At 37.7% G+C, this 144,179-nt stretch overlaps 1 protein-coding gene across 3 annotated transcripts; it reads left to right on the top strand.

The window, feature by feature from the left end:
* Positions 1–26,199: 26,199 nt before the first annotated feature.
* Positions 26,200–101,971, top strand: LOC308689805 (NACHT, LRR and PYD domains-containing protein 12-like). Of its 3 annotated transcripts, XM_081363815.1 has the most exons (21): positions 26,200–26,414; positions 27,929–28,057; positions 29,033–29,137; positions 29,493–29,597; positions 29,861–29,945; positions 30,217–30,412; positions 30,507–32,337; positions 38,395–38,565; positions 48,917–49,090; positions 49,786–49,956; positions 72,604–72,777; positions 74,946–75,119; positions 75,649–75,819; positions 80,762–80,935; positions 81,166–81,339; positions 86,728–86,883; positions 94,632–94,805; positions 95,038–95,211; positions 99,108–99,281; positions 99,518–99,679; positions 101,104–101,971. In XM_081363815.1, exons 2-21 carry the CDS (start codon positions 27,999–28,001, stop codon positions 101,117–101,119), a joined length of 4,620 nt encoding a protein of 1,539 aa, XP_081219941.1. In that variant the 5' UTR covers positions 26,200–26,414; positions 27,929–27,998; the 3' UTR covers positions 101,120–101,971. The 3 variants fall into 3 exon arrangements, 2 of the variants coding, with proteins under 2 accessions (XP_081219941.1, XP_081219942.1); XR_014030065.1 differs by lacking the exons at positions 99,518–99,679; positions 101,104–101,971 and adding an exon at positions 95,574–95,698 and having other exon boundaries at positions 99,108–99,228; XM_081363816.1 differs by lacking the exon at positions 86,728–86,883.
* Positions 101,972–144,179: the final 42,208 nt, after the last annotated feature.

Raw genomic sequence — 144,179 nt, forward strand, 5'->3', positions numbered from 1 at the left:
TTTTGTAGGTGTGAGTCTGTGTTAAGAGTTTAGAAAAATTATCTGAAGTATGGGTAAGCGCTTGTTAGCGATTGAAAAAAACTGTAAATACTTCAGCACATGTTTGGATGACAAAATTTTGTGTACTAGTTGCCATATCAATATCATAGCCTTTAGAAAAATACCAGCATTTTTTTTTCGGAAGATATCCATAGACACTTTATTAAACCATAGCAAAGGTAAATTTCTTACTTAAGCTAATTTTCATCTCTATTTTGTGTTTATTTAAAATAAGACAAATCTGAACATGTTTTAGGCCCCGTTTACACGATGGGAAAACGCAGATATTTCCCTGCGTTTTGGCCTGTCATTTACACGAAAACGCCGTTTTTATCCCAGAAAACGATTATTTCTAAAAACTCCGGCCAAAGTGGAGATTTCTGAAAACGCCGGTTATGTGTTACCGTGTCAACCGGGAGAAACGGGGTTTTAGGTTCTCAAACGTCACATTATGCGCCAGAAAATGCTTACGTCATGTGAGCGCCCTATGTTTAGAGTTTGTTTGGCAACTATTTGATCATGGATGCTGTTAAAGTGGTACTCATTTTTACTTTTGTGCAAACGCTTTTGGCCTGTTTGCATTTGCTTCGCTGTCTGTCCACACGAACAAACCTCACGCCATGTCTGTTGTTTTGAAAGGAACAGGAAGTCGCTCGTGCTATTCGTTGTTGTCGATTTTGAGGATTCTGATTGGCTTGCATGGCTTTCTCCTTCTCCCTACACTGCCGCCCATTGTATTTATGCGGGTTGATGTAAACGACAACTTTTTTGAAAACAATGTTGTGTGCACGATGTTATTTTTGAAAACGGAGGGGGAGAAATATTCGTTTCTCTAAATACCCGGCTATGTGTAAATGTGGCCTTAATCTCCTAGATGTTATTTAACAGTTGAGATAGTTTTTTAATGCTTCGGTAACTACCAGAAGACACTAGCAGGGTTTAAATCCCAGTTGTGCAGTCGTTTTTATTAATTTTATTGAGAAAACGTGAGAAGAGGTGAATAAAGACTGAAAGTCAATGTAGCCTACAGGAATTAATAAATATTTAGTGTTTTAACTATGTTGTATAGCTGTGTTTTCATGTGTTTGTAGTCAAAACTCAAAAATGAATTTATATTTAATTATTAAAAATTGTCGTTATTTTATATGAAAACGTTTTTAATTGTATTTTATTTAGAAAATATTTAGTTTGTTTTGTATATTTTTATTAGATCAGATAAGATTTTAAGCTGTCATATGTTATGTTACAACTACCCCACATGTTACAATGTGGCATGAAATCTACTAAATAAACTTATGTGTTGGTACAAAGTTATATTTAAAAGTTTAGAGCAATGAGTTTTTAAGGATTTTAAACACACACCCACACACACACACACACACACACACACACGCACGCACGCACGCACGCACGCACGCATACACACACACACACACACACACACACACACACACACTCGGCGGCAATGAGTCTGCATTGGTGTTATTATCCATTGTGTTAGCATTCACATATCTTATTTTTCACTTTTGACGGATTTGTGTGAATTAGATTATTACATATCTTATTTAACGAGATGAGATCAGGTCTGTCATACGCATTTCTAGTCATACAATCAGCTTTCAGAATCTCTACCACCTACAGAGATAGACTCCCTTTGAAAATGTGGCGGGAAAAAAAGGGGTTTTAAAATGGCTGTACAGTCTTTAAAATGAGGTTGCCTAAATCCTTTACGGAACTCTATGCGAACGAGACGGATCTCCGAATCGTGAGTTAGCCTACATTATGTCTGGAAATCAACGCGAAGCAGAAGTTTCATCGGATCAGTGCTATGATGAAGATTTATCACAAATTTTAAACGATCTTTGTAAGTATTTTCAACAAAGGTTTATTAAATTTTTATGGAATGAATTTGTCAGTAACCCATGCCTAATAACGTTATACATCTTTGTTCAGAGATCAGATGACAGCTCATTCCCCGATGGTGTTTTACCCAGTGAATTTTTTCAAGGTGAGTGTTTATTTTTAGTTATATCATTTTTCTTAACTTTTTAAAAAAGGAAAAAACGTATACTCTTTACAATAATTCAACAGATATCTCAGAGGACACAGTGGCTCACAGCACTATCAGTGCTACGGAGTTATCACGGCCATCGATTGAAGGGCCCGATGTGTTAGTAGTGGGCAATGGATACGAAGACATCACGCCATGCTCGTCCCCCGAACAGTATGTCTGCGAACAATCAGATCAGGAACCAACGTGCAGCTACGGGCCGATATCTTCTACTGAGCGCATGAATTTCCGTGTACCCGGAAGAGGTGTGAAACGCCTCCGCGATGTCTATGGGGAAAATGATTCGATTAATGATAGCCATTTACACTATCCTGACGAGGGTACGTTATATTTAGGGTATTTATTTTTGTCTTATCATAATATTTTTATTCATTGAATTTTAAAATAATAAATGTTATTTTCCAGAACAAAGCATTCCTGTAGACCTACTGTCCACGTCTGATTACCATGGGGCTTCTGGAGATACTTATAGGAAACGGATCGCGTGTTCACATTACCTGTGTTCCAGTCCCAGTGTAAACTCATCGGAATATACCGGTAAGTTGCTATACATTTTATTGTATTTTATCTATTAAACATTTCATATAATAAATTATTTTTATGTTTGATCCTAGAACAAAATTACGCCGAAAGAGAATTGGAAATATTCTTGGATTCCCAAGCAGCAGTGTTGTGTCAAGTCAGCGATTCTGCATCGGAATCGTCAGACTCCGATGATGTTAATTCTGTACGGAACGACCCCCCGTTATTCACCGAACGAGATCTTCACAGACTGAGTTATGATACATTACGCAGTATCAATAGAAATGTTTTGGGTATTTTAGGTAATGTAGCACAACCATTAACCTACCAGCATATGGAGGAGATTACATCAGAGTCGCAAAGAGACGCCGTAACGATTCTTCATAGAATTTTAGATCAACAAAATCAACACACGAATGAGTTAAGGAACAGTGTTGAATTTTTTGGGATCTGCCATGGGCAATTATTGGGCGAAAACAGACAATTACGGAATGAGCTATTAACCGTGCATCAGGAGATTGAACAGGTGAGAAGCGATCAACAAATGTTAACAATTGCATTGTCATTCATTTCTGAAAATCTAAACGTTGTTCAAAGAATATTGAAAGAATTACATGGTCCTTTTATGAGAAGGTAAATCTCGTTTTTTTTTTTTTTTTTTTTAAACAAACTCATTTGATTGATGTTATTTCCCTATGATTTTTGTACAAGTTACGTGTATGTGTAACTGTATTTCTACTACATTTGTTGTGTAAACATTAGCTGGTAATATTAGACTACTCGTGACGATGTACATACATTTTAAATATAACAAATCCAAACACACATTCTAAAGACCGTACTCTTTTAGTGGAAAAGTATTATTAAAATATTATTTACACTTGTCACCATGTATTCAGTTTTTACGTGTTTCTAACTGTCGCCACTCACCTGTCACCCTTCTGCTGGATTATTGATAATAAACTTTGTGTTGAAATATATTTGTCTACCTTCCAGTTTGTCAGTTATAACAAAAAAAAGGGTTGATTCTTTTAAGAATTCCTGGTAACATTTGACAACAACAAGTGACAAATTTATACGTTACTACATTTACTTAATAGTAATAACAGTAAATTACGTTACAAGTAACTAACCATAAGTCAAATCCTAACCGTAGCTATATAGCAGTTACAATTAATATTAAACAATACAAAGATTATAAAAGCTCTGTACAATCAGAATACAAAATGTGAAACCTGGTCATCATTTGTATGCTTTGTGTATTTATCGTAAACTATACTTTTCAACCCTCTTTTCTAGTGATTTGGTCTTTTGAATCTTACACAAATGTTTTGGACACACGTGATTTGTGTCATCATTTGTATGCTTTGTGTATTTATCGTAAACTATACTTTTCAACCCTCTTTTCTAGTGATTTGGTCTTTTGAATCTTACACAAATGTTTTGGACACACGTGATTCGTGTATAAAGATGATTTTTTAAAGTTAGTCCATAAGCGCAACTATTTACACGCATACGAAGTAGGAGAATAACTCCTACTTGTGAACATTCCATTATCTGTTTATCTGGGGTCTGAGACTATCCTTACCTCATATGTTTCTTTAATTTGTGGAGGATGTTGAAGTGTTTTAGTTAAAAAAGGTATTAGTTAATAACAAACAAACAAACATTAAAACATTAAACCCCAATGGAACCATACTATTAATACATAAAATATGGTATAATTACAGTTTGAAAATGACTTCCATAATATTTTCTTTTAGTAAAGTGGAGCATCCAACACAAAGTTCTGCGTTTGTGGGTATGATCTCACAAAGATTACATCAATATTACTTTTCTCGAACACAACATGTATGGACTATGTTTCGTTATCTAGGCATAACACATCAAACAATATTAGGCTAGAAAGATCTAATACCGGTTTAATAACTAAATTAAATTAAATGTACAAAAATTTAAAATGCTGTTTTGATTAAGCCTTTTTACCAAGATTTAAATCTGTTGCTATACCTCTACACATATGTATTTGCTTTGGTGAAGTTTTTAGGTGTGCGGAGACTCGCTTCACAGATCGATTTCTCATTCGTGTTGTGCTTTCGGAGCGCAAGGATGCTTTGCGAGACAGTGAAGGATCTATTTTAGCTAAGATCTATACAAAAGTTTATAGCGAATTGTAATGTTAAAAAGTTTTGCTTAAAAACTATTCACTTTATGTATTATTTTTTAACTGTTGTTGTTTGATATGTTTGATATGTTGTTCACGTTTGAAACATAATTTACCATTTTTCTGGTATCTTTAAAAGTTGTTTGTGAAAGACATTCTATAACTTGTTTTAAATTATTTTACGTTGACTTTTTTGTTTTTAACAGGGTTTAAAATCTGTATACGTAAGAAGACATTATTGTCTACATTTTTCTGATAGGCCTAGCGTTTTAAATACTATACACCTTTGTATTTTAAAGGTCTGTATCATTTTATTAAAGTTAAAGTTATTTTATTATTAAAGTTGTATGTGAAAGTGTTACATGTGTGTGGAAAATGTCTTATGTTTCACGGTTTTAAAGTTAAAAGCACATAGTTTTGAACAGATTCATTATTTTTACTTCAAAGGGTTAGTTGGATTATCTTATCGAAGAGTGAATAAACCAGTAAATTAGAGAATATAACTTAACTAAAGCATGAATTAACTCTAACTTAACTAATAATTTAAACTATTAATTTTAAATAAAATCTTTAAAAATCTAAAAAAAAATTTCAGATAACGTTGTAAACGTACGAATACTAAACCGTTGTATTTTAACTTTATACATACATTGTTTTTAAAAAGTTTTTAAATGATTGCGGAAAACAAAATAATTTTTTAATTAAAGCAAAACATAGTTGGCTTGGGAGGGATCTTGATGTAGGAGGGGTCATGGTGTGGGAGGGGTCTAGGGGTGGGAGGTCTCTAGGGGTGGGAGGGGTCTAGGGTGGGAGTGGTCTACCTGTGGCTACAGGGCAGATGTCACAGAGTTCAGTCTAACTTTTGGGATGTAACCGTGTGGATGTGTTTCATTGAGCTCCTCACGAGGACATTGTAACTTTTGGAAATAAAATCTCTAAACCTATGGATCCAGATATACCCTTAATGCTGGATAAACCTTTGGTCTTGGATATACCTTTTGGATATACATTTGATGTGGAAAATACCACTGGATATACCTTTGATGTGGAATACACCATTGGATATACCTTTTGGTTCTCTTTCAACAAACGGATTTACAAAAACGTAAGGCTATTTTTTAGATACTGTGATTTTAACATGGTCTGGTTTTAATATTATGTGTTTGAGACACTTTTTAAAGATATTTTATGTTAAATGTAACATTTTACACATAATGTGTGGGAGTTAAATGCTAACAAATCAACATTTTTAAAAAATGTGGGGAGGGGTGAGGGTGTTTGTAGGGAAAGGGATCATGGGAAAATTCCCACGGTCCGGAGCTGAACACTGATTTTTCAATGTTTTAACATTTATGTTTTAACATAAAATGTTGTTTTAGATGTTTTAATGCTAACACATTTTTTATCTTTAAGAAAATATACACTTTTAAAGATACTTTATGTAAAATGTAACGTTTTATAAATAATGGGTGAAAATTAAATGATTATGGATCAACATTTTAAAAAAAATATCTTTTTGTAATGAAAAACCCTCTTGTTATACTTTTCTGTAAATGACTGAACATTGATTTTCAATGTTTTAACATTTATGTTTTAACATAAAATGTTGTTTTAGATGTTTTAATGCTAACGCATTTTTTATATCTTTAAGAAAATACACACTTTTAAAGATACTTTATGTAAAATGTAACGTTTTATAAATAATGTGTGAAAGTTAAATGATTATGGATCTACATTTTTTAAAAAATTATCTTTTTGTAATGAAAAACTCTCTTAACTTGTTATACTTTTCTGTAAATGACTGAACATTTATGTTTTAACATAAAATGTTGTTTTTTAGATGTTTTAATGCTAACGCATTTTTTATATCTTTAAGAAAATATACACTTTTAAAGATACTTTATGTAAAATGTAACGTTTTATAAATAATGTGTGAAAGTTAAATGATTATGGATCAACATTTTTAAAAAATTATCTTTTTGTAATGAAAAACTCTCTTAACTTGTTATACTTTTCTGTAAATGACTGAACATTGATTTTCAATGTTTTAACATAAAATGTTATTTTAGATGTTTTAATTCTAGCGCTTTTTTATATCTTTAAGAAAATACACACTTTTAAATGTACGTATGCGTTTACGCGTTTGATGTTTTAATATCTGTTTAATGTCTTAATACTAATACATTTTGATAGCTTTAAGATAATACAATTTAAACTTTTTTCATTGACATTTTAAAGTTTGTAATGTGCAACTAATGTGTTTTACAAATGTGTGAGAACACTAAAGATATGTGTATTTTAACTTTATACAACGTTTTATATTATTAAATATATAATTTAATGAATAATATTTCCCTGGTTCTGTTCAAGCCCATAAGGGAGGAGCAAGCGTGGGAAAATTCTCACGGTCACGTGACCTGTCCGGAGGTGGGAGGGAGGGGGGTAGAAAGGGGCGGGGCAAGCATGGGAAAGTTCCCACGGTCAAAAGGGGGCAGGGCAAGCGTGGGAAAATTATCACGGTCAAACAGGGGGCGTGGCTTAAGGGCCATAAATCACTCAAAGTGACATATCCCGCCCTTTAACCTCTCTCTCTGGTGAACCCCACATCTCACTGCCATCTCAACACAGCGGTTCTCATTCTGTGTGTTTATTCTGTTGAATCAGCTGACCACTGTTCCCACCTTCACCTGTCTCTGCCGTCCATCATGTCCCTCATCACTGCAGTCAGACTCAACAACACACACTCCTGTGAGAGAAGCATAGTAGAGCGAGTCTTTAACATGAACACACACTGATGCTTTATAGAGTCTTCTGTGTCAGGTACTACAGACTGCATAGGTCATTTTATGAGGATGTCACTGAACGAACGACCGACTTAGATCGGGAGGTGAGGTAAACCAACAGACTGCATAGCCTGAAGACTCAGATAAGCAATTAATCGTTTCTGTTTCTCATAATTTGGCCTTGCAATTTTCAGCTGGTTCAAACAGTTGAATGCACTAGTAGTTAGTCAGTTTAGTAGCCATGAAATTAAAAGTGAAAATTATAACTTTTTTACAGAATGTTGCAGTGCTTATTATAAATGAGTTATCCGTGCACAATACTATTATTTTTTTATATATTAATATGCCCTTGTAATCTTTAATCAAAAACGTTAACTCACCCCCCGCAATGCCCAACTTCCTACAATCCAATGGGACATTTTCACATATACAATATACTTGCTTTCATGCCAACTTTAATCACCACTCAAAATTAAAACGCTGTCGTCATTGAAGCACAAACACTGAAACAGGAGCACATAAACTAATAGGGATTCACTGGTTAGACGGATAGTATTCAGTACTTTAGATACATTTATCAATACATTTCTTAGAATATTTGTAGATTTCTTAACATGTCCTATACACTTACATGCTTGTTTTTGTTTCTCCCTGCACTGTTTCTCAAGTTGCGTTCGCTGCTAAAATCAAGATCAGTGGAAAAAGGTGATCATTGTACCATGTAAAGATGTTTGCAGACTATACTTGTAATAGTTGTAATGTTTCTGTGAAAACGCTAAAAGGTTATTTACAACATCAAGGGCTACACAGAAATGAGGCACATTACCTATATGCATGTTGCATGGCAGGTTGTAAGTTACGCTTCAGAAATTACAACGCATTTAAATGTCATGTTTACCGTCATCATCGGCAGTCATCTGATCTCTGCAGGGACCCTTCACATGTGAAGTTACAAACTGTCAGAAACAGTTGATTGATCTTTCAGATCTTTTGGGTCACCTTCAATTTCCCATTTCAAAAAGAGAGCAGGTGCATTGCCCCTTCAAAGACTGTGATCACTCATTTTCACGTCCCACCAATCTAGAAAGCACAAATACTCTACAGCTTTGCATGTCTCTGGTGCATACTGTCTTCCTTCAGTTCCTAGTGAGTCTCAGTTCTCTGTTACTGAAAGCCACTCAGGTGAAGGGGCAGATGACGAGGGGCATGAGGAGGATATGCTGGACCCTGCACAAATGAAAAGTTTATACATGAGAAATCTGTCCATGTTTTTCATGAAGTTGCAGGCAAAGCACCTGATCCCTTCCTCAACAGTACAGTTAATCGTAGAAGAGATAAGTTAGCTTAGTGGAGAGTGTGCCAGCAGTACACAAAGAATCAACTTAAAGTATCTCTTCAAGCAAAATCTAAACTCTCTGAGATAGAAATTGAAGATGCTTTGAAAACCCTATGGACATGGATATTCATGGATCATGCAGCTCTGCTCTTTCCACAAAGTACAAGAGAAAACAGTACTTTGAGGAAAACTTTCCATATGTGCATCCAAAATGCATTTTTTTGGGGATTGATGAAAACAGAAAGGAGAGACATGCCCAATATATTCCCATAAAAGACACATTAACAGCACTCCTGAAAGATCCTGCTGTATGGGAAGAATGTTGTACATCTAGGAATGAGAGTACACCTCTCATTTTAAATGATGTGTGTGATGGATTGGTATTCAAATCCAATCAGTTGTTTTGGGAGCCAGGTGTCACTTTGAAAGTGATCCTGTATCAAGATGCATTCGAGGTGGTTAATCCCCTTGGATCTGCTAAGAAAAAACACAAGATGCTTGGGGTGTACTTCACTTTAGCAAACTTTGATCCTTTTCATCGATCCGCTATTGACAACATGTAGCTTTTGCTTTTGTGCCGATAAGCTGATTTCAAACAATTTGGCCACGAAAAAGTGTTCTCTCCACTGATATCTGATCTTAGAGAACTGGAGAAAAATGGACTGAACATACATGGAAACAATGTAAAGGCAACTTTTTTTTTTGCATCGCAGGCGATAATTTGGGTTCGCATAATATCGGGGGTTTCACAGAAAACTTTAGTACATCTCGCTATTTCTGCCGATACTGTAGTGTAACAAGAAGTGAGCTAGATAATCTGGAGCACCAGGCTCCGATCCGCACAGTTCAAGACTACAATGACACTGTTGAAGAGCAGCAGAATCATGATGCTAGTGAAGCCAGAAGTTTGAAATTCAACTCTGTCTTTAATTCTCTGGCTTTTGTTAATGTCTGCCAGCCAGGCCTGCCACCCTGTACTGGCCATGAGGGTGTAGTGGCATCCGACCTTGCCATTTACCTCAACTATTTTGTCAAGGTGAAGAAATTCTTCACATATTCTGAACTTAATCGCAGAATCAGGCAGTTTACCTACCAAGGATCTGACAGTAATTCTACACCCTCGAATGTTTCTGAAAAGGGTGTAAAATTAGGTGGCCAGGCAACAGAAAACTGGTGTTTGCTGAGGGTTCTACCAGTTATAATTGGTGAGAAGATCACAGATACAGAGGATCCAGTTTGGCAACTCACTGTCCAGCTGAAAGAGGTAGTGGAGGTCATTTGTGCACCTAGAATATCAGTACCTCAGATTGCTTTGCTTAATGTTCAGATCCGCGACTATCTAGAGGCAAGGAAAGAAATGTTTCCTGCACACAAACTGAAACCAAAGCATAATTTCCTCACTCACTATCCTGTGTTGATACTGAAATTGGGCCCACTAATACGGTTGTGGACAATGCGGTTTGAAAGCAAACATTCGTACTTCAAAAGATGTGCGCGAAGAACACAAAATGTCAAAAACGTGTGTCAAACGCTTGTCAGGAACTTCTGCAAGGATACATACATTCAGGCTCCTTTTTTTGCACCCTTATTGGTGGCAAAAAATTTCACTCCTTTCCATGCTGAACTGTATAGCAGTGTAGACTGCTGTGGGAACAACCTTTGACAAGGAACCCAATATTGTGGCATCTACAGAGATACAGTGGAAAGGCACTCTGTATAAAAAGGGGTTCTTTCTTAGTTTAAGCCAAGGCGAGTCAACTGAATTCGAACAAATTGAGTTCATGCTGGTGAAGGAGGAGAAGCATGTGTACTTTATTGTTACACCTCATGATGTGTCCTATTTGCCAGAGTTCGGACTATATGAAGTGAAAGATGCAAGGCAGAGCATGAAGTGTAGGAAAGCAGAGCTCAGACTGGATTATTATCCATTGCCTGTGTACAAGCTTTTTGGGACAAAAGTCATTTCACTGAAACATAGCATTGTTGACACAGAGTAAAGATAATGCTGGGCAACGATTAATAGCAATTAATCACATCCAAAATAAAAGTTTATGTTTACATGATATATGTGTGTGTACTCTATAATTATTTTGGACATATATAAATACACACACATGCATGTATATATTTAAGAAATATTTGCTTGTATGTACTGTGTATATATATTTATATATAATTTATTTTATAAATATAAATATTTTACACATAAATAACACATTTTTCTTAAATATATACATGCATGTGTGTGTATTTATATATACAAAATAATTATACACAGTACACACACACATATTATGTAAACACAAACATTTATTTTGGATGCGATTAATCGTTGGTTTCATTCTGCCGGCAAGAAAAGTTAGTAAAAACATTGTTAAAATATTCAGAGTTACTACAGTGGCTCAACCTTAAAGGGATAGTTCGGAGTAAAATCAACCCAGGGTCCTTTGCACCATGACCTCGAGCCAAACAAGGAGTGAGACATGAAGGAGTGAGACAGCTCTCAGATTTAATCAAGAATATCTTAATTTGTGTTCCGAAGATGAACGAAAGTCTTAAGAACAACATGAGGGCGAGTAATTACTGACAGAAATTACATTTTTGGGTGAACTTACCCTTTAATTCGCTGCATCAGTTGTGTCTGAGGAGAGTTGGAGCTGAACTCAGCAGGTAGTTAGATTTCCAGGAACAGGACAGGGCAGCCCTGCTATACACAAATCTTCTAGAGAAATAGTACTCCATTTTACATTTTTGAACAAATCAAGACTGTTATATACAATGAGCTATTGAGACAAAGTTCAAAATTCTCAATTCCAAAAGTGAACATACACTAAACACACCTTCGTATGAGCAATGGTTGTAAGAGTCCCTAAGAGGAAATGTTAAACTGAATGGTTTGTGATATTTTATCCATTTTAGCTGGATCTGACTATATGGTCAAGAGTTAATTATGGTCTAGTTCAAAATGTGGACTGTCGTCATATCTTTTGCACTTTGGCAAAAAAAAGTTAAGTAGCCAGACTTCCTCCAGTTAGTGTGAGCGTATTACACAGCTATTTTAAATTGGCTGTAAAATTATTTAATTAGAGTGTGCAGGTGCTAGCATGGCCTGCCCGCAATCCTGACCTGTCTCCGATTGAGAATGTGTGGCTCATTCTGAAATGCACAGTAAGGCAATTAAGGCCCGTACAGTTGTGTAGCTGAGGACATCATGGATGAATGGAAAAAAATGATGCTTGCTAAACTGAAACAACTGGTGTCTTCATGCCCAAATGGAAAGGTGATACTACTGTAACAGTCAACTGTCCCAAATGTTTTGAGTGTATTGCAGTCATCAGTTCTGAAATTAGTGATTTTGGGTTGTAACATGTTTTAACTGGCAGAATTGACAAAAACAATAATTCTTATATCTGCTTACTCTGACAATGAAAGCCTGCTGACATTGGCTTGATTTTTGCAGCAAACACATTGGGACAAACTAATCTGCAATACTCTGCTATAGCCTTTTTGTAGACAAGGACTTGGACCTGATTGTACCTCCTGAGTAGGGATGTAACGGTTTCAAGGTTTCACGATATACCACAGTATTAAAACAGACTGTTATCATACCGTGGCATTTGTCATTCAAGATATTGCATTAATTTAATATCAGGTGCATTCCTGAATTGGAAAAAGAATTAACATTCCCATTGTAAATATCAGTCCTCTTGAGAGAGTCAATTACATTTACACAGAATCATATAAACTTCAGGCAACCAAAAAAACAAAACAAAAAAAAAAACTCAAAACTTAGGGCATTTTCACACACCTCATTTGGTCCGGACTTTCTCAATTTTCATTTTGTTCCGAAACAATATTTCAGGTGTGAAAGGTGCCTCGGACCACAGTCCAGATCAAAATACTACATTTTGGTCCAATCAAAATAGGTGGTCTTGGACCAAACTGAACCATGGTTAGGTTCGTTTGCAGTGTGAAAACACTTTTTGGATGGTTTGGACTTTTGGAACAATTACAGGAAGTTAGGCAAATACGTACCATAGAAAATAAAAATCTGGAAAAAAATCTTCTAGATCATACTGTCGCTGGCTAGAACAAGCAAAAATGTAAAAGCAAATTATAACCTGTAAAGGGAGTTGATATTTTAATAGTGACCTATGAAACAAATAGAAAAAGTAAAGAAAATATCAATCATGGTTTTTGGTAAGATATGAACTCCCTTTACATGATCATTTTGGTCTTAATTAGGGACTTCCCAAAACTTGTGAACTCAGAGTTACTCAGAAAAGTACTTTACTCAAGTAATTACCCACCTCTGAAGCGCAGTACTTGTACATTAGAAATGTAGGTTATAATTTACTTTTAAAGTTTTCGTCTGACCAAATTGAAATTAAAAATCTACCGGTAATCTCCTCTCCCCATGTACTTCCACAACTCATTTTTGCTTGTTCTAGCCAGCGACAGTATGATGCAAATGGCATATACAATGAACAGGCAGAAGCTCTAATAGACTCCTTAGGAAATAAAAAAAAGTACTGACTGCTGAGTATTGTTAATCACAACTTTTGTCAGCCAGGAGCTAGTAGGAAAGTACCTGAGCATTAGGAGAAGCTTGCAGAGTTTTATGGTTAGTGATCTAGAACATTATTTATCCTCACACGTTCCTACCCCAAAGCAACAAAATAAAATAAAATTCTTTATCAAAATTTATAGGGAAAGACAAGTACTTTGTTTAGGCTTGGCTTGTAGGGAATTCCAAACCTGCATATATTCAAACGCACATAACTATAGAACTCATTCTAAATGCTCATGTGAACGCCATCAGCGTTTCTCACAGGTTCGCGTTTAAAGTCTGTGTAGAGAGAATGGTGTCGTCTTAGCGGCCCCTAATTTAATAACAAATGATCATTGCGACGGAAGCAAATCAATCAAAACTAACTTTAGATGGAAATAACTTACCTCTGCTGTAAAGCCGAAACAATCTCTGTTACCTTAAATTATACGCTTATCTCTGTAAAGCTGCTTTGAAACAATCTACATTGTTAAAAGCGCTATATAAATGAAGATGACTTGACTTGACTCACTCAGTCTTCATCGGATGAATCACTGTCATCATGGAGGTAAGGAAATTCCTCACTCTTCCTCATCAATTGAGAGAACACTTGGATCCACCACAATCTGCCTGTGATAAAGTGAACACAGGTTAATTGAAATGATCAATATCTTGCATCCTCACTTTCTCAGTCCTGTTGAGCTCATAAAATGACACCATCATTTTAGTAACAAAATATTTTACTTTGTAACTTTCACACAATGCAATACCAAAAGTATGTCTACAAAGAAAGATTAAGCTATTTTACAAGGTACAGTACAAGACAGGGACCGAACATGCAATATACATGTACTGGTACATATACCTACCTGCAAGTCCATGTGCATACAATACAAAACACCTATGCACAATTACAAATTTAACCCACAGATAAGCACCCACCTATATTTTGACTTCACCTCACTCATTTGATGTTGTACGTCACTCAATCTTGCCAACATAATGCAGCACAGTCCCTCGGACATGTTAGTAGGACAGACTTAAAACGTTTTAAGATTGGTTAGGGGCAAATGTATCCTACTGCAGCTTTTTACAGAAACATTCAATGTCCATATTTCTGTCCTGATGATCTTTGCTAGCTTAATGTATCAGCATTAATACCAGTCATTAGCTCATCCATTGAATATGGCTACATATATCTTACTTAACAAGTAATTATATGCATATATTATATTTTTTTTTTAGACCAAATGGCATGAAAAAGACCGGGAGGAGACCCCGGGGAAGACCTAGGACACGCTGGAGAGACTATGTCTCCCGGCTGGCCTGGGAACGCCTCGGTGTCCCCCCGGAAGAGCTGGAGGAAGTGTCGAGGGAGAGGGAAGTCTGGGCATCCCTGCTTAGACTGCTGCCCCCGCGACCCGGCCCCGGATAAGCGGTAGAAGATGGATGGATGGATGGATGGATGGATGGCATGAAAAAGAAAGACCTGTTAGTGTTTACTCCACAAACCTGTCAAATTATACAGTATCTCAGAAACAGTAATGAATACTTACTCCCTTCTTTCAAGTCACCTCTGACCAACTTTATATCATCACCTAATGTCTTGGAGACACCAGCCAGGAACTGCCAGTGTTGTTTCATCTCTTTAATGAGAATAGTCTTTTCTTCTTTTAAACGAGACAACAGCATTATCTTTGTCAAACACAATCTTCTTTTGTCTCAAGGGCACAGTGGATTCTGTAAAGATAAATACTGGTAATAGCAAAAAAGACAAAAAAGATTGACCGACAGTAAAAGGCCTTGCAATGTGATATAAAACTACATACCGTATTTTCCGGACTATAAGTCGCACCGGAGTATAAGTCGCACTTATATTTCAAGGCCCTTTAAATAAACACTTTACTGGTCACCAAAGGCATGGTTATAATTTTATGCTTGTCTACTTACAACTTAGATGTTTAAATATGTTCATTGATATTTACAAAGTAGTTAAAATGAGTGTTTTCCCGAGTGCCAATATAGAATAGACCAGCCAGACGAGTAAAAAAACTGTGACTAATAGTCCGTAAAATACGGTAATAGTGGTAAACAGATGCACTACAAGTCATTTGTCCCAAGCCATTTAGCATTTTAAATGCTTATGTCACAAAAGTGATGTATCACTCTAAAAAGCATTTGAAGTTATTTTGTGAAGTTGTTTAATTATCTCCAGGTTGCTATGTAATTGTTTGTGGTTGTGTTGAACTAGTTCTGTTACAAACTTTGTCAGCACATTTGAATTAAAAAAAACTAGGATTACTATATTCTCAATAATAAAAAAAGCAAATAAAACGAGTTAAGCAAAACTATTGTCTACCATGCCCCTCACACTAGGAGTGATTTACAGAGAGAACTCAAGATTGATGCTTTGCTTCCTTTAGGGCATTTTAAATCCATGCCACATTAGAGCATAAACTCTCGCCGAAATTTAACCTATGGTGTTTTTTTTTAATGTATTCGAGTCAACCATTTCATTAATAGCATAATTAGGATGTAAAAGCCACGTTTAAGATTTATTGTAGTCTCATTGTTCGGTCAAATGGCCGTTTGAACTGAAGTGATGGGGGCATTGCTATGATGGCATGAAAACTGCTATTCCTAAAACAACATTAAACTTTTCTCTTAGTATCACCAGGGGCTCTACACATGAACTAAAGCATTGAGAACATTGTTTGTGTACACAGAGTTTACTAAAAAGAAATGTTTTGAACAACTCAACGTAGCTGTTTTTCTTTCCAGCCGCCTCTATGTTGACAGTCCAAAAGTGTCGATCTCCGAATGCGAATGAACAGACTCCATATTAGGAACTACAAGGTCAATATTGCTTTTCACTAACGACAAAACAACAGATTACCCATGCATTTATATGGAACTAAGCTTTAGGAGCTTTTTCATGTTTACTCTCCTCCCTGTTACTTTGCAATCAGAGATCGACACTTTTTGACTGGCAAAATAGCAGACACCGGAATCACGAACTGCAAAAATAATTTTTACAAAACCTTGCATTTTTGTAAACTTTTTGAACACAAACAATGTTCTCAATGTTCGAGTTCATGTCTAGAGCCCCTGGTGATACTTTTAAAAAAGTTTCATGTTATGTTGAGCCTTTTTAGGGTTTTAGGAATAGCAATTTTCATGCCATCATAGCAATGACTCTATCACTTCAATTCAAACGGCCATTTGACAGAACAATGAAACTACAATAAATCTTAAACGTGGCTTTTACATCCAAATTATGCTATTAATGAAAAGGTTGACTCGAATACATAAAAAAAACCACACCATAGGTTCAATTTTGGCGAGAGTTACACTTTAACCATTTTCTGTTGAATGTGCTGTAATTGTTATTCTTAATAATGTTTCTTGTAATTATATTTTACATATTCTGTCCTCAAGGCGCAGCTGTAAAAGAGACCAAGGACTCAGTCTGATTCTCTCTTTATAAATAAATGTAACATAAACTAAACTACATGGAATCTAATTGTGCACTATTGTGGTAAGTGAAGACAAAGACAACTTAAATACTGCGTTGACAATAATATTTCCTGTTCCAATCTCTACCCGTTTCCCAAGGCCATATTGAAAAGTCTTGTGCTAAAAGGGTGTCTGCTGGATCCACCGCCTCTGCATTTGAGACCAGAGCATTGTATGATGTTATGGCCTCTTCTAGTTTGCTCTTCTCTTTAGCAATGGCAGATCCCTTGCGTCGCCTGTCTTTGTTGCTGTCTACAAGGAGGTAACACATGAACACAGATTTCAGAAAAATATAATTTTAATAAAGTACACACATTATGACATTTCCATTCAGATTCATAGATTACTTTCACAAGAATGTGTAGGATCCTACAAAATGAAAAAAAAAAAAAAAAAAAACTCAATCACAAACCTGTCTCTCTGTACAACTACATTTTCTTTTGGTGGATTTTAAGGACCGAGCCTTCCATTAGACGCTGCAGCCCCTGTGGATCATGTGAACTGATGGTACTCGGAGCTGTTTGCAAACAAAACGATAAGCGTACAAACATAATATTCAAAAAGTTATAACATTCAAATTTCACAAATGGAAGGGCGTAGGAGCGGGTGGGGAAGGGGGGACATGATCCCTAGTGGCAGTTAATGTGGTCCCACCCAATAAAAACAACGATTGTTGAATAAAATGAGTCCCCCTCAATATCAAACTCATTCCTACACCCTTGCACACATGACATGATTTCTTTAGATTTAGTAACAAAATTACTTGATGCTGCCCACAATTGAACATCTGTGACCCACTGCTGAAGATCTTCACTTGTTTTGTTCAGGTGGGATTTGGTCATCTCAATCTCCCCTGCCACCTCAGCTGTTCTCTGTAATGTCTGTAACGTACATTTCTTAAGTGATGTTTTGAAACCATACAGAGTGTTTTGTTGTTTGATAGTATTTGGGAGAGAGTTCCATTCACACATCGCTCTGTTCCTGACTTAACGCTTCACTATAGGTAAAATAAAACTACCTCCTACTGCATGCTTAGTCTGATAATGATGTGTATCAGTACTAAAGGATAGTTTTGTATATAAAGTAAAAGGTGTTTTGTTTGTTATAACATTATATAAAAATACCATTAGTGAATACACCAATCTATTTTTAACTTTAAACCATGAGAAGCTTTCATGCATTTTGTCAACATTTGATCTAAACCCACATGAGAGAGCCACACGTGCAGCTTTATTCTGAATCACCTGTAGTTTTTTTATATTAGTTGATGAAGTATTGGACCAAACCACAGAGCAGTAATCAAGGTGTGAAAAAAACAAAGCATGAAGTACTTGTTTAACGATCTGTGGTGTAAAATGTTTTGCACACCTTTTAATAACAGACTAAGTGTTGCCCATTTTAATTAACAGTTTCTGAACATGTCTGTCCCAACACAATCTATTATCAATCATCACTCCCAAAAGTTTAGCTTCTTCTCTTTGCTCAACAGAATTTTGCTCTATGCTGAGTTCAAGTTTCGGTTTGGAAAGTAAAGAAAAAGGAGTTCCAACCACTAAACAGGTAGTTTTAGATGCATTGAGAATCAGTTTGTTACTCCTTATCCAGTCCACCACTAACTGTAGCTCTCTTTGTAGTTTTGTATTTAAATCACCAATATCAGTTCCTGCTAAATATATAGTGGAATCATCAGCAAACATTGAAATGCTTGCCTTATCTAAAACAGATGGAAGGTCATTGGTAAAGATTGTGTAGAGGAGCGGCCCAAGACAACTTCCTTGAGGCACGCCATGTTCCACAACCCTTACCTTTGAAAAGCTTCCATTAAAGTAAACTTATTGTTTTCTGTCTGACAAATAACTTTTCATCCATAATAATGCGGGTCGTGAAAAACCATAATATTCCAGTTTTTTTTAACAGTAAGTCATGGTCAATTATATCAAATGCTGCAGTGAAATCAAGCATTACAACACCTATTATTTTCCTCTCCTCCATATCCTTGAACCAGTCATCCACCATCTGAGTCAGGGCAGTGGCTGTTGAGTGTTTTCCTCTATATGCATGCTGAAAAGTTGTAATTAAATCATTATTCATAAAATAAGACTGAATCTGTTCATAAACAATTCTTTCCATTATTTTACCGAGAATTGGTAATAAACTTATTGGTCTACTGTTTGACCCAGAGAAAGGCATTTTCTTATTTTTAGGTATTGGCACAACTTTACATATTTTCCATGCTTGCAAACATATATTATCCATAAAACACAAATTAATTATATGAGCAATAATAGGAGCAATGATTGCAACTATTGGCTTAAGCAACTTATGTTCAAGGTAGTCAACACCAGGTGGTTTGTTTTTACAATTCATCAGAAGTAATTCCACTTTGGAACCACTGACACTCTTGAATTTAAAGCTACATGATCTACTTTCCATCATCTTATTTATCAGTGTATTTGATAAATCTGTCTTGTATGGCTGTGTAGTATTTTTAAGTTTATTTATTTTATTTATGAAATAATCATTAAGATGATTCGCTATATCACTTGGTTTAGTAAAAAAATCACCTTCATGTTCTAAATAAGATGGAGTTGATTTATTATTTCCTCTTAATATATTATTCAGTGTATTCCATAATTGTTTACTATCATGTTTTATTTCTATCATTTTCTTAGTATAGTACAATTTCCTTTTCTTCTTATTTACCTTAGTTACAAAATTTCTAAGTTTACAATATATTTGCCAGTCCGATTTGAATTTAGATATGATTGCTGCTTGTTTAGCGAGATCTCTCTCTTTCATAAGATCTTTTAATTCTTGATCCAACCACGGGGTGTTGACATTTCGAACTGTAAACTTTTTTATTGGTGCATGGTTTTCTACAATTGTCATTAAAGTTTGATCAAAAAGCTGAAATGCCTTCTCTGGATCCTTTTGTAGAATTACCTCTGACCAATTTGTGATTCTGACATCATCTTCATATTGTAAATGATTGAATCTTCTAAATGACCTTTTCATTATTACTTTTGGACCCGATTTAGGAACTTTTGTTTTCCTTACAATTGCAATAAGATTGTGGTCACTAAAACCAACTGGTAATGAGCAATTTGAGCAAACTTGTAGTCTATTTATAAACATTAGGGCGATACAGGAAGCTGATCGAGTGCCATCCCTTTTTATACATATTCTAGTCGGTTTATTAATTACCTGTGATAATCCACTGTTGCTGTGCTCATTAATTTGATTTTCCTAGGACATTCAGAAGAATTCCAATCTATATTGAAATCACCCATTATGTAAGTTTCCAGATTCATACTGCTAGCATGATCTAACATATCACATATTTTAAACTCAGAATCGAAGAACAGGAGACTTTGGGATCATGTTCAAGAAGGTTGTATTACAAATTTATTCAAATGTTTAGTTTAGGTTTACATTGAATTTAGCATGTTAAGGTTAGGTATAAATTATTATTATCAGAGTTTTCTAGCAAAAGACTCTGGTCAGTCCTGTTTTACTGAAACTCTTAATGGCTCTTGGAGCTTGTGTTTTAGCAAGAGAGTCCTGCCAGTCCTGTACTCGGGTCTCAGCATTTGAATAGATATGCTGAGTGGATTAGGATGGGCAGCACTCTCAGTCTCGAACAGGTTCCTAAACCTGTCTCATCACAAAGTTTTGGTATCTGCCCCTAAATGTATATAAACTGTATGAGAACGTCCACTTAGTCAGACTTTGGAAGAACTGCAGCCACGTCAACGCGAAGTCCTCAATAAAGAATAACTTCTTGAACGTGATCCCAAAGTCTCCTGGTCTTCGATTCTGAGTTTCCAACAGTGCCATCTTGGAGGTTTTACAATCCTTGATGAACGTTTAGGTTTCACACAGTCATCCTCAGTCTCCATTCCAGTAGCCTCTCCGGCTCGAAGGACCATGTAGAAATTTAGCAGAAATTCTAGGCTGATTTGGCTGTTGGTACTGGAATGGTGGGTCCATTAAAACTCATTCAGTCATCAAGTACTTTTCCCAGTTTATTTGTGGTGACATATAGGAGTAGACATTTCACAGATGGCAGTGATGGTAATTGTTGGTTTCTAAAACCCATAAACAAAACCATTAATAAATACAAACATAATTGTAAATCTTAAATCATGGTCAACAACGCAACAATTCCACACAAGCCATGTCTGAACGACAGCTTTTTGGTTCAAACAAGAGGAGACTGACATAATTAGTAAGGGGGCACAGGTGCTCTTTATCAAGACTCAGTCAGCCAATCAGATCACAGCAGGATTTTCTACTCACCATTTAATGACAGCAACAGGGCAGACCAAAGTGCTGTACAACACAAAATAAAAGACTATAAGATAACAAATAAAAGGAAGCAGAGAAGAACAACACAAGATAATAAAAGCCAATGAACAGAGATATGTTTTAAGACTGGATTTGAGTGCAGATCAGGTAGAAGCAGCCCTACTGTGGTTATAAAGAGGGACCAGACACAAGTGCAGCCAAAACTTCCAATTGCATCTGCGCTTAGATTCTAAAACAGCGTGCTAAGACAGGTTGCTTTTTCACAGGACAACACTGATTGCAAAACGCTATTGCTTTTTGCAATTGTTTAAATATGCAGAATGGAGAATGGCATTTAAATGCTGCAGCAGAGGGAAAGATTTTTAGTGAATAATGACTTAAATTTCAGTTTTGTTTGTCTACTATATAATAGAGCGGACCAATTACTTGTTAAAAGATTGTGATCTCGATTCAAACACCCACGTGATCTTATTTCTAAATGACAGTGATTCTGAGCAGTTGCCATGTATCGGTATGAACATATATGCTCTATATAAATGATGTATGAACATGCTCTGATAATATAGTGTATAGGTTATATGCTGTTATAAAATAAATACATTTTCTGTATTCAGATATAACGTTTTTTTTTTTTTTTTTTTTAAGTAGGCCTACAAATAAAATGACAAAATGTAGATGTTAAAAGACATTTATATTAAATGTAATATTACAAAACAACACATTAATGAATTGAACCAATTTGGAATTATTAAACAACTCACAAAAATATTGACATAAACACAAAAAATATTACAAGACCTTGTACTCAACAGAACAGATATTATTTTACCCTCTGAGAGGAGGTCAGATAAATAAAATAGGTTTGAAAGCAGTGAGGCTTGTCTTAAGTGAGACCACACTATGGATACGAGGCCTCCACACACGATAACGTCCTTTAGAAACTGTGTATACTGATTCTGAAACTCTTTAACTGCATTCTCCTCACGACTGTTAAAATAACAACAAACATCTTCACAGAAAGTGCTCTCCTTGCTTTCACTGTTCCAGACAATGACTGACACCATGTATTGCTAGCACTTCTCCTGCTACTGCTTTCTCTCGACACAAACTGCTTGTTGTATTCCTCATTTGTAAGTCGCTCTGGATAAAAGCGTCTGCTAAATTAATACATGTAAACGTAAATGCACTCACCTAAACAGCAGTTCGCCAGGTAGAGGAGAATGGAGAAAGACTTTATTTGCAAACTAAATAAATTAACTGTCAATTCAAGTTATAAATACTGTCAGGTGATTTAATTTACGGTAAGAATAACAATAATTCAACAAACGCTGATGCGGTTTCTCCACACTGGGACAACCTTCTGGCTCAGCCACTGGTGCAGATTCTCCCACAATGACATGAAACTCTTTACAATAACTCCTAACTTAAACAGAAATAAGAGTGTGTTGTAGACATCTACGTTTGCATGTGTTCTGCATACATCCATACACTGGTGTGTGTTAGACTAGTGATTATGACACAGTGCTCATCATTTCCAGGATCTGAGTTCACCTTGTTAGAGTAGCCATAATGATTGAGCACCTGTGGTCACCAACATCTGGACCCAGAGGTCAATGTGCAGCTAGAGTTAGGGTGAGGTCAGGGTCAGGGTTAGGGTCAGGGTTAGGGTCAGGTCAGGGTCGGGTTAGGGTTAGGGTTAGGGTTAGGGTCAGGTCAGGGTCGGGTCAGGGTTAGGAAGAGGTACTGGTCCACCACATCCAGATGCTGATAGCACCTCTGCATAAACATGAACAAACATAGATAGACAAACTCATCAACACTCTTGACTTGTGTCACTGTCCCTTGAATGTGGTTTAAGCTTTCCCTCACAATCAGATTTAATGTGTGGGCAAAGCATGGCAAGTGCTTCCATTCAGCTTTCCGGAAAGCTGCTTTCATGTTGCTGGCATTGTCAGTCACACAAGCAACCACTTTGTTTGAGATTCCCACTCTTCACATGTCTTTTTAAGTTCGGCTGCCAGGTTGTCAGCAGTATGTCGGTCAGTGAATGAAAAGCAGTCAAGAAGAGGTGATGAAAGAGTAAAATGTTCATCGATAAAATGACAAGTGACTGCCATAAAACTTGTAGTTGTCCGAGACGTCCAGGTATCAGTCGTCAGACACACAGCAGAGGCATTGCTGACTTTCACCTTCACCTCTTCTTTAATTCTGCTGTAGAGCTGTGGCATCAGAGTGTTTGATATAGTCTTTCGGTTCGGTAAAATGTATGAGGGATCAATTGCCTTCTAGAATCTTCTAAATCCAGTGTCACTGACGATTGAAAAAGGTTGAAAATCCAGTGCAATCATTTTAGATAACTCCTCATCCACTTTGCTTTGTTTGACAGGGCCAATTGGTGTTCACACAAAGCTGGTCATCTAACTCTGTCTCGTCCTTTGGACACTGGTGCCAGATGAGGACGCAGTAGAGGCCGTAACAGAGGAGACAGCAGCCGTAGAAGCACGACTAACTCAGGCTTATAAAAAAAAGAAAAAAACTGAACTTCCGACATTGTCTATTTACTGTGTTTTTTGCCAAGTGCAACACAGTCAGTGACACACTGGGATAGACTATGTGGTGCCTGCCTTTTGGGAAGTGAATTCCCAAAAGGCTGCAGCTGCACAAAGGGGATCTACATAAACATGTAAAGAGAAATTTAAAAGAATTATATATGTTTTTATGAAACTATGGCTGATTGTCTAAATGGATTAATCTAACAGCCTATCACACAGTATAAATCAACATGACAACAGTCTCCTACACAAACTCAAACAGGTATGAGGCTCTCGGTGTTTTCAGCATCTGCACACACACACACACACACACACACACACACACACACAGACACACACACACACGATGTGATGCGATGAAAAGATTCTCTTTTGGCTCTCAACGAAGGCGGTCGCATTTTTCTTACCCTCCTCTCCCTTATCTCCCCTGCTTTGCTCTTCTCGTCTCGTCTCGTCTAGTCTACTGTCTTGTACTTTGAGAGACTCTCTCTGCACTGCTCTCCAAACTAAGAAATTATGGATTTGATCAACTGGTCTCTCAACGCAATTGACACCATCTTCTCGACGAGAAGCTTGGGTTCGGGGGAACCTGACTGCCCCTGCCGGAACGTTCGCAGCTGGCTACACGATGGACGCATGGGAGAGGTGGCGGGTCGTGTGTCTGGCGGCTCTTTCCGTGGAGGACGTTGAAGATATCTACCTATTCGGAACCATGATAACAGGTTTTCTGCTGTTTGGATTAGGCATTGCCCTGGTTTATCGAGGAATTAAGAAGACGGTGACAGCTGCCCAAAACCCCACAAGGCTGCCCGTCATGATTGAAGCAGTGGGCAGAGCTGTCAGCCCTCAGACTGTGACTTTGGTGACTATGAACCAAAATATTGATAACATCTTGGAGAAGCTCACAGCTTTGCAAAGGCAAATGGATCGTTTCGGAGACCCAAATGGACCAGGAGCTGTGTAAATTGGAATGCGGCTACTCGTCCCAAGACCAAACAACCCTAATCTTATCTGCTTTCGGCCCCCCTCTACCAGCAATGGCCTTGGCCGAGGCTGCTGCTGGAACAACAACCTCCTCCAGGAAAGCACTGCAGCGAGACGCTCTTGCGTTCCTTCCCCCACTCCACACTGACACCTGCTGATTGTTGACTCTGTCTGGGACCTGATCAAGGTTGACTCCATGGCAACTGCTGTGTATCGCTATGACATCCTGCGGACTGAGGCACCTAGATTAGGATGTCAGGCGTAGCGACTCTCCGGGCCTACACATACACGAACTCTTACATATATACAGATATGCAATCACCCCCCCACCCCCCATCCCTCGCCTTCGACGCTTTGTACCCCCAGTCTGACAGGCGGGTCTGTGACCAGCGCCGAAAATGGCTGCAGGACCGGATGGCTGCTTGCCTGTGCTGGGTTACCTCCACCCCACACTCCCCTCCCCTGTTGCAAGTCTTGTGTGTTCATGTTGTGTACTGATTATGTGCTAATGTTGCTGGGGTTTTTTTTTTTACTGTTCCCAAACTGTACTCCTTACAGGAGCATAGTCTGGGGGTTGCCTTTTTTTTCTCCTCACCTCTCCTCATGTTATGCTGTATTTTTTCCTCAATGCTCTGTCTTCCTGTTCTGTCTACCCCCTTGTCATATTGTATACGTTTGTATGGACAGGTTGATGGCTAATTTCGCTGGTACTTGTGACTAGTGACAATAAAGGCTACTACTACTACACACACACACACACACACACACACACACACACACACACACAGACACAGTCTCACTGTATGAGGACACTCCACATGATCTTCATCTCCAGAGCTGCACTTCACAAGCTTTCCCCCGTTTCATCTGAGAAAAACTACTGTCAAACACACACTGAAACTGTCTGATTACATTTAAAATGAAAGTTTTTACTCATTGCTACATTTGTATTCAATCATAAAACATAGAATCCAAAAAGATATAATAAAACACACTTTAGGAAGAAAAATAAATAATAAATGTGGGCCCTAAATTAAAAGGTAGCTTACTCTGTGGAGTTTAATTGTGAACAAACAAATTATGATGATATTTTTGGCCATATCCAGCTCTATTTTTGAATTATGAATAATGTGTGTCCTAATACAAAACAAAAGGATTGAATGTATAATAAATGCAAACCTCAGGATGTCAGTCATTTACAATATCCAGCATCTTAGATAATAGTCCAGAAACAGGGAATATAACAGATGGACTGCTGAAATGTCTATTTAAGAGGTTTTAAACAGGATTTAGATATATGTGGTATAATATCCCGCTCGAGTGCAGTAGGTGTCGGTGTGCAACTGTTCAGCTGTTACAAACCCTCCTGTGAAACACACGAAGAAGAGGAAAACGAAAGGAACAGCATCTGGGCCTCGTTTATCACCGCTGCGTCGCACAGAATAGACCCTGAGAGAGGCGGACGACACTTCCGACGCATAAGTTGTGATTTATAAAAACAAACTTGACGGGAAAATGTGCGCATCTGCACGCAAACTGTGACCTATGTGTACGAACGTTTTGGAGACGGAGCAGTTTGGCGAACCGATGGTGAGCTGGAGTTAAATGTCGTTTTGTTTGCTTTTAGACAGAGCATGTTAAGAAAATTATACATATACAGAGAGATAATACAACTATAATTTCACTCACCAAGCCTGTCACATGAAGAAAACATCCATATATCCCCTACATGTCCGCGCCAGCGAGCGCGCTGGGCCGTTTAGTGGAACTGACGCATTAGCCTATATCTAACGGCAGATGAGAACCGTACATCTTCATTATGAGTCATAATCATAAATACAGTGCATGTTCACAATAACAGTTTAAATAAATAAAAGAATGATTTAAAATATGTTTTACTTCTGATATAAACATTTAGATGAAATATAATCGATAACGGACGAACGGTTTTATAAGTCTGATTTTTTTTTTTGGCCTACGCCATTTTTGGCTTTCGGGCGCACGTACACTTTTAGTAAGGATCCTACGCACAGTTTTATAAATGAGAGCCCTGATACCCAAACCTGTTACTCACTGGATTTGATCTGATCTATGATCCAGAAAACATTTCTCCAGATTTAGCACAATGCCTCCAAATCTAATAACACTCGCGGCCATTTATGAGTTTAATCCACAATCCATCGAGACCAGCAAGAGATTCTGAGAACGACGCGCGCGGACTGACAACAAGCGTTACTGAGTTTAAAATACTTATAAATTCATATAATTATTATTATTAATACATTCTCCATTAAAGTCGTTTGTAATTATTAGGAACTTTATATTGTATTAAGCAAGATTTAAATGTGAAGTTACAGAAGGCTGTTCTTCTGCTACTCCGAACAGACGAAGAATCTGCCAGAAACTACAATCTTTTGAAGTTAAAACATGAAGTTTTATTGAGAAAGGTTTATTGAAAACGAATATGTTTCTGAAAGTTTCCCCCCATTTCCTCTTCAGTTTTAGGCTGTTGTTTTTGTGATGTGAAATCGAAAGTATTTTTGAAGCAGACATTTACAGTAGACAGACAGATGAAGCCTGACGTCAATGAACAACAATCTGCTGTTATTAAACTGAATATCTCAGTTCATATATAGCAATTATGGTTAGTAGTTATACAGTATGTCTATTATAATTCTGCTGACTTTTACTCAATCAGTTATGTTAGGATCATTTGAAAGTAATGAAATCAATCATCATTGTGAACTTGAAGTAATGATTAAATGACAAATGATTCAACAATTAATACAGATTGGGTAAATATGATATTAAACTGTAATAGAGAATATAACAAATCAGCTTCAATTTTCCCACTCAAAGTTTTAAACACAATTTCTGTTCCCCAATGAATTAATATTTAGAGTGAGTTAAACTCATTAAACAATCAGAAATGATTAAGACCATTCGGTTATTTTACATGGCAATATATTTGTCTGTAACTCACTTTATTTTATAGATAGTTTTTGCTGTTGCTGTTGTTGATGATAACTCCGCATTCTTCATTATTGTCCATTATTATCTTAAATAAGATGTTCTTCATCTGTGTAAAATGGTGTCATCTCCAGGTGATGCTGAAGGATTGAGTGTTTTCAGAAAGCAGTGCTGATCAGTTTTCAGTGTCAGTTTAGCTGCAGTATGTCAGAGGAAAGAGGAAAGGACTCTCTCTCTCAGAGGAGGCTCTCAGAGAAACACAGGTAAGACTGCGTCTGTTTTCATCACTTTAAACTCGACTGGACTTTGTGTTTCCCTGTCAATAACACAACTTTAAGCATATTTGCACATGCTTTGCACAATTTCTATTTTTAACTTCTTAAATTAACTCTGACATTGTCTATAAAGCCCTGTTTGCTCTATAGAAAATATCACAGTTAATAATTTGTTAATAACCTTCTCGACGCTGAATTAATCCAAATAAATGACTTCAGTTTTTAGATCATACAATTATTGACAGACATTAGGAAACAACTATACACTTAATTTAATTCAAGTATGCTAACACAACCATAGATATCATATAAAGGCTAGATGTCTTAAGGCGGAGTCACTTCCGGTATCACCGGAAATCTGGACATATTTACAAACGGTTTGGTTTCTTACAAACGTTATTAACGTGGCTATAATTCTGAATGCTTAAACATTTTGAACATAATTATTCATATGTATGCAGTATAATAGCTACATCTCTGACGTTTATAACAAACCAAACCGTTTGAAAATCGGTAGAAAATTGAGCAAGTTATGGTTATTTAAAAGTACATGCACCATGTTATGAGTGAGCGAGCACCCTGTCGTAAGATGGCCGCCGTGTGCGGATGTCGAGCTCCATTGGCCAGCAGCGCGGACGAGACATCTAGCCTTTATATGATATCTATGAACACAACTGTGTCACACGGACATTTCTGCTCTCTATTTCTGTCAATAAACAAAAACTTGAAATGTTCTCATAAATTAGAGTGAAGTATTTTTTAACATATTAAATCTCTCATATATATTAAAGAAATCGTTAAACTAACGTGAGCCAGTTAAATAAAATAGTAGTTAACTATAAAACAGTAAATTGTGTGAGTGTGTGTATTTCTGTGGAGGATTAGATTAAGACACAGATGTGTTTCACACACAGTTGATCCTCCTTTACTAAAGTGTTTTCTCTCTGTTCTTTGTGTCATCAGTGTAAGATCAGGCTCACATGTGTCCAGCTCTGTGTCTCTGAAGAGTGATCAGTCTAAAGGTCATGGACCATTCTTCAGTGAGAAAACACCATCATCTAATAAAAGGTATTTTGTGTGTAATTGCATTATATTGTTGTATTATTTGTCTACAGTGGTGTATATGAATGAACTTGACTGAATGAAACAATAAGTCTCAATAAAACTCAGTTTCTGGGAACCTTATGAAACTCATTCCAGTAACACAATTACACAGGCAGCCACAAGGAGACACAAATACACTATGGAAAATAGATCATGAAACTAAACATGTATATATGTTTATCCATCCGGCTGTAGTCATAAATGGACAAATGCACAGCTATACTGCATTTAATTACTATTTGCAACATTAAACCTTTTCAAATGAGACTAAAGTATCTCCTGTAGTAAAGTGTTTTCTCTCTGTTCTTTGTGTCATCAGTGTAAGATCAGGCTCACATGTGTCCAGCTCTGTGTCTCTGAAGAGTAATCGGTCTAAAGGTGGAGGACCAAACTTCAGTGAGAAAACACCATCATCTAATAAAAGGTATTTTCATAAGTTTCTAATTTTTTGTCACACGTTGTCTGTGTTTAAAAGTTGTATCAGCGAATACCAATCATGAAACATTTTTAGATCCAATATTTATCATTATTTATCATTGAATCATTTATCATGATATTTCTTATTGAATACTCTGATAAATATTTGATCTGATAAATATTTATTAGAGTATTCACAGCTAATGCTTTTTCTCTTTCTGTGAAATTTTGCCTGGAAAATCAGTATTTATTTGATTTATTTGATTACAGGCTTCAATATGAGACATTAGACTCAGACGTTCAGACTCACAGGAACCACGAGAATTTCAAAGACAATCTTCTAGGAATCTTCCAAGTAGGAAAACACATTTTTATAAATGTTCAATATTTCTAACAAACAAATATGTTATTGAACAAAGACATTTTATTGAATTCCTCCAGATCCATTTTTTCCTCTGAAGCACTTATATATTTTTTATTTTTCTATCTGTTAAAAATATCAGCTGGTTAACATGTTAGTCTTTTAAGTGGATTTTTTTTTATAGTTATTGAATAAATTGTGTTGACCAAATGTAGATGTACAATTTGGTTTAAATTGTGTCTTTTTTCCTTACTTTTGTTTGTAGGATCTTGAGAGCAAAATAATCACGTTTCTGAAGAATGAGCTGGAGAAGTTTAAGAAAATATTACACAAAGAGAACACAGAACACTTTGTGAAGGACTTTAATAAGAACAGATCCAGTATCACAGAATCAGCTCTTGATCTCACACTACATTACCTGAGAGAGATGAAGCAAGATGAAGCTGCTGATGCTCTAGAGGGTTAGAGACTCATGATCATCTGTCTGATTGTCTCTTATAAATGTAGGAGAGAAAATGAAGACTAAAACTGTCTATTTTCTGTTCCTGTGTTTAGATGAGCTGCTCTTCATTCATCAGCTGAAATGTGGCCTAAAGAAGAAGTATCAATGTGTGTTTGAAGGAATGGCGAAGCAAGGTGACTCCACACTTCTGAATAACATCTACACAGATCTCTATATCACTCAGGGTGGCAGTGAACAGGTCAATACTGAACATGAGGTGAGACAGATTGAAGTTGCTTCCAGGCGTCATGAAGCACAAGAGATACAGGTTAAATGCACAAATTTGTTTGAAGCTCCTGAACAAGACAAGGAGATCCGAACTGTACTGACAAAAGGAGTCGCTGGCATCGGGAAATCAGTCTCTGTGCAAAAGTTTGTTCTGGACTGGGCTGAAGGAAAACAAAATCAAGATATCAGCTTCATATTTCCTCTTCCATTCAGAGAGATGAACTTAAAGGAGAAAGAAAAACTGAGTTTGATGGACCTTATAACTCAATTTTTCCCAGAGACAAAAGGACTGAACCTTACAAGAAGGAATCAATTCAAAGTGCTGTTCATCCTTGATGGACTGGACGAATGTCGCCTTCCTCTGAAGTTTGATTGTAATGAGACGTTGAGTGATGTGTCGTCACCAGCCTCTCTGGATGTTCTCCTAACGAACCTCATGAAGGGAAATCTGCTTCCTTCTGCTTTCATCTGGATCACCACCAGACCAGCAGCTGCCAGTAAGATTCCTCCTGACTGCATCGACCGGCTGACAGAGATACGAGGATTCAGTGACGCACAGAAGCAAGAGTACTTCAAAAAAAGATTCACCGATGAGAATCAGGCCAACACAATAATAGATCACATTAAACAATCAAAGAGTCTCTTTATCATGTGCCACATCCCAGTCTTCTGCTGGATATCAGCCACGGTTCTCCAGAACATTCTGGAGGAGAAAAGAAATAATGATGTGAAAAACACTCAGGCTGATGCGATCTCTAAAACACTGCAGGAATCAAACACTGAAGACACTCCCAAGACTCTGACACAAATGTACACACACTTTCTCCGCTTTCAGATCCAGCAGAGCCGCCGAAAGTATGATGGAGAATACACACCAGATGTTTCCTGGGATAAAGACACCATCCTTTCACTGGGGAAACTGGCATTTCATCAGCTGGAAAGAAACAACCTGATCTTCTATGACACAGACCTGGAAGCCTGTGGTATTGACGTCTATAAGGCATCAGTGTACTCAGGCATGTGTACCCAGATCTTTAAGGAGGATACAGGGATCGGTCTTGGTACCATGTACTGCTTTGTTCACTTGAGCATTCAAGAGTTTATTGCAGCCCTTTATACACATCTGTTTCTAGACATCAACAAGACAAGTGTGTTTCTTCATGAGTCTACAGAACAGGAAAACAGAAATGAAACCATGATTGATTTTCTCAAGACTGCAGTGGACAAGGCGCTCGAGAGTGACAATGGACACCTGGACCTTTTCCTTCGCTTCCTCCTCGGTCTGTCGCTCCAGTCCAATCAACGACTCTTACGAGGCCTGTTGACACAGCAAGACGGCAATGACCAGAGCAACAAGGAAATAGTTCAGTACATTAAGCAGAAATTAGAAGATAATCTTCCTGCAGAGAGATCCATCAATCTGTTCTACTGTCTGAATGAGCTGAACGACCAAACTCTGGTGGAAGAGATTCAGACCCACCTTAGCAAAGGAAGTCTCTCATCTGGTGACCTTTCACCTGCCCAGTGGTCTGCTTTAGCCTTTGTGTTGTTGACATCAGAGGAGGAGCTGGAGGAGTTTGAGCTTCAGAAATTCAAGAAATCAGACGAGTGTCTCATTAGATTATCGGCAGTCATCAAAACCTCCAGAAGAGCTCTGTAAGTATTTTAATATATTTTGTCATGTTTTGCTCTCATCTGAAAAATGAAAATGTCTTATCTACATTACTCTATAGTGATTCCTCATCATGAACATGAACTTATCCCTGTAAAGCCTGACATATGAAATAATAGTCTGAATTTTTTTTTTTTTTTTTTTTGGAGACAGTTTATTAAACCTTTAGAAAAAATATAAAAGACCATGTAAATATGTTTGCATGTTTGTCTTGTATCATATGATACACCAGACTTTAATGACTTGTATAGAATTATATATTAGCTCATACTCATACTTGTGGAAAAATAATGTGAGGGAAATAATGTAATTTGGTACAGATGTTATTTATATTGCCAACAAGTAAGATGAAATTCTGAAAGGTTATAATATAAAACATTGAGATTTTTATAAAATAGGCTTAAATAAAGTACATGTATATTACCACATCATATATTAGTGGTCCCTGTCACATGTCAGCGTTTGTTTGGACTTTCAGTTCGAGTTTTGCTTGGTTCCTATTTGCCTTTCTATGGTTACTGTCATTATCAGTTCAGTTGTGTCACCTGTTTAGTCATCATCGTCATTAGTGGTCGACCGATATATCGCCAAGGCCGATATATAGGCCGATATTTGGCACTTTTAAAATATCGGCATCGGCCGATAAGTTTTTCTGATTGTGAAAAGTGATAAGTTGGCCGATGTGTTGGAAGCAGGACTTTTATTTTGACAGCGCTCCAGACTTTTATTTTGACGGCGCCTGATCACACAACGCTCACTTACATTCTCCGTCCTCATTAGTTTACAATCTCTGTCAGTCATATCTAATACTTTGTTAGACAGAACTGGTAAACAAAGAAAGTAAATGGTATGCGAAAAAGTAAAGTGTTGCTTTTATATTATTTGTAACAGAAAAGGCAAAGAATCAGGCTAAAATACTTTCTCATTTACTCGTCAACATTCAGCAAACGCGCATCTACATCATTTAAACAAATCTCTGAATATCTAATAAACATTTAATATCACAAACCTTGCAGATTTAATGGAATCCAGCTGTGATATCTTGTGAGGTGTGCATTTGTAGCCTGATAAACGTGTGACTGCGAGTGACGGTCGAGTGAAGTGAGTGAATGCGAACAGAAGATCAGCTTCACAGGAGACGTGATCGAAAAACTTTAAATCCTTAATTTTAAAATATGCTGTGCTATATCCAGTTGGCCACTGTGTCATATTCATATTGTTTTCACTGTGTGCTGTATGCAATATTAGCGTTACCTTGTCTTTATTTGAAAAAAATATGATTACCAGTGCGCACGATATTACCAGATTACTGAGTGCCCTGTTACAGTGTTTGCTTCCTTTTTATTCACATATTCATATATTTTTAAACAATTACTTTATTTGTGAAAAATACTGTAATAGGATTGCAGATTCAAGAAGTTGCCATCTAAGCATGTTTATTTTAAAGATTTGTTTTCTAATTTATTTAAAATTTATAAAATATTGATTAAAATAAATATAAAGTATATAATAATAATATCGGCTTTACATCGGCTATCGGCCATCCTGCTCTCTAAGATATCAGCATAGGCCATCGGCCATCAAAAAAACAATATCGGTCGACCACTAATCGTCATCTATCTCACCTGTGTTCTGTTAATCAGTGTAATGTGTGTTTGTATTTAAGTTCCATTCTGGGGTGCGTTTCCCGAAAGCATCGTTGGCCAACTATGGTTGCAAGTTCATCGCAATGTCCATTAAACTCTATTGGTAACGAGGGATCTTGCGACCATAGTTGGCTAACGATGCTTTCGGGAAACGCACCCCTATTCAGTCAGTCCTTGTCCGATCTCCGTCGTATTTAGTGTGTGTGTGAACCTTCTGCCCATATAGATATTGACATAGTTTATAAGAAAAATTATTTGTTAAAATGCAAGATTAATCTCTCATTTGAAATTGTATTAATTAGTTGATGAACATTTTAGAATATAAAATTAAGATAATTTAGGAATAAAGTCAGAAGTCTGGCATGGGCTTAATTGGTACTTTTGGCACCATTTAAGCCTGCTTGTGTTCCAAATAAGCCCACATCATCACTGATTCACAAAATATAAAAAAATTTAATGATTTTAAAGAAGTAAAACATCAATATATTTATTTAGTGACAGGGAAGTATTAAAAAAAATCATTTTGCTAATGTTTGATTAGAGCCCTGGGTTTGATGGGTTGGTGTTAGTGGCCGGTGGTCTGGAGCTTTAAGTCGGCTTGATTGGAGTTGTAGCTGGAGTCAAGCTGGAAGTTTGACCGGGTGTATCTCAGGAGCCAAACCGAGTTAGGGCTCCATACTCTGGGCTTAGGGGGGCCTCCTAGTGGGCACCCCACACAGGGAGTCTGGAGCCTTAAGCCGGCTTGGCTCCCGAGTTATGCCTGGTCAAAGGTGGAAGTTAAACTGGGTGTATCTCGGGAAGGAAGCTGAGTTGGGGCTCCAGACTCTGGGGTTTCAGAGGGTCTCCTAGTGGGCCCCCCACACCGGGAGTATGCAGCCTTAGGTCGGCTTGACTCCGAGGACTGTGGGGAATATAGGGTCCCTCTGGGAGCTCTCCATGCCCGGAATATCAAGCCTTAACTCAGCTTGGCTCCCGAATTATGCCCAATTATACATAAAGGACTTTAGGACAAAACGGGCTCTATCTCATTTGAATGAATGTGTGTAATTTGTGTGTAAGTAAGGTAAGGTTAAAAGGTTAGTAAGATAAAAGCACACAAAGACACGTTATCATTAAACACTTTCAGAAAATGAATCAGTTTGCAATTAGAGGGATTCCTCATTGAAACACATCAGGTGGGCTTAAATGGTTCCACAGTGAGTAATGGTGAAAAAAGACAATGTTTTCCTTTAAAAATGTAAGATATGTTTACAAATACATGCATGGAGCTTAAATATACTGTGGACTAAGTATCATAGTAATTTTCATTGTGCCCACATTGAGAAATGTTACGTTTTTTTAAGTTATGTTAAGGTTATGTTTGTAAGTTATGTTAAGGTTAGCTTGTGTTGGCTCTAGTTTGCATGCGTTTTGTGGCACTGTACCATTTAAGCCCATCTTAAAAAAAAAGTTAATTTATAAAAGAAATCTTCTCTACAAAACAATTTATGATGTATTTATTAGTAAATTAATGTAAAATGAATCACAAAACATTTATTGTTTGCGGTTCACATGCTTAATTCTTTGGCAGTCTATCTTTCTGTAAGGCTAATGGTTTGACCTAGAGATTAGCTTTGAACGCAAGCTAATAAAACTCATCTTTCAATTTAAAAGAAAATGATATAAAATGATGAAGTATTATTTGTTCAAACACAAAAAAACAATACATTTATCTCTTATTTTACATAATATCAATGTAATTTCCAAAGAAATGGCTGAAAATTGCAGAAATGTGTTGATTTCTGAAGGGTCCCGAAACACCAAAGTTTTTGGGTGACTTTGTGTGAGGTCACCTGAGACAGCATGCACATGGGTGGGGCTAACTCAACATTGCCAAATGTGATTGGTATGCAATAAAAAATGTCAGGGAAGTAACAAATCACTGGATTGGTTAAAATAATAAGCAGCATAAAATATTATTTTCTCTTTTTTTTATTTGACTTCAGAGTTGAAAGTGGACTTAAAGGGTACATGGGCTTAATGGGTACACTTACCCTACCTGTATTATTTATATTGTGAGTAAATGTTTGCATTGGAACTTTAGATTCTCTTTCGTCTTCTTCTGCCTGCACCACACTGTGACAGTCCCTCTGTATCTCCTAGTAATTAGACATTTTAAATGCTTATTTTTATCAGTAATTCTGTAGTTTAATGTAATAATAATGTAAGGTAATATGTAGATTGAGAGATTTACAAATAAACATTTATCAAAAGCCTGTTGTATAATATGTGATGTACACATTTAAAGTTGTTTTTTCTACAAAAAAAGTTCAAAATGTTTTTTTTCAATGTTTTTTTTTATTTAGTGAATATTAAGTAAAATAAACTATAAATGTAATTTCAGTAATTCTTATGGATGCTTTTTTACTATCTTTAAATTAATGATATATCACCCATTGATCACCCTGCTCTCTAAGATGTCGGCATCAGTCAATGGTTAAACTTAATCTTGAAATAATACAAATACAATTTCTTAGGTTCTTAGGTTAGGGGTGGGCGATATGGCAAAAATATCATATCACGATTTTTTTCTGGAAAATCACGATTTTATCACGATTCTTTTTATGTTGGTTTTACTATTTTGTGACTTAGCATTACAGCCAGTCTAATGTCACTATTTTAAAAACAAAACCTTAGGTAAAAAAAAAAAAAAAAAAAAATGGCAGACAGGGGAGAAGATAAAAATATTTGTCATTATTTTCTTTGTTATTAAATATTAAGATCAAAGATATACATTATACATACACAACTTAATATACAAATTAAATAGGCTAAACAGTGCTTTATGTTTTCAGCTACAGTAGGTGTATTTAACAGTAGCATTGAAGAAAGTAATTAAATGAACAAATATGAAAATAAAACAAAACAGACTTCACTGTATATATTATACATTGATACTTATTAAAGCTACTATTAAAGTTATCAGTCAAGGGCAGTGAGTGATTTTCTCTTTGCATTGTGTTGTTTTATTAACATTAAAGGGATAGTTCTCCTAAAAATTCAAATTATCATAATTTACTCTCTCAAGTTGTTTTAAACTCGAATAAGTTCCTTTATTCTGTTGAAAATAAAAGTTATTTGGAAGGATGTGGGTAACCAAACAGTTGATGTACCCAGTGACTTCCATAGTATATTTTTCTCCTATGGAAGTCAATGGGGACCAGCTACTGTTTGGATAGCCACATTCTTCAAAATATTAATATTAGAAACATATTAGAAAATATTAGAAGGAAATTAATACAGGTTTGGAATAATATTAGAGTGCGTAAATGATGAGATCATTTTTATTTTTGGGTGAACTATCCCTTTAAGGACAAGCGGCAGCGTGTTTACTATTACTACTGTCTCTTTAAGAGTTGCGCGCGACGCGTCTAATATACACGCATTTGACAAGCAGATTTTCTCTCAATTTTCTCAAGTTTGCTTTCACTTTAGACATAACCGACTTTGTTTATGTAAACCTTGTGTGTATTTAACAGTATAAGCACAATAAGACTCGAACGATAACTTAGTCCAGTATCCAGGCGCTGGTAGACAGTCCAGTATCCAGGCGCTGGTAGACAGGCTTTTAGTGCACGTGAGCTTAACATGTATGCGCTGAGAAACGCACACGTTAGAACAGTGCATCAGCATGCGAATTAAATGTTTAACCGACAAGGCATTAAAACACATGCAAATTGTGAACTTTTGTGAACTGCAGTGTCCTGTTCCGCTGCTTTAAGATTTTATGTGAATATATGTCGCGTTGTTCAGTATGTTGGGACAGAGGCGCCAGAACAGATATAATGCACGATTCTACGATATTTCTTCAAAAGCAGATCGTGGAGACATTTTAATTGTCCACGATCAAAAATCGTCATATCACACACCCCTATCTTAGGTTTAAGTAATCTTAGCTTTACTTAAATCATTAAAGATTTTATAACAAAAAGATATGTACATGTGAATGAAGGCATTTTTAGAATTATAGTGAAAGGCCTTTAACTTGCCATAAAACTGTGAACTGTCTCATCTAATAGTGTCAGTGCAATCAAGTTAAGTCAATAATATTGTTGAATTTTAAGGGTCCCCAACTAAGCAAGCCAGAGGCAACAGTGGCAAGAACCCAAACTCCATCAGGTGACAGAAATAGAGAAGAAATCCTATAGCTATAAATCTTAACGCAAATATTTTTTTTCAAACATGCTTAATTTTATCTAGGAAATGTGTCACTGAATAAAAAATGCTAATGCACTGGAAATAGTATTTTTTGTAGATGAATGCTGTTTGAATGCATTGTATGCTGTTTGTGTAAAAAAAAAAATGAAAAATGTATTATATGTGTGCCATCTAATTCTGTGTTGTGATTTATTGTAGGTTAAATGATTGTAACTTAACAGAAAAAAGCTGTTCAGCTCTGGCTGCAGTTCTTGGATCAGATACCAATCTGAAAGAGCTGAACATGAACAATAATAATCTGCAGGATTCAGGAGTGAAGCTGCTCTGCACTGGACTGAAGAATATAAAGTGTAAATTGGAGATACTGAGGTAAGTTGAGCCACAGGAGTCACATGACTAAAGTAAGGTGCAATGACTGACAGGACGATGCCGGAGTTTAACCTGTTAAGCTGCAACCCCACTTTTGAAAAATCCCCAGAAATGACATACCCAAACTGAAACAGACACAGTTCATGAACCCTTGGTACTAAAAGCACAAGTATGATCTCGTTTGAAAGCTGACACCTGGCAGTTTATTGTAAATGTAGAATTAATTATTGTCGTAATGACAATTTTTTTTATAAATAGCTTCAAAGTTTTATAAAGTTATTAGAAATATTTTTTTATGAAACATCCTCATGAAAATAAAATTGAAGTTGGCACTGGAGCAATCTAGAAATGCACTACAGCTAAAGCCACATGTCTAAACATTTTATGTTTAAAATCTGAGGATAATAAGTCCAAAACTCTGTGTTTAGTTAACCTGTTAACCGTTGCCAGTGCGCCCGCGCACTGAAGCGGGTTTTTTTTTATTTAGTTCAAATTTACTATCAGATTTAATGTTATGCCTTGACAAACTATACATCATTAAAAAGATATAATACTCAAGTTTCAGTATTTGACCACTATTGTATTCTGAGAAACTTATAGCGACAGTTATTTCTAAATTTCTGTCAGGAGTTATGAAATGAAAAAATGAGTCGATACCTTTGATATGAATTATGCGCGTCAGCCGCTTTCATTCATAAAAAACTCCCGTGCTGTCGTCATGACAGCGATACACAAAACAACTTCCCTCAGGGCTTTTAGCTCAAAAATGTGCAGATTTGGAGAAATATTGATAGATTCTCATAGGTTTACATCAGATTTCTATTGACAGGAATAATATTTATTGAATTTATACCCAAATGCGTCGATGTAATCTTTATGAGCGTTTGGCACTCTCATTTACTGGGTTTTCAATTCATACCAATAGCCTGAGGGCGCTATAAGCACAATAATAACCCATATATGGGACAAGAAGAAGAGCCATAATCAGGTGACATTCCAGGACGTCACTGATACCAGAGATACACACAAAGCTAACAAGAGATAGCGCTGTATCATGCAGATACAGATATTTTGAAGACAATAAACATGATTGCAATGATATTTGAGTTACCTGTGTTTTTCAAGCCATGCCAGGTATTTTAATAATAATAGATTATATGTATAATGTAATGCTAATCTATAGACCATCATTGTGCAGAATATGATCAAATAGTATATTTTCTGTCTGATTTTTTTTATCTGATGTCAAATTAGATCACAGAAGATTATTTAAAACACTTCACTTGCGTTTTAAAGTAAGTTTGAAGCACAAACATGGTTTTAATCTCATAAATTGTCATGTATTGATGGTGTGCTAAGCTAACATGCTAGCTAGCTCTAGGTGCTTCTATCTTGAAAAAAATGAACTAAATACAGAGTTTTAGACCTATCATCTTCAGATTTTAAACATAAAATGTTTAGACATGTGACTTTAGCTGTAGTGCATTTCTAGATTGCTACAGGGTCAACTTCAATTTTATTTTCATGAAGATGTTTCATAAAAATAAATTTCTAATAACTTTACAAAACTTTAAAGCTATTTATAAAAAAAAATTTCATTATGACAATAATTAATTCTACATTTACAATAAACTGCCAGGTGTCAGCTTTCAAATGAGATCATACTTGCGCTTTTAGTGCAAAGGGTTCATGAACTGTATCTGTTTCAGTGTGGGTATGTCATTTCTGTGGATTTTTCAAAAGTGGGCTTGCAGCTTAACAGGTTAAATGTTTTTCAAGACCATGTCATGTGACTTTATTTTGATTTGATGCTAAAATGCTACTGATGTTTATTGTCATTTTCTAACCATCTATCCAGTATATTGTCTCTATTGTTTTGTGGTGCAAACGATCCCCATTCAGTCTCAATCTCCCCCTGCACACATTCACACCTCTCCAGCCTGGTTATGGCTCGAAATATGCATTTCTTTTGTCTGCATTATAGCTAACGACTGGCTATTCACAGGCTATTCATAGGGTTTCAGTCCCTAATTTCTTTTCTCAAAGTTCACCTCACATTTTAAACTGTATCAAATGCATTTCTTGAATAAAGAAACAATTCAGTAAGCATTCAAAAAATCATAAAAGTATAACTGCTAGACGTGGCAGGTTGCACCTAGGGCTAGCTAGCATGTTAGCCTAGCACACCATCAATACACGACAATTTATGAGATTAAAACCATGTTTTTGCTTCAAACTTACTTTATAATGCAAGACGAGTGTTTTAAATAATCTTCTGTGATCTAATTTGGCTTCAGATAAAAAAATCAGACAGAAAATATACTATTGGATAGTGTTCTGCACAATGATAGTCTATATAGATTAGCATTACATTATAAATATAATCTATTATTATGGAAAATACCTGGCATGGCTTGAAAAACACAGGTAACTCAAATATCATTGCAAACATGTTTATTGTCTTCAAAACGTCTGTATCTGCATGTTACAGCGCGATCTCTTGTTAGCTTTGTGTGTATCAGTGACGTCCTGGAATGTCACATGATCATGGCTCTTCTTCATGTTCTATATATGGACTATTATTGTGCATATAGCGCAATGTATGAATTAAAAAACACAGTATCAGAGTACCAAACGCTCATAAAGATTACATCGACGCATTTGGGTATAAATTCAATAAATATTATTCCTGTCTATAGAAATATGATGTAAATCTATGAGAATCTATCAATATTTCTCCAAATCTGCACAGTTTTGAGCTAAAGCCCTGAGGGACGTTGTTTTGTGAATCGCTGTCATGACGACAGCACGTAGTTTTTTATGAATGAAAGCGGCTGACGCGCATAATTCATATTAAAGGTATCGACTCATTTTTTCATTTCATAACTCCTGACACAAATTAAGACATAACTGTGACTATGAGTTTCTCAGAATACAATAGTGGTCAAATACTTGAGTATTATATATTTTTAATTATGTATAGTTTGTCAAGGTATAACATTAAATCTGATTGTAGCTTTGAATTAAATAAATAAAAAAAACGCTTCAGTGCGCGGGCGCACTGGCAATGGTTAACAGGTTAAAAGTTATAAATAAAAGTTGCATTTCTTTGTTTAATATAAGTAAGTTTGTCTTTGTTCTGTTGTAGTCGTGTTTTTCATTCAAAATAATAATGAGCCACAAACTAAGCAGTCCAAAGATCTTTTATTTATTTGTTACAATGTGGGTATAGCATATCATCCTTCTTATCAATTTTGTTAATAAAAGTCCAATGTTTAATATAAGTGAATTTATCATTGTACTATTTTATTATTGATGTATTTTCATTAATACTAATGAACCACAAACTAAGCATTTGTTTTAAATTTAGGGGAAAACACTAAGACCTTCATTTATCAGTGTTACAATGGGGGTATACTATGCCATCTGTCCTATTTGTTTTGTTGATAAAAGTTTGATGTTCAATATAAGCGAGGTTGTCATTGTGCCATTTTACTGTTGTGTTTTTTTTCAGTGAGTAATACTGAAGTGACATTAAGCATTCATTTTGTGCTGCATTCATTTGGTGCTGCACTGTAATGCAATAATTGCAGGGGATTATAATATTTAATGGATAATGTATTTTCCATATATGTATATTCTACTTATAAGTTAAGACTTAAATTGTGCTGTTTTTGTATATTGTAATTTATAATTTAGTGATTTAATCGTTATTTGCATACCTAGTGTTGAGTCAGAATTCAGATGATTCTGTTGAGAGCTGGTAAATCTGCCACAGAAAGGAGGGTGAGATCTAGTAGAAATCACTTATCTTAAGATTGTATATAACAGGATTAATGTATTTTAGTGCTTTTGAGGGAGCTGTGTATCTTTGATTCTGCTTTCAGCTTTGCAGCTAATCTTGACCAAACACTTCCTGTATTTTATGAGTGTTTTACACCACTATTAAGGTATTTTGGTCCGTTTGTCTCACTCAGTGGCTTAAAAAGTGGGTATGCGCTATATGCGGCGCATTGGGGCACAGCACCATGCGATGGTAAAATAAATAAATAATTAAAATTCTTTTTTTGGTATTTTCTATATGTAGCTGCTGTTGTGCATTTCTAAATCATTTCTGCATTTCCTCAATGTTATATAACATTTTAGAGGACTAACAGGCTAGAGTAGGCGCCCTCATAAGATTCCATCATAGAATTTTGACATTGAAGATATCGCGAGCGTAATATTGCGAGGGGCGCCGTGAGCACTGAGCGAGCAGGTACGAGTAGTGAATTGTCGTTGAAAAAGATGGATAAAGCAAAAAAACTGTCAGGGCTAAAGATAGAAAAAGAAAGAGGGAAAGTGAGATGGCATGTCAAGGGATACCAAAAGCAGCTAAATAAGTGGATGGTGAAAGGCAACAGGTAGGAATTAAAGTAAGGCTGAACGATATTCTGTTTTAACATCAACATTGCGATGTGCGCATGAGCGATAGTCACATCGCTGGAACATGCGATGTGAAGGGTAGTAGCACCCATGGTGTATTGAGAACGGTAGCACCAGGGTAGTACACAGTAAACATGAGTTTGTCGTATGTCTTGTTGCTGGGGTGACATGCACGTTCCGCGTGCCTGCACAGTGATTGATTCGCTGTGCCGCTGCTCACTGCTCACAGCCAACATTCACATCTTAACAGATGTTTGTTTGTTCATTAGGCTATAATTCCTCAAAATAAGTAAAAAAAAAAATCTTATTCTCTCTCTCTCTCTCTCTCTCTCTCTCTCTCTCTCTCTCTCTCTCTCTCTCTCTCTCTCTCTCTCTCTCCCCTCTCTCTACCTCTCTCTCTATGTTTTCGGTGCTGATGCAGTGTAAGTTCATGTAAACGGAACCTAAAAGCTGTCACAAAGAATCAGCAAAAGTAATTATTACTTTTATTATACAGATGGTGGACAACCAGAATGAGACTTTTACCGCCGCCGCTCCTGCGCTCCTACACAATTCGGATGTGTATTTGCTGCCTTTTACCGCTGAGTGGCGCAGTGACTTGCAGTTACTAACCGATGTTAGTCGGTTTAAGCATTCTTTGTTATATTCAGAATTAAATAGGCTTACATGTTGTTATGATTATCAATTGAATTATTTAATAAATTAAAAAATTTAAAAAATCAACCACAATGCCTATTACTGCCGCAGCAAAAATAAACCATTCGAATTTCAAAGTCGTTCGCGAAATGACTAGGCTATACCAGGTGGCGCAAGTGACAGGGCAAAACAGCAGCAACTGCGGCATTTTAAAAGGTAAGTTTCCTATCTGTTTATTTAAAAAAAAAGATCTTGTAAAAAAAAAAATAAAAACTTTTTTCATTATTTGAACAAAAATGAGACTGATTGAATATGTAAAAATATAAACAAAGCAGAGAATAAAACAAACTTTTAGGAAAGAAATATAGGCCTATTATGCTACAACAGAATTGGTTAACATTAACGAAAGCAAAATATGTAAAAATACATTTAAAACAAAATAAAACAAAACAAATTCGTGGCCGAATTCAAATCGGTTCAAATCCCGAACAAACAGTAGTAGACCTAGGCTATTCAGACGATAGCTCTGTGGTCAATGCATTAACAATAGCCTCTCGGAGCTTCAAACGATCTGAGATCGAATCTCAGTGTAGCCGACAGTGTTTATGTTTTTCCGTTCTTGATGCTTAAATATGCATCTGTTTATTAAAGTCAATCGTCTTGTTTAATTATCAATTGTACATTACAACATAAATTTGCAACATTCCAGTTGTGCCGCTGCAAAGACAACACATCTGATGAAAAAAGACTGTAAGCCGATTGCACCAGAAAATGAAGATGATGAAGCTCGTCTTTAATCTGCTAAATTATTTTTGTGTGTGTGTGTGAATCATTCACGAGATTGAGATGACTGCCAGTGATACCCGGCCATAGCAACGGAAGACATTTTTCAAAACAGATCGAACAAATCAGAAAAATACTTTCAATACAGTATTACTTTCAATTAAAAAATAAACAATGAAAATGTAAAAGAAAAAGAAAATTAATTAAGTTTGAAAACCCATCGCACATTTCAAGGTATGAATAATGTGTCGGGACAGTTTATTTATTTAAACAGGGTTGCATCGATAGAGTTTATTCCCTTTGTGATGCAAAATAAGAAACACAGTATCTTATTATTGCAACATTTTAAATTTCTATTGTCAAAGAAATTGCAGCTAAATTAAAAAATTAAAATGGTACAAAACGAAAAAAGTTCAAAGCAACATAAATTAAGAACAGGCGTTTTTTTTGTGGAAAACCTTTAAATACAATCAATAAAACTACAATATATAATTTAATAAGATATAGGGCCTACTGTACATAGGCTATGGACTTTTGGAGATTTTGAGATTAATCCTTAGAAGAATTTAGCTTTTGCCTGCTCATCAGGCTGGCTCCGACACTCTCCATATGAAAGACGGAACATTAACACCTCTGTCCTGCACCCCCACGACAAAGCAACTATTGCCTTCTCCAAACCCCCCACAGGCTAGCTGAGTTTGCAAAACAAAACAAAGAGTTTGCCACTTGTCGTGGTGTGCCAAAAATTATAAACTTCAATATTTCATTCAAAACAATCTCAAAACGCTTTGTGACATTTTGAAAAGCCGTGGATGCATTACTGCCATGAACGCGACAAAATACTGGTTCTGATTTTATTGTTTGTCGTTTAAACGCCATATATATATATATATATATATATATATATATATATATATATTTTTTTTTTTTTTAACAGAACTGCTTTTGAAATTACGATTGGAATTATTATAGGCTACAGAAGTAAAGTCATTGTATAATATTTGTTCCTTAGTGTAAAATGGAAATGCATGGTGATTTTATTTTGTAAATAGGCTAGCAAAAAACTATGTTTTAGAACTAGACAAATCTCTCTGCATCAACAATAGACTATAAAATGCATTAATAGGCTAATATAAAAATATCAGTAGTCCAAGTTAGTTCGGGATTCGAACCCGTGTCATCTAAATGATCGTAACGTAAGTTCAACCACTCGGCCACGATTCACTCGTTGCGACATGGCCTAACGTTCCAGTGTGTGTTCGCTCAAACGAGCGAGAAGCGCTCTTCATTCAAATGAACGCGCCGCCACGTTTGTCGAACACTAATTCAACATGCCAGAATAAAACCTGGCTTTAGAACAATGCATAGTGCCACTCGTGGTGTGCCAAAAAATTTACAATAATTTAGTTTCATTTATTTCAGTGTTAATGTTTGAGTTAAAAAAATCCTCTACAAATTAAATTAGCACAAAGTCGGCTATAAGAGTCCTTTATAGGCTACGTAAAAAAGCAAAGGGCTTACAGTCTTAACATTTAGGCTACTTTGCTTAAATTCGATACATTTATTTTCAGTAGGGCCTAATAAATTTGTAGGGATGTAATTTCAGTATGCTTTCCCAACGCTATGTATTCAATTAAAGTTCCAAGAGGTCTGGTCTCTATATTTCCTTCCCAGCTGACACTAATATGCAAGTGCACAGCAAAATTCTATTCTAAAAAAAAAAGTCTATAGGCCTACTATACTGTTGTAGCCATTAAATAATCTCATTTAGTATCATATTTGTTAAAATATTATAATGTTATTTTTTTCCATCTATGTTGAATATGAAAAGTGAACAGCAGGAGTAAGATATGATGCATTAGGCTATATCGAGAGATGGATATGGAGTGGGTCAGACATGATTTTGACCACTTCATTAAGTTTTGTTTAGTAGAAAACCTTTCTTTAAAGTGAATTTCGTTTTCTATAAATTCTATCTTAATTTTAATCAATTTTTCATCAACCAATTGGCTGGATTTAAATAAGTAAGAGAAGCAAATATAACAGACACTAATCATGGAGGCGCCCGCGCGGTCACTTACATTGCACGTCAGCTGGAGCACATCTCATCCTCCTAACTTAACGAAACTCAGCGTATGCCTCACACAGACATGATAAATACATCAAATACACAAAGCTTGAAATGTCTTCAAACGAAATAATTCAAAACGAAAAGAAAAAGGCTACTCTCTGATTATGTCTTTATGTGCATTTCTCTCTAGGTGCGTTCACTACAAATATGGCGATCGTCAACTTCATCTTTGCAGTCGACACTGTCAGAAAACACTAGTTTATTGATAAAAATCAATGCACGCATCACCGGATTTACAAATACACATCTTGCTTGTTGCACGCACACATTATGTCGAAAAAACGAAATATTATGTTGAAATAACATTATTATTAATAATACATCTTTTAGAATATTTGATTAAATGCTGATTGTTGCGCTTGTTCAATTTAATAAAATTAAAACTTTATTTTTGTTAATTAAAATAATTGAAAATTAAATATTTAGTGGCCAAGTTTTGCTAATTTATTATATAGGCTATTATATGCCTATTGCCTATATTAAGTAGGTCATATTAAGACAAGGCATATATTAAGTTATTTTAGCTGTTATGAGAAAAATAAATCTAACGAAATCTAAAATCTAAATCTAATAAATCTAAAAAAAAAATGCTAACGCCAATTCAACATGCCAGAATAAAACCTGATTTTTGAACAATGCCTAACGCCACTCGGCCTGGTGTGCCAAAACACTACATTTTAAACTTCAATGTTTAATTCAAAACAATCTCAAAACGCGTTGTGACATTTTTTTAAAGCAGTAGCCTAGCCTATATACATTAAGGGCATTGAAACCAGGATCTTAACTAAAACGCGTTCCGCGTAATCTCTCAAAAATTATGCCACACTACTCCATGTATTTTATTTTTTTAAGGACTGCTTTTGAAATCACTATAAATTACTATGCAATTGTATCGCTCACGAGAGCTCTTCATTTATCTAATTCCTCAATAGAATAGTAAAAATATTCCGCGTCATTGCTCCTAATATCGTCTCTATTTTTAACTTTTGATTCTATTTTTTCAGTTCTAAAATTGATTCTATCTTTGGTTCTATTCTGTTGTAGCCTAATAGGCCTATTTATATATATGAAAAATATGCCTATTAGGCTTAGGATTTTATATTTAACTCACTTACATTTTAAAATACGGCAATTGCTGCTGTTTTGCACAATGTCCCTTTGCGCCACCTGGCGGTCATTTCGGGAACGACTTTGAAATGCGGCTGGTTTATTTTCGCCGCGGTGGTATTAGGCATTCTGGTTGTCCACCATCTGTATATAACGCGCCGGAGAGAAATGCACACTTCATATGGATTACATTTATGTTGTTTTGAATGGTTCTGTTTAAAAGTAGAGATTTCTGTGACAGATGTTTTCCTGTTTTTTTTTTTAAGGTGTGTGAGGCGAGTAGGCTACCTTATACGCTGAGTTTCGGTTCATGGATGATAGCTTAAGCTCCAGTTCAGGCGCTGGCGCCTCCGTGTCCTGATTATCTATTGTCTGCTATATTTACTTTTTATTTATTAAATCTAGGAAATTGGATAATGAAACACTGATTCAAATTAAGATACAATTAATACAAAACGAAATTCGCTTTAAAGAAAGGCTTTGTGCTTTCTGTTTGAGGTCTCTGTGGAAGTTTTAAAGCAGTCTTATAGCCTGTATTGATGGCTCGCAATATCGCAATATATATCGTTGGGGAAAAAAATCTCGCAATGTAATTTTTTCCCAATATCGTGCAGCCCTAATTTAAAGTGTGATGTTTGTGCTTGGAAGCTTTCAAATGTTCATGTTAACAGACATTAGCGCTCTAAAGTTCTCTGAAGTGTGGCTGAAAAAGCCAAGTAAAACTTTAAATAACCATTGAATAAAATTAAAATTGTATTCTTATCTGTGAAATAAGCATGTAACCCGTTTCAACTCCACCACTCAAAGAATTGTTAAATTGTTCTCCAAATTTGTTGCTTCATACCCCTCTGACACTGGGTAGTTGCGCCCCTGGTCTCACTCATCCTTGCAAAGCTGCTTCAGCTCAGTGACATTTGTAGGCTTTCCAACATGAGCTGTGTTTCAAGTCCTTCCACAGCATTTTAATGGAATTGAAGTCTGGACTTTATTGGGCCATTCCCAAACTTTAATTTTCTAATTTTCCGACCATTTTCAGATCATAGACTTTCAGAGTTGTACAGTTTTAGTTAATTGCAATCTTGAAAGGGATGTTGATGTCTAACATATTAAAGTTCACTGAGCCTTTTGTTTGCCTCCATATTCAATTGTCAGTTTTTGCAACTGACTTTAAATACATTTGTATGAAGAATAAAATTAAATTCAGTTTAAGGATTTATATTGTTCAGGTTTAACTGATTAATCAGCTGAATGTTTTCCTCTCTGTTCTAGACTCTCTAACTGCAGTGTGACAGAAGAAGGTTATAAAGCTCTGGCTTCAGCTCTGAGATCAAACCCTTCACACCTGATAGAGCTGGATCTCACAGGAAATGATCCTGGACAATCAGGAGTGAAGGAGCTCAATGATTTACTGCAGGATCCAGACTGTCAACTGAAGACACTGAGGTGAGACGAGATCAAATAATTAACTAAATTAGCTATATGCAGGCTAAATATTCATAACTAATATATTATTTTAGTTATATAATAAGCTGTACAATTTGTTGCATCAAAATGATCAAGATCAGATCAGATGCTGCAGGTTCTGTCATGATGATGATAACCGTAACACAGTTTAGTTGTGATACGAGCTACAGGTCAAATAGACATTATGGGTCAGTATATGTGTGCTGACATTCAGGAGTATACCTTGATAATTAACAATAATAGTTTTCCATCAAGCCCAGATTCACTGCATCTCTCTACAGCAGGTCTATGAGTCTCCAGATGTTCTCAAACATGCAGTTTCACAAGCCAGTTTTCTCTGTGCTGACGTTTCTCACTCCTCCTGCTTTAAAGACAGAAAGATCTTAATTTCACACTCTGTATTCATACTGAAAATCATGATCTAGTGAGCTTTTGCCCTTCTGCTCTGTGAGACCTTTCTGTTCTTATGCTTATGTTTGCTTAAGGACTGAGTGTTGCTCTAGTTTCTTTTAAATATATATTTATTTGTGTATTTAAATGTTTAAAGAAAAATTTGATATCTAAATAACTAACTTAAGCTTGTCTTTAAAACAATAATTACGTTTTTTATCATATCAATCATTTTTTGTAATGCAGTGGACATTTAGTTGATACCTGAATTGCCTCTTCTGCAGGTTTGTGAGTCCTGCTGCTGAGGAAGCCTGTCAGTATGTGAGTAGAGTTGTGGGTATAAACCCATTACTCCAGAGAGAGCTGAATCTGAGTGAACATGAACTAGGAGACACACGAGTGAATCAGATCGCTGCTCTACTGCAGGATAAACACTGTCAACTCAACACACTGACGTGAGTATTGCTCATTTATTTATTATATTTCTTTTAAGCATTTTTTCCCTCAGTCACACAGAGACAGAACAATTTAAAGTAATAAAATTAAACAGTCAATTAAACTATTAAGCTGCAACCCCACTTTTGAAAAATCCCCAGAATGTCACATGATTATGGCACTTTTTCATGTGTTCCCTATATGGACTAAAGCTGCGTCTGAAATCGCGTACTATGGGAGTAGGTACTACATTTAAATTAGAACGTACTTCGCGACCGTTAAAAAAGTACGCTCTATATAGTATGAATACGGGTAGTATGAATGGAGTCCGGACGTACTGGTATTACGGTTGGTATTGTCACGTAACATGCGCGGTCACATCAGCGCGGAAATTTAAAGAGCCCATTCCACTAACTGCACCAACTTAGAGCAATGTTTTTAGTTCTTCTTTCCACTTTCGTCTGCGTTTTTACATCGTTCGTGCTCACAATTCAGAGGAGTCGTCGGTCAGCTGCTCACAGATCACGCCTTTGTCGAGAGCTTTTGTGTAATTTCTCAAATAAGTTAAATATCATTTAGCCAATACATTTTACCTAAAAAAAAATAAAATAAAATGACAGATGACAGATACTGATTTTTGGTAAGGAAAAAGTAATTTATTTGCTTGTGATATTACCATCAATGAATAAACATGAATGAATCAATAGTATGCGTGTATCTCTGTTGATTAATTCATGGATGGCAATATCACAAGCAGTGTGTGTGTATATACAGTGCTATGCATAAGTTTAGACACCCATGCTAAAGTTGACTAAAAAGAGGAATAAAAAATCATATTTTGGAAACTGAACTTAATGCCTTAATTTAAAAAATTAGGAAAAATCCAACCTTTAAGGACACCAATTTTCTTTGTGAATGAATAATGTATCGTAAATAAATAAATGTTCTTCCTTAAAATACAGGGTGCATAAGTAAGTACACCCCTATGTTAAATTCCCATAGAGGCAGGCAGATTTTTATTTTTAAGTATTTTTATTTTATTTTATTTTTAGGATACTATGCGTCCTGATAAAGTTCCCTTGGCCTTTGGAATTAAAATAGCCCCCCATCATCACATAGCCTTCACCATACCTAGAGATTGGCATGGGGTACTTTCCATAAGATCATCTCTCAATGCAAATCAAACTAGCTATTAGGCTAACTGAAATAAAACCATGCCAATCTATGGGAATTTGCATTGAGAGATGATCTTATGGAAAGTACCCCATGCCAATCTCTAGGTATGGTGAAGGCTATGTGATGATGTGGGGCTAATTTAATTCCAAAGGCCAAGGGAATTTTATCAGGACGCATAGTATCCTAAAAAAAAAAAAAAATAAAAATACTTAAAAATAACAATCTGCCTGCCTCTATGGGAATTTAACATAGGGGTGTACTAACTTATGCACCCTGTATTTTAAGGAAGAACATTTATTTATTTACGATACATTATTCATTCACAAAGAAAATTGGTGTCCTTAAAGGTTGGATTTTTCCTATTTTTTTAAATTAAGTTCAATTTCCAAAAGATGATTTTTTATTCCTCTTTTTAGTCAACTTTAGTATGGGTGTCTAAACTTATGCATAGCACTGTATATATAATATATACAGGTAGGGTAACACACTGAGGTCAGATACAATACACACATATACACACACACATTCATATACATGTGTATACATGAAGACTTCAGATGTAAAAGAAAAAAAAATCTTCTAAAATGAGCATTTTTATCAAGCTTGTATATTTAGGTTCAGTAATTTCACTTTAATGACAATTAATAGGTCCTTTTCATTGTCATTTAAAGTGAAATAACTGAATATAAACATACAAGCTTGATAAAAATGATCAAACTAGAAGAAATTTTCAGATGGCACTTAGATGCTTTTACATCTTAAGTATTCATATATATGTGTGTGTGTGTGTGTGTGTGTGTATATGTGTGTGTGTGTATATATATATATATATATATATATATATATATATATATATATATATATATATATATATATATATATATATATATATATATATATACACACACATAAGAAATGGATCATATACATATAATACATACATACATATTATATTTATAAATAAGCCAACACAGAAAACAAAAAAAAAACTATAAACACGTTTACAGATTGTGAGCCCTACAACCTACTGCGCCAATTCTTCATCTATATTTTAAAGATGGAGCTGACCTCCGCTCCGACCTCCGACTTTCATGGTAGTCCATCCAGTCACTGATTGCGACCATGGGTGGAAAAAAAGCACATCGAGGTGCTGGTGTTCTAGCTACATATCACATATTTGAGCCTAATTTTTTACAAATTATTTACTTTAAATTTGGGTAGGAAAAATTCATGTGGAAATCCAAAAATTACTATCTTGTAGTACGCATGCTTTTAAAGAAACAGATTTTGAATTATTTTAAAGTGATGCCCTACAAATGAGATTGTTAGTAAGAAAGTCCCTTTAGATCTTTTAGAAACCTGTGAAGGTTACCTTACTGAAGCTGCTGACGTTCATTTTCTTCCCTCAAGACGACGTTTTAAAACTTTTGCTTTTGGTGGTGCTTTAAGCTCTATTATACTACTTTGTGCCAAAGTTTTGTGATTTTGTTTTAAGCTTTGTATTCTGTATCCATTTAAAAGTTAAATAATATACGGAAATAAAGCAAATACATTTTAAAGGTGTCTGGAGTGTGTGGGTATTTCTCTATAGTGCGGCACTCATATTATTCAGATATACCTACAATTTGCTAGTTTCAAAAACCATCTGGAATCTGCCACAAAATAAGTGCACACACAACACACTTTAAAAATATTAATTACTCAATTCCACATATTAAACACTTTACAACTGTAAATCCCTGGGAAAGTAAGTGTTTTGTAATAAAACTTGCTAAAACAGCATGACAAAATGAACTTACTAACAAATAAATGGAAAGAGAGTGTGTAACATTTGTTTTCTTTATTATTATTACTTTTTTTAGCAATTATTTCTAAAAGCTGAAGGAATCTTTCCCCTCTCTGGCCTCCTGTTCTCGTCTCTCCTCATGCTCTCGTCGCTCTTTCTTTTCTTTCCTCTCTTTCATTAGCCACTCTCCACTCTACAAGAACACAGGTGTGTTCATCAGCCCCCTGCAAAATCAACACAGAATTTAACATTAGTGATGAACCATGGTCAATCCATATTATTACATTAATATTAATGTTGCATGGACAAGTTGAGGTACACTTGATAACAGTAGCTTGCTACGTAGCCAACACATATTACATATCAACACTGGTAAAGGAGAAATAAAATTGCTGTAAAATAAAAATAAAAGTTTTGTAACTATCATTTAACTGCGAAACAACGTCGTTGTTTAAATAAAACAGTGTTAATTAGCTCGTTCTGTTCGGTAATAATAATGATAAAATTGTCAATTTTGCAGCCAATTCACAAAATTGTACCCTCGATTTACATTATTTAAACTTTTAACAAGTCAATCATTTACTTATATGATGTTAAACAAATACAATTTAACCACAAAGAAACAATAAGTGTTTTGTAAAGTATTTACACTTGAAAACAGCCCCGTCTCCATTTTCTGCCATTTTCGAATATAACGATGACAACTCCTCTCCCGCGGCATCATGGGCAGGGCCTGAAATTAACACCCGACCACACGCCAAATGCGGGTGAATTCTGCAATTGGTGGGTAACACTGTCAATCTACCTGGCAGCCAATGAGAATCGACCCTTCGCGGGGAGTTTGATTGACAGGCGATCTGGCCAATCATAATCCCCCGAATCCGCCTTTTTTTGTCCGACAAAGCAGTCAGGAGAGTTCAACGTTGGAGGATTTGAACTTGAAAAAACAGAGTGTACTGAGTAAGCCTACTGACATCTTTCCGCAGTTAAAACTACATTACTACTTATGTTCATTCATGTTTATTTGATGCTATAAATTAACTAGAAGGAAGAGATGATCGGTTCACGAGCAGCTTTAACTGAGGCACCACAGCGATCTGTCAAGACACATTACAGAGCCACAAAACGGTTACGGTAGTCTAAATTTCTTTAAAAAATTTAAAATTTAAATTTAAATTAAAATTTAAAAATGACAAAATTTTAACGTTGAGACTTTGTTTAATATCAAAAGTAACCTGGACTGTCTTGTCTGTCAGTGTGTTGTCAGTGTCTCTGCTGCGCGATGTTTTTCATTGCGTGAGATCATGGTTTGGCGTGAGCGCGGTGTAGCTTGTCGGACATAGCAACAGTAACTAAAGGGGCCGGGTCTTTGCGTTTTTTTTTTTGTTTGTTTGTTTTTTGAAACTGTTGTTCTTTGACATTTAAACCCAGGCTGCCATTTCGTTGGATTTTAGCTAAAAAATGAGGCGGCACATTACTGGAGTAGTAAAGAAAGCATCTGTGAAAGCAGCGCAGTTTGAGTGTTTCGGAACGTATATGTGGTCGGAGAGAAAGATGAGACTACCCTTCTCTGACTACGTTTGAATGTGTGAGTTTAAGTACAAGCGGCAACATTCTGATCTGAAAAATGAAGCCTACCCGGAAGTGCGCAAAACTGCAATACATCGAAAATCCGCTAGGGCGAGGTCCCAAAAGGGAGCAAATGTCTATAGACCACCATGTTAAAATCTCCGTTTTCACAGCATAAATTCATGTTTTTACAGGTTGGTCCCATGGACTTTTATTGTATTTTTCGATAGGTTCCGAGTGCCTGACAATGTTTGTGTTTTTCTAACTCGTTAGTTTAGATCGTATTTAGATATAAAATGTATGACAAATAAGGGCGTGGTTAACTTTGATTGACCGCTTGATTGACAGCTTAGGCTGCGCTACGGAGAATGACAACATAAGAAGCGCCATTTTTTAATACAGTTGAAATATAATACTACTGTTTCTGTATCATGAAATGTAGTTTTAAGAGTTTTTCAGGCGAGAATGTAGTTGTTTAAAGCTCAAATCTGTGGTTTATTTATAAAGATTTATGAAAATTGTATCCAGTTGTGAGATCCAGCGATGACCGGCGCTCGGCGCTCATGTACCCCGCCTGGAACAGCCTTTCCTCGGCTATTTGTTCGGACGTTTGCCGCTGACTCTGGCGTCTCTGTAGTGGTTAAACATGAGATATAATTTGTCCAGGGTATATACAGAAATTCTTAAGTTGAATTTAATACCTTTTAATACCTTTTTTAATACCTTCACAATATTTTTTAATACCAGCACGACTTCAAGATGCAACTGTAGCGGTATCTTTCCAAAAATAATAAAACATTTCGGTGATTATAACTTAACTTCAACCCTGGACTCAAAAACCAACACAGAGACAGATAGAGATTTGTGGCCGATCCTTTCTTGCCCTCTTTTTTTTTTTTAAGCTGTGATTTTACCACTTGATTTCATAGCTTTGTAAGATAAAATCCTTCTTTGCTAGACCTAATAATTATTTTGGTCTATAATCATATCAATATCAAAAAGTAGAATAAAAAAGTATAGCATTAAAAAGTTTATTTTAACTAATAGTGTAATTTTCTACCATAAACTGTACAATTGAATAAAATTAGCTGCCAGATAAAAAAATAGCTATTAGATAACTTGCTTTGCACTTTTTTTTCTGGTTTCACCTCACTCCAGTCTAAACTAAATGATTTTTTTTGGGGGGGGTAATGTTTCTACACATTATGATATAAATAACCTGAAAATACTAGTAGTATACATACATGAATACATGAATTGTTCGTTCATGTTACTTAACAGTGCATTAACTAATGTTAACAAATACAACTTTTGATTTCAATAATGTAGGCTACTAGTAAATGGTGAAATTAGCATTAAGATAGATTGATTAATGCTGTAGAAGTGCAGTCTGCAGTCTAACTTATTAATAGTTAATGTTAATGTAGTTGACTAGAGTTTAATAAATGGAACCATATAAAATGTTACCGATCTGTTACACACCGATTCAGACGTCTCCTGAGTTCAGTGTCGGACAGATCAGTTATTTTAACCATTCATTAAAGTGAATCGGTTCAAAGGAGTCATTAGTTCGTGAATTATGCGATGTGTCATTAGCGGACGTCTACGTGTTGTGTGACTATCCCGGCAGTTCAGGGTTCGAATTACGGGGGAGCTAAGGGGAGCTCGGCTCCCCTGAAAAGGACCTGGGCTCCCCTGAAAGCCTACTTTGAGACATTTAGGGGGAGCTCTAAAACACTGTCCATTTTTTTGTGTCGCATATAGATTTTGATTTTCTGTACATTTTTTTGTACATTTTGTACAAGGGAAAACTCCTTTTCTCGAGAATATTGAAGCCTTTATTTTAAAACGTATTGCAGCAGCACAGGCGAGAGCGCTGATGGGCTGTGCTGAGGCAACTGCACAAACCAATGGCGAGAAAGCAGAAGCACGCAATCCAATAGGAGCGCTTGGCGACCTGCCAGACTCTGCGCGCCAAATAGAAGAGTATAAATACAGAGAAAACTCGCAATATGACAGATCTAATCGACTGAAGCGAAAACACCTGACGTGAGAGAAATAGCACGGCAAGGCAACGCAGTACTCGTTCCCTTATCTCCGAGGTAAGGGAACCGAGGTTACGTAAGTAACCAAGTAACGTTACGTTCTGTACTGTTTACTGTAAAACTATTGTTTTAAATGCCCGAACATGCACCAAAAGCGTTAAAATCAGTCAGGGAGGATCGGAAAATAGGGCTCCCCCGAAAGCCACTTTGTAATTCGAACCCTGCGGCAGTTAGGACATCGCACAAGTTTTGTGTCAAACACAGAAAACATTTCATTACTGGATAGTTTTGTTTGTTTATTGAAAATGTGGTTTATGTCAGCTGAATGGGCGGAACGCTTTTCAGAGAACATAAGGCAGTGTATTTTAGCACAATTCACACCCAGCGGTAATGCAAGAAATAAATATCCGAATGCGCCACGTGAAACTTCGGTCTTCCGACCTTTTACCATCGTGTGTCAATAGATTTTGATTAATATGAGCGAGGGCGAGAGAGCAAGAGAGGAGAGAGTGCGCGCGCGCGCGACCGGGGCTCTTTCTCTCTGCTCATTCTTTCAGTTAACATGTCATGCACCCTGTCAGCGCAGCAGTCATCTACATTAGGCTACTCACCGATCAAATAAGGCTTTGGCGGGACAAAAATGCGCTTTGGCGGCCGCCAAAAAAATTCAATGCAGTAAAAACCCCGATGTCTCTTAAATGACTGAAATAGAAGCGAACTCGCGAACAGGTTTGGCAGCAAGCCAGCCGGGTAACTCACCCAGTTTGTTTCAGCGCGCGCGCGAACAAAAACCATGTCACATGATATCGCTCAGGTTCTACTCGCAACCTGTAAATAAATCCACGCGAATTTTAGAAGAAACGCCTGCACTTAACACAAATTGAAACTCATAGGCCTAGCTGGATAGGGGTTCGAAAATTTAATACCTTGACAGATGACATTTATTACTTTTTAATACTTTTTAATGGCCTTAATTTTGGCTAATTTCATTTACTACCTTTTAATACTTTTTACAACCCCGCGGACACCCTGTTGTCTTGTGTATATCTAACGGGCGATTTTTGGTCTCGTAAATCTATAATTTGTTCCCTGGCCAATCGTTTTGGCTGAGGGGAAGTTTCATAACTTTATAAGCTATTTAACTTTACCGTTGTATGGTTAGACTAGACAGAGCGCTGACTTTGTATGTTTGACTGAATTGTTTGCTTTATTTGTATAGCTTCTTGTAACTTTACCTTTTACTTGTACTTTTATAATAGCTAATATTGATAAAACTGAAATTTAACAAAAAGAGACTGGGTTGGGTTTTGTCATTTAAAATTTTAATACATGAATATGATCTGTAATGTTGTTTACTGCAAAATCTGTTGTTTAGTACAAATGCACATTGCCTGGACCATATTAAAATGTTTAATATTTTTATATTATATTTAAAACGAAAAGAGGCAGGTTTGTGTTTTATATTTAGTTTTTTTTAAATAGGCAAACGTTATGTGCAGTGAATATAATCAATACGCGTTGCCTGAACCACATTTGTGTGGCTATAATGTTTAAGATTTCTTTAAATGAAAACGAAAAGAGTTAGTATGGTGTTTTATAACATATTTCGTTGCCTAAAATATATACAGAGATAACCGGGGTAGCAGAGCGAGCTGAGTGACGCGCGCTGCGTCAGAAGGTGGGCGGGGTTAGGATTTCCCAAGATTTTCCAAGATGGCGCCGCCCACACCCCCCATAAACGGCTTCAAAACCGTTCTTCAGAAAGTCTATGGGTGACGTCACAGACGCTTTGTCCATATTTTTTACAGTCTATGGTTAAGTATTAAACTGTTGGTGAGATGAGATGAGATAATGCAATACTGACATAGGCTACAGTACAATGACAGTTGCACAGATGTTGGGAGTTGGGAACCGGTGAGAAAATGTCCGGTAGCCTACCCGGTAACTTTACCAGTAATAACCATAGATATCATATAAAGGCTAGATGTCTTGTGCGCGCTGCTGGCCATTGGAGGTCGACGTCCGCACACGGCGGCCATCATACCACAGTGTGCTCGCTCACTCGTAACATGGTGCATGTACTTTTAAATAACCATAACTTGCTCAGAGATGTAGCTATGACACTGCATACATATGAATAATTATAACATAAATGTTCAAGCATTCGGAATTATAGCCACGTTAATAGCGTTAGTAAGAAACCAAATATAATATATTGAAATAATATTTTAATAGTGCTTTAAAATATCCCCTGCTTGTCTAAGACACAAACAGACATCAACAAACAGCATATGAATCTCAACAATGGTGACAGTAAAAACTTTCATGTCGCAATGCATGCTGGGTTCCAGGACAGTATAAAACTCCCAGCATGCACTCCTGCATGAATGAATAATTAAAAATAAATTATTGCCACCACTGATGAGAGACATATGCAGATTTTTGATATCTCTGTGTTCAGGGCCGGCCCGAGGCATAAGCGAACTAAGCGGCTGCTTGGGGGCCCCCTCGCCACCAGGGGGCCCCCAAGCTAGTTTTTTTTTTTTTTTTTTTTTTTTTTACATATTAATTAACTTAAACAAATGACATAAATGAATGAATGGATTAATAATTCAAGACAAGAAAATTCTGATTTCATGATCAATATACCTGCCTACAACTGCTGCTGTGTCTGCGCAGTGTTTGAGTCATGCGCATAACCTCGCGTACATAGACAATTCGTGTGCAAAGTCACGGTAATATTAAGCCATGTCACAAAAATTTGATTTGATCAATGATTTATCCTTTAATTTTAATGATATTCAGAACAGAACAAGAATAAAAAAATAACTATAAACAAGCCAAAACGAAATAATTTAAAGCGAAAGTGAAAGCGGCGGGCTCACGTATCTCTCATTAGAATCAAAATGTTTCAACATTCACGATGGATTTGGATGGCAAACTATTCTTTATTATAGGCTTCTTTGTACTTCATCCACGTTCCAATATCGAGAGAAAAAATCATTCTCTTCACATGCGCAAAAATGTGCTTGAATTCCAATATCGAGGGAAAAAATCATTCTCTTCACATGCGCAAAAATGTGCTTGAAATCCAATATCGAGGGAAAAAATCATTCTCTTCACATGCGCAAAAATGTGCTTGGAAACATCACAGTGGAGCGGTGCTTAGGCTACGCAGCGCTGAATGGTACGAATTGTAGGCTACTACTGACTATTTAAAAAGAGCAGTGTACTTTTTATATGTTAGTTTGACTATTTTATTATTATATTTTATTACGGCTATAACGAACAGGCTGCGATGTCATTGCAGTGCTGGAATGTGTGTGTGTGTGTGTGTGTGTGTGTGCGTGTGCGTGTGTGTGTGTGTGAGGCGCGGGCGCGATCGAACAGTGTAAACAAAAACATACTCTGTCATACAAGACATCATTCAAACTGCAAAGTGTTGCAAAACGTTGGAGGATATTTTGTAAATTATTTTTTGTAGGCCTATATGTTTTGTGACAATTTGTTTTCAGAAGTTTCAAAGAGTTAGTAAAATAGTAAAGAAAAAGTTAAAACATTTTTATTTAAGTATATCTATTTTTTATTAAGTATTTATTTTGTATTAATACATAACCTCATTGTATTAATTTATAATGTAACATTATAGAGTGACATTGTGTCAATAATCGTCAAGCACAGGTGACTCCGCGTGGTGGGAGGGGGCCCCCAAATCAAATTCTGCTTAGGGCCCCCAAAAGGCTCGGGCCGGCACTGTCTGTGTTTCTACAAGACATTGTAGCTCTGTTTCTTTTTTAGGCTGTGCATTATGTGTTAAAAAAAATATCATCGTAATTTCTTACTGTAGTTTCACAGTGGTGGTAATATGACACTTAGTATAACACTCACTCACACGAATAGCATGACCCTCTCTAAAACAAGAGGAAATGCTTTATTGTTTACTTTATTGCTGACCTCTTTAACAAAAGAAATATGACACAATCTTTTTATGTAATATAAATTTAAATTATGCCAGTTCTCTTCATTTGACTGGTACCATGAATCTCATTAACATATTCTCTTTACTTGTTATGAATCATCACATCATGTGCTTTCATTATTGTTGTCTGCTAACCGTTAGGAACAGATTAAAAGGTCTATAAATGAAGTGTCATTGTTGTTAGGCCATATACTGCCACAGCAAATTGACGCAATTAAAGTTAGACAAATCAAAAACTTTGCAGGATAACCAATATCCCGACCGCTGCTCAAGAAAGGAGCGTGATTATATAAAGAGGAGATGTGAAAATTTCACAATGAAGGGTGATGGTGTGTTAAATTGTTCTTAAAAAGATAATACAACTGTGACATTTATTTACTAATATAACTACATTAGATGGAGAGTAGCATAGGTATGAAGGCCAAACTGGCCAATGGGTAAGAAAAATGTATACATATACATTACAAAACAAGTAACTGTTCTTCATAAACATGTAACTTAAGTCTATAGTTTGTTCTCCCTTCCTTAGATTGAATGTTCAGAATGTTGAAGGTGGGACTGTGTGGTCAGATGTTCCACTGTTGGCAAATACAGCTGTCCTGCATGCACATTTGCCTATTTTTTATTTTATTTTTTATTGTTGCTTTCATTACCTGTTAGCTAATAAATATGTTTGTTGAACATTCCCTGAATAAATGCTGTGGGTAATTCACTGGATCCATAAGCTATGGCTTCTCAATTTTCAACACTCTTTAGGAATATTTATGGAGTCTAGCCTACTGTATGCTTTATGCTTTAATTCATTCCTCAGTAACATTAAAATAAATAATAAATAAATGCTTGACATCCCTTTGACCACAGCAGTATTGCTGCTCAATTTAAATTAAGCCACAAATTGGCATCATAACAATAATCTGTGAATACACACGCACTCCAAAGACACAATGTCAATAGCATAATTTATTTAATGTACTTACAGTTGTCGTCAGATATTCAATTTCATTGAAACGAATGTAACAAAATAATGTGCGCGTGGCCTGTGTCGTGAAATCTTCCCTTAAAGGAGAACTCCGGTCAATTTTAACATTGAGCCCATTTTTTTGTACATTTGGAGTGCTGTCAGTACAGAGAACAACGACAAAAATCGGTGTTGCCTACACCGTGTTATCCTCTTTTTAAAATTTGCAAAGTTACAAGTGCCCAGCTAATGTGAGTGATTCCTTCAGAGTGAACACGGGTGAATACATACCTGTATTTCGGTCGAAGTCCAAAGTAGTCAATTGTCGAGTTCTCTTACGAGAGTCCTCTCGTACTGCGTTTTATTCAAAACGCTACGGGAAAAGTCTCTTTTCACGAAACACTGAAGCAAAAAATTATCCTTTAATTTTCATATATGTAAAACGCGTTGCGGCAGCAGCAGACAGCTATGGCGAGACGGCTTGCTCGCTCATTGGCTGCTCTGCGGCAACTGCTTAAGCCTATCGAGCGAGGCCTGAGATGACATCAGGCCAATGAGGGCGCTTCGCGCCCTCCTCGCCACTTCCCGCCGAAACGGGCGTGGCTTACCTCTATAAAAGGAGCTCGAGAAGGCTGACTCACTTGATTTTAATCTCTTCAGCGAAGCGCACGCATCGCTGGATCACGGAAGCAAGCGTCGTTCGAAGCAAGCACTTCAGCGGGACGAGCCCTCGAAGCCGCTGGCCAACGCCGCCTTCTACCGCCGTACCTGCTGCGCTTTCCGACGCCTATATCCTTTTTTGCTATATTGCTCTGTTTTCTGTGTGTGTGTGTGTGTTCGCTGCAACACTCACCCCTAAAAGAGCTGCGTCTTTTTCAAGACGCCTTCTCATGCAGCGCTCGCGCTCGCTGACGGCGAAATGCCCTCACTCCGAGCCAATTGCCTACGGTGACTCTGAGGACTCGCCAGGCATCCTTCCGAGGCTGCCCTTCCTGGAAGCGGACGGCGGGATTAGTTTTTCTTTACGTTACAAGAAAAGCTACCCTGCCTCCGCGCGCGTCATTCACCTGCGAAGGAGAAAAGAGTGTTCTCAGTCCCACCGTTGGTCGGTCTCACCTCTTTTCTCTCATATTTCTCAGTTCCCTGTTCGGCGACTGGAAATATTATTGCAGCAAGTGAGTCTGTTATAGCACGCTTGCCTGCCAGCAAACGCCGAATAATACATGTTGACGCCGCCTTTGCCGCCAATGCTTCACTCTGTCAGTCCCCTGAAGGCGACTGCAGAGATGCATTTTGCAGACAGCGAGTGCGTAGTACCCGCTTGCCTGCAACCGAACACCGTTTCTACGGTTCCCGTGCGTCACTGGCGAAAGGAGAATGGAGTGTTTTCAGCCCCGCTGAAACTGGGCGATATCCACTCTTCTCACATTCAAAGCCTACATCCCCCTGTGGCTCAGTGGCGGAATTATAGGTTTTCCGCATGGGAGACCGGAGTTCTAATCCCGGTCTAGCGGCATATATTTTTATGCCGCCAATGCTTCGCTCTGTCAGTCCCCTGAAGGCGACTTCGGAGATGCATTTTGCAGCCAGCGAGCGCGTAGTACCCGCTTGCCTGCAACCGAACGCCGTTTCTACGGTTCCCGTGCGTCACTGGCGAAAGGGGAATGGAGTGTTTTCAGCCCCGCTGAAACCGGGCGATATCCACTCTTCTCACATTCTGGCATATTTCAGGCGTCTGAAAATGTTAGTATTGCATGTCGTGCTTACTCGCATGCCTGCAAGCAAACGCCAGTGTGGATAATACTCGCGCTGACTTTGTCTATGTATCTTCACTGTGGTCCAGTGGTAGATTATTAGGCTCTCGCGCAGAGGATCCGAGTTCGAATCCCGGGTCTGCCGGCAGAAAATATTTATGCCGCCGAATGCAAATCACTCTGTTTGTTCCCCGAGAGGCAACTGCAGACGTGTTTGTTTTGCAGCCCACGAGCGAAGTCCCGGCCACGGCCGATGATGCTATATGTGTACAGAAGATGCCCACTGCTTGTGCCCATCCCTACATATTAGCACAGCCCTTCACACAGGGCCCGCGCTCATATATTCGACTCGGGTCAATCACGCACACAACATAGTGAACGTGCCCACTGCCTAGTGCCCACAAACACTATGTTCTGCATGCCTTGTGGTTTCTGTAAAGACGAAACCTGTGCATTCACACTGCTCAGGCAGACAGTGCACTCATTGCAGTAATTGTGCCCGCTCTCCCGCGCCCACACTTACTAACGGTCATTATATGTCCTACGGGACTCGCCCAGCCCTCCCTTGCTCGGTTAAACACCGCAGCGGGGTCGAGCGCAGGCATTCTGCCCGGCTACGGCCGATGGTGCTATAAATGTAGTCTCGATGCCCACTCCTCAGTGCCCATCACTACACATAAGCACAGCCCTACACTTAGGGCTCGCGCACATAAAATCGACTCAGGTCGATTGTGCTTCCAACATAGTGAGAGTGCCCGCTTCCCAGTGCCCACGAACACTATGTCTAACAGATCACAGGCTCTCTGTAAAAACGAGACCTGTGAGCGCGCGCTCTGCTCAGGCAGACACCGTGCCCAAAGCAGTAAATGTGCCCGCTCCCAGCCCACATCTACTCGCTCACATGAGTCCTATGAGACTTTCTCAGTCCTCCCTCACTCAGCTAAGCACTGTAGTAAGGTCGAGGACGAGCGTTCCGCCCGCTGTATTAAGCGCGCGCCCCGCCTCAAATGCCACAGGCATAATGCCTGTTGTATCCCCCGAAGCGCCTCTGTCGCACGGCGATCAGAGCGCGCTCCGTATCCAGCCCCTAGCCAGCCATGCAGAAGCATGGGCAGCGCTCCCAGGGGTTTCGGACTGGGTGCTAGGCATTATAAAGAGAGGCTTCTCGCTACAGTTTTGTCGACGCCCTCCCCGCTTCACTGCGCGCGTCGAAACTTCGGTTTCGTTGGAAGTAGCTCACCTACTTCGAGCCGAAATATCTAAACTGATAAGCAAAGGGGCGATAGAGCGCGTTCCCCCAGCTCTAAGCGAAGGGGGACTATACAGCAGATACTTTCTAGTCCCCAAAAAGGACGGCGGTATCAGACCCATACTGGATCTAAGACGGCTGAACAGAGTATTAGTGAAACACAGTTTCAAAATGCTCACAACCAGCAAAATTCTCGCGCATGTTCGCCGAGAAGACTGGTTCATGTCGATAGGTCTGAAGGACGCGTATTTTCAAATACAGATAGCGTCACACCACAGGCGATACTTGAGATTCGCCTTCGGGGGTCAGACATACCAGTATACAGTCCTGCCATTCGGCTTGTCCCTAGCACCTCGTACATTTACGAAATGCATGGACGCAGCGCTCGCTCCTCTCAGACTCAGAGGCATGCGAGTGCTGAACTATTTGGACGACTGGTTGATCCTAGCTCAATCACGATCACAGCTCGTGGAGCACAGAACCATTTTACTCGATCACCTCGAGAATCTTGGTATCAGTCAACTGGACAAAGAGTTCATTGAACCCCAGTCAAACGATTTTGTTTCTGGGCGTCGTTCTGGACTCACAGTCTATGACAGCGCGGCTGTCACCACAGCGCGTGTTGAACTTCCTGAGCGGGGTGACAGCGCCGCGGCGGAAAGACCTCGCCGCGGCGCTGTCACCCCGCTCAGGAAGTTTCAAAAGATGCTGGGTCTCATGGCTTCAGCATCGTCAGTTCTCCGGCTGGGCCTGCTCCGCATGCGCCCGCTGCAGTTCTGGTTGAAAACGCGGGTACCGCGCAGAGCGTGGGCGACCGGTCGATTACGCCTCAAGGTCGATCAGAGCTGTGTTTCAGCCCTGGCGCCTTGGACGGCGGACGACTGGTACCAATCAGGTGTAAGCCTGGGGACTTCCTCGAGAGTGAGGATGGTGTCGACAGACGCATCCACCTCGGGATGGGGAGCTCTGCTCGGGGGCAGACCGTTCTTCGGCCTGTGGTCGGAACGAGAAAAGCTCCAACACATAAACTGCCTAGAAATGCTGGCAGTGCACAACGCGATAACGCGTTTTTGTCCCCACATCAAGGACGAACACGTCATAGTCCGTTCGGACAACATGGCTGTGGTGTCCTACATAAATCGCCAGGGCGGTCTGAAATCCATATCCCTGTACAGGCTGGCGAAACGCCTACTATTATGGGCTCAGCACAACTTACGCTCGCTGAGAGCAGTGCATGTACCTGGGCTTCAGAATGTGGGCCCAGACAGACTGTCCAGGAACAATGTTCCCCCGGGCGAATGGTCTCTACACCCACAAACAGTCCGGTTGTTGTGGGAGAGATTCGGCAGAGCGGAGGTGGACCTTTTCGCGTCCCGCGAAAACGCGCACTGCCCCGCGTTCTTTTCAAAGACCGACAGCGCGCTGTCCCGAAGGTGGCCACGCTGCCCGTTATACGCTTTTCCCCCCGTCTCCCTCCTGCCACAGGTGCTGGAACGGGTCAGGGAAACGAAATGCCCAGTCCTGCTTGTAGCTCCGTTCTGGGAGAACCAGATATGGTTCCCAGTTCTGATGCAGTTGGCAGATATCGATCCATGGCCACTGCCGTTGAGGAGAGATCTCCTCTCGCAGGCCGGGGGCTCGATTTGGCACCCACACCCGGAACTGTGGTCCCTTCATGTGTGGGTGCTCAACAGATACCCGTTGGTCTCACAGAGGGAGTCGTGAATACCATCACTCAGGCTAGAGCGCCGTCGACACGGCGGCTTTATGCTTCGAAGTGGTCTGTTTTCTCCGGCTGGTGTACAGCTCGGCGCATTTCACCCCTCGAATGTGAGGTAACGGAGGTTCTCTCCTTTCTACAAGAGCTGTTGGATAAGGGCAGATCCCCTTCCACGCTCAAAGTGTATGTGGCGGCTATTTCAGCGTTCTTTGGTTCAGCGCTGGGTCAGTCACTGGGAAGGAATGATTTAGTCATCCGCTTCCTCAGGGGAGCTAGGAGACTGAATCCGCCCAGACCTCCTTCAGTTCCTTTGTGGGACCTTTCTACGGTCCTGGTGGCCATGAAAGGTGCCCCTTTCGAGCCTATCCAGTCTATTAGCCTCAAACATTTGTCTTTCAAACAGTGTTTTTGATGGCTCTCGCTTCAGTGAAGCGCATAGGCGACCTGCACGCGCTCTCTGTGAGCCCGGCGTGCTTGGAGTTTGGTCCTAATGACTCTAAAGTCATACTCAAACCTAAGCACGGCTACGTGCCGAAATCCCTCAACACGCCCTTTCGGGCTCAGGTCATTTCCCTGGCTGCCCTGCCGGCATCGAGTGAGGAAGGGGACTCGAGTTTTCTTTGCCCTGTTAGGGCTTTAAGAGCTTATATGTCCCGCTCTGCTGTCTTCAGACAGACAGAGCAGCTCTTTGTCTCGTTCAGTGGACGTTCCGAAGGAATGGCTGTTTCGAAACAAAGTCTATCCAGATGGATAGTTGACGCCATAGCGCTGGCTTATACTGCCAAGGGCATTCCATGCCCGTTGGGAGTCAGAGCGCACTCTACGAGAAGCGTTGCTTCTTCGTGGGCTTGGTCCAGCGGGATTTCCCTACAGGATATATGTACGGCGGCAGGCTGGGCCTCGCCGTCTACATTTATCAGGTTTTATAACCTAGAGGTTCCCGCCTTGCAGGCTAAGCTTTTGTCGGTGTAATCCGTTCAGCCGTCTAGTCAGACCGCTGAAACTCATGCGCTATGCGCTACCGACTATCTTGGGCAGAACTGTGTAAGACCCACATTTTCCGCATTAGTTCAGGTTCCCTACCCTGTCTATGTGATGTTATACTTGCGTCTGTGGACATGTCTATTCTACGACGCTACAGTTTAGGGAATTAAGGCTCCCACCCTTATTCCCTGACTCTGTGTGAGTCAATCTGGTGATTATGCACTGTGTGCCTGAAATAGCTTCCGGTGATCAGTGTTTTTTTATCCCAGCACGCACGGCGTTTTGCAAGGGGTTCCCGTAGCGTTTTGAATAAAACGCAGTACGAGAGGACTCTCGTAAGAGAACGTACTCGGTTACTAACGTAACCTCGGTTCTCTCTAGAAGAGGGAACGAGTACTGCGTTCTCTGCCGTGCGTACGGTTCACTCTGGTTCGCTTCGGCGATCAAAATCAAGTGAGTCAGCCTTCTCGAGCTCCTTTTATAGAGGTAAGCCATGCCCGTTTCGGCGGGAAGTGGCGAGGAGGGCGCGAAGCGCCCTCATTGGCCTGATGTCATCTCAGGCCTCGCTCGATAGGCTTAAGCAGTTGCCGCAGAGCAGCCAATGAGCGAGCAAGCCGTCTCGCCATAGCTGTCTGCTGCTGCCGCAACGCGTTTTACATATATGAAAATTAACCCTCTGAGGTCTGAGCTGTTTTCTGGGCCCTGGAGGTGTTCTGACATGCTCTGACATTTGTGGTTATTTCTGTTACTTGTGACATTTTCATGGCTAAAGTCTAATTACACTGTATTCAGCACAAACTCTGCTACAATAATATATCAGCAGAATGTATGTAAAAGTTTGTAGTTTTGAGATAATGACATTTATGCGTGGTTTGTGAAAATACAAAAATAAATTCTCACTGAAATAAGGTCATGAAACCCATACTGATTATTTCTTCACAAGACTTTTGAAAATTGTATCACGTAGCCTAGAATATTTGCTCTAAAACTATGTGAGAATCACCCTGACTGCTCATTCAGAAAAGACAATATATTGATTTAAAAATTTTACGACGTGTTTTGTGTTAGAAAGCAATATGTGAAGAGGCGGATCACCTCATTAATATGAAAGCTTTCCACACCTGAGAAAGACAAAGAACCTCCCTAATGGCCCTATTAGGAGCTTATCAGGGCCCATCATTCTGACCACCCTTGCACAAAGAATGAGGAGATTTAAAAAAGAATGGCTTTTAAAATTGTTTGGATTTATTTACAACACAACATAATCCAAAGATACACAACAAAAAAGCACTTATTGAAGAAAGAGACCTTTGTGCCATTCCTAAAAACATTGTACATACCTTTCATTTTCTAAGGTGTTTGATTTTCACTTTACCATGTTCATGTACAGAGACATGTACTGTGAATGTTGAAGTCAGCAGGACTCAGTGGCATCTGGGCCCTGAAAAAAAAAAAAAAGTGAACATACTGATATCAAGAGAAAGGCCTGCACGATTTTGGGAATACATTTTAGATTTTTCTTGTTAAAATTGCTTTTTAAAATTCACAGAATACACACTCACACAAATGTTTCCAACAATATATAATGAACACCAGGTTTGTTGTGCCTTGTAGGTATAGGCTATGCGCAGTGCTGCATAAAATAATAACAATATAGCAGCCTATATATATTTTCAAAAAGATTTCAGTAACAACTAAGCTAGAGAAAAATATATTGATTATCATGTTACTTCAAATGTTTCCATTCGTTATGATGATATGAAATGAGATAATAGTAAAAACATGAAGCCGTTTGGAGCGTTTTGCTTTTCCAAAATATGATACATTCAAACGCGATCGCGATCAAAAATATGATACATTAAAACGCGATCGCGATCAAAAATATGATACATTAAAACGCGATTGCGATCAAATATAAAACATTATGGTTAGGCCTACCATATACATAGCCTATCTACGTTTGAGCAGATATCCACAAACACAGTAACAGTAAACACGGGTCTAAATATTATAATATTCACCATATATCTAGCAACAGTTCAACTGCAATGTGAAATTTATGCAACAATAGCAAACTAATATGTAAGAATTACTTACCTTATCTTTCTTGTCTTCAAATATCGTTCTTCTTCTTCTGATGTAAATCCAATGTAAGCTCAGGCACGTCTTTCAAACTCGACGAAAAGTGAAGTGAAGTGTTTTGTTGTTGAGGTAATGAGGGCGATCGCGTTCCATGTGGAGATTTGCATGTGAATATCTTTTGCGCGAGTGGGCGTGGCCGAATTAAAAATAATTAGGAAGCGTTTGAGAAGCTGGAAATCTTGTTGGTTTTATACAAATTACTTAAACAGAGAATATTTGTTTTCGTTTTGAATCCGATCATTTAAAAGTACACACTTAAATGTTTATAAAGGTGTATGGCTCATAAATGTGTGACAAGTATTCGCTGAGTTTTGTTTCAGTTTATAGACGTGCTCAAGAAAAAAAAGTTCACCGCGACGGAGAGGCAGAACGCACACACTGTTTATTTTCTTTATTTTACAAAAGCACAATGTTTTGATTTGATTGGAAGTGGACACATACAAAAGTAGAAATACCACAGATTCTTTTTTTATATTTATTTTTTCTGTATGACCATAAATGACGGAGAAATTTAAGTTTATAGTGCTACAATGTGGAGAAAATCCAGCAAAACGCGCCGGCGCGTTTGTCGACCTCAGAGGGTTAAAGGATAATTTTTTGCTTCAGTGTTTCGTGAAAAGAGACTTTTCCCGTAGCGTTTTGAATAAAACGCAGTACTCGTTCCCTCTTCTAGAGAGAACCGAGGTTACGTTAGTAACCGAGTACGTTCACGCACGTGATCATACGTACTAAACATATGCGCTTGATCTCGACAATCGACTACTATGGACTTCGACCGAAAACAGGATGTAAATACAGGTATGTGCGCTGGCTGAAATAACATCATTTTTATTCATATCTTTCACATCTACTGCAGTCAGATTCACTCGTGATCACTCTGAAGGAATCACTCACATGACCTGTGCACTTGTAATGGCACATCAAGGATGTTAAGAGGCTAAAAGCAAGTATAAAACTTGCCCCATTGAAGTCAACAGGGTGCACATTTTAAAAAGAGGATAACACGGTGTAGGCAACACCGATTTTTGTCGTTGTTCTCGTTGTACTGACAGCACTCCAAATGTACAAAAAAATGAGTTCTCCTTTAAGGGAAGATTTCACGACACAGACCACGCGCACATTATTTTGTTCTCCGGAGTTCTCCTTTAAAGGCGTCTAAAACATTCAGCGGAGCAGCGACAGAGTAAACAACAGTGTCCCAATATGATACAAACATTTACCAATAACGTGGAAAGCTTTTAAATCTGCTCAGAGAAAGATTCGCTGTGACGAATCTGTCACCATTCAACATCTGCTGGAAATCCAGGTAAAATTATCTGCGTGCACGCGCGCGTCCCCAGTTAACATGATCCCCAGTTGATCCGTAACACCGGCGCTCTGGCAAAGGTTAACAGGTTAATAACACAAAATTAAAAAGGTGATATCAAGCTTTAAATATTTGATTAAGACAGACAGTTTGATCATGGGTCAATAATTATATCAGTTTCTGTAGAGGCAGAACAATGTTTTATTTCAGACATCAGGATCAGAACTGTTCATAACTGCTTTCAATTTAATCTTTGTATTTCACAAATATCTAATTTTGGTGCAACATATACTGTAACTGGTAAAAACTGAATAAGTGCATTTTAAAAGTCTGTGATCAGTATCTGCCTGTAATAAGATCCACTGAAGGTAAGTTGACTGAACGCTAGTGATGGGCGCTTTCGAAACACGCTTCATGAAGCTGTGAAACCTTTACGAATCTTTTGTTTTCGGATCAGTGGTTCGGAGTGTGTATCAAACTGTCAAAGTCACATGATTTTCAGTGAACGAGGCTTCGTTACGTCATAACTGTTTCAAAACGTTTAAAAATGTCAATGGTTCACCACTGGGGGGCGATGATCTCTGTGAACCCATGAATCATGCAGATTCACTGAGATTGAACAAGTGTCTGTGGGTTTTACCTGATCTCTGATCAGTTTTATACATTTGTAGACATTTTAATCAGACATTAGTATAATTAATAGCAATAATAGTAGTTAATAGTCTCTTATTGGCCTGTTTAGCCGAGCCATCCATAAAATACACCGACACTGCCTCACGGTGCAGCACTAAAGCAGATGAACTACCTTTTACAAAACTTGTTTGATTGTCTTCTGCTTGAGGAAATACTTTTATTCCTTAATCTGATCATGTTAGTTTATACAGTTATTCTTTGTTCATGTTAGTTCACAGGGGATTTACTAATGTTAACAGAAAACTTTTGTATTTAAAAATGTATTAGTAAATGTTTAAACTTAAAGGGTTAGTTCACCCAAAAATGAAAATTCCGTCAGTAATTACTCACCCTCATGTTGTTCCAACCGCGTAAGACCTTCGTTCATCTTCGGAACACAAATTAAGATATTTTTGATGAAATCTGAGCCATGTCTCACTCCTCCATAGGCTGCTATGTGACCGAAACTTGCTGGCCCAGAAAAGTTATTAAAAAGATCGTTAATATAGTCCAAGTGACTCCAGTGGCTCAATCTTAAGTAAATCAAGCGACGAGAATACTTTTTGTGCGCAAAAACAAACAAAAATAACGACTTTATTCCACTATTCATTTCCTTCTCTCTGGGCCTCGTAGTGTTTTTGCGCTGCGCGTCTGTGTTGCACGTCATCACGCATCACACACATGACCGGTGTCGGCCAATAGTGAGCCTACGTGGTGACGTGTACACAGACGCGCTGCGCAAAAACACTACGCGAACCAACTAGAGGTGCAGAGAGAAGGAAATGAATAGTGGAAGAAAGTTTTTTTTTTGTTTGTTTTTGCGCACAAAAAGTATTCTCGTCGCTTTATAAACTTAAGATTGAGCTACTGGAGTAATTACTGACAGAATTTTCATTTTTGGGTGAACTAACCCTTTAAGGTTATTAAATGCTGTATAAGTATTGTCCATCATTGGTTCATGTTAACTAATGTAGTTAATGTTAACAAATGAAACCTTACTATAAAGTTTTAGCAAGTAGACAATGTGTCTGAAAACAACCGACATAAACACATTTGACCCAGTGAGCAAACCAAGGGTAACACTGACATGAAAGAACCTTAAAGATTAAATGAAATGAATGTGTAAACTAACATAAATAGATCAACGCTTTCAACCTTTGTATTGTTACAGTGTTGGTAGTATATTTAAATGAACAATGTGTAGTCTTTCTCCATGTTACCTTTACCTTGATATCCCTGTTTATTTGTCAGCAAAAGTCTGCTGGATGAAGATGAACACGTTAGTTGATCATCATAGATCTGAGTCATTTTCTCTTTCTGTCTTCAGTCTGAGTGGATGCAGTATTACAGAGGAACAGAGTCTCATCCTGACTTCAGCTCTGAAATCAAACTCGTCACACCTGAGAGAGCTGGACCTGAGCGGGAATACACTAGGAGACTCTGGAGTGAAGCACTTATGTGCCGTACTGAAGGATTCACACTGTAAACTGGAGAGATTGAGGTCAGTCACATTCACATACAAGAATCAAAATGCTTAAAATCACTTCAACAGTTTAAACTAAAACACTTTAACACTGTATTTGTGCAAACTGAGTATTTTGTGATCTGGTGAAATAAAGATTAAGATCTCTCTCTTCACTTTTCGTTCTCAGGTAGAAACATTTATAAACAGCTTGAATATTTGATTTCTACACGTATAGGCGGGAATGAAACGCTCCTTTCCTCTGATTTGTCAGCCGAAGATCAAACTGTCCCGTCATCAGTTCTTCCTCAGCTCCGCTCAGCAGAATAAAAGTCCTCCGCTGCTGCAGTTGTACGGATTCTGAACGCGTTTATTGCAACTACTACATTTCATCTTTTTCTCATCAAACACCCAGACTAATGGCTCGACACGACCCGCACCGGGGAAGAGCCTCGACAGGGCTTTCTTATGAGGCTTTCAGTTCTCCAGTGCCAGGGGGTCCGTGGAATAATTTACTATAACCTACTGTATTTTCCGGACTGTAAACTAAAGTCACTCTTTATCATGAAACACGTTGTGATTTATTCCAGAGTGACCTAGGCCTTTACAATGCATTTAACTTAGTTCACATAATCTAAATGTTGACTTTCAAAAGTAGGCGCACCAAGAAGACTATTCGCTGTATTTTGGTTTATATATACAGTATATACTTCTTTTTTTTTTCATCAATCTCTTTATTCAATTTTGAACATGAAATAAGAACAAAGTTCCCCTTCACATACAAAAAAATAAAAAATACAAAAACATAAACACCAAGAATCAACAAAAATAAACGATAAACAACATAGTAACAATGAAGGAAAAAACAAAATAAAAACACATTAACTAATAGCTGTGAGTGACGGTCCAAGAACTGCCCAGTCATTTGCAGCAAAAAACGTGGGACACTAAGTTTACTCAGGATTGTCTGGGAAGGTCAACTTCCCAACATATTCAAAAAAAGGGGGTATATATACATATATTAGGGGTGGAACGGTACATGTATTCGTATTGCACCGAATCGGTACGGGCGTCACGGTTCGGTGCATGAATTTACACAGAGAATACATGGTATAAAAAAAATCTTTATCTTTTCTATTATTCAACAAAAACAAGCAATAAATCATTGTAAAATAGGGAAGGGAATCTTTAGGCACCTCATTAGCCGATCTAATTTTTTTCTTATTAATTAATCTTATTAATAAAACTTAAAATATTTAATTACATATTTAATTATAAGTAGGCCTACTTTTATAAACAATTACACATTAAAAAACGAAATTAATACAATTACATGTTTTTCTAACTAATATAGCTTCAAAACAAATAACAAAGAGGGGGAAAAAATATTACAAGCAATAAACAAAGTGCTTTCAGTATTTAAGAGTCGGCTGTCTGAACGTTTTCATCTCTTTTGAAATTATAAGATGTGGTTTGTCCTATCTGTTTAATAACTTAAGATATAACTGACTGTGTCACATTAATTTTACGTCATAAAAGCATTTTGAGATGCAATTACATTTAACCACGTAGACGGAGTCGCTCACAGCCGCATACTCAAACGCTCTTCGCAAAGCGATCTTCAATTTTTTGGAAGGTTCGAGTGGTGTCGTGTGTGTGTGTGTGTGTGTGTGTGTGTGTGTGTGTGTGTGTGTGTGTGTGTGTGTGTGTGTGTGTGTGTGTGTGTGTGTGTGTGTGTGTGTGTGTGTGTGTGTGTGTGTGTGTGAGACAAAGGAATTAGAAGCAAGCAGAATACGGTTGTTTATAAAGCACACGTAGCGTCATCACGTATCTGTGTTGAGAACTAAGCTCAGACATAAATCTGAAATTATCTTAATCAATACAGAATCGTTGGAGAGAATCTATAACACAATATCACATAAATTAAACACTGTTATTTCCTGTAGCCTACCTATGCCAGGCCTATGCGCAGCGTGACAAGTTGATGCTTCATCTGCAAGACTGGTTTACGTGACCAGAGTGTAATTGCGGCTTTGCGATTAAAAAAATCGCATTTCATCAAATCGCGATATTATCGCAAATGCAATTAATCGTTCAGCCCTACTTTCAATACATTTGTATGAAGAATAAAATTAAATTCAGTTTAAGGATTTATATTGTTCAGGTTTAACTGATTAATCAGCTGAGTGTTTTCCTCTCTGTTCTAGACTCTCTAACTGCAGTGTGACAGAAGAAGGTTATAAAGCTCTGGCTTCAGCTCTGAGATCAAACCCTTCACACCTGATAGAGCTGGATCTCACAGGAAATGATCCTGGACAATCAGGAGTGAAGGAGCTCAGTGATTTACTGCAGGATCCAGACTGTCAACTGAAGACACTGAGGTGAGACGGGATCAAATAATTAACTAAATTAGCTATATATATGGGTCAGTATATGTGTGTGACATTCAGGAGTATACCTTGATAATTAACAATAATAGTTTTCCATCAAGCCCAGATTCACTGCATCTCTCTACAGCAGGTCTATGAGTCTCCAGATGTTCTCAAACATGCAGTTTCACAAGCCAGTTTTCTCTGTGCTGACGTTTCTCACTCCTCCTGCTTTAAAGACAGAAAGATCTTAATTTCACACTCTGTATTCATACTGAAAATCATGATCTAGTGAGCTTTTGCTCTTCTGCTCTGTGAGACCTTTCTGTTCTTATGCTTATGTTTGCTTTAGGACTGAGAGTTGCTCTAGTTTCTTTTAAATATATATTTATTTGTGCATTTAAATGTTTAAAGAAAAATTTGACATCTAAATAACTAATTTAAGCTTGTCTTTAAAACAATAATTACGTTTTTTATTGTGTCAATCATTTTTTGTAATGCAGTGGACATTTAGTTGATACCTGAGTTGCCTCTTCTGCAGGTTTGTGAGTCCTGCTGCAGAGGAAGCCTGTCAGTATGTGAATAGAGTTGTGGGTATAAACCCGTTACTCCAGAGAGAGCTGAATCTGAGTGAACATGAACTAGGAGACACACGAGTGAATCAGATCGCTGCTCTACTGCAGGATAAACACTGTCAACTCAACACACTGACGTGAGTATTGCTCATTTATTTATTATATTACTTTTAAGCATTTTTTCCCTCAGTCACACAGAGCCAGAACAATTTAAAGTAATAAAATTAAACAGTCAAATAAACTATTAAGCTGCAACCCCACTTTTGAAAAATCCCCAGAATGTCACATGATTATGGCACTTTTTCATGTGTTCCCTATATGGACTAAAGCTGCGTCCGAAATCGCGTACTATGGGAGTAGGCACTACATTTAAATTAGAACGTACTTCGCGACCGTTAAAAAAGTACGCTCTATATAGAATGAATACGGGTAGTATGAATGGAGTCAGGACGTACTGGTATTACGGTTGGTATTGTCACGTAACATGCGCGGTCACATCAGCGCAAAAATTTAAAGAGCCCATTCCACTGACTGCACCAACTTAGAGCAATGTTTTTAGTTCTTCTTTCCGCATTCGTCTGCGTTTTTACGTCGTTCGTGCTCACAATTCAGAGGAGTCGTCGGTCAGCTGCTCACAGATCACGCCTTTGTCGAGAGCTTTTGTGTAATTTCTCAAATAAGTTAAATATCATTTAGCCAATACATTTTACCTAAAATAAAAAAAACACACACACACACACACATAAACCTGTGAACAATGACAGATGTTGATTTTTGTTAAGGAAAAAGTAATTTATTTGCTTGTGATATTACCATCAATGAATAAACATGAATGAATCAATAGTATGCGTGTGTGTATCTCTGTTGATTCATTTGTGGATGGCAATATCACAAGCAGTGTGTGTGTGTGTGTGTGTGTGTGTGTGTGAGAGTGTATATATATATATATATATATATATATATATATATATATATATATATATATATAATATATACATACACACACACACACACACACACACATAAGAAATGTATCATATACATATAATACATACATACATATTATATTTATAAATAAGCCAACACAGAAAAAAAAAAAAAAAAACTATAAACACGTTTACAGATTGTGAGCCCTACAACCTACTGCGCCAATTCTTCATCTATATTTTAAAGATGGAGCTGACCTCCACCCGACCTCTGACTCTCACGGTAGTCCATCCAAATTTTTGTTCATTTACTTGTATTCATTTTAAGCATTTAGTAATTTAATTGTAATAAACATTTTAAGTGGGCTATTTAAAAAGTGTTAGGACTATGTTTTTGTTAAATTATGTTGTAAAACATATGCGCAGAGTGTGATATCATATTGTGTGTGCACGTGCATCTATGGTGCGCGTGAAAGAATACCTCAGCAACGCTAAAAAAGAAACAAAAAAAACATTTGTCCGCAGCCGCTCTACTCCTGACCGCACATCCACCGTCAGTGTTGTAGGCACTAGGCAGGTTTTTTTGATTGAAAGCAGTATCAATAATGTAAAAAATATGATGTGCAGGAAAGTTCGGGTATGTGTTCTCACCGTGCGCGCTTGTTGTGAGTTTTGACGAGTTGTATTTTGACGACTTGATATTATTTCTTATTCAAAAGTTTAGAATGCCTAACATTCTATAATCTTCCAGTTTAATGCGACTTGTAGCCTATCATTACTTTTGCAACGACTCTTATTTTTCCAGTCATAGACCAGCGCTCAAACACTGACTAGAATCCAGCGCTGACAAGAATCAGCAATCACAAGTTCAAAAATGTGTTTGGCGCTGACAACAATCGGGTGGTGCCTAGAATCCAGCGCTGACTATCATGGGATAGTAAAGTGTCCATCATAGTCGCACTTCAGAATCTCGCCGGAAGTAGTAGGTCGTCCGGGTACTTTTCGCCTACTGTTTTTCGAAATCTATGATTTCGGACATACCACTCTGCTCGCGTACTGTTTTTCGCATACTATATAGTAGGGAAGTATTTGATTTCGGGCGCAGCATAAATCTGCATAGGGCGTCCTCAGGCTGCTGGTATGGATTGAAAACACAGTACATCAGAGTATCCAGAGCTCATAATGATTACCACGACGCATTTGGGTATAAATTCAATAAATATTATTCCTGTCTATAGACCTCTGATGAAAACCTATGAGAATCTATCAATATTTCTCCAAATCTGCACATTTTTTAGCTAAAGCCCTGAGGGACGTTGTTTTGTGTATCGCTGTCATGACGACAGCACAGAGTTTTTTTCTGAATGGGAGCGGCTGACGCTCATAATTCATATTAAAGGTATTGACTCATTTTTTCATTTCATAACTCCTGACACAAATTAACACATAACTGTCACTATAAGTTTCTCAGAATACAATAGTGGTCAAATACTGAAACTTGAGTCTTATATATTTTTAATGATGTATAGTTTGTCGAAGTAATAACATTAAATCTGATAGTAACTTTGAACTATTAAAAAAAAAAAAACGCTTCAGTGTGCCGGCGCACTGGCAAAGGTTTACAGGTTAATAACACAAAATTAAAAAGGTGATATCAAGCTTTAAATATTTGATTAAGACAGACAGTTTGATCATGGGTCAATAATTATATCAGTTTCAGGGCTGGACTGGTAATCTGGCATACCGGGCCGACGTGCTTTTTGGGCCGATATATCTCATACTTTTTTTTTTTTGAACGGCCCATAAAACTCGTACATCGGCGGCCCATTCGTTTTGTTTTGTTTAATTGATGGCGCTGGGTTAGTGCCGGCTGGTGTAATGCATTGGTCAAAAAAAGTAAGTGTACGTTTTTTTTCCACTGACAGACCGGCCCATGAAACGCGTAGATCAGCGGCCCATTGGTTGTTTTCTTGATTGACACTGGGCTGGCCCAATCACATCTTTAAACACCTCCCCCTCTGGGCTCTGAGCGAGCGTGCAGTGTCAAGTGTGTATCTGTCAAAATAGTCTGAGAGATGGAGAAGAAACGCAAGGAATGTGCAGAAATAGCCTGAAAAATAGATACAGGCCCTTCAAGCAGACGCTGTAAAATGTGTCAAAATATAAATGTTTTCTGCAGCAGCAGGACCTTCATCAGCTCCAGTGGCTGATGAGGAGGATAGTGAGGAGGATCAGGACAGAGATGAGAAAGTGTAGAGTTCGCGGTAAGCAGAACTACTTTCAAAACACTTTGGCTATGAGTGTAGGAACCCATAACCCAGTTACAGATTATTTCCACATCTGCATAGTTGACGATTACAGCAATTTACTAGAAATTTAATGAGACGCGTTTTTTTCCATGTTTTCCGCCAAAATAAAAGCTTGATGCAGTTTCCGTCAAAATAAAAGATCATGTGCTTATGTATTTCAGACACTGTTACTAAAAGAGGTTTGATTTTTTTCTTTGTTTAATTTGCACACTGAAAATGGGTCGGAGTTTTTAATTTTGAACTCTCAAACTGCACCAGATTGATGAATTTAATGCCCCCAAACCCCCCTAGAGGGACAGAGGTCCACCCACCACAGTTTTACCAAAGATCCTGTGGGAAACACTGGTATTGCTATTGCTATGCAAGCTTTATATAGCTTGTTTTTTGGATGCATCACTGTGGAGTATAGTTCGATTGTATTAATAAATTACAATTTTGTTCTTATTTCATCTGTTAACTCTCACTCGTTCCTACTCACTCATTACATGGCATTAGTGCTTTTAATGAATAGGAGTTGAACAAAAACATATTCAAGGGCGAGCAAAGATGGGTGGTGTTTATGATCATATGTAGTGGGCCAGTCTGGGCCAAAATGCCAGGGCCGATTTTCTGTCCCAGTCCAGCCCAATAATTATATCAGTTTCTGTAGAGGCAGAACAATGTTTTCTTTCTGACATCAGGATCAGAACTGTTCATAACTGCTTTCAATTTAATCTTTGTATTTCACAAATATCTAATTTTGGTGCAACATATACTGTAACTTGTAAAAACTGAATAAGTGCATTTTAAAAGTCTGTGATCAGTATCTGCCTGTAATAAGATCCACTGAAGGTAAGTTGACTGAACGCTAGTGATGGGCGCTTTCGAAACACGCTTCATGAAGCTGTGAAACCTTTACGAATCTTTTGTTTCGGATCAGTGGTTCGGAGTGTGTATCAAACTGCCAAAGTCACATGATTTCAGTGAACGAGGCTTCGTTACGTCATAACTGTTTCAAAACGTTTGGAAATGTCAATGGTTCACCACTGGGGGGCGATGATCTCTGTGAACCCATGAATCATGCAGATTCACTGAGATTGAACAAGTGTCTGTGGGTTTTACCTGATCTCTGATCAGTTTTATACATTTGTAGAAATTTTAATTAGGTATTAGTATAATTAAAAGCAATAGTAGTTAATAGTCTCTTATTGGCCTGTTTAGCTGAGCCATCCATAAAACACACTGACACTGCCTCACGGTGCAGCACTAAAGCAGATGAACTACCTTTTACAAAACTTGTTTGATTGTCTTCTGCTTGAGGAAATACTTTTATTCCTTAATCTGATCATGTTAGTTTATACAGTTATTCTTTGTTCATGTTAGTTCACAGGGGATTTACTAATGTTAACAGAAAACTTTTGTATTTAAAAATGTATTAGTAAATGTTTAAACTTAAGGTTATTAAATGCTGTATAAGTATTGTCCATCATTGGTTCATGTTAACTAATGTAGTTAATGTTAACAAATGAAACCTTACTATAAAGTTTTAGCAAGTAGACAATGTGTCTGAAAACAACCGACATAAACACATTTGACCCAGTGAGCAAACCAAGGGTGACACTGACATGAAAGAACCTTAAAGATGAAATTAAATGAATGTGTAAACTAACATAAATAGATCAACGCTTTCAACCTTTGTATTGTTACAGTGTTGGTAGTATATTTAAATGAACAATGTGTAGTCTTTCTCCATGTTACCTTTACCTTGATATCCCTGTTTATTTGTCAGCAAAAGTCTGCTGGATGAAGATGAACACGTTAGTTGATCATCATAGATCTGAGTCATTTTCTCTTTCTGTCTTCAGTCTGATTGGATGCAGTATTACAGAGGAACAGAGTCTCATCCTGACTTCAGCTCTGAAATCAAACCCGTCACACCTGAGAGAGCTGGACCTGAGCTGGAATAAACTAGGAGACTCTGGAGTGAAGCACTTATGTGCCGTACTGAAGGATTCACACTGTAAACTGGAGAGATTGAGGTCAGTCACATTCACATACAAGAATCAAAATGCTTAAAATCACTTCAACAGTTTAAACTAAAACACTTTAACATTGTATTTGTGCAAACTGAGTATTTTGTGATCTGGTGAAATAAAGATGAAGATCTCTCTTCCTCTCTCTGTTTTATTTGCTTATGAAGATGATGTGTCTTTACAGAAGAGTTTTCCTTTCTTCTGTCTTACTTTCTTCTCTCTCTCTGCTAATGTAGTTTAAGAGGCTGTTATATGACAGATGAAGGTTGTTCTGATGTGACTTCAGCTCTGAGATCAAACCCATCACACCTGAGAGAGCTGGACCTGAGCTGGAATAAACTAGGAGACTCTGGAGTGAAAAACCTCAGTGATCTACTGATGAACCCACAACTCAAGCTGGAGAAACTACAGTTAGTATCATTATACAGTACAGCAATTACAGTGTGACTGAAGTTTATTTATGTGAAGACAGCAGGGCTTATGTTTCATTGTTTATAGCAGTGCACTTTCTGGGTTTCCCCTATTGCTCACAGGGGGTTAAAGTGGGATGTGAGTGTGCCGTACGGACTCTTATTCTGGCTGTACTGAAGACGAAGCGGTTTAACCAATCAGATGAAAGGGCCGTTTCAGCGCCGCCCACATGTGCAAACGAAATACAAAGCCATAAACCGATTTGTAAACCACAAACGAGAAATTAGAAATCGAGCCGAAATCTCATTTTCCGTTTATTAAACTAAACGAAACACCGAATAAACGATCCGTCTTTTCATTTCTCATTATTCCATTCCAAACAGGAAATGAAATGATCAGATGATACACGGGCCGTGTCGTGTGTTCATTCATCTTTTGATTTAATATACCCTGATTATAACAGGGTACACCCAGGATCCTCCAACTTAAATTCAAGGCTTTTTAAGACATTTTTAATACCATTAAAATGAAATTCAATGCCAACTTCGTACCAATTCCGATAGAAGTATAGAGGGGAAAATGTCAAATCTGTATACATTTTAAGCCCTAAAAAATTATTATGTACAAGTAGATTAATTGAATTAAATAAAACATTTTATTTAAATTATCATATTTAATACGCAACAGCGTTGTAGCGTGCACTTGTGTAGGCCAATGTTAATTTTAGCAGCCATTTTTTATTTAGTCTTACTCTTCATCTTCAGACGAAAATGCTGATTGGTCTTAGTCACATTTGAGTCATTCTGCCTTTCATAGTTTTAGTTGACGAAATGTGTTTGCATTTTTTGTCAACTTTTAGTCATTACTTTTAGTCAAACTGCAGTTACTTTAATTTTGGTAGCTATTTTATATGTAGTCTTTAGACAGAAAATGTCATAATTATTCTCTCTAGGCCAATTTGATTAAGCTTATGAGAAATTAAAATTAAGCTAACAGGCTGTATTGACATTGCACTCTTTAGCAGTAGCACTTGTGCAATTCTACATATCCCTTTTCCTTAGTTCTCCAATTTTTTAGAGTGCCGTACCCCCTCTCTTCCACTTAGACTGCAGTCACATCTTTCCATTAAGGGACAATATTTGCCCCATTTAATCGATTTTTCCATTTCATTTTTCACCTTTATAATACCTTTAAAATATAAAACATGCTTTAAATAAAACAATGTTGAATAAATATTCAATGTTAAAAAACGTTTAATATTAATAAAAATATGATATTAAAATCGCCAGTAGGTGGTGGTAACTCACTGTCTTTGTCAAAGCCACAGATTTTGTTGCAAAATAGAGCAATAAGCCTGACAATACTGTTTAAAATGTAGTACATCACTTAATGTTACTTTTTTTTTTTTTTTTTTACTGTTTATTGCATAAAATCAATGTCACATTTGAAATCGTGTGGATATCGGGAAACATTGCATTCTTGCTCGCATAATGATCAACATTAAAAACACTGCTGTATATCAGCCTGCATTTTGATCACAGATTTAGTCGCACAAACAGCGCAAGCGGCTCGTGACAGATCTTCTCAAATGAAGATCGCTGAACTCCAGCTTGTCTGTGTTTTCAGATCATCCGCGTTTCTACAATGTAGAGAGAGCGCGCGTGGATGGTTGTGGCCAGATACTACTGAAAAGACCGGGTAGAAAACATGTTCTTTTAACAGAAAAGCTCTGATTAGTAACCATCGTAACGGGTGCGCACGCTTTTGCGTGTTCTTCTATGACGTGGAGCGCGAGGTGCACTCAACGTTAAGCGACTAATTTTTAATTAGTCTACATTAGTAACAGTTAATTTTGTTACGGTATGAACTTAATCATAGAAAAGGCAAAACAAAATTTAAGACCTTTGTAACGAAATCCAAGACTTAGTATACCAAATTCAAGGCTTTTAAGGCCTTAATTTGAGATTATCAAATTTAAGACTTTTTCCATGCTTTTAAGACCTCGCGGGTATTTGATTTCTACACGTATAGGCGGGAATGAAACGCTCCTTTCCTCTGATTTGTCAGCCGAAGATCAAACTGTCCCGTCATCAGTTCTTCCTCAGCTCCGCTCAGCAGAATAAAAGTCCTCCGCTACTGCAGTTGTGCGGATTCTGAACGCGTTTATTGCAACTACTACATTTCATCTTTTCCTCATCAAACACCCAGACTAATCACTGCATGAAAAGTGGGATTTTCGTCCCCGTAAACGGCCGGAAATCTCCATAATTTTCGGCAGTTAACGACAATTTACAGCCTGTGAACGTCGCGTTCGTCTGTGCCACATATTGACGGAAACGAACCATGACGTATGTGCAGAGCACGCGGAGGTGATAATGGCTCTAATTTGCATATGAATAGCAGCGCCCGCGCCTTGCCAGAGAATGGCTTGAATTTCCTCACTCAGTATTGGTTGAAACCAGTACATTTAAACAAGAAAAATCACTCATGATTGGTTGGCAGATCTGTTACTATTGGTGACCCTGGGTCATTATAAATTTAAACCCCACCCCATAATTATAATAATATATATATATGACGTTATGTTGTATATTCATGTCATTGTTATCCTATGGACTACACTATTACCATCATCAAGGACATGAATTTATTGAGGAAAGGAAAATTTGCCAGGGACTGTTTATTCAAAGAAAGAGCTTTATTAGCACAAACACACAACTAATATCATATATCCAGAGGCGGCCTTACCTATGTTTCACCCGTTTCAATTGAAACGGGCCCCGCCCTCCAAGGGGGCCCCCAACAGAACAGGAAAATCCCATTCATTTTCTCCCTAGGATATTTATTTTCAGACATAATGTCTAAAGTGGTCTCCAACACGTCGCTCGCGAGAGTTGCTCGTGGCCTGATTGGAGGTAGCTCGCCAAGGGCCGTTCACATATCGCGTCTTTTGCACGCTCAAGTTCATTATTTCAAATAATTGAAGCGACGCGCTCATTTTTTTTTCCAGGAGCAACGAGTCAATATGAAGGATGGGGGTGCACCCAAACTACGGGTGTTTTTTTATTCTCCGTAAATAAATCTTCTAGCAGAGCAACGCAAGCGTTTATCGGTAGTGGAAATCCATTAGCTATTAAAACTTCTCTGTCGTTGTGGAGAGCGCATGGTAGGCTATAGCAACAACAGACGCCACAGGAAAATCGGACCGAATTTTACTATTAATAATAAAAGATAAGCTAATGTGCATTGTAAATGTCAGTATTTTGTCTTTTTTGAATCATTCTTTTTATAAAAATGATTTAAAGGCTCAAATATGCGAGGTTTATCTTTTTATAAAAACTTTTTTGTCAAAACTTTATTTGAACTTGTACATGTTAGTAGATAACATGTTGCAAGACACTCCTTTCAAATGTGGCCATCATTTTTAATGTTACTATTTTAATGTTTATGTAAACAAAAAGTGCATATTGATGGTATAAGTTTATTTGTTATTTGCTGGTTTTCGACATAAAACTTGGTGAATTGATTTTTATTGTGTATAGTATTAGTACTTTTTGAACAGGATTATGTGATAACCATGCTCATTTTGCTCACTATAATCATGAAATTACATTTTCATACCATTTCATCTCTAGTTATGATGCACTATAAAATCAACAATAATTGTGTTTTTACAGTATAATATTTTTTTTATTTCAATTAAGGGTGACATATATAGGCCTACAATAACTCGTTTAGGTCTAAAACAGTTAGCATAGTTGTTAATATGAGAGTTATGAGACATTATTTAAGAGATTTAATTATTGCATATAGCTCTCGGCCACTTTCATTTTTAAAAAGTAGCTAAAAAAGGTTGGAGACCCCTAAACCATCCAAGTTAGATTGACCACAAGCTACGAGGTTGTGAAACGAAAGTTTCTGCTCCTATAAAAGCCACAAAGTATAAAAATCAACCTTGTTATTTGCGATCTTCTGGAGAAATACTACAATACCCATAATTCTAAGCAAAACACTGACGTCTCTGATTGGTCGAACTTGAGTCGCGCCGCGGTTACCATGGCGACCGTTTACCGCCCCCGCGAACGGTGATCTGAAGTAAATAAATATCGGTAGTTTATGTGTTTATACTTTGCCTTTTTTCCATAAGGTTAAAACTAGGGATGGGCATTTTTCAAAAATATTGCATTCGAATATTCGGGCTCATAAAATTCGAATATTCGTTTATTTAAATGACGTTTAACGAAAAGACGTTATTTTTTACGTTTTTTTTTTCACCATTTCTGAAGAAGCTTACGATTAGGCAATATACACAACAAGCTTGCAATATACACAACAATCTTACAATATATGTTAAAGTTTTCTTTTAATTGAAAACATTAAACAGTAGGCCTGTGTAAACAAAAAAATATAAAGAACAAAAGGATATAAGCTCAAGCAGCGCAAACTGTTATTCTGTTATACTGCAAACTGCGTTTTCATTTCTTAAACCTCTCTCAAAGAAAACTTAAAGGAAGAATATGTCTCAAAATCATTTTGCTTTTAGATAAGTTATCATCTCGGATCACTCGCACTACAGCTGCTTACCTGCAGTCGTGATGCAGTGATGGACAGCTGTCTTTCCTCAGTCGACTGCTGTTTGGATTTCATGTGATTTCTCATTGTGGTGATGATATTATAACTCCAGATTAATTAATTAATTTGATCAAAAGTAATTCCATTTGGTAAAATCATTTAGTAACCTCATTTTCGACTAGTAATTCCAAACTTTGCGAGGCAGTCGACGACATTATGATCAAATACAAACATCTTGTTAAACAAGCGCCACAGTGCCACCCAGTGCATTTAATTATAACTGCGAGTTAGTGCTTGGGATTCATCAGGGATTCACTGCATTTACGACCCACAAAGTATTTACGGCTTCATAAATTCGATCAGATTCGAATAGTATTTTATTTTTCAAATAATAATTACAGATCGAATATTCGAAAATTCGTGCACATCCCTAGTTAAAGAGTTTTTTTTTTTTTTTTTTTTAGCAGGGAAATAATTTGAATAGGAAATGAAACGTACATATGCCAGTGGTGCCTGTTCATGAAGCTGAAACTGCGTGTAATAAAATATGATGCAAGCCAACAAGAATCCTTTTTCTGCTCATGTTTACATTTTATGTGGGCAGGGCCCCATATTAGTTATTGAAACGGGCCCCCAGATGCTTAAGGCTGCCCCTGCATATATCATATATGTACAAAGCATAGGAGATTTGCCCACACAACAAATGGGAAGCTCATGAGAAGCCCAAAATCCCACAGCACCGTGAAGTGTGTGTTTTCTGCTTTAGAGCTGTAGGTAACTAGCAGCATTCTGTCTGAATTCGGTCCATTTTGCAGACGTCTGTGGTGCGTTGCCCTGTACTTTGGAGTCGCCTCTAATCTCGACTGCAGCGTGGTACAGAGCTCGGTGAGCTCCTGGCTGAGAAAGGACGGAGGTCGCACAATCCATCCAGACACCCCGCCGACGATGCCGTCTTCCTCATCAGACATCAGGTCTATGGTAGCGCACTTCCAAAGGCCCACCTCATCCTCAGCTAGCACACTCTGTCTCGCTTCTAGCAGCTTTAAAAAACAATAAAGACAATCAGTATTGCGCAACGCACTGCGTATGGACACAACACATCTATTAATGCGCCTGAAAAATAGTCACATTGACCAAAAACGAATCTAATCTAATAAATCTTACCGTCTTTCTTCTCGCTCGACTCCGAGCTGAATTCTCCACAGCTTCCGCCTGCAATGCAAGATCTGGGTGTTTGTACCTGAAGCTCCTGCGCACTGTTGCGTAATATGTCTTAAAGGCAGCTGGAAAACAATTAAATGAGAGTGATATTAATAAGAACAACATAAGTCACAGTAAAATTAAACAATAAAGGAGAAAAAATGCAACCGGGTGAAACTGAAGAAATACACACCGGAAGTAAACTATGCTTTTTGAAATTGGGGTTCTATTCACAGCTTCATTGATGAATTTGTTTATAGGTCAGTTGTTTAGATGGTTTAAAAACAGATAATTGGCTTGATATGACTACTTGAATTACTCAATGTTTGCTAAATTTAGCTAAAGGCGAGATTAAGCCAACTTAATAATTATTGATGGCGGCTGCGGCGGTGTTGCGTGCTGCTGGAGCTGTATGTTCTCGTACAAAACCCGAGGTGTATGAAACCTCTAATGGGAAAGTGATAGTGGAAGATGAGTTTTTAAATTTTATTTCTATTAAAATCAAGACACTATCACAGGATGAAATTGTTTTGCTAGCCTCAAACAATTTCTCCTCTGACTGGATTGAGCATTCCAAGAGACTTCTGTTTGAATTGTGCCCGACAACGCAACGCAATGTCAAACACAAAGGCGCTCAGAAGGACGTTAATAATATCAAGGACTGTTTGAAATTGCTCAATGAGTGCGGTGAAGACATTCCCAGGTTTGTCTCACACTTCCTGGATGAACTTCCACCTGTTGGGTTTGGCAACATGGATGCCTCGGCGTTACTCGGCAGGATGGAATGATTGAGTCGGGAAGTGTCTACTTTAAGGGGAGTTCTGGAAACGCAGGCAAGCGTGAGTGAAAACCTTGGTGCGGCTACTGCGGCTCTAGATCGCCGGATGACGGATATTGAGGAAATCCGCGGAGTTTCTGACCGGGCTGGTGATGCGTCAGGATCTCAGGAGAGAGAAACGCAGGGGTCGGCGGGTCTTGTCCGACAGTCTCTGGGAGAGGCTATGAGTATCCAACCTCCGTCCCCAGCATGGAATATTGTCGTGAAGGAAGGGAGGCGTAAGCCTCAGAAGCCCCCAAAAGTGGCCATGCAACCGATACCTGATGGCAGCACGCAGACCCGTCTAAAGCGAGAGCGCAGAATGGGAATAGTTGGTACCGGCACAGTGAGTAACATTCCAGTAATTCAAACTAAGCTGGTGAGTGTCTTTGCGACTAGATTTTCCCCGGATCTTGATGCGGTCACTCTGCGTGATTATCTGACTGAAAAACTAGGCAATTCTGTGACGTGTCGGAAGATTCTACCCGCAACAGATTCAGTTCGTTTCATGTTACTGCTGAATGTAACGCAGTTGATGAAATCTATCTATGTACGTCGCTATTTTGAGGCTCGCAGACCCAAAGTTAACAGTGGCAGCGCGGCCCATAGTTCAGGAGGAGAGGCTGGCCAAAAGCAGCAGCGCTCTGTGTCTGTTCTTATACCTGTAGCTTCACAGGGGATCAGCAGTCAGGCTGTGGCCCGGGATTAATAAACATAGATGAATATCAATATCGTGTCATATAACGCACAAGGACTGCGCGTTGGGCATAGTGAAGCAGACAAATCGCGCTGCCTAGTAGTGGATAAACTCTTGGAGGCCTGTGATGTACTATGTGTTCAAGAAACTTTTTTACCAAAGCAGGACTTAGAGGGTCTTAATTCCCTGCATAAAGACTTTTATGGGGCGGGTGAATCTACTACTGACCTGAGTACCAGAATTGTTCATGGTAGAATACCTGGTGGTGTTGCCCTGTTATGGCATAAAAAATATGATCAGCTGGTTAAGGTGGTTAGACTGGATGTTGATTGGGCCATAGGAATTGAGTTTAATTGTGGTGATAAAAACTTCATTATCTTAAACATTTACACACCCTATGAGTGTTCTCAAAATGAAGAGGAATATCTTAATAGGCTGGCTTGTGTTATGTCTTTCATTCAAGATAATGCCTCCACGTGCTTCTTTATTGTGGGTGACATGAATGCAGATGTTTCTGATGGCAGCGCTTTATTTGCCAAACATTTAATGCAGTTCTGTTTTGACAATGGTTTAATTCTTTCTAGCAAAGTGCTCTTGCCTGATAGTAGCTACACCTATATCAGTGAGGCATGGCACACAACTTCATGGCTAGACCACTGCATTTGCACGGCTGACGCACATGAGGCGTCTATAGAGGCCATAAAAATTAATTACGAATTTGCCACTACTGATCATGTGCCTTTTTCTTTTTCTGTAAGTTTAGGCGATATACCTGCTTTTGTGTCTGTAGATAACGTGTGTGGGGAAAATAGATTGGTCTAATCTGAAGGAGGAGGACCTTAAAGAATATTATATTCAGTCTGGCATCTTGTTGAATAACATTGAATTACCTAAAGATTCTATGGCATGTTATGATATTAATTGCAAGAATCCTCAACATGGTATTGAGCTGTGCACCCTGTATGAGAATATTGTGAAGTCCCTCCTTGTTTCGAGCAGGCCCCTGTATAAGACACACAGATTGTACAAAGTCAAGCCAGGTTGGAATGACTATGTGGAAGAGATACATGCCGAGGCAAGAAAGGCTTATAAAGCATGGGATGAGTCAGGTAGACATAAACAGGGTCCCTTATTTGAACACAAGAAACAGGCAAATGCAAAGTTTAAATATGCTCTACGTTTCATTAAGAGGAAGGAAAACACAATGAGGTCGGACTCGCTGGCAAGAAAGCTGCAATATAACAGTCCTATTGAGTTCTGGAAAGAAATCAAAAGAATGAATAACTGTAAAACATCGTTACCAACGAATATTGATGGTGTCAATGGCTCGGAAGAAATTACTCAATTGTGGCAGAAACATTATTATGAGCTGTTTAATTGTGTAAAAAGTAAATATTTTATAATGGGTGATATTGACACTGACAGTAATGAAGATGCAACTGTTCTACCTCAAGAAATATATGACGCAATTATGTTGCTAAAGGATAATAAGGCATGCGGTATGGATGAGATATCTGCGGAGCATTTAAAATTTGCAAGTAGAAAACTCTGTCCCCTAATTGCTATTTGTTTTACTGGGTTGTTAGTCCATGGTATTTTACCTGATTCTATTTTATCTGTCACATTAGTGCCTATCATTAAAGAAAAAGCTGGTAAGATCAACAGCTTGGATAATTACAGGCCTATAGCTTTAGCCAGTATTTTATCCAAGGTTTTGGAGAGGATTATACTGAATCGGCTAGAACATTTTGTCTTGACTTCTGATAATCAGTTTGGCTTCAAACCTAAACATGGCACTGATATGTGTATTTTTGCCCTAAAGGAGGTTCTAGATTTATATAACAGGCATAATTCAACAATCTTTATGTGTTTTATTGACGCATCTAAAGCCTTTGATCGGGTAAATCATGAGAAATTATTCTACAAATTGCGTAACAGAGGGGCTCCCAAATATTTAGTGAGAATCTTGGCCTTTTGGTATGCCCATCAGTTAATATGTGAAATGGGGTAACTTTATGTCTGCCTCATTTAATGTAAGTAATGGAGTTAGGCAGGGAAGCATCTTATCTCCCTTTCTCTTTAATATTTATATGGATAATCTATCAAAGTTGTTAAACAAATGTGGAACAGGCTGTATGGTTGGGGACACCATTATTAACCACCTCATGTACGCGGATGACCTGGTCATTCTTTGTCCATATAGTGCTGGCCATCAACAGCTACTAAGGGTATGTTCTCAATATGGCTCAGACTTTGATATTACGTTCAATTCTAAGAAGAGTAATATAATGATTGTTAGAAGCAGGGAGGACAATAATCTCTTATTTCCTGCCTTTTATCTGTCGGGTATTTTACTTAAAGTGTGTGATGAGGTCAAATAATTAGGACATTATATAACTGATGACCTGTCTGATGATAGGGACATTCATAGACAGTATTGTATGTTGTATGCACAAGGTAATATGCTGAATCGCAAATTTAGTATGTGTTCACGATCTGTGAAGACTACACTTTTTAAAGCTTTTTGCACTCCGATGTATACTGCCCACTTGTGGCGGCGCTATAAAAAAGCAGTATGTAGAAACTCAATGTGGCATACAATGATGGTTTGATGGATTTGCTGCTGCTTAAATTACCACGATGGGGCAGTGCGAGCTAAATGTGTGTAAGTGTTAATGTATTTACGTGTCCTGCTGTACTCAGGAATCTCATGTACAGATGTATGTGTAGATTAGCAGAGTCATATAACAGCATCATCGCAACACTAGTGAACCCTGCATTGAGTGCAGTTAGGTTCACTTCGAGATTGTGGAACCATTGGCGTCTTAGTCTATATGCTAATATTTGAACTTTGTGTCTGTGGAATTTTGACTGCTGACTTGTAGATTTTATTTTTATTTTTTATTTTTATTATTATTACTATGTGTTTGTATAGTGCTATGGACCATTTTTTATGCATGTCCTGAATAAAGAATATGATGATGATGATGTAGAAACAGTTTACAGTAAATTTGAAGATGACAATCAAATGTCACAAAAAGCTTAACCAGTGGATCAATGCCCAAATCCACAGAATACTTAACTCAATTCAAACTGAAATACAGTGTAATACACTGCAACAGGTCAGATTTAAATTGATTTCTCCAAACCAAAATATGTTACAATTAAATACGATAACACAAACTGGAATACGGCAGTGGTGAGGTAGGCCTAAGTTACAAGAGAAATGAAAGCACTTTAACAAAGCCACAACCCACGATTAATCATGCCATGCGGAACCAGAAATATGCATTAAACCATAAAGTTATACTGTATAATCAAAGAATATAGATTCAACTCATTAACAGATTTATCAAATAAACATGCCATCAGTAATTTCCCCCATAAACCATGAAACGTACATACCCAATCCTTTACCGTCCGATCACCACGAGGTTCACTCGTCACACATGCGCTCCAAATAAATCTATAAACAAAAATGTACACATCAAATGTTGTTTTAACTTCGCTTCACAACTTATTTGTGCATATTAAAGATATTGGAGTAATATTTACCAAGAAAGAAGAACGTATAACACAGAATCCGATCGATGCACGCGCCGTCATGGAGCTCTCCTGAACAGTGTAAAATGGCTTCTCTGGTCGCGCGCACGCGTCCAGCACAAGTGAATAGTATCGCGAGAAGAGAGGGATTTCTTAAAGGGGCCACAAACATTTTTAATGCAAAATAGAAAAGAGGTATATTTACACTACTACTAGGCCAGAATAGAAAAACGTCACTTACACACAATGTCGTCATTATCAGCATCATGTCAATTGATCTAAGTAAGTAAAAATATATGCACAGAATTGAGAAAATAGTATTTATAGAGATAAAATGTGGCCTATCACAGGGCAAACATGCGAATGTTCACGGTACATTTTATGCAAACAACTCTAATCGTAGTTGTAACTCTATATGTACAGTAGGCATAATTCTTGTCATTGCGTATGTGAATGCAGCATGAGTCAAATACAATCTTCTGTTCGTGAACAGTTGTATTATGCACAGTGGTTGAGCTCTAGGAGATTGTGATGCTGTTTGCATGGAATGCACATTTTACCTTTGTGGCAAAGCCTGATTGAAATTAATTGTTCAAATAAATGGTTTTGTGTCTTTTTTACATAACATTGGCCATTGCTAATGACACATAGTAACTAATCTAGCTACTTTCATTAAATATATCAATTTAAGCTAAAATTGAAGAGTCTATTATTAGGCTATACTGAGCCTGATCTATTTATACCAGAGATTTTCTTAGAATGAAGTAAATACCTTTTAAAAAATGTTACCTGGGGTAAAACTCCCCCTGCCCTGATTTGCATTTGTATAGCTCACAGCATTTTCATTTACATGTTAAAGCCTCCCCTAGAATAAGGGGGAGGCGGGTCATGGGGGGACAACTGCCAAGCAAGGTCCACGTCAATTTCTGACAATTCACGTCAGTTTTCGGTGTTGCCTGCAAATTGCTGTGTGCAGTCGTAAACCTGAACTTCCACGACAATCTACAGTGCCGCGATTACTGACGAAAATCCCACTTTTCATGCAGTGAATGGCTCGACACGACCCGCACCGGGGAAGAGCCTCGACAGGGCTTTCTTATGAGGCTTTCAGTCCTCAAGTGCCAGGGGGTCCTTGAAATAATTTACTATAACCTACTGTATTTTCCGGACTGTAAACTAAAGTCACTCTTTATCATGAAACACGTTGTGATTTATTCCAGAGTGACCTAGGCCTTTACAATGCATTTAACTTAGTTCACATAATCTAAATGTTGACTTTCAAAAGTAGGCGCGCCAAGAAGACTATTCACTGTATTTTGGTTTATATATATATACAGAATATACTTCTTCTTTTTTTCATCAATCTCTTTATTAAATTTTGAACATGAAATAAGAACTAACAAAGTTCCCCTGCACATACAAAGAAAAAATATACAAAAACATAAACACCAAGAATCAACAAAAATAAATGACAAACAACATAGTGTTGTAAAGTTTTTCTTTCTTCAAAGCAGAGACCAGTGAGACAGTCGGGATCGCGTTCAACTGAAGTTATTCTTTATTGAGAACTCCTCTGTACGCGGCTGTAGAAACTTCCAACATGATCTGTCTAACATAACTTTACATGGTGTCTTATAGGCATTTTAGAAGGAGGGACTTTTGGGGGTGGAGACAAATTCAAACAAAGCATGTAAATGAGTATACAGGTTAAGGTAACAAAAGGTGAGATTCTCAGTGAATCATTCGTGTGCTAATCCCATCAGTCTGAGTGAAACTGGGGCTCGAAGAGCCATTAAAGAAAACAGGAATTGCAACTTTGCTGAGATCTTAACCTTAAAAGCTATTCTTCACTGTGATGTTATGTAAGGAAGCATATCTGAAATAGATTCTTAAATTTTAACCCTTCAATAGTAACAATGAAGGAAAAACAACAAAATAAAAACACATTAACTAATAGCTGTGAGTGACGGTCCAAGAACTACTGCCCAGTCATTTGCAGCAAAAAACGTGGGACACTAAGTTTACTCAGGATTGTCTGGGAAGGTCAACTTCCCAACATATTCAAAAAAAGGGGGTATATATACATACATATACTTTTTAACCACAAATGCCCGTCTTGTACCATCTCTGAGATGTGCCACGTATTACGTCATCACGTTGGAAAGGTCACGTATTACATCATCACGTTGGAAAGGTCACGCGTCACATCATCAAAAAATGTGTTTTGGGGTTTCATGACCCTTTAAAAATGAAATGAATGTGTAAACATGAATACATCAACAATTTCAACCTTTGTATTGTTACAGTGTTGGTAGTATATTTAAATGAACAATGTGTAGTCTTTCTCCATGTTACCTTTACCTTGATATCCCTGTTTATTTGTCAGCAAAAGTCTGCTGGATGAAGATGAACACGTTAGTTGATCATCATAGATCTGAGTCATTTTCTCTTTCTGTCTTCAGTCTGTATGATTGCAGTATTACAGAGGAACAGAGTCTCATCCTGACTTCAGCTCTGAAATCAAACCCGTCACACCTGAGAGAGCTGGACCTGAGCAGGAATACACTAGGAGACTCTGGAGTGAAGCACTTATGTGCCGTACTGAAGGATTCACACTGTAAACTGGAGAGATTGAGGTCAGTCACATTCACATACAAGAATCAAAATGCTTAAAATCACTTCAACAGTTTAAACTAAAACACTTTAACATTGTATTTGTGCAAACTTAGTATTTTGTGATCTGGTGAAATAAAGGTGAAGATCTCTCTTCCTCTCTCTGTTTTATTTGCTTATGAATATGATGTGACTTTACAGAATAAAGAGTTTTCTTTTCTTCTGTCTTATTTTCTTCTCTCTCTGCTAATGTAGTTTAAGAGGCTTTTATATGACAGATGAAGGTTGTTCTGATGTGACTTCAGCTCTGATATCAAACCCGTCACACCTGAGAGAGCTGGACCTGAGCTGGAATAAACTAGGAGACTCTGGAGTGAAAAACCTCAGTGATCTACTGATGAACCCACAACTCAAGCTGGAGAAACTACAGTTAGTATCATTATACTGTACAGCAATTACAGTGTGACTGAAGTTTATTTATTTGAAGACAGCAGGGCTTATGTTTCATTGTTTATAGCAGTGCACTTTCTGGGTTTCCCCTATTGCTCACAGGGGGTTAAAGATGAACTGAGGCTTATCGATAATAATGCGTTTACTAGCAGCTAACTAAACCGCAGCAGGTCTGTAAACAGAATCCAATGTCCCTCTACTCACCCTGAAGCTAGCTGATGTTCATCGTGTCAGGAAACATTGCTGATGCAGGGAGTTCAACTCGCAGAACTAACGTTAGCTGCTAGGTCCATAGTAAGAGGTATCTGTGCAGTATTTTGATTTTAACATTTTGTGTGCAGCTAACTTAACAAGCTTGATCAGTGAGGCGATACAGCGCGCGCCGCCGCATTTGCGCATGCAATTGAAGAGTGCGCTACGAGAACAGGATAACGGCTGACAGGACAAGAAAGTCCGTGTTTCTGAGGTGAAAGACTTTATTTCAGCGTACACTTGTGTCACTGCCTGGTAGTCCCTATTGTGCTGGGTTTTCTGAAGTAGTCATGATTCGCCTCTCATAACATAATATGCTCTAAACACGCACGCAGAGTGGAAAAGGAGGAGCGGGGGCGGGGGGAGCAAGGATCACAAATTTGAACTATATCGATATATGCAATATGGTCTAATTCCATATCGCATTTCAGAAATAAATGTTCCAGGTTGACTCCGGTGCAGTGTCCATGCTCCGCCCGCGCCCGCGCCCGCACCAGTCACTTCCCCCCACACGACCCTGTACTGTAGGTGGAGCCTGAAACTGATCGTCCTCCTTGTGGTGGTAGTCAGGTACTACTGGCCTGTCCCTCACAGGCTCAAACGCGTGACCACAACGACTCACTTTCGTGTGTGTAGGACCTGCAGCTCCAGCCGCCTCTGTACCTTCACAGGTCCTACCATTCCAGTGACGTCATCAGAACGGCCAGCGTTCTTACACCAACAAACGCAGTTTTTGTGTTGCTTTTAAAAAAAGCTATATTGATATATATATATATTTTTTTAGTGTAATTTACTTTTAATTGTCATAAACAACACGTTATCAATGTTGATTTCTTCAGTTCAGTTCATCTTTAAAGTGGGATGTGAGTGTGCCGTACGGACTCTTATTCTGGCTGTACTGAAGACGAAGCGGTTTGACCAATCAGATGAAAGGGCCGTTTCAGCTCCGCCCACATGTGCAAACGAAATATCAAAGCCATAAACCGATTTGTAAACCACAAACGAAAAATTAGAAATCGAGCCGAAATCTCATTTTCCGTTTATTAAACTAAACGAAACACCAAATAAACGATCCGTCTTTTCATTTCTCGTTATTCCATTCCAAACAGGAAATGAAATGATCAGATGATACACGGACCGTGTCGTGTGTTCATTCGTCTTTTGATTTAATATTGAAAGTAGAAAAACGAGAAAACACTTCCTTTTTCGTCTTTTTATTTTTTCAAAAAAACTAAAAACAAGTATTCAGCTTGATTTTTCACTTTTCGTTCTCAGGTAGAAACATTTATAAACAGCTTGAATATTCGATTTCTACACGTATAGGCGGGAATGAAACGCTCCTTTCCTCTGATTTGTCAGCCGAAGATCAAACTGTCCCGTCATCAGTTCTTCCTCAGCTCCGCTCAGCAGAATAAAAGTCCTCCGCTGCTGCAGTTGTGCGGATTCTGAACGCGTTTATTGCAACTACTACATTTCATCTTTTTCTCATCAAACACCCAGACTAATGGCTCGACGCGATGTACAGAAAATCACACAAAGATATAGAAAAAAAAATTATAAAAACATTTTGGATCAATAAAACTAAGAAATAACATAACTCCAGAAAGGCCACACTGCAGACAGGATTTGCATTTCACATGCAATTCAAATTAAATCGGCTAAATTACGTGTGCGAGCAGGCTCTAAGTACAGCACAACATCGATGCACCGAAAAAATAAATAGTTAATTTACTAAATTAAATTAGAACAGAATATACCTTTCTAATAAATAAAAATACAAAACGAAATAAATCAGAATCAAGTCACAAGATGAGCAAATGTGTGCAAAATGCCTAAAGTGCAGGGGAACATTCAAAACACAAGCCACAAATAGTTAGATTAGATAACCCTGACAGATCAATAAATAAAATTAAAATAAAGAAATTATTAAAATAACGATAGTAGCCAGAATTTTCAACTTTGTCTTTTTAACTGCAGAAACAACAATAAATGCTGATCGAGAGAACAAACCCAGTCTTTCACTCTGTCTGTGTCCGCTGGAGTCTTTTCAAATTGTGCGCACGGATAAAATACATTCTAAAACACTTAACGTGAAAAACGTTTAACAACTTAATCTCCTAAAATAGTTAAATTATAATATCAAATTATATGAAGAAAACGCTTTACTATAGGAGGAACGCATTGCGTTCATATTCTGGGTTCATCTGCTTATCTGCACATAGTGGTTTCTTAATAAAGTGTGTACTGTGTTCATGCATTAAGCCACGTTAAAGTGCTTTTTAAGTGTTTTAAAAGCTTTTTTTTTTCACGTTAAGCATTTTAGAATGTCCTGTGGAAACCCAACTTGTTAACGTTGGCCGGCAGAAGTGCGATCATGGTTTTCCTGATGCTAAATCCAGCCTTGGAGAATATCCTTTCTGATGGTGTACATCCACACTTTAGATTTTCTTATCCCAGACATTGTTAAAGATTTAAATCGACCGTGAGATCGGTAATCGAATCAGGCTCCTCCAATCGAAGCATCGAATCTTCGACTATTCGGGGTCACCCCTAAAATAAAATAAAATAAAATAAAATAAAATAAAATAAAATAAAACAAAACAAAACAAAACAAAACAAAACAAAACAAAACAAAATAAAATAAAATAAAATAAAATAAAATAAAATTCCTTATCAAAATTTATAAGGAAAGACAAGTATTTTGTTTAGGCTTGGCTTGTAGGGAATTCCAAACCTGCGTATATTCTAACGCACATAACTATAGAACCCATTCTAAATGCGCATGTGAACGCCATCAGCGTTTCTCACAGGTTCGCATTTAAAGTCTGTGTAGAGAGAATGGTGTCGTCTTAGCGGCCCCTAATTTAATAACAAATGATCATTGCAACGGAACCAAATCAATTAAAACTAACTTTAGATGGAAATAACTTAACTCTGCTGTAAAGCCGAAACAATCTCTGTTACCTTAAATTATACGCTTATCTCTGTAAAGCTGCTTTGAGACAATCTACATTGTTAAAAGCGCTATATAAATGAAGATGACTTGACTTGACTTGACCCCTAATATATACAGTATATACTTCTTTTTTTTTTTTCATCAATCTCTTTATTAAATTTTGAACATGAAATAATAATTTCTTATGAGGCTTTCAGTTCTCAAGTGCCAGGGGGTCCGTGAAATAATTTACTATAACCTACGGTACTTTCCGGACTGTAAACTAAAGTCACGTTTTTATCATGAAACACGTTGTGATTTATTCCAGAGTGACCTAGGCCTTTACAATGCATTTAACTTAGTTCACATAATCTAAATGTTGACTTTCAAAAGTAGGCGCGCCAAGAAGACTATTCGCTGTATTTTGGTTTATATATATACAGTATATACTTTTTTTTTTTCAGGTCAGTCACATTCACATACAAGAATCAAAATGCTTCAACAGTTTAAACTAAAACACTTTAACATTGTATTTGTGCAAACTTAGTTTTTTGTGATCTGGTGAAATAAAGATGAAGATCTCTCTTCCTCTCTCTGTTTTATTTGCTTATGAAGATGAAGTGACTTTACAGAATAAAGAGTTTTCTTTTCTTCTGTCTTATTTTCTTCTCTCTCTCTGCTAATGTAGTTTAAGCTGCTGTTATATGACAGATGAAGGTTGTTCTGATGTGACTTCAGCTCTGAGATCAAACCCATCACACCTGAGAGAGCTGGACCTGAGCGGGAATACACTAGGAGACTCTGGAGTGAAAAACCTCAGTGATCTACTGATGAACCCACAACTCAAGCTGGAGAAACTAGAGTTAGTATCATTATACTGTACAGCAATTACAGTGTGACTGAAGTTTATTTATTTGAAGACAGCAGGGCTTATGTTTCATTGTTTATAGCAGTGCACTTTCTGGGTTTTTTAAACTAAAACACTTTATTCTCAATATCTCACAGTGAGTCTGAGTTCACATTATATTTGTGTAAAATTCTTCACATTCATGATTTGTTTGTAAGATAATCTCTCTTCCTCTGTTTGTGTCTTTCTAGACTATATCGCTGTGGCATTACAGATGTTTCTTCTCTAACTCAGTCTTTGACTAACTCAAAAGCACTGCAGTTTCTAAAAGAGCTTGATCTGAGACTCAATAAGATAGGAGACTCACAGCAGCGGCTCAGAGACGAGCTACGAGACTCAAACTGTGTCCTGAGGTGAGGAAACATCACTGAGATATTAAAGAGATCTTCATTTACCTCTGATATGTGAACAAACCTTTCAAACATTCATGAAAGGAAATTATCATTAAGCTTTATTGCAACAAAGGGTTTGTGTGAGAACAAAATGTGAAGTTATTGAAATGTTTAACACAAAGGAGGAAAGAGAACAAAAGCTCACAGTCAGCTTTATACATTGTCGTAGAAATTTTAAACTGTATATTAAACTAACCATGTTTGTAACATCTAACCTTATTTAACATCTAACATCTGAACAGGATGTACTGTACGAAACCAATGGAAAACTTGTGTCTATGAGTGTGTGCATATGTGTGTAAAAATAACATAGTTTGGGAAATGAAACTAGACAGTCTGTTAGAATCTTGTGATCAACAAATGAAGTCATCATTAAAACAAAGTTTGCTTTACCTAGTAACAGAGGGGTTTGCATATGAAGAACCAATCAAATAATGGGGAAATTATGTAATGCAGCCTGACATTTATGCCATACCTCGATTCTATAAAAACTGTTGTATCTGTGTTTTACGCTGGGAGTCTCAATGGAATTTGTCTGAGATCCTCCGGCCTTGATTCTTCTTGGAAGAGTTTCTCTGAGAACTGCTCGAAGACTCTCCCGGCCGTTATTAAAGCATTTAGAGGACATTTGCTGAAAGTCTGTCTGTTAATTTCTGCTTAAACTGGTCAGTTTAGGGAAGCAAGTTAGTTAGAAACTCGGCCAGTTGTCGACAGAAGACGCAAAGAGCAAGAGTATAAAGGTTATTAAGTGTCGATTGTAGACGCAACAGTTTTATTTATTAAGTGTCGATTTGTAGACGCTAGATAGTCGGGATTTAGGAAAAATCCACTACAACACCAACACCTGCTTTATTATCAGTAGAAGTGAATCATTTCAGTGTGAAAACAGACTTGGTCAGACTGTAGGAAAACGCTGCACTCCTGCTAAAATCAGTGCAGTTCCAGTTTCAGCTCACAGCGTCCAGCTCACATGAGGAATGTCTCTGTCTCTAGTGTGTTTTTACTGTGACAACTTTACACTTACTTTACTCTCAGTTATTTACTAAGAGCCTACAAACATGTTTAAACTAGAGGACAAACGGCTTTAACTAAAGGTTTGTGTTTGAACTCAAAATAACATTTGTATTTGCTCCCTGTGGTTTATTCCACACGCCGTACACTCATTAGTTTCTCCTTTACAGAGACTCAGTAGGAGTCGCACCGACACACACACATATGAACATGATTCATGCTTTACATCTATTATATTTCAAAACACAAATATCTATCCAAGATCATGTATTGTGTAACTTATTTTTACAAAATAAAAAACAGTAATTGAAATATAATAATTTGCACTTTGTTCCACTGAACACTGATTGTTTTCTCTTCTGTTCCACTTACAGAGTATATGAAGATTGATCACCAAATATCCCTGATAAAGCTCGATCACCAAACATCCCTGATAAAGATCGATCACCAAACATCCCTGATGAAGGTCGATCACCAAACATCCCTGATAAAGATCGATCACCAAACTCTGATAGATGTGTTATATTGTAGTGTGAAATGATCATGAGAGGAGCAGAAACCATCAGGTGATCCACAGAAGAGTCTCACTACTGTCTATGAGGAGAAATACATGTGTAAATGTGTTTCATAAAGGTGGAAGAGACTCAGACTTCACAATTAAATAAAGCAGTGTGTGTGTTAGCATGCATATTATTAGAAACGTGATATTGAATGATCAATGTTGGTTTAGTATGTATAATAATTATTTATAATAATTAATATAATAATTCATTATTATAAATATCTATTTAGTTTTGTGTGAAATCCAAGTTGTGGAATTGGGAATATATTGTTGATTCTGATTTGTATATTTCATTGATATTTTATGTGAAGTTGTACATGTCTTATACAAAAAAATATTATTTATAGATTTTTTTTGTAAAATCTATGTTTTGGAATACATTTGTGACTCTGATCAAGTGCCCATTTATTTTTTTATTTTGTGATTGTAGTTTAACCAATACATTTAGGGTTGATTTAAGTTCTTATATTTTAACCCTATAATGTTACCCACAGTTTTATCCTTAAAGATATTATTTTTTATTATAAAAACCCAAAATCGTCATCTCTTGAATATGTTGTTAATTTCTTTATTTTATATGCAAAATGTTTCACCCACAAGCAAAAGTGGCTTAAATCTCATTTATGTTTAACTCGTTTCATCCCTCAGGTTTATAAATAATAAACTTTTTTTTTTATGTATTATGATCAATTATTCGAATATTTTTAACCTTGTAATTGTGCTTTTCCCCCTGTGTATATAATCTCATACTATGATACGCAAACCCATGATATTTATGTTTTCTTATTTTGTTTAGTTTATTGTCATTATGATTGTTCATTGTTAAAGAACTGGAATCTTTCCCTGATCTTGTATGTAACTATAAGTTATGAGCGACAGGTGCACTAACACTTCATAACATCAGTAACTCGACAGCCTAGAGCAGTTCTCCTCAGCGTGTGTAATGTGTGTAATGTCTGCACAGAGGAGACGGGCGACTGCTCCAAGATCTCGCCTTTGGAGAAAACTGCTGATTTTATACTCCAAAAATGTAAATATCCCTCCTTAAAAATAAAGATTACCCCAGAAAGAATTGCATTGCTAGCCCACCCCAACACTTACACACAATTATAATGATAAATGCTGACCAATACTTAATTATATTACTTTTTTAACTGAAAATTATATATTTCAGTAAAAGAAACAAAATGTCATTTGTTTTGTCATGTGACATAGATATGCATACATACACACTAAATAAATGCAGTGAACACATCTCAATGTTCAGTCTAGCAATGAATTAATGCATATATTAATGAAATAATTAGCAGTGCTTATTATAAATGAGTTATCCATGCACAATATTATATTTTTTTTATATATTAATATGCCCTTGTAATCTTTAATCAAAAACGCTAACTCACCCCCTGCAATGCCCAACTTCCTACAATCCAATGGGACATTTTCACATATACAATATACTTGCTTTCATGCCAACTTTAATCACCACTCAAAATTAAAACGCTGTCGTCACTGAAGCACAAACACTGAAACAGGAGCACATAAACTAATAGGGATTCACTGGTTACATGGATAGTATTCAGTACTTTAGATACATTTATCAATACATTTCTTAGAATATTTGTAGATTTCTTAACATGTCCTATACACTTACATGCTTGTTTTTGTTTCTCCCTGCAGATAAGTTGTGTGAGCTGCTAAAATCAAGATCAGTGGAAAAAGGTGATCATTGGACCATGTAAAGATGTTTGCAGACTACACTTGTAATAGTTGTAGTGTTTCTGTGAAAACTCTAAAAGATTATGTACAACATCAAGGGCTACACAGAAATGAGGCACATTACCTATATGCATGTTGCATGGCAGGTTGTAAGTTACGCTTCAGAAATTACAACGCATTTAAATGTCATGTTTACCGTCATCATCGGCAGTCATCTTCTGGTCTCTGCAGGGACCCTTCACATGTGAAGTTACATGTGATTGATCTTTCAGATCTTTTGGGTCACCTTCAATTTCCCATTTCAAAAAGAGAGCAGGTGCATTGCCCCTTCAAAGACTGTGATCGATCATTTTCACGTCCCACCTATCTAGAAAGCACAAATACTCTACAGCTTTGCATGTCTCTGGTGCATACTGTCTTCCTTCAGTTCCTAGTGAGTCTCAGTTCTCTGTTACTGAAAGCCACTCAGGTGAAGGGGCAGATGACGATGGGCATGAGGAGGATATGCTGGACCCTGCACAAATGAAAAGTTTATACATGAGAAATCTGTCCATGTTTTTCATGAAGTTGCAGGCAAAGCACCTGATCCCTTCCTCAACAGTACAGTTAATCGTAGAAGAGATAAGTTAGCTTAGTGGAGAGTGTGCCAGCAGTACACAAAGAATCAACTTAAAGTATCTCTTCAAGCAAAAACTAAACTCTCTGAGATAGAAGAAGATGCTTTGAAAACCCTATGGACATGGATATTCATGGATCATGTAGCTCTGCTCTTTCCACAAAGTACAAGAGAAAACAGTACTTTGAGGAAAACTTTCCATATGTGCATCCAAAATGCATTTTTTTGGGGATTGATGAAAACAGAAAGGAGAGACATGCCCAATATATTCCCATAAAAGACACATTAACAGCACTCCTGAAAGATCCTGCTGTATGGGAAGAATGTTGTACATCTAGGAATGAGAGTACACCTCTCATTTTAAATGATGTGTGTGATGGATTGGTATTCAAATCCAATCAGTTGGTTCAGTCAATCAGTGGTTAATCCCCTTGGATCTGCTAAGAAAAAACACAAGATGCTTGGGGTGTACTTCACTTTAGCAAACTTTGATCCTTTTCATCGATCCGCTATTGACAACATGCAGCTTTTGCTTTTGTGCCGAGAAGCTGATTTCAAACAATTTGGCCACGAAAAAGTGTTCTCTCCACTGATATCTGATCTTAGAGAACTGGAGACAAATGGACTGAACATACATGGAAACAATGTGAAGGCAACTTTTTTTTTGCATCGCAGGCGATAATTTGGGTTCGCATAATATCAGGGGTTTCACAGAAAACTTTAGTACATCTGGCTATTTCTGCCGATACTGTAGTGTAACAATAAGTGAGCTAGATAATCTGGAGCACCAGGCTCCGATCCGCACAGTTCAAGACTACAATGACACTGTTGAAGAGCTGCAGAATCATGATGCTAGTGAAGCCAGAAGTTTGAAATTCAACTCTGTCTTTAATTCTCTGGCTTTTTTTTTATGTCTGCCAGCCAGGCCTGCCACCCTGTACTGGCCATGAGGGTGTAGTGGCATCCGACCTTGCCATTTACCTCAACTATTTTGTCAAGGTGAAGAAATTCTTCACATATTCTGAACTTAATCGCAGAATCAGGCAGTTTACCTACCAAGGAAGGATCTGACAGTAATTCTACACCCTCGAATGTTTCTGAAAAGGGTGTAAAATTAGGTGGCCAGGCAACAGAAAACTGGTGTTTGCTGAGGCTTCTACCAGTTATAATTGGTGAGAAGATCACAGATACAGAGGATCCAGTTTGGCAACTCACTGTCCAGCTGAAAGAGATAGTGGAGGTCATTTGTGCACCTAGAATATCAGTACCTCAGATTGCTTTGCTTAATGTTCAGATCCGTGAATATCTAGAGGCAAGGAAAGAAATGTTTCCTGGGGGGCGCTAGAGAGCAGCACATGGAGTAGGACGCGTTTTCACTTAGCTCCGTCACACTTGACGAAATAAATCATCTAAAACTTCGTTATTCCTGCTAAATTTGATAGTTGTGCATAATTAACACGCCAATGATGAATAAATCTAAAAAGGCTATCAAAAAGGCTCCGTCCCCGGCTGCCGATACCGTGGAAGGCAACCCAGCAAGTCCGAAGTTGGCTGTTACAAACACGTGCGGTCAAGGTAACGTTAACGTTAGTATGGCCACAGACATCGATGTTTCTCAAACTCTGGAGGGTGAAGACGAGCCTTCACCTAGGGCTATTCTTTCGGCCATTAGAAAAATGGACAGTTCCATGACTACGCGATTTAATGACTTGGAGGCTTCCCTGTCAGGAGTGAAGTCAACACTAGCGGCCAACTCGTCCCGTATCGTTGACCTGGAAGAGGCTAGCACTGACTATGAGCGTCGCATCTCTCAGCTGGAGCAGCTTTGCTCCAATTTATCACAGGAGAATACGTCTTTGAAGTCTAAGGTAACGGACTTAGAGGCCAGATCCCGCAGGCAAAATATCAAGATCGCCGGTCTTCCAGAAAACGTCGAGAAGGGTAACCCTACACAGTTTGTATCTGACCTGTTACCTTCGCTGTTGGGCGAAGCTAACTTTCCGCGTGGCGTAAACGTTGACCGAGCTCACCGCATTGGCCCCGTCGTGAACAACAGGCCGCGAGATATGATTGCCAGGATTCATCATGATACTGTTAAGACTGAAATATTGCGGCTTGCCCGTAACCAAAGTCCGCTCTCTTTCGACGGGGGTCGAATCAGCATCTTCCCGGATTTTCCAGCAGAGGTGTCCTCCAACGGAAGCAGTTTGACGGTGCACGGGAGAAACTAAGAGCTAAAGGAATAAAATATGGTCTGTTGTATCCTGCCCGTCTCATCTTCACTCATAAGGAGACGAAGAAAATATTCTCGTCCCCGCAGGAGGCCGAATCATACATTGACAATCTCTCACGGTGATGGATCGCGAAACAGACGTTACGGTGGTACATCATGGTAAGACGCTGTCCTAGCTACGTTACCGATGGCCTGCGCAATCCATGGACTTGTTAATTTTGTCATTAAGGAGGACTAAAAAATGACCAGGACAGTAATATCTGAAGATTGTTCAGGTTTTTATGCTTTTGTGTTTGTTTATAGGTAACGATACAGAATGTGCATTCGTTTATTTATACGCGAATTTTTTTTTTTCCCTTACTATTACGAGTGGAGACGGAGCTGTGTGTTGTTGTTAGGTTAGGTTAAAAGCAGTTAAGTCGTCGATCGATTTTTGTTTTCTTTTTCGCTTTATCCTTTTCCCCCCTCCTCTTTGTGTCCCGTTCGGCTGTCCCACGTTTAAATAGGGTATTTTGATTCTCGTGGGGGTTCGAGATGCGAGTTTATTGGGTTAAACTTAAGCCAGTTTATTTTTGTGTTTATTCGTTTTTTGTTTTGTTTTGCACATCTTACAATGCCTATGCCTGTACTTAATTGTCACTTATTTTACCCTGTGGTTTACCCCAAACTACACTTAAATGAGCTCCCTTAAGAAGCATTTGAATATTCTGAGCTGGAATGTGCGTGGTTTAAATGATATTGTTAAAAGATCTAAAGTCTTCACGCATTTAAATTCTTTGCATGCAGACATATTGTTCCTGCAAGAGACTCATATTAAGCATTCCTGTGCTCACAGACTTAGATGTAGGTGGATAGGCCAAATGTACCACTCTACTTTCTCTTCGAAGGCCCGTGGTGTGTCTATATTAATACGCAAGAATATTCCTTTTTAACATTTGTCCACTAAACAAGATATCAATGGTCGTTATCTTATTGTGACTGGCACAATTTTAGAGAAACATGTTACATTTGTGAACTTGTACGCTTTTTCGGTGAATTTCGAATTTCGATGACCCACATTTTTTCCGATCTGTTTTTAATATCATTCCTGATGTCAACTCCACTCACCTTATTATTGGAGGGGACTTCAATTGCATCTTGGATCCTTTTATGGATAGGTATTCCCCCAGCCCTCCCAAACCTTCTAATTCAGCTACTCAAGTCAAGTCAAGTCATCTTCATTTATATAGCGCTTTTAACAACGTAGATTGTTTCAAAGCAGCTTCACAGAGATAAGCGTATAATTTAAGGTAACAGAGATTGTTTTGGCTTTATAGCAGAGTTAAGTTATTTTCCATCTAAAGTTAGTTTTGATTGATTTGCTTCCGTCGCAACGATCATTTGTTATTAAATTAGGGGCCGCTAAGACGACACCATTCCCTCTACACAGACTTTAAACGCGAACCTGTGAGAAACGCTGATGGCGTTCACATGCGCATTTAGAATGGGTTCTATAGTTATGTGCGTTTGAAAATACGCAGGTTTGGAATTCCCGCCAAGCCTAAACAAAGTACTTGTCTTTCCTTATAAATTTTGATAAAGAATTTTATTTTATTTTGTTGCTTTGGGGTAGGAACGCGAAACGAATTTCCCGACAACGCCTTACAGATGGTGGTCAACCAGAATGAGACTTTTACCGCCGCCGTTCCCGCGGCGGCAAAATTGGGATGTGTATTTGCTGCCTTTTACCGCTGAGTGGCGCTGTAATCACAGACTTTGAAAAGTGTCAGTTTATTCTCTTTATGACGTAATCTGCCGCGGCAGTAATTTGAGCTGAGGTCACAGATAAATTCAAGATAAATATTGTGGTTAAACGAATTCAAATTCATTAAATTCAAACAAAGTAGACACACGTTAACATTGTGTGCCCAGTTTTTCTATAATTTAGAAAGGCTATGTCAATAGATTACTTGTCATTTTCTTCGTGTTATTTTAATGTGTTTGTAGATTTATTAACTGAAACATAACAGTGAAATAAATTAAAATAATTTACCGTGAAATTAAAACATTTTCAGGACTTGCAGCTCCTAACCGATGTAGTCGGTTTAAGCATTCTTTGTTATATTCAGAACTAAATATAGCCTTACATGTTACAAACTTTTAAAACAGAGAAAATAGTAGACGTTGGCGATTCAGACGGTAGCTCTGTGGTCAAAGCATTAACAAGAGCCTCTCGGAGCTTCAAACGATCTGAGATCGAATCTCAGTGTAGCCGACAGTGTTGTTGATGCTTAAATATGTATCTGTTTATTAAAGTCAATCATCTTGTTTAATTATCAATTGTACATTACAACATAAATTTGCTACATTCCCGCTGCAAAGACGACACATCTGATGAAGGAAGACTGTCAGTCGATCGCACCAGAAAATGAAGATGATGAAGCTCGTCTTTAATCTGCTAAATTATTTTTTTGTGTGTGTGTGAATCATTCACGAGATTGAGATGACTGACAGTGATACCCGGCCATATCAACGGAAGACATTTTTCAAAACAGATCGAACAAATCAGAAAAATACTTTCAATACAGTATTGCTTTCAATTAAAAAATAAACAATGAAAATGTAAAAGAAAAATAAAATTAATTAAGTTTGAAAACCCATCGCACATTTTAAGATATGAATAAAGTGTCGGGACAGTTTATTTATTTAAACAGGGTTGCATCGATAGAGTTTATTCCCTTTGTGATGCAAAATAAGAAACACAGAATCTTAGGCCTATTCTTGCAACATTTTAAATTTCTATTGTCAAAGAAATTGCAGCTAAATTAAAAAATTAAAACGGTACAAAACGGAAAAAGTTCAAAGCAACATAAATTAAGAACAGGCGTTTTTCTTTGCCTCTCTCGCGCTGGATATTTTTTTAGTAAGTTTGGTCTCCCTCACTGCGCGCGGCGGGTCTCTCTCGAAATTAAGCATTTCAGCGTAAAAAAACACCATACAGCTGATAATACTGTATATGTCGCTGTGTGTCATCCACACAAATCACGAAAGAAAAAACTGTAACAAATAGCTTTTGTTCCTTCAAAGATACAACATGCCTTGCTGAATTCACCTCACAATAAAACGAGGTGGGTCGCCAATAAAAGAGCTCTGTATCTGCTAAATTTAAATTGTTTGTGGAAAACCTATACAATCAATAAAACTACAATATATAATTTAATAAGATATAGGGCCTACTGTACATAGGCTATGGACTTTTGGAGATTTTGAGATTAATCCTTAAAAGAATTTTGCCTTTGCCTGCTCATCAGGCTGGCTCCGACACTCTCCATATGAAAGACGGAACATTAACACCTCTGTCCTGCACCCCCACGATAAAGCAAAGTATTGCCTTCTCCAAACCCCCCACAGGCTAGCTGAGTTTGCAAAACAAAACAAAGAGTTTGCCACTCGTCGTGCCAAACAAATTATAAACTTCAATATTTAATTCAAAACAATCTCAAAACGCTTTGTGACATTTTGAAAAGCCGTGGATGCATTACTGCCACTGGAACCATGAACGCAACAGAATACTGGTTCTGATTTTATTGTTTGTCGTTTAAACGTCATATATATGAATTATTATAGGCTACAGAAGTAAAGTCATTGTATAATATTTGTTCCTTAGTGTAAAATGGAAATGCATGGCGATTTTATTTTGTAAATAGGCAAAAAAAATGTTTTAGAAGACAAATCTCTCTGCATCAACAATAGACTATAAAATGCATTAATAGGCTAATATAAAAACACCAGTAGTCCAAGTTAGTTCGGGATTCGAACCCGTGTCATCTAAATGATCGTAACGTAAGTTCAACCACTCGGCCACTATTCACTCGTTGCGATATGGCCTAACGTTCCAGTGTGTGTTCGCTCACACGAGCGAGAAACGCTCTTCATTCAAATGAACGCGCCGCCGCATTTGTTGAACACTAATTCAACATGCCAGAATAAAACCTGGCTTTAGAACAATGCATAGTGCCACTCGTCGTGGTGTGCCAAAAAATTACAATAATTTAGTTTAATTTATTTCAGTGTTAATGTTTGAGTTAAAAAATCCTCTACAAATTAAATTAACCCAAAGTCGGCTATAAGAGTCCTTTAGGCTACGTAAAAAAGTAAAGGGCTTACAGTCTTAACATTTAGGCTTTGCTTAAATTCGATACATTTATTTTCAGTAGGGCCTAATACATTTGTAGGGATGTAATTTCAGTATGCTTTACCAACGCTATGTATTCAATTAAAGTTCCAAGAGGTCTGGTCTCTATATTTCCTTCCCAGCTGACACTAATATGCAAGTGCACAGCAAAAATCACAACTTGTGCTTGCTGCGAACGCAAGTTATTTAAGGTGTCTCAACTGTACACAGTCTACAGTGTGAATTCGTTACAAGGTTTCATTTAATTACATTAACGTGCAGCAATTTGTACAAATAGAGTCTATAGGCCTACTATACTGTTGTAGACATTAAATAATCTCATTTAGTATCATATTTGTTAAAATATTATAATGTTGTTTTTTCAATCTATGTTGAATATGAAAAGTGAACAGCATGAGTAAGATGCATTATATCGAGAGATGGATATGGAGTGGGTCAGACATGATTTTGACCACTTCATTAAGTTTTGTTTAGTAGAAACCTTTTTTTAAAGTGAATTTCGTTTTCTATAAATTGTATCTTAATTTTAATCATTTTTTCATCACCCAATTGTCTGGATTCAATAAGTAAGAGAAGCAAACAGACACTAATCATAGAGGCGCCCGTGAGGTCACTTGCATTGCACGTCAGCTGGAGCGCATCTCATCCTCCTAACTTAACGAAACTCAGCGTATGCCTCACACAGACATGATAAATACATCAAATACACAAAGCTTGAAATGTCTTCAAACGAAATAATTCAAAACGAAAAAGAAAAAGGCTACTCTCTGATTATGTCTTTGTGCATTTCTCTCTAGGTGCGTTCACTACAAATATGGCGATCGTCAACTTCATCTTTGCAGTCGACACTGTCAGAAAACACTAGTTCATTGATAAAAATCATATGAAGACAAGGCATATATTAAGTTATTTTAGCTGTTATGAGAAAAATAAATCTAACAAAACCTAAAATCTAAATCTAATAAATAAAAATAAAAAATATTAACGCCAATTCAACATGCCAGAATAAAACCTGATTTTTGAACAATGCGTAACGCCACTCGGCCTGGTGTGCCAAAACACTACATTTTAAACTTCAATGTTTAATTCAAAACAATCTCAAAACGCGTTGTGAATTTTTTTTAAAGCCTAGCCTATATACATTAAGGGCATTGAAACCAGGATCTTAACTAAAACGTGTTCCGCGTAATCTCTCAAAAATTATGCCACACTACTCCATGTAATTTTTTTTTTTTTTTAAGGACTGCTTTTGAAATCACTATAAATTACTGTGCAATTGTATCGCTCACGAGAGCTCTTCGTTTATCTAATTCCTCAATAGAATAGTAAAAATATTCAGCGTCATTGCTCCTAACATCGTCTCTATTTTTAACTTTTGATTCTATTTTTTTAGCTGTAAAATTGATTCTATCTTTGGTTCTATTCTGTTGTAGCCTAATAGGCCTATTTATATATATGAAAAATATGCCTATTATTTAACCCACTTACATTTTAAAATACGGCAATTGCTGCTGTTTTGCACAATGTCCCTTTGCGCCACCTGGCGGTCATTTCGGGAACGACTTTGAAATGCGGCTGGTTTATTTTCGCCGCGGTAATTTCGCCGCGGCGGCTGGCGCGGCGGTAATAGGCATTCTGGTTGACCACCATCTGTATCTGTAGAGTGGTAGAGGGATCCTCCATAGGGAGAGACTAGTTGGCACTTCAGCACTGCGTTGTCATCGGTCCAGGCGAAGGTCCTTCGTCAGATCTGGATACGGCCTGGATCCGGCAGGCTGCAGGAAAACCTCGGGATAAACACAGACACTAAAATTAGCGTAGATGCCATTCTTCTCATGATGTAACGAGTACATCAGGATTTTTGGGAAGTGTTCCCGGTTCCGGCTGACCTAATCTATGCAGCCTAACATTAAATTATAGAAGTCTATAATGTATTATGTGAATGCTAGGCCAAAGAGATGTGTCTTTAATCTGGCTTTGAACTGACAGAGTGTGTCTGCTTCCCGGACAATGGTAGGAAGACTGTTCCAGAGTTTTGGTGCTAAATAGGAGAAGGATCTACCGCCAGCAGTCGATTTTGATATTCTAGGTATTATCAACTGGCCGGAATTTTGAGATCGCAATAGACGTGACGGACTATAATGCGTTAAGAGCTCGCTCAAGTACTGCGGAGCTAAACCATTTAGTGCTTTGTAAGTAATCAGCAATATTTTAAAATTTATGCGATGTTTAATAGGGAGCCAATGCAGTTTTGACAGAACCGGGCTAATATGGTCATACTTCCTGGTTCTGGTAAGAACTCGAGCTGCTGCGTTTTGAACCAGCTGTAGTTTGTTTATTAAACGTGCAGGGCAACCACCCAGTAGAGCATTGCAATAATCTAGCCTTCAGGTCATGAACGCATGAACTAATTGTTCCGCATTTGTCAATGAGAGCATATGGCGTAATTTAGATATATTTTTAAGATGGAAAAATGCAGTTTTACAGATACTAGACACGTGACTTTCAAATGAAAGATTGGTATCAAAGAGCACACCCAGGTTCCTAACCGACGACGAAGACTTAACAGAGCAGCCATCAAGTGTTAGACAGTATTCTAGGTTATTACGTGAGGAAGTTTTTTGTCCAATAATTTGAAACTCTGTTTTTTCAGAATTTAGAAGTAGGAAATTACGAGTCATCCAATTTTTTATATCTGCTATGCATTCCGTTAATTTTATGAATTGATAAGTTTCGTTAGGTTTTGAAGAAATATACAGCTGAGTATCGTCAGCATAACAGTGAAAGCTAATTCCATGTTTCCTACTGTTCTTAATAATCTCATTCATTCACTTAATATACTTGATATTTGGAGGCTTCAGCACCCTACTGACAAAGACTATTCTTTTTTTTCTAATGTTCATAATTCATACACAAGGATTGACTATTTTTTAACAGATTTCAAGTTAACCTCCAAGATCTTATCCTCTAAATATCATAATATTCTAATATCTGATCACTCCCCGGTTTCTATTGCAGTGGACTTTGGGATTGATAACTCCCCTTACTCTTGGCGTTTTAATCCCACTCTATTAAATGAGGACCGTTTTAAGGAAACTTTTGCCACCCATATTACTGAATTTCTTACTTTGAATGATAAGGGGGATGTGTCTGATTCAACATTATGGGAAGCTCTTAAAGCTGTCATTAGAGGCCAAATTATAGCTTTTCAAGCAGAATTGAAAAAGCAGAGGGGCAAAAGACTTTTAGAAATTGAGACGGAGCTACCAGTGCTAGAGCATCAGTTCAAACTCACATCCTCCAATTTAACTTTGGCGAGTATTATGAAGCTAAAATATGAATATAATACACTCTTATCTGCCCAAATTAGTACCCTTTTATCAAAGGTAAAGCAGAGACAATTTGAACTAGGTGACAAACCCAACCGCTTGTTAGCTCGTCAACTTAGAATACAAGCTAGTAGAACCATAAAAACCATCAAGCTTAAATCTGGGGCCTTGACCAACAAACCAACAGAAATAAATAATGTATTCCGGGAATTCTATCAGGAACTATATTCCTCTCAAAGAACTGTAGGCTCAGTTGATATTACAAAATTCCTCCGCTCCCTAGGACTTCCTAAAATCAGTGAAGATGCGAGGGAAAACTTAAATTCAGACATCACATTGGAAGAAGTCTTTACAGCCATTAGAAGTTTTCCCAATGGGAAAGCGTCTGGTCCTGATGGTTTCTGCATAGAATTTTATAAAGCTTTTTTCTAATCAAATTGGCCCCTTGATGTTAAGGATGTTTAAAAATTCTATTGAAAACAAAAAATTACCAGAAACACTTTATTCGGCCAATATTGCACTGATTTTAAAGAAAGATAAAGATAGCACGGACCCTTCCTCTTATAGACCCATTTCCCTCCTTGGTAATGATCTTAAAATATTTACTAAAATCTTAGCAAACCGGTTAAGTAAACGTATCAGTTCAATAATACATGAAGACCAAACAGGCTTTATTCCCGGGAGATTTTCTTTTCATAATGTACGTAGGCTCATGAACATTGTCTATAGGAGTAAAGGAAAACATGATAAAATAGCCATTCTAGCCTTGGATGCTTATAAAGCATTTGACAGTGTGGAATGGTCCTACATATTAAGCACAATCAAAGAATTTGGACTGGGACAAAATTTTTCTTCGTGGGTTGAGATGTTGTACCTTTGCCCCTCCGCCTCTGTTCTCACAAACAATAACAGATCACCCTCTTTTCGCCTTCATCGTGGTACCTGTCAGGGTTGCCCTCTGAGCCCTTTACTTTTTGCTATCGCGATGGAACCTTTAGCGATAAGTATAAGAAATCATCCGCATATTTCTCCTGTTATGATGGGGGGTGTAAAACACCAGATCTCATTATATGCGGATGATGTTCTTCTTTTTCTTTCAGATCCAGAGAGATCTCTGCCTTTCTTGTTCGACCTAATCAGGGAGTTTGGTACCCTCTCTGGATACACAATTAACTGGCAGAAAAGTGAGTTTATGCCATTATATGAAACAATGGATCCAGTTTTTGTTAATAACCTCCCCTTTAAAACTGTAAGTGAATTAAAATATCTTGGTATCACTGTTCCTAGACATTTCAAAAGTTTATATGAAACAAATCACAAAGTTATGATAGACAAACTGAAGAGTGATGTAGAGACTTGGCGAGTACTCCCTTTAACAATGATTGGTCGTGTCAACGCAATCAAAATGGTTACCTTACCCAGATTTCTCTATTTGTTTCAAAATGTCCCAATATTTCTAACCCAATCATTCTTTAAGACACTTGATTCGGTGATCATGCCATTTATTTGGGGGTATAAAGCCCATCGTATATCTAAAGCCCATATCTGTAAAGCGAGAGATGTAGGAGGCTTAGGCCTTCCCTGTTTTCAACACTACTATTGGGCAGCCAACTTAAGGGCCTTAATGTATTGGCGTAGTGCATATCCCGGGGTATTGACTACTACCGTTCCTGCATGGCTCGTTATTGAGCGGGATATTCAGGACTCCTCCCTCCCTGCTTTACTCTTTGCAGAAAATAAACCTATTAGAAAACTTAAGAACTGTAACCCTATAATTGTAAATTCTTTGAAGGTGTGGTATCAGCTTAGGAAGGTCTTTAAACTCCCTCAAACTTGTTCTCTTGCTCCTATAGCCTATAACCATGCATTTCCTCCCTCGCAGACGGATACAACTTTTTTATCATGGAAAGAAAAAGGAATTGTATTGATAGGTGATTTATACATTAACAATGTATTTGCGTCTTTTGCTCAGCTCAGACAAAAGTTTGAATTACCCCCCTCTCATTTTTTCAGGTATTTACAAGTACGAAACTATGTTAAAAGTAATATACCTAATTTTGAAACCTATAAATCCCCTGAGCATCTTTATTATTGTATGACCTCTGAACTTGACATGAAGGGTCTGGTTTCTAAATTTGTTGAATGCTTAAATAACTCCAGAGTTCCTCGTACACAATATTTAAAGATATCCTGGGAATAAGACCTGGGTATAGATATCTCAGAAGATTCCTGGGCCGAGGCCCTCCGAGGAGTTAGATCTTGCTCCATCAGCTCTAATTTTCAACTGATACAATATAAAGTTGTACATAGGCTGCACTACTCTCGTACAAAATTACATTCTATATATCCCTCTGTCTCACCTTTGTGTATTAAATGCAAGTCTAATGAAGGTACATTGGCTCATTTATTCTGGTTCTGTCCAAAAATATGTAAATTCTGGTCTGAGGTTTTTTGTTTTTACTCAAAGGTACTTAAAACTGATTTTCCTCATGATCCCCTTGTTGCGATATTAGGTTGGGCCCCTTCTTTAGAGATCTATAACCTTAATCAAATCCAGTTGATACAATATGGGATGACAATAGCGAAGAAGACAATCTTGCTGACGTGGAACAAAGAGTTTGTACCTAAATTTGAGTTGTGGCTTACAGAGTTTAGCAGTGTACTACATATGGAAAAGATCAGATATGAAATTGCTGGTAAACCAAAGAAATTCTTCCAGATTTGGAAGTCCTTTATGGAATTTCTGGAAGGGGATCATGGAATTTAACAGACTGGACATATATTCTAATAGGCGTGGTACTGTAGATTATATAGCATCTTGCAGGGTGCAATCATTCTTTTTTCTTCAATATTGGGTTAACATTTGTATTGGCATTTTCTTTTAAGTATCTTTTAATGTATGTATAGAGGTTTGCAATGTGTGTATGTATACATGTATGTATGGATATTGTATGTTTCTGTGTGTATATGCACTTTTGACAGGCATTTATCATTATTGATTTTTCCTTTCTTTTTTTTTTTTTTTTTGCTGGCATGGGGTGGGGGGTTGTTCTGTAAAAAATGTGAAAAGCTTTAAATAAAATATGAAAAAAAAACAAAAAAAAAAGAAATGTTTCCTGCACAAAAACTGAAACCAAAGCATCATTTCCTCATTCACTATCCTGCGTTGATACTGAAATTGGGCCCACTAATACGGTTGTGGACAATGCGGTTTGAAAGCAAACATTCGTACTTCAAAAGGTGTGCGCAAAGAACACAAAATTTCAAAAACGTGTGTCAAACGCTTGTCAGAAACTTCTGCAAGCATACCTACATTCAGGCTCCTTTTTTGCACCCTTATTGGTGACAAAGAATTTCACTCCTTTCCATGCTGAACTGTATAGCAGTGCAGACTGCTGTGGGGACAACCTTTGACAAGGAACCCAATATTGTGGCATCTACAGAGATACAGTGGAAAGGCACTCTGTATAAAAAGGGGTTCTTTCTTTGTTTAAGCCAAGGCGAGTCAACTGAATTCGAACAAATTGAGCTCATGCTGGTGAAGGAGGAGAAGCATGTGTACTTTATTGTTACACCTCATGATGTGTCCTATTTGCCAGAGTTCGGACTATATGAAGTGAAAGATGCAAGGCAGAGCATGAAGTGTAGGAAAGCAGAGCTCAATTAATCAACGATGCCTAGCACTAGTAAAGATGTATGCAAAGGTGTCCATTTCTGTTCCTGGAGATCTGCCTACCTGCTGGGTTTAGATCCAGCCCTGATCAAACACACCTGTTTGTAATCAACAAGTTCTCCTGAAGTTCTTAAACGGTTAGTTCACCCAAAAATGAAAATTCTGTCAGTAATTACTTACTCTCATGTTATTCCAATCCCGTAAGTCTTTCGTTCATCTTCAAAACACAAATTAAGATATGTTTGATCAAATCTGAGAGCTGGATCACTCCTTAATAGGATACTATGTAATTTCATTCTGCCAGCCAAGAAAAGTTAGTAAAAACATTGTTAAAATATTCAGAGTTACTACAGTGGCTCAACCTTAAAGGGATAGTTCGGAGTAAAATCAACCCAGGGTCCTTTGCACCATGACCTCGAGCCAAACACCCCCCCCCCCCCCCCCCCCCAGAAGAATTTCAATAACATAGAAGCCTATGTAGGAGTGAGACAGCTCTCAGATTTAAACAAGAAAATCTTAATTTGTGTTCCGAAGATGAACGAAAGTCTAACGGGGTTGGAACAACATGAGGGCGAGTAACATGTCTGCGCAGCGTTGGAGCTGAACTCAGCAGGTAGTTAGATTTCCAGGAACAGGACAGGGCAACCCTGCTATACACAAATCTTCTAGAGAAATAGTACTCCATTTTACATTTTTGAACAAATCAAGACTGTTATATACAATGAGCTATTGAGACAAAGTTAAAAATTCTTACCTTTTGACCCAAAACAATTCCAAAAGTGAACATACACTAAACACACCTTCGTATGAGCAATGGTGGTAAGAGTCCCTAAGAGGAAATGTTAAACTGAATGGTTTGTGATATTTTATCGATTTTAGCTGGAGCTGACTATATGGTCAAGAGTTAAAGGGGGGGTGAAATGCTATTTCATGCATACTGAGTTTTTTACACTGTTAAAGAGTTGGATTCCCATGCTAAACATGGACAAAGTTTCAAAAATTAAATTGTACGTTTGAAGAAGTATTTCTGTTCCAAAAATGCTCCTTCCGGTTTGTCACAAGTTTCGGAAAGTTTTTTTTCGAGTATGGGCATGTGTGACGTCAGATGTAGCGGAATTTCCTTATACGGGTCCTAAGGGCACTTCTCCGCGGGCGCGCGCGTGCTCGTAGACCAGACAGAGAGAGAAGAGAGCGAAAGCAGTACCTCATCAAAGCGCTCTGCTCGGCTTTTGGAAGTCAATGTCACCAAAGAAGTGGGTTTTTGGTTGCCAGGGCAAGACAACCCTGCACAGGGACCAGTGGATGGAGTTTGTTTTTCCAGAGCATCAACGGAGGTTGTGCAAGACTGTTTGTTCCCTGCATTTCGACGATGATTGTTTTATAAACAAAGCCCAGATTGACGGATTTGCAGATCGTCTAATGCTTAAGGATATTTGAGTTGTGCATAAAGAACAATGATCTGAGAAACCTGTGTTGCGTTTCCCAAAAGCAGCACAAGCCTAAGTTGATCATAGAGACCATTAGTGGCAACGGTTCTATGATTAACTTAGGCTTACGATGCTTTTGGGAAACGCATTTGGCTGTCTTGTCTCTCTGTAGTGCAGGGGTTCTCAAACTATCTGGAGATAGGGACCCCTCATAGGGCAGAAAAAATTCCAAGGACCCCCTCATAACCGCAACACAAATGTAATAGCTAAATGTAATAGCTAAATAGCTAAAGAGAAAGATGGGATAGGGGCAGGGGCGTTTCTAGGTTTTAAAAACTTCAGGGGATGAGCCTGAAACATTAGGGGCTGGGAGTGGGTTACAAGATAACATGATTCGATACAGATAATAATGTATATTGTAGGTCTATATACAGGGGACAGCCACAGCAGCCCACATTACCCCACAGACACGCATATTCAAATGTGTGGTAGTTAGGGGGGTTCGGGGGCATACTCCCCCGAGAAAATTTGGATTTCTCGGAGCTATATGTGCATTTTAAGGTGTTTGAAGGCCCCCAAAAACTGGATAACGCTTTAAAAGCATGTCAGTGGGCAGCAGCATAAATTATCAAGCAGATAACAGATTCTTAAACATGAGAATGAGAATACATTTTAAAATGAATGGTCCACACTACAAAATGGAAATTGAGAATGTTTCAGCTTGTTGACAATACACAATCACATATTCCAAACAGGAATGGCCTTAAATGAGAAATCTTTCAAGGATTATTTTGCATATAGATGTTACATTTCAATCAAACACCAGTGCAATCTTTTGTTTGTTTATTTTATAAATATATATCTATACTTATATTTTGCTTATAGTTTCTGTAATTAGCAAAGAACATCTGCTGTGTTAAATAGGAATACATTGTAATAATGTTAATCAAGCTAACTAAATCACACGACTGTGCAGCACTTCCAACACACTCACAATAAAAATACAATATAATTTAAAACAAAGACAAGCTCATTATACAAAGGAAATAATATTACAGATCTAGACAAATTGGGTTGCTTATAGTTAAAAGAATGTCAAGAACGATCATTTAGGCTAGATGTATTTTTCACATTTTTGGTCACAAAATATTTTTTTATGACACGAGTCAGTTTTGATGACTTTGCAATATTGATAAAATGTTAGAATATTAATAATGAAAAATTACGCAGTTTTAATCTCCCTTTTGGTTATTTCAAGACTTAATTGACGACAGAACACGACGTACATGCTCGTAGTTTCTTTTGCGTGATACAGGGCGCGCTGCATTTGCGCTTGATATTGAAGAGTGTGCGCTGCGAGCACACGGCTGATACGACAGGAAAGCTTTACTGACATATGGCAGCAAAGCCAAAGCACAATGAAATAAGGCGACTTATGATTTCGGGGGTTTACATAGGCTATTGTCCAGTTTCATTTTTGTCAGTCAACTTTTCAAAAAACATTCAGGGATACACTCAAAACATTCGGGGCTGAAGCCCCGGCAAAATTGTTAACGCATGTGCTGAGGGGGTGCTAGATCATTGACAGGGGGGGGGGGGGGCTGCGCAATTATATATATATATATATATATATATATATATATATATATATATATATATATATACACTATTAATAAATGAGCTAAACTTGGCCACTAAATATTTAATATTCAATTATTTTAATGATCACAATTAAAGTTTTAATTTTATTAAATTGAACAAGCGCAACATTCAGCATTCAACCAAATATTCTAAAAGATGTATTAATTAATAATAATTTTATAATATGTGTGCGTACAACAAGCAATATGTGCGTTTGTAAATCCGGTGGCGCGTGCATTGATTTTTGTGTCGGCTGCAAAGATGAAGTTGACGATCGCCATATTCGTAGTGAACGCGCCTATAGAGAGAAATGCACATCATGGATTACATAATCAGAGAGTAGCCTTTTTCTTTTCGTTTTTAATTATTTCGTTTAAAGACATTTCAAGCTTTGTGTATTTGATGTATTTCTCATGTCTGTGTGAGGCATACGCTGAGTTTCGTTAAGTTAGGATGAGATGCGCTCCAGTTCACGTGCAGTGCAAGTGACCGCGCGGGCGCCTCCATGATTATTGTCTGTTTGTTATATTTGCATCTTATTCATTAAAAACAATCAATTGGTTGATGAAAAATGTATTAAAATTAAGATACAATTTATACAAAACGAAATTCACTTTAAAGAAAGGCTTTCTACAAAACAAAACTTAATGAAGTGGTCAAAATCATATAACCCGCTCCCGCTCCACGTCTCTCGATATATTGCGCATTCTATCTTACTCGTGCTGTTGCACTTTTCATAAATCAACATAAACGAAACAAAATAACATCATAATATTTGAACAAATATGAAACTAAATGCGCTTATTTAATGGCTACAGTATAGTAGGCCTACAGACTCTCTGCAAATTGCTGCACATTCATTTAATTCTGAATTTTTCACAAACAAGTTGAAAGGCATTTGATCAAATCAAGTTCACGGATAATTGTGCGTGCATTTATTAATCATTATGATACTAAAATCATAACAAAGTAGGCTATGTAAATCAGATGAGCCCAGAATATGAACGCAACGTTCAACGCAACAAATGCATACACGTTAAGCATTTTCCTCCCATAGAAAACCATTATAAGAACGCTTAATGTGGCTTAATGCAGATAAGAATGTCCCCTTATTATGGCGAAATTACGAGATATTTTGTCAAAATAACGACTTTGACAGATAGACGTAATACAACAGAGTTTCTATTGGCCCAAAGTTAAAGCGAGGGGAGTGCTGATGAACACAATGCGCCTGTTTAATTGACTTTTATTTATTCATTAGCTGTGAGACGTGAAGTTAAAACCTTAGGGAAATGTTTTGGTAGATTGACGTAATGTAAAAGCTGAATGTTCATTGGTCTAACGTTACACGCGCGGGTGTAATGAATGACGATGGGCCCTGCACTTTCTCCGGGTATGTTTATATTTTATAGCGAACTTTCCGCGGACCCCACTTTGAGAACCACTGCTGTAGTGTCATGGATGGAGGGAGTGCTCTTGCCTCTTTTATTAAATCAGCTCTTCCAAAAATGAGCCAGCTTGAGCCTTTGCTTGAGGCGCTGGGGGAGTTAGGAGTCCAGGACTGCGAGGACATGAAGTATGTCCAGGAGAGTGACCTTCTTCCCATCCTCAAGCCAGTGGAAGCAAGGAGACTTCTGTCATGCTTCAAATCCACAAGTATGTGTTTGAATTTGGATATAATGCAACTTATATTTAAGCAATAAGACAATTTAGAACAGCTAAGGGGGGTTACTGGATTTGTATTACTCTTGCAAAATGTATTACACAACATGAGTCTATGATTATGTCCTTTATTAAGGTCAAAGTAATGTATCTGAAAGCCCTTCCAGCAACCGACTGTCCTTAAATAAAGCCTGTGACAGTCCTGATGAAATGTCCCTTTCTGGTGAGTACATGGTGTACTGAATGGATTAGTTCACCTCAAAATGAAAATTTCCTGATAATTTACTCACCCCAATGCCTTTCAAGATGTTCATGTCTTTCTTTCTTCAGTGGAAAAGAAGGAAAACATTTTCCACTTTTAGAGGAAAACATTTTAGGATTTTTTCTCCACACAATGGACTTCAACAGTCATCAAATTGTTGAAGTCCAAATCAATGCAGTTTAAAATAAATAAATAATAATAATGTAAGATATATGTCTATTATTCAGACAGGTCAATTTAGCTCAAAGGAATTATTAATTTATTTATTTATAGGGAATTCGAAAGAGTCACTTATTACAACCGAGCAAATGACTCGTTCGCGGTTCATTTAAACTGGCTGTAACTATCAGCTCTGCAACGGATATAAATATCCGAACTATAGTGAAACACTATAGTTAGCAAGGTAACTTACTGTAGATCAGAAGTTTAAGACATTAAATTTGTAAGCACATAACACAAGTAATACTTCTCTTTAAAATACAAACAAGACTTTATTGATTATTCTAACACATAAAACTAATATCCAACACAAACACACGCACACACATTCATACGAGTTGCAGAAAGAAAGAGAGTGAGGGAAGATTAAGTTTTAAGAGTGAGTTTAAGAGTGAGATGATGAAATCCCAAGTTTCTATATGCACTTATAAGACATGACCTGGAACGAACCATCAATCATTAATTAACCCTTCTATCGTTTCTTAGACAGGTTATTACATTTATATCAATACACCAGTTCAGCTTAAGAGTCTGGAGGTGCTCGTTTTGCATTCCTTTTGGGAATTACTTTAGTCGGTGTCAAAGGGGATTTCCCGAGTTCGTTCATTGGCTGGTGTCCCCGTGCTTGGATAGATGGGGCGGCCAGTCACATGGGGTGCTGGCAGATGAATGAAAGTCTCTGTTGAAGCTGGCTTTGCAGAAGAAACGTGGACCGAAATCTTGCCGCAAAACTTAACTTAGAACCGAGACTCACAACGGAAAAGAAACGAAACTAAGAAAAGAAAGGAAATTGAGGCGATAGTAGATGATGGCTTGAATGAAGTTGTTTAACCCATGTTCTTCTGATCTTGATTTGGGTTCTTTCATCTCTGCACGTCTACATGGTTACTGGTCTCGTTTAGATCTTCATCTCCCGCTGCATTTTTGTTCTGCACTAAACTCTTCACGAGAGAGAAAGCTTTTTCGGGTCTAAGATTTTAAACTCACATGTCCGCCCAGCCTCCTGAATCAGTTCTGACCAATTAGACACTGTCTTTATTTAGGAGGTGGCGTTCTTTTCACTTCTTATCATAAATCAAGCTTATCTGTGCTCTCCTTACACTCTAAGCTCTAGCAGAGAGGACAGAGGCCACAGTTTAGACATTATTACTATTATAAGAATACGAAACATTTTACACAGATTTCAATCAAGCCATCTTTTGAATTAAGTACATACGATCATGCTGACAGGAAGCACGACACACTTTCATTCACACACCTAATAGTTATAACAATTACATGAATTATATGTTATCTAAGCATATCAGATACACACATCTATTGTAGAAACAATATAGAATCATGTAGTTGCATGATGTTTGATTATAAGTCCATTGAAAATTGTTCTTGAATGATTTTATGTATAGTTATAGGTAAAATCTCAGTTCTGTGGTTTGAAAAGATTTTACACCCTGAGGTCATTCAGAGGTCCTTAAGAAGAAGGAGGTCTGGAATGTTGTGGGCTCGAGCAGCTTCTGCTGTTATCTTGATCGAGCACTGAGTTGTGCCATCTCTGAGCCAATCATTCTTTTCCAAGCTATCTCACATTAACAAGTTCTTCCTTTAGTTTGGCTCATCTTCTTTGAAGCTTGCATGGCCATAAAGTTCTTAGCTGGGGTTTTTTCCTTGGTTAGGTAGACTGGCAGGAGCCTTCTTTTATGGCTCTGGGGTTGGTGATTTGGTGTCTGTAATGTTGAGTTCTGTGTGGAATTATGTTTGAACAATTCACCTGGAAGATTAATTTGTGTTTGTTTCACCCTCAAATCCTACAATAATAATCCTCAAATGTTTTCCTCAAAAAACTTAATTTCTTTTCCACTGAAGAAAGAAAGAAATGAACATCTTGGATAGCATTGGGGTGAGTAAATTATCAAAAGACAGCTGAAAACCCATCTCTTCCGTGAGCACTTAACCTCTTAAAAAAATAAATAATAATTTCTCCTTTTTCCTTTAAAGGGGACCTATTATGCAAAATTCACTTTTGTATGGTGTTTGGACATAAATGTGTGTTGGCAGTGTGTGTACACAACCACCCCACAGTGGTAAAAATCCACTCACTCCTTTTTTTTTAATCTCCATAAATCAAAAGCAGTCTCTCCAAACGACCCGTTTTAAGAATGTGGCTTTAGTGACATCACTAAAGCCACAGGCCCCGCCCACGAGTGTTGACTGACATACCGTTATAACTTAGACCCGCCCTGATCGAGTTCACTGTGAGTTGTACACATCAGCCATTGCTGCAGCAATGCACTCACGAGAAGCCTCGAAGCATCTCCCAAGCGTTGAAGGTGTTGTAGCTGGATGTATTCATTCACATAGCTCTCTTTATTTACTCTTGAAATCTGCCAGCCAAGGTGGATTCATTTTGTTTTCAAAGAAAATCCTCCCTCAACTCTACAGAAATTTATGTAAGTTACTTATGCACTTCTTATACTGTTTACTCAGCTCTAACAGTGATTTTCTGAAGAAAAACTGATGCATCTTTTGTGTGACATACAGTAAACTTTATTAAACTCAGTATATTTTGTGTCATCATTCAGACAATTAGATCATCAGACGGAGTCCTACAGCAGGCTTGCATTAATAGTGTATACGCAATGCCAAATAGGTTATAATCGTAATTAAACTAAACTATACCTTTCCAACTCCATACAGCATATATTCTCTGACTCTGTAGGCATTTTTAAGGTCGAAACGAACACCATTACTGTGACTGTTTGTTTTATTATTATCATCTTCCCTGTTCTAGTTCTGATCGCGGCTGCTTAGGCTCCGCCCCCTGTGACGTGAACCAGCAGCTCATTAGCATTTAAAGGAGAAGCACTAAAACAGTGCGTTTTTCACAGACCCAAAAAATGATGATTTAAACGTGCTGTAAATAAAATTCTGTCGGGTATTTTGAGCTAAAACTTCACATACACACTCTGGGGACATCAGAGAATTATTTTACATCTTGTGAAAAGGGGCATAATAGGTCCCCTTTAAATCCTCGCTTATCGGGCTTATGCTACTCTGAACAATGCCTGCACTTTGTATTTTGAACACTTCTTGCATTGTTTCTTGCCTCTTCACGATGACTCGCTTAATTTAGTCCTAATTTGTAAGTCGCTTTGGAAAAAAGGGTCTGCTAAATGACTAAATGTAAATGTAAATTTCAGGAAAGTTTGATGAATTATGTCACATTTTTCACGTAAAGAATCATTGGGTGAACCTTTCATTCATCACACCTGAATTTGCTTGTTAGGTGTTTTTCAATGATATACCCAACCTTAAATAATGTTCACACACTGTTGTACAAGCCATCATTTATTGAAAGACCATAATATATTATAAAACAGGATGTAAATATGTGAGGCTCTTCCAGCTCTGGCATCTCCTTGTGTATCATCTGTTTCTTTGATGGATTGAAACATTAACTAACCCACACCCCAAATTTTACAGTGTGTGGAAAAATAGATGGATTTACAGTGCATGTACAGTAGCATTATTTCATAATAGCCTATGTTCTTTGTGTACTTCTGCATCTCTTTAGGTGCCCACAGCTCAGCAAGTTCAAACTCAGGGTCAACATCCAGTTCAAGTGTGGGTTTCACACCTCATCAACTGCCTGATGACAGCTGGCATTATAGTTTTGAAATTCCTTGGAAGAAGATGCCATCTGAGATCATCAGAAAACTGGAAACAGGGACGCGACCAACAAAAAATGAGAGACTTGAAATTATACGACTGATAGTGAGTGAAATATTAACAATATGTTCAACACCCGGGAAGAAACACATCAGTGAGATTGCAAGAAAGATGGCCAAGGCATATCCTGGGGCATTCAGAGATGTCATTGAAGGTGAAATTGTAGGCAGTGGGTATGATTCAGTCATCAAACAGATGATCAGCAGAGTGGATAATGTGAGGAGAGGAAACACATCACTTTCTTTAAAGACACAAGCTGTTAGCAACAGTGAAGGTGAAGATACTCCATGTAGAAAGAAAAGACTAGACACCTATGGGTGTTTCAACTGGCAACCGGTGCGGATACCACCTAATGAAACGCCTGATTCCCAGAAACATGTACAGGAAGAATTGAAGAAAATATACAAAGAAAGGTGCCCTGACACCAAAGGTATTGACAACATGATGAGGGCCACCTTCTTCACCCAAAGAAAAGACATCATCAGTGGTACTGAGACCTCTGATTTGACACATGAATGGCCATATTTATTTGAGACAGTTGGCATGAAGACTCATTTACAGGAATGGACATTGATAAAAGCAGTAAGTGTGCAAGGGTTGTGTCCTACTTCAAGTGTAGTGACAAGACAGCAAAGATGGAGACCATCTTCAGAGAAATGTCACAAGAATGTCTTCAGAAGAATGTGGATGATGTCAACACTGCTGGGTTTCTTCAGCTAGTTCTCAAGTACTTCAGCGAGAGAGAGGACCAGATGTTCTATAAAGTGGATCTGCCCTCTGAAGTGGACACTGCTGAACTTCCAAGGACACCCTGCATAATTGTGAGTGGTATGTTTGAATATTTTTAAAGTAAAACTATATTTAATAATTACTGGAATTTATGTTCTTTGAGCTCAGTTTGTCACAGTGCTATAGATCCCTTATTTTTTCTTATGCATATGTTACAACAGGAAGTTCTCCTTTGAATGCAGAGTACTTTTTGTAAGTCTGTGGTCTAGGTCTGGTCTGTGGACCAAGTGATAGTGAACAGCCACATCACCATCTTCAGTGATGCTGTCAGGTTGATGTTTGCCTCATACTACTGCTTGAACATCTCATACCCAGCAGACCAAGGAGCAACCCTGGAGTTCTTGCAGAGGTAAAAAAAGCAGCAATGTCAGTCAACAACCTATCACATTCTCCCTTTCTTTCTCTCTCTCTTTCACACACACACACACACACACACACACACACACACACACACACACACACACACACACACACACACACACACACACACACACACACACACACACACACTCTCTCACATGCATCCTCACATACACTATCTCACACGCATCCTTACATACACTCTCTCACACACATCCTCACACTCACTCTCTCACACACATCCTCTTATTAGGGCTGTGCCGGTAAACTTGACAACCGCACCACCGCGGTGGCTAAGTAGCACCGGTGGTGGTTCGCCCAAGAAAAATTTGTATGTGAATGCTGTTTTACATTAATATTATGACACAAGTGAAGCACAAAGCTTTGTTTACAAAATAAATAATAGGTTAGCAATTAAATGTTACATGCAGCCATGGAAAAGTTTGAATTCATGACGAATGAGAGAGTTGTGCGTGAGCCCATAAATTTAAGCTTTGTCGGCTTTGAATTCTGGTTTGCGATCTGGTCACCCAATTATCAGCGAATTTAACAATATTCCATTAGTTATTCCATATAGAATTGTCTACTTTTAAACAAAACAATTCAAGCGGAAATAAACCGACTAGCATATGCTTATGAATTCCGTATGAAGTGTGCATTTCTCTCTATAGGCGTGTTCACTGAGAAGATGATGACCCTTACAAAAAAAAAGTATACTTCAAGTTCATTTTATGAAGTATACTTGAGTAATGTTCAAGTATATTTTTAAGTATACTTTATGTAGTAAGTATACTAATGTCAATATATACTAGTAGTAAACTTGTAAATGTACTATTTTAATACCGCTTGGGACTAAATTGGCCCACTTGAAGTATATAAAAGTATATGTTTAAGTGTACTATAAGTGTAACAGTAGTAAACTTCAAGTGCACAACTAGTTTTCTTTTAATGTACTCTCAGTAAACTACTAGTTTGATAGTTTTATACTACAAGTTTTCTTTAAGTGAACTTAACATCATGCTTATAGTTTTCCATTTATATATTATTTTTACTCTTTTAGTGTACTCTCAGTAAACTACTAGTTTAGTAGTTTTATACTACAAGTTTACTTAGAGTACACTAAAAGAGTAAAAATAATATATAAATGGTAAACTATAAGCATGATGTTAAGTTCACTTAAAGAAAACTTGTAGTATAAAACTACTAAACTAGTAGTTTACTGAGAGTACATTACAGTTTTTCTCGATTGTTTACACACATTTTCTGAAAGCATGCCTCATATTCTCAGAACTCTACACACAAATCCAAAAACACACACACAATGGGCAAAACCCCTCAATTCTCCTGCAAAATGAAACTTTACATTCAAAACAATGTTATTTCTTCTCAAAATGGAATTTTGTTTTCAAATGACACACACAAACCATCATATGAATAGACATTTATAAGAACCAGTTGAACACTGATGTGCTCAATGTAAAACACTATGATGAATGGAAAACACTTCTTCTCCAGTCATCATAATGATTTAGGCCTTTTTTGGTTCAGTGTTACACTTTCTACAGACAGTACATACATAAGTGTGTTGTAAAATATCTGAGAATATTGTTTTTATACTCAGAACACACAAATACACGGTAACGAGTATATTTTATTTTTCCCACAAAAACAATATACACAGTGTACATCCCAACCAACACAAAGCTGCACATACAGTGGTCTACATACAAAACAACAGAAGAATTGACTGTATACAGTAAAAAAAAAATCCATTGCTCCACTGAAGAGCTCACCTTTTGCCCTTTTATGCTAAAGCTCTGATTGCTAATTGTAAAACTGTGTGACGGGTGTTTGCCCATGTGATGAGTCAGTGTGTATATCTGAATGGCAGTGTGTTCCTTGTGAAAACAAGAGATTTTCTGCATGAAAAGTGTGCCAAAAGCAGAGAATTGTGTGTAGTGTTTTGAAAAAAGTGTGTTTTAGAACTGCAATTTGAGTGTAAAGCAGGAATTGTGCTTGTAGTTTAGCAGAACTGGTTCAGGGGGTTGGTGAATGAGTTACATGTTGTGGTCATTGTGTCTCAAGTACCAGTATTTGTGTGTAAATAATTGAGAAAAACTGTAAAAGAAAACTTGTAGTATAAAACTACTAAACTAGTAGCATTCTTTAAGTGAACTTAACATTATACTTATAGTTTACCATTTTGACACCAATCATAAACGTTTGAGGAGGGATTTGCATGATGCCGACAGCACAGCGATGCTGAAGGAGTTTTATAGATCACATTACTCTTAGCTTTTTGCTATAATTATTGTGCCTTTTAAACTCACAGTTATAGCAGCCAGAGAAAATATAATGTTTAAATATCAAAGGCTAGAGCCCAACTAAAGCCAACACCTTTCACCATCATGGTGACTACAAATGAAACGATAAATAATCAACATCTAAACCTCTGTTGATTCTCAACTAGATATTTTGTAGACGTCTGGTAGAAATAAAGTCAGTCTGTTTAGTAATAAATTAAGCTGGTAATGTTCGACTTCGGTTCAATCTTGCAATGGCACACTCTGCGCACTGTCACCTGTTTAAATAGGCCACGCCTCTCCCTTACAGAAGCTTAACATTATCTCAGCTTAACATGATTAGTGCAATGAATCTTTCAGCTAAATAGTACAAACAACTAATGTTGTTTAGTAATGATAGCAGGTTTTTACTAAACATAAAAGAATAAGTAATGATTACTCGTAAGTTTAATTAGAAACAAAATCTGGGTTTACAGTGCTTCATCGTTCTGATTGGTTTTAAGACTATCCAATTGCGCCCAGAGGAATTTGAGCTACGTCGATTGGTGACGCCCCTTTGGAAATGATTTGTCTACACATAGCTTCTCCAGACCCCACACTCACTGAGAAGGGTCTGGTGTTAACCAGGCTAACATTTATATATTATTTTTACTCTTTTAGTGTACTCTCAGTAAACTACTAGTTTAGTAGTTTTATTCTACAAGTTTTCTTTAAGTGAACTTAACATTATACTTACAGTTTACTATTTATATACAATTTTTGCAGTTGCAGTAGGCCTGCAGTACACTACTATGTTCAAATGTTATTTTTTATACTTGAAAAATACCTTTAACTCTACTTTAATTTTAAAAACATTTTATTTGCTTCATCCTTTTTTATCAACACTTGAATGTCAGTAAGTTTCATAAAGAAAGGCAACATTTTGTTAAAATGTTGAGAAAATAGTTCAGAAAATCACATATTTGTCAAAGACTACGCCTTGATCAGATCCAGAACGATGATCAAAACACAGGTGGAGCAGATCGAGTCCAACACCCCCAAGCTTCAGTCGTTTTTCCTTCATGGGTTAGGCCTACGCTTCATTTCATTTGGAAACATTAAGCAGTTTTGATTTACAAGCTGTTTAATGTTTGATGATCACATTATTTTACATTTGAGTGAGCAATCTTCTATCACATGGTTCAGCTTCTTCTTCTCCTGTGTTTTGATCCAGAGATTCTGTACTAGAACTGTCATAGCGCTCCCTACCGTATACCAGTGAAAACATGGATAGCTGGAAATTTCAGTCAATGGTGGGGAAAAGTTTAATTAAAGTAAATATGTACACTACCAGTGGACTAGCCTACACAAAAATTCAGATACGCAGAATTAGAAACATATCTGTTCTATATCAACATTTTAATCAATATTTTCAAACAAAGTTTCATAAGACTATATGAAAAACAATGTAAAAAAGTATATTTAATAGGCTACTCGATCAAAAGAGTTAACACAACTACAAGCCAAGTATACTTTGAATAATTAAAATTTTAAGTATATCTCGATCAAAAGATTGAGTACAAGTAGAGGCCAAATATACTTGAACTTTTCTCTCAGTATAAGTCAAGTACACTTAAGTGTAATTAAGTATATTTTTGAGAAGTATATAAAATGTAGACTGAAAGTATGCTTTCTTCTTTTTAGTTTAAAAGTATACTAACACTTGAATAAACTTATTTTCCATGCTTATTTTATTTACTCTATAAGCTATTCCACCCGAAACTTTGTTATATAAAGCTGAACATGTTAGTTTATAAGACGCTGTGTAATATTATGTTTTTAAATAAGTATTTAATAAGCTACTCAATTAAAATAGTAAACACAAGTACAAGCCAAAAATACTTAGAATACTTAATTATACTTTTAAGTATATATTGATCAACAAGTATAGGCTAAATATACTTGGACTTTTCTCTCAGTATAAGTCAAGTACACTTAAGTGCAATTTGAAGTATATTTCTGAGAAGTATATAAAAAGTAGACTGAAAGTATACTTTCTTATTTTTAGTTTAAAAGAAGTATACTAATAGAACACTTGAATAAACTTCTTTTTCGTAAGGGGTGTCAGCATCGTAAACTTCATCCTTGCAGCCGACACAGAAAACACTTTATTAATAAACAATTCAAATGCCTCCTTGCTATATTTGACACATTCATAATCATTACTTTTGCCGGTTCTTTGTGACAGCTGTTATGTGCGTTAGCCGCCCTCTGTTCGTGGGTGAGTAATGCTATCACAGGTCGCTAGCTAACTGGCTAATAAATGCAAACTATCATTTCTAAATGCATTTTGTGGGGGACATTGACGTTAGCTAAAGTTACCATGTGTAAGTTAGTTAACTATACAGCTAATGTTATGTTCGTAAATTCAAATGCATTTGTTCTGCTGAGTGTTTTTAATAGTTAACCTTCAGCAAGGATGTGTTAACCTTCTAGGGTCTGAGGTGTTTTCTGGGCCATGGAGGTGTTCTGACATGCTCTGACATTTGTGCTTATTTCTGTTACTTGTGACATTTTCATGGCTAAAGTCTGATTACACTGTATTCAGCACAAACTCTGCTACAATAATATGTCAGAAGCATGTATGTAAAATGTATAAAAGGCTCCTGGAGAAAGATGACTTCTATTGTGGGACTTTTATTTTGATAGTTATTTTAGAGTGCGATACCCGATGCTTTCAGTAGGAGGCATTATTGTTATTGTTTGCTGTCTGCTGCATCAAGATAGATTCCTGAGAGAACGGCAGCTGCTCACCTAGAAGTTTATTCCTGCCTGTTATATGGATGTTTGTTGGCGTTTTAGTGTTAAAAGTATTAGTACATGACCATAAAGTAAGTTTTCTCTGATTTCTCTATGTTTTAACCGTGTTTTCAGTGGATATTGAGCTTTGTGCATTTAAATGTGCATGCCTGGACATGTTCCTATTCATGTGCGATCGTCTGACAGAAAACTAATACGTGTAATGTGATTTCTGCTAAATATAGTCAAATGTGACAGTTTAAGTTGTATGTCGGTAATCTGTTAACTAATTATTCTGCAGAAGAATAATCCAGTATTATTCCCCTTTGATTATACTAATTTTGGAAATTAGATTGTTTGGTGTTGAATCTGGATTTATTAATATGTTAATCCCAAAGCCATTTTGTTAACAGACCAATAGTTTTATTGTCTTCAATTGCTCATCCTATGCATATGGTGAGATTTAATTGTGATTTAGAGGTAATACTGAATATGTTAGTATTCTTAATTAAGAAGTGACTGATTCATCTGTGAATTGTACACATTTATACTTCTACTAATGTAATATGTTTTTGTTATTTTAGACTAATATTCAATACACTTTGGAAAGAAGCAACAGTCTCCTCATTCTTTGTGTACTGACCGACACCCAGGGGTGTATACTGCTAACAAGTAGAACTAGAGCCTAGCAGTAGCCTTTCCTCTTCAACATAAAAGTTTGTAGTTATGAGATAATGACGTTTATGCGTGGTTTGTGAAAAAAAAAAAAAAAAATTGTCACTGAAATAAGGTCATGAAACCCATATTAATTATTTCTTCACAAGACCTTTGAAAATTGTATCACGTAGCCTAGAATATTTGCTCCAAAACTATGTGAAAATCATCCTGACTGCTCATTCAAATAAGACAATATATTGATTTCAAATTTGTAAGACATGTTTTGCGTAAGAAAGCTTTAAGTAGGCACAAACACATCATGAATATTAATGGCTTTCACACCTGAGAAAAGACAAAGACCCTCCCCTCTAATGGCCCTATTAGGATCTATCAGGTCCTATCATTATGAGGAACCTTGCACAAAGAATGAGGAGATTTAAAAAAGAATGGCTTTTTGATTGTTTGGATTTATTTACAACACAACATAATCCAAAGATACACAACAAATGACAAAAAAGCACATTATTTAACACACTGAAAAAGAAACAGAGACTTGACTAGTTACACACCTTTGTGCCATTCCTGAAACATAGTACATACCACATTTATTGAAACCACTGTAGTAATGTTGACTACTTTAATCATGGTTTTGCTTCCTTTCTGGATTTCAAGAGGTGCAATTATGTTGCTGTTTATGTGTGATTTAGATGCCTTAAGGTTTCATGAAAAATATCTTAATTTGTTTTACAAAGATGAACAAAGGTCTTACAGGTGTGAAACGAGTAATTAATGACAGAAATTTCATTTTTGGGTGAACTAATCTTTTAACACTGTGTTCAGCATACACTTCAGTACTCCATTACTAACATTTGAGGAACACCAACCTGCATTTTCTACTTTCACTTGTGAAAATACATTGACACCTTTTGTTACTGTCATAATGTATAAAAACACAAACCATGTTTGATAATACACCATACATAGTTAACACTAACATCTGGGAATAACAATAAAATAAATAAAAACTTCTCCCAAATGTCAGAACACAAAATTTCCTCAATTATGAATGAGACCAAAACTGCTTAGCCTACATTTACATCTTTTGTTTATCAATCAACCAAAAATTCACTTTCCTGTTTTAAGCAAAATTAAGACAAAAACAAGAAAATTACTTCTCACCAAAGTACTCAACTGAACATCTTTCTTTACTTTTTGTTGCCTCTCTTAACTCCTTTTCCAGTTGTTATCATATTTGCTTTCAAAGCAACTTCAACAGAAACTCCAGCCTTGCTGCTGTGAAACAAGTTCTCATTACCCACTTCTAGACTAACTTGTTGTTTCTTATGTCCTCTACACTGTTCATTACAGCACAAAGGGCTTTTACACTGTTGAATACGACACGGTGTGCTGAGGATTAGCACACGAGCAGCGCGCTTGTCTGTAAATGTGACAGTGATGAAACTTGTGTGAAACTTTGCCAAACACTGTGTTAATTCTAATTAACATAAACAATTGTTCAAGCATCAAATTTTCAGACAGTGCTTCTGTAAATTGTTCCATGGTTGTACTACTTGTGCATCTGATCATTTTCTTGGAACACGTATCCTCTAAAATTGCCTCTACTTCCTTAATAGTGTCGGTGTAAATGGGCTATTCGAGAGGACGATAATGTTCTTCGACAGAAAGTTGTCTCAGTCCCTCCCCAAGGTATTGTGCTCTTGTCTAAAATAACCGTGCAATACCTTTATCGGCTGGCTTGATTACTATCTCAGTATTGTGATATAATTCTTTAAGGGCTTTTCTTTCACCGGGGTCAAATTGGGAGTCACACCCAAACCCCAGTTTAATTTTTTGAAGGCAAGCTAGATAACACGGGCTCCCAATCAGAGGGTGAGTGAACGGTACTTTAGTTTTTTGTTTTTTCTTGCCCTCAAAGAATGTTTATAGCTTGAGTCTGCGGTGGTATGCCTGCATGTCTGCTAGCAATTCTTTTTTTCTGCAGCTCGATGGGGTGGGGATGTAGGAGAGGCCCCTTTTAAAGACTGAGGTTTGATCTTCCGATAACACAAAGGACTTCGACAGGTTAATAATGAGTTTGTGAGAAGCACATTTTGGGTTATCAGGGTTTATAAGTTTAAATGCGAAGCCCAATGTGTGAGGAGAGCCTTTGCCGTGGCAGGTCTCCAATGGAGTCTGTCTTTCTCCACATGGAAATGTGTGGATACTAGCAGAGGGATAAAGTTCAGGTTCTTCTTAATAAAACTGTTCATGTGCTCTAGCATGTCCTGCTTTGCCTGTGGCAGCACTCTCGAGAAGTTAATCAGAGGCACGATTATTTCTGTCTGTGGTAGGATCCTTTTCGTAGTTTTGTAGGTCTTCTGAATTTCTGTTTTGGCTGTCATTGTTAATGCCAAATGACAGAACGACTTTCTCTGGTACCCTGGCCACTGTGGCCTTTTCTAAAAGATTGCAAACATGCTGGAACTTAGCCCCAGGGAAGCTGTCAACTTGGAGATCGGGTTCCTCATAGTGAGGAAGCCTAGATAGGTTCGAGTCCCCAATGATGACAATTCTCTTTTTTAATGTGAGGCTCCAATCTACAAGTTTTCTTGTTGTGTTAATGTGGCGTAAAGAGCGGTTAAGAGAACCAGAAGATGGACTGTCAATCATTTGGGGTTCATTTCTGTCAATTTCTGTTGACAGTCTGGATGTGTTTATGTTTGTGTCTTCCCTAGGTTCAAGAACCACAGGAGATGGTGGTACATCTTTGCCTTCTGTCTCGAAACACTGTTTTGCTGACTCAAAATCACCTACTTTACCCTTCTCCGCCAAACCCTGGCTCTGTGAACATTCAGCAGTTTCAAGCATCAACAATTCTTCAAGCATCAAATCTTTGGACATTGCTTCTGTAGATCGTTGCATGCTTGATGTATGAACCATGACGTCTCTCCCTTGTGCTTCAGAAGTCTGATTTGCTGACTCAGAATCATAAATGATGCAGAGATAACACGTTGTCCTCTGTATTTAATGTGCAAATGGCCATGATCATCACTGAGCAACTTTGCTGCCAACTCATCTGGTTCCAGCCGACTGTTGATTTGCACATCCAGCAACTCACGAAGCACAACATCTTCTATTACAAAAGTGCTCATTTGATCACTCTAGTCCTGTACAGTGACAGCTGCACGAAGGACTGACATCACTCTTGCTGTTTTGCAGTATGCTGCACATTGTGGACATCTTGTCATCAATGTCTGGAAGTTGACCGCAGGCAAAGGATGCAGCTTCGGACATTGGTATTCTGCTTTGACCTCTGCCGTCACAACTTCTCCCTCTTTGACCTTAAAACGGTTAATTACTGGTGCAACATTGCTTGATACATCAGGCACAACTGTTATAGAAGACTGTTTAGTAGTAGACAAACAAGTGCAACCATCAAACTGTCGAATAGATGCATTCTTGATTGTGTACCACTTCCCTGTTTCAAGCATATCTCCTCCCCAGACAGTCAATGACAAACCACAGGTTTGATCTGCCACATCATAAGGCCTTCTTTGCAATCTTTGACTGCTGCGGGTCATTGCCTGAGTATCCTCATCCAACTGAAGCACTTTGATTGTGACATTCACCTAAAATAAAAAATACAGGGCAAAGAATTGTTACACTAACCAACAATCTCTTTTCTTGGCAACAATAACATGTTACACCACACACACATGAATCCAACAAACAAGTATGTCTCTATACAACATCTCAGGTACTACAGGTAAAATAAACTTAAAGTTACTTAAACTAAACTATCTATTTTTCTATTTTATTTTGGCTCCTGCGATGGGTAGGGGGGCGTCCCATCCCTGTGCGTTGTAGGGCTGTAATCTCCCAGTCGATTAGTCGATTATTTGGTTGATACGTTCTGGCTCGACCAAAATTCTGATTGGTCGATTTTTTGCCGCGTTCATTTCATTAGTTTTGTCGCGTTCATTTAATCAGTTTTGCCGCGTTCGTTTCATCAGTTTTGCCGCGTTCATTTCATCAGGTGGAAAGCACTAATTGCTAATGGGGGTGTTTTCAGAGCACCGCTGTTTCACAGGTAACAGTCTGTCTTCAGAACACCCCCCTTGTTTTCACTTCTTTTGGATTAGCCCAACTCACCGGAGAAGAGAGAGACAGATTGAAGAAAGTAGGCTACTAGAAGGTTTGCTGAATATTATTACTTGATCTGGTTTGTTTAATAATTTTTTTATTTTTTATTAAAGTAGCCTGTTGTGTTTAAGAGTAAAAGCTTTAAGTTAATAGTCTATACGTGTCTCAGCCGCGAAGCTGAGCTTCTATGTTCGCGAGCTGCACAGAGCGGCTGAAATTATAGTGTCTGTCAGTTATTATAATACATGTGACAAAAACAATTGTCTAAATTATGTTACATATTCCTCAAAAGTTCTTGTCATGATATCACTAGTTGACAACATAATACTATTTTCGGAAATCATAGGCTCTGATCTGATATTGCGCAGGTGCACGTGAAGCAACGCTGCCAGAGCTGACAGACTCGTGTGTCAGACTCATTTCAATGCAAAATAATTACGTCAAAAACGATTTAATACTACGGAAGCCCTGAACCGCAACGTAAAAAAAAAAAAAAATCCTGCACAGAGCGGCTGAAATTATAGTGTCTGTCAGTTATTATAATACATATGACAAAAACAATTGTCTAAATTATGTTACATATTCATCAAAAGTTCTTGTCATGATATCACTAGTTGACAACATAATACTATTTTCGGAAATCATAGGCTCTGATCTGATATTGCGCAGGTGCACGTGAAGCAACGCTGCCAGAGCTGACAGACTCGTGTGTCAGACTCATTTCAATGCAAAATAATTACGTCAAAAACGATTTAATACTACGGAAGCCCTGAACCGCAACGTAAAAAAAAAAATAATCCGAAAAAAAAAAAAAAATTATGTAAAAAAAAAAAAAAATGCTATCATTTCGAGATTAAAGTCGAAATGTTTCGAGATTAAAGTCGAAATGTTTCGAGATTAAAGTCGAAATGTTTCGAGATTAAAGTCGAAATGTTTCGAGATTAAAGTCGAAATGTTTCGAGATTAAAGTCGAAATGTTTCGAGAATAAAGTCGAAAAATTTCGAGATTAAAGTCGAAAAATTTCTATATTAAAGTCAAAATTACAAACGCAGCCTCATTGACGTAATGTGAAACACACTAAAGTCCTGCGCCAGCTGCCAGTGTTGAAAACTTTCATGATCCATCAGGTATGCTTACTATACTATAACTCTTTTAATCAACCTTTACACATTTGTGTTATGTAGTTTGATGGCGTTGCACAAGGTAGCCTACACGGTGCCGTTGCGGGTAAACTGTATTGCACTAACGTTAATGCTGCAATCGTGTGGGCTACCTTAAAGGTACAATATGCAAGAATTTTTGGCCGCTAGATGGCGCTACATTCCAAACAACAACAACGGCGTAGCTTGATGACGATGTGAAGGAGCTTGGAATGATGGGAACTGTCGTTTTCAACTCCACCGTGGATGTAAATCAGTCAGACGGGAATCGAAAAATCATGCTCATGGATGAGGCTAAGTTCTATTTTTATAATGACATGCTTTTTGTGGCGAGGGGGGCGTGGTTCAGCGCGGTCTGTAATGAGAGAGAGAAGAGACGAGCGGGACGCAAGTAGGTCAAGTGCAAATGACGAACACCTGTGTCTTATTGCTGTGATCCGCGTGGAGAGACCGCTTATAAGCCGGGCGCTGGAACGAGAGAGAGACTGAAGAGAAAATTGGACGCAGAGAAAGAAAACCGGTGGATCCGAGCTCTCGTTTTTTAACTGTTTTGTGCCGTCGCGGTTGCCTCGGTGAATGCGCGTTGTGCACAACTTTTGTTTGTTTTGCTTTATTTTAATAAAGTACGAGTCCCAGTCACGCCGACCCTGTCTTCTTCCTTCCTGACTCTTGAACCTCATCATACTTTTATTTCATTAAAATGAATTAACCGCAAGAAAAGTAAGGTTTAATACTAAATTGGTTATCATAGATGTTACTGTATGTCGAATTCATTGTTGTGATAATGCGGCGCAGTTTTACGTGTTCTAAACAATTGTTGTAAAAGTACATTCGAACATACCCACATCATTTGCCAAAATACTGATTAATCTTTATGTATAACACATGCTATATTTATTTACATGGCCATAAACACCAGACATGATAAACAATGTCAATAAACTAAACACAAACCTAAAGCAATAATACTTCCCTTACATAAACATAACTATTACCGAATGCTACATTTGGAAAATATAAAATTAAGCATGCTTTGTCGACAGATCCAGCTGCAATCGGTAAAGAATAATTGTGTTCCATAACGACTGCAAGAAACAAGCTAACGTTTGTTGCTTGATAGACGCTACAACTACAACTTCCGCATTTGTCCAGAACTCCACGCAGTACGAGCGGAAACCGAGGGTAACGCGGATATGACGCAATTGACTGGCGACTCCCAGCTCCCCCCTGCTCTAACGCCCCGTTTCCTTGGTTAAAATCACAATTTTCTCACGATTTAAAAATAGTTGGAAACATTTGGGATATTGTAAGTAATCAACTTAACAAAATATATAACACTGGCCTTGAGATTATGGGATATTTTAATGCAAAATTCTTACATATTGTACCTTTAATTGACCTTTATGTACAGTAAACATCACTAAACAAGAGATACGATTTAAATATAAAACGTAGTTATCAGATTATCTTAAAGTTCATGAAACAAATAGGCCTACAGGAGTTTTCAAACTGTGGGCGCCTGTTAGTGATGGCTCAAGAAGAATGATTAGGCCTACGGAACTGCTGTGATTGTGAATATAATTAAATAAGACCCTTTATCAATATTATCATAATACCTGCTCAGTTCTACCACCTTAGCAAAATCTAATTAAAAATCCCCGCACTTTTTTCGAATGTGTTCATATAAACATTTCTATGGGGCAATGTGAAATAAGGGATTTGGATTATTCTTATCCAAAATGAGATGATCATGTGAGCCTTATGTAGCTCAAATGCTCTCATACTACTAGTGTAACTTCAATAGTTGAAGCCGTAGGGCGCTCAAACAGAACGACAAAAACGGTCTCGTAGAAGTAATGATTTATGATGTTCCAGTAAATCCCTTAAATGGAAAAAATCACCCAGCTAAACTGAATAAAAAGCAGAAATCTTTGACTGATAAAACATGAGGACAATGAACACATGATGTGATAATATATGGTTTTTGTGTGTTTTTCAAGCCATCATGGGATATTTCCATATTTATATGAATAATGCAGTGTTAATTGTCATATCCTTTATTACAGTATAGAAACCATTTGTGATAAGGTTCAGTTCAGTAATAATAAGGAAGGAAGAAGACAGGGGTCGGCTTGAGCTGGGACTCACGTTTTATTCGCTCTACTTCGTATAAACAAAAAAAGGTGCGCACAAAGCGCGTTCACCGTGCATGTACACAGCAATACACAAACAATAACTCAGAATTCTCTTTAGACGTTTCTCTCGATCTCCGACAGCACACGCGAGGTCCCAGCTCGTCTCTCTCTCTCTCTCTCTCTGCCGCGCTCCGGCTTATATGCGGTCTCTCCACGCCAATTACTGAAATCAGACACAAGTGTTCATCATCTGCACTTGACCTACTTACGCTCCGCTCTGCTCCGTCCTCTCTCTCCCGCTACAGACTCCGCAAAACCACGCCCCCCTCGCCACATACCCCCACCGCCCGACTCAGGCCGGAGAGCCATCCGGTCTGCAGCCTCCCCCCCCCTCCTCCTGGAGAGAAAGTCAGCCACAGCCATCTGTACACCCGGCCTGTGGATCACCTGGAACTTAAAAGGCTGTAAAGCTAGATACCAACGAGTGATCCGCGCGTTGGTATCCTTCATGCGGTGGAGCCACTGCAGGGGAGCGTGGTCCGAACAGAGGGTGAACTCCCGCCCCAGGAGGTAATAGCGAAGGGTGAGAACGGCCCATCTGATGGCCAAACACTCCTTCTCTATGGTGCTGTGCATCGTCTCTCTCTTAGAGAGCTTTCGACTGATGTACAGCACCGGCCGCTCTTCACCCTCCACCTCCTGGGACAGGACAGCGCCCAACCCCCTGTCCGACGCGTCTGTCTGTAGGATAAAGGGGAGAGAAAAGTCAGGAGCATTTAACCCTCTGGGGACCAAGCTGTTTTTGGGGTCCTTGAGATGTTCTGACATGCCTTGATATTTGTGCTTTTTCAGTTATTTATAAACATGTTAATGGCAAAGGTGTAAATTCACTCTATATAGCACAAACAGGGCTACCATAATGTGCGAGCAACGTGCATGTAGATGTTTGTATTTTTAAGAGAATAATGTTTATGCGTGGTTATTGGAAAAAAATAAAATGAAAGTTGCTGATTTAAGAACACAAAACACATAATAAATATGTGTCCACAAGACTTTTGACTAATTGATGTTGTCCCTTTGAGTTCTAGCTTCAAAAGTATGTGAAAATCATCCTGCCTAATTATAAAACATAAAACACTACATTGATTTAAACATTGTAAAACAGTTTTTTTGTCAGAAGAGGTTTATGCGTGGGAGTGGTAATGGGTCATCAATATTAATGAGATTCAGACCAGGGGTGTGACATAGACGCTCCTAGAAGTGCTAATGGGCCATCAGGTGAGGCAGCCTGAACAAAGAATGAGGAGATTCAAATGTTTTGTTTTTCAATCTGTTTTATTGTAATTTTGTAAAAACAAAAGTAAAGGCAGGTATCTCACAGTAAATGCTTATGCCCCGTTGATGCGGGCTCTAAGCAAATCAAATGTGACCATATATTACATATATGTGACCTTTTATATTAACATTAACATTAACATATAATTGTTATATTGTGCATGCATAACAACACATTTGTTGCAAAGCCACACAGGCACATATAGGCTACATTTGAATCATCACTAAGTATATAAACAAAATGTAACTAACATCTGTAAAATAGTAGGTAAATATGTACTTACTCTTTTTGATTTTTGTTGCTGCGTGTCCTCGTTGCAGTGGAAGGCGAGAGTGAACAAGCTACATTCCTTTTAAAAAAGTTACAAAACATATGTAACATCAACCAATCTCCAAAAATAAATAATAAAGTCATACAGGCTCATATTATTAACACTAAGTATAAACAAAATTGAACTAACACCTGTAAAATAGTGGGTAAATATGTACTTACTCTTTCTGATTTCTGACTGTGTTGCTAAGCGCACTCCGAGTTGCAGGCGGAGGTAGTGATGAAGCTACATTCCTTTTAAAAAAGTTGAAGAATATTATTACATAAATATAACTATAGTAGCATTAGTCTATAATGAATTACTGATGTAAATAATTTTAGACGCGTGCAATAAGCCTATATGCGTGTCAATGGGCCATTGCCGGAGAGGCACACCGCAAACATTAGCCTAACACATTTGTGCACTTCATTAACTGGGTATATTTACACATTTCAGCACATTTACACACATTTACAACTGATATTTGCGAGCATGCATCGTTAATGATAATGAGGCAGCATTTATATAGTCAAAATATAATCTAAACACCTACTAGGCCTACTTTCTAAAATAATTTCTAAATTCTATCTTTCATACATAATGATCTAAACATATCATTTAGGCTACACATACAAATACAAATTTCCTAACCAAGGGGTGTAGCATATGTACACAAAAAAAACAAAACAAAACATTTTTAATGTTGAAATGGTACAAGATATTAAATTCATGGTATAGATATGCACTTTCATTAGATCGTGTTGAATATAGGTAGATATAAAATGTCAGTACTCTGGATGGCAAGTCCACCCAGTATAATATGTAAGCTCATGTTTTGAATAGCTTGTCAATTAATGCAAGTAAGAATAAATACTTACTCATCCGAAATTCTATCCACGGCTGGATCAAGTCGCTCTTCAAAATTCAAACGGTCGTCATCAGAGTAGTCGCGCTCCTCTTCTGATGAAAATCTGGACTCTTCGTCACTAGTATCCAGGACGAACTGAAGGGCTTCCGCACCGGTGTACCGTGTCATCTTCCCAACGCGCAGGTGACGAAATGATGAAACTTGAAGCGTTTAAAGGGGTGGTTCGGGATTTTTGACATCGGACCTCATTTTTAAGTCAGCCAGGTTGTTATTCATCAGTGGAGACATTTTTTAAAAAAAATTATCCAGTCCTTATATTTGGATAGTTAGCCGATGCTAGGCTAGCGCGAGTCAATGGGTATATGTTAGCCAGCCATTAAAAACCGTTTTACCCACTCCACAGTGCACCAAACGCAAATCAATTGAAACACTAGACTATCGATGTATGTCCGTTGAGAGAATAATGTTAGAAATCAAACATTACCTTTCATCTCAATGATCCCAAAGGAACTAGTTTCTCAGCAGCTGCGGAATTTTACTATGCTCCGGTTAGTAATGCGGCAAAAAGTAAACACACAGTGTGCCTGCGGCAGGTAAATGCCGGTACTCTTGCATCATGTGTGGACCGGCTCACTCGGTTGCCTAGGTAATCAATATCACTCCGCTGCTGCTGTAAACAAAGGCTTATGATTACAGGGAACAAATTATAACTAATGCAATGTGATGAAAGGTAAGTTTGATTTCTAACATTATTCTCTCAACGGACATATACATCAATAGTCTAGTGTTATAATTGATTTGCGTTTGGTGCACTGTGGAGTGGGTAAAACGGTTTTTAATGGCTGGCTAACATATACCCATTGACTTGCGCTAGCCTAGCATCAGCTAACTATCCAAATATAAGGACTGGATAATTTTTTTAAAAAAATGTCTCCACTGATGAATAACAACCAGGCTGACTTAAAAATGAGGTCCGATGTCAAAAATCCCGAACCACCCCTTTAATGCATTTGCTTGGGGGCGTTTACCTGTTTTGCATAGATGGCTTAGCACATTTGTCACAGGTCGGGATGGGCCAAGCCGGACTGCGCCCACCCCTGAACCAGGACCACCCTGAGGAACGTGTCAGAGACGAGACGGAAACAGAATTAAAGAGAATAACAGTTCTTTTTATTAAAGTTAAAAGTAATTTGAATAACCTAAGCTAAAATCTTCCTTTCCTCTTCTTCCCCGGAATCGAGGCAATGCAGCAGTCTCCGGGGCCCACTCCCACGCCGGTACAAGGTTCGCAATGGCCTGTGATGGATCGATGGATTTCCACAGATGAGTATGCGGTCGGGGCTGTCCCTCTTCCCACACTGATGCAG

Source organism: Scardinius erythrophthalmus (genome assembly GCF_964197995.2).
Source record: "Scardinius erythrophthalmus genome assembly, chromosome: 1".
Taxonomy (NCBI): domain Eukaryota; kingdom Metazoa; phylum Chordata; class Actinopteri; order Cypriniformes; family Leuciscidae; genus Scardinius; species Scardinius erythrophthalmus.

Coding starts and splice junctions, on each gene's coding strand:
- LOC308689805 (XM_081363815.1), top strand. CDS start 27,999: ATGTCAGAGGAAAGAGGAAAGGACTCTCTCTCTCAGAGGAGGCTCTCA. Junction 28,058..29,032: donor AGGCTCTCAGAGAAACACAG/GTAAGACTGCGT, acceptor TTGTGTCATCAG/TGTAAGATCAGGCTCACATG. Junction 86,884..94,631: donor TCTTCCTCATCAGACATCAG/GTCTATGGTAGC, acceptor TTCTGTCTTCAG/TCTGTATGATTGCAGTATTA.